The sequence below is a fragment of the Oncorhynchus nerka genome, linkage group LG4 (assembly GCF_034236695.1).
Source record: "Oncorhynchus nerka isolate Pitt River linkage group LG4, Oner_Uvic_2.0, whole genome shotgun sequence".
NCBI classification, from domain to species: Eukaryota; Metazoa; Chordata; class Actinopteri; order Salmoniformes; family Salmonidae; genus Oncorhynchus; species Oncorhynchus nerka.
In genome coordinates this window covers 46,448,179-46,592,357 of record NC_088399.1, presented here as the reverse complement: position 1 = coordinate 46,592,357, position 144,179 = coordinate 46,448,179, and the positions used below count along the sequence as shown (strand labels likewise).

Below are 144,179 nucleotides of genomic sequence, written 5' to 3'. Positions count from 1 at the left end.
GTCATAGAATCGCCCCTTTTTCCACAGAGTATAAAACCCACTTCCTACAAAATCTACATCAGTCAGAGAACAGTCAGAGAACGCCGGGATTGGAATGGCTACAAATCTATAGGCCTTGTAGACAATACAGATGTAGTTTTGGCTACAAGGATCGAAATGGTTAAACTGAGACTATCGATCACTACAGAATAAGAGCAAATGTTAGACATATAATTACTAGCAGTTAGAAATTACCTAAGTCTAGAATGAGAATACAGACAACTGCCGAAACATCTATTCTATGCGACAACCATGGGTACACTTGACGTATCCATTATGAACACAACCAGAGACTTTGTGATTGACTCTCCAGCAGACGGACCAGATTCCCACAGAGAAGACAACAATGACATATGGGCGTAAATATATACATTGCAATTATTCTCAAATGAGCGGCCGTTCATGTGCAAAGGATTAGCATTTCAATTATTATAATTATCCACTGTGTGTAGTGAATCCATTTTGTCTTTCCCGCTCTCTCTCAGTCCCCACCCCTTTCCTTTGTCTACCAAGCCGTCATATCAGCTTAGCCCACTAGGGACTTTTCTATCATCGTTAGTAACCAATATCTACTGTTTGTTTGTTATGCATTTCTGTGATTATTTAGTTAGTAAATAAATAATTAAGCCAATTTGTATATTGCTGATTCATTATGGAACCTAGGGTTTGTGCAGATATCCAAGGGTTTACGACATTCAGTAATGAGAACTGATGAGGTAATTGTAATTCATTAATAGAAGAATAATCGTGTTATGCTCTGTAAATCTCAACATTTTCCGTGGTGTCCCCGACTTCCCAGTTAACGTTTACATGATTAGTTTAAATCACATAATAATTAAACCTAGAGTACTGATTTGATATAAATAAGTCTTCACACTTAATGATAGTCCAGACACGACAGCGGCCAACTCTAGAAAGTCTTGGTGGTTCTAAACTTCTTCCATTTAACAATGATGGGGACCTTCAATGCTGCAGAAATGTTTTGGTGCCCTTCCCCAGATCTGTGCCTCGACACAATCCTGTCTCGGAGCTCTATGGACAATTCCTTCGATCTCATGGCTTGGATTTTTCTCTGACATGCACTGTCAACTGTTAGACCTTATATAGACAGGTGTGTGCCTTTCCAAGTAATGTCCAATCAATTGAATTTACCACAAGGGGACTCCAATCAAGCTGTAGAAACAAAGGAATGTCAAGAGTCCGACCGAGGGTGTTTCCCCTTCCCGGGCGGGTGGCGCTCGGCGGTCGTCGTCACCGGCCTATTAGCTGCCACTGATTGTTTTTCCTCCCCTCCTTGTATGTTTAGTGGTAGCACCTGTTCTTGTTTAATTAGTTTGTCTTTATTAGACAGCTGGCCCGCCTGGTTGTTGTGCGGGATTATTTTTCATTGTAAACTTTCGGCTCTGTTGTAAGAGGTACGTGCTTAGTTGTGATTTTCTCCATTGTACTTTTTCCCCTGTGTTTGGGAAACATTACTTTTGTGAGCACCCTGTGTTGCGTTGGTGCTAGTAAAGACGCACAGCATTGAACTCTGTCTCCTGCATTTGACTCCACACCCACGACACCCGGAGCATTACAGAATCCCGCACCTTTGATTTATGGAGTCAGCAGGAGCAGCAGCCAACCCTCTCCCATCGATGGAGGAACGGGTTCTCCACCACACCACCGTCCTCCATCGGATCGGATCCGCGATGGATCAAGTAATGGAGAGAATGGACAGATGGGAGAGGAGTGATCTCCTCTCTCCACCTTCGGCACCCACGGTTCCGGACTCCCCATCTCCCGACTCCAGCACCCTCCGTCTGACGCTACCGAGGGCTTATGATGGAGTGGCGGCGGGTTGCCAGGGGTTTCTGCTTCAGCTGGAGCTATACCTGGCCACCATCAGACCCACTCCCTCAGGAGCAGAGAGGGTGAGTGTCCTCATCTCCTGCCTCACGGGTCGTGCTCTGAGTGGGCGAACGCAGTCTGAATGGCCAGACTCAGTGCGGGAGCACTACACAGAGTTTTCCTGCCGCTTCCGTGCCGTGTTTGATCACCCTCTAGACGGCCGAGCGGTGGGAGAACGACTATTTCATCTCAGGCAGGAGAAGAGGAGCGCCCAAGATTACGCGCTGGAGTTCCGGACCTTGGCAGCTGGATCTGGGTGGAACGACAGGGCCCTTATGGACCACTACAGGTGTAGTCTCCGAGAGGACGTCCGCCGGGAGTTAGCGTGTCGGGACACCACTCTGTCACTGGATCAGCTGATCGACATGTCCATTCGACTGGATAATCTGCTGGCTGCCCGCGGGCGTTCAGAGAGGGTTCTGTGCGTTCCACCACCCAGCCCCTCCGCTCCCATTCCCATGGAGTTGGGAGGGGCTACGCCGAGGGGTACCGGAGGAGGTGGCCTTCCTGCACCAACTGTGGTCGGAGAGGGCACACGTCTGATCGGTGCTGGGGGTCCGTCTGGGAGTAGAGATGGCAGGCGGAACGCTTCTCGGTCACCCCAGGTGAGTCAGCATCAAACTCACCCAGAACCCCTTGTTGGCCATATGTTTGTCTTAATCTCTTTCCTTCATTTTTTTCCCTCTTCCCAGCATAGGGCGCTAGTCGATTCAGGCGCAGCTGGGAACTTTATGGATCGCGGACTCGCCCTTAAGTTAGGGTTCCGCTGGTGCCGATAGATTCTCCTTTCCCCGTGCACTCCCTAGATAGCCGGCCATTAGGTCAGGGATGGTCGGGAGACCACGGTCCCACTGGACATGGTGACGCAGGGGAATCATAGGGAGCGTATCAGTTTTTTTATTATTGATTCACCTGCGTTTCCAGTGGTACTGGGGACTCCCTGGCTGGCCCGGCACAATCCTAAAATTTCGTGGAGACAGGGGGTTCTCCAGGGGTGGTCAGAGGAGTGTTCTGGAAGGTGTTTGGGAATTTCCATCGGTGCCACGTCGGTGGAGAGTCCAGACCAGGGTTCCACGGTGTGCATTCCCCCCGAGTATGCCGATTTGGCAATCGCTTTCAGTAAAGTGAAAGCGACTAAATTACCACCTTATCGACCGGGAAGGGATTGTACGATAGATCTCCAGGTGGACGCTGCGCTTCCCAAGAGTCACGTGTACCCGTTGTCCCAGGAGGAGACGTTGGCAATGGAGACATATGTCACGGAATCGCTGGGACAGGGGTACATTCGGCCCTCCATTTCACCAGTCTCCTCGAGTTTCTTTTTTGTGAGGAAAAAGGAGGGAGGTTTGCGTCCGTGTATCGATTATAGAGGTCTAAACGCCATCACAGTGGGGTATAGTTACCCTCTACCTCTCATCGCTACGGCGGTGGAATCGTTCCACGGAGCGCAGTTCTTCACAAAACTGGATCTCAGGAGCGCGTATAGTCTGGTGCGTATTCGGAAGGGAGACGAGTGGAAAACCGCATTTAGTACTACATCCGGCCACTATGAGTACCTCGTCATGCCGTATGGGTTAAAGAATGCTCCAGCCGTTTTCCAATCCTTTGTAGACGAGATTCTCAGGGACCTGTGCGGGCAGGGAGTGGTTGTTTATATCGATGACATTCTGATCTACTCGGCCACTCACACCGCGCATGTGTCTCTGGTGCGCAAAGGTGCTTGGTAGACTGCTGGAGCATGACCTATACGTCAAGGCTGAGAAATGCGTGTTCTCTAAACGAGCCGTCTCTTTTTCTGGGATATCGCATTTCCACCTCGGGGTGGTGATGGAGGGTGACCGCATTAGGGCCGTGCGTAATTGGCCGACTCCAACCACGGTAAAGGAGGTGCAGCGGTTTTTGGGTTTTGCCAACTACTACCGGAGGTTTATCCGGGTTTTGGCCAGATAGCGGCTCCCATTACCTCACTGCTGAAGGGGGCCCGGTGCGGTTGCAGTGGTCAGCAGAGGCGGACAGAGCATTCAACAAGTTGAAGGCGCTGTTCACTGATGCGCCCGTGTTGGCGCATCCGGATCCCTCTCTAGCATTCATAGTGGAGGTGGAAGCGTCCGAGGCTGGGGTGGGTGCCGTTCTATCACAGCTCGGGTACGCCACCAAAACTCCGCCCCTGCGCTTTCTTCTCAAGGAAGCTCAGCCCAGCGGAGCGTAACTATGATGTGGGGACCGGGAGTTGCTAACGGTGGTTAGAGCTCTGAAGGTGTGGGAGACACTGGCTTGAGGGGGCTAAGCACCCTTTTCTCATCTGGACCGACCACCAGAATCTGGAGTATATTCGGGCAGCTAGGAGACTTAACCCACGTCAGGCAAGGTGGGCCATATTCTTCACCCGGTTCCGGTTTACTTTGTCTTATAGACCAGGCTCCCAGAACGTGAGGGCTGACGCACTGTCCCGCCTTTATGACACCGAGGATGGGTCCACCGAACCTACTCCCATCCTTCCCGCCTCAAAGCTGGTAGCCCCAGTGGTATGGGAGGTGGACTCGGACATCGAGCAGGCGTTACGGGCTGAACCCGCGCCTCCTCAGTGTCCAGCGGGGCGAAGGTACGTGCCGCTTGGTGTCCGGGACAAACTGATTCGGTGGGCTCACGTCCTACCCTCCTCGGGTCACCCTGAGGTGACGAGGACAGTGGGGAGCCTTCAGGGGAGGTATTGGTGGCCTACGTTGGTCAAGGACGTTAAGGGTTATGTCTCCTCTTGCTCAGTGTGCGCTCAGAGTAAGGCTCCTAGGCACCTTCCTAGAGGGAAGCTACAACCCCTCCCCGTTCCACAGCGGCCATGGTCACATCTGTCCATAGATTTCCTGACCGATCTCCCGCTGTCTCAGGGGAACACCGCGGTTCTAGTGATTGTGGATTGGTTTTCTAAGTCCTGCCGTCTCCTCCCGTTGCCCGGTATCCCTACAGCCCTGCAGACTGCGGAGGCATTATTTACCCATGTCTTTCGGCACTACGGGGTGCCGGAGGACATCGTTCTGATCGGGGCCCCCAATTCACGTCTCGGGTATGGAGAGCGTTCATGGAGCGCTTGGGGGTCTCGGTCAGCCTGACCTCCGGTTATCACCCGAGAGTAATGGGCAGGTGGAGAGAATGAACCAGGAGGTGGGTAGGTTTCTGCGGTCGTATTGCCAGGATCGGCCAGGGGAGTGGGCACGATACATTCCTTGGGCTGAAATGGCTCAGAACTCACTACGCCACTCCTCTACTAACGTGTCCCCTTTTCAGTGTGTGTTGGGGTACCAGCCGCTCCTGGCACCATGGCATCCGAGCCAGACCGAAGCTCCTGCGGTGGAGGAATGGGTACAGCGCTCCAAGGAGACCTGGAGGGCCGTCCAGGAATCTCTCCGACAAGCGAGTGGACGGCAGAAGAGGAGTGCTGACCGCCACCGCAGTGAGGCCCCGTGTTTGTACCGGGGGGACAGGGTCTGGCTCTCGACCCGAAACCTACCTCTCCGCTTGCCCTGCCGGAAGCTGGGTCCGCAGTGTGTAGGGCCCTTTAAAGTCCTGAGGAGAATAAACGAGGTGTGTTATCGATTACAACTCCTTCCTATTATCGTATTAACCCCTCGTTTCATGTGTCTCTCCTCAGGCCGGTGGTAGCTGGTCCCCTGCAGGACAGTGAGGTACCGGAGGTCCCTCCCCCCCTCTGGACATCGAGGGACCCCGGGCACACGATCCGGGCCATTCTGGACTCAAGACGCCGGGTGAGGGGCCTGCAGTACCTCGTGGACTGGGAGGGGTACGGTCCGGAGGAGAGGTGCTGGGTACCGGTGAGGGACATCTTGGACCCATCCATGTTGAGGGATTTCCATCGCTCCATCCGGATCGCCCTGCACCTCGTCCTCCGGGGCGACCTCGAGGCCCGGTGTCGGCGCGCTGCGGGAGCCGCGCGTCAGAGGGGGGTACTGTCACGAGTCCGACCGAGGGTGTTTCCCCTTCCCGGGCGGGTGGCGCTCGGCGGTTGTCGTCACCGGCCTATTAGCTGCCACTGATTGTTTTTCCTCCCCCTCCTTGTATGTTTAGTGGTAGCACCTGTTCTTGTTTAATTAGTTTGTCTTTATTAGACAGCTGGCCCGCCTGGTTGTTGTGCGGGATTATTTTTCATTGTAAACTTTCGGCTCTGTTGTAAGAGGTACGTGCTTAGTTGTGATTTTCTCCATTGTACTTTTTCCCCTGTGTTTGGGAAACATTACTTTTGTGAGCACCCTGTGTTGCGTTGGTGCTAGTAAAGACGCACAGCATTGAACTCTGTCTCCTGCATTTGACTCCACACCCACGACACCCGGAGCATTACAAGGATGATGAATGGAAACAGGATGCACCTGAACTCAATTTCAAGTCTCATAGCAAAGGGTCTGAATACTTGTGAAAATAAGAGATGTTTAAAAAATATATATATACATTTGTACACAAAAAAACTAAACCTGTTTTTGCTTTTCATTGTGGGGTAGTGTGTAGATTGAGTGAAAAAATATTTTATCAATTTTAGAATAAGCCTGTAACATAAAATGTGGAAAAGGGAAAGGGTCTGAATAATTTCTGAATGCACATGCAATTACAAAATGTCTTGTTCCAATTGTAACTAAGTTGTTCTGTAATTACACATTTGAGGTCTCCTGTGTAGCACCATGTTAACAATGCATCCTAATATGTAACCTTGTTACATGTAACTACATAAGTCTCTACTACCAAAATAAGCTAGGCTAGGACTCTGTCAGCTGTGGTAACAATGCACACCATATCATTAACTACAGCTTCAGTTATCTTATTTACATATTATTTGGCTTAAAGGATGTACTGAATTAAATGTAAGAGCAATGTATTTACAATGGATATACATGTAACTATAATGTATCTACCCAGGAGCAAGCAAATTAATGTAAAGTGAAACACAATGGTATAGCTTTTGTAAATACTATGTATTGTGGTTTATTTCCCATGCTTCAAAGGTGTAATGTAAGTGAAATGTTATTCAAAATAATATAATGTTAATATGCTCATGAGCAAGCAGCTTCAAATAAAGTGAAACACAGTAGGGTAAAACTTATTACATTTGGGAAAATACACTTCAATGTAGAAAAAAATGTTTTTACAGCAACTAAGTGTAATTACTGTACTTTCAAAGCAATTACATATTTCACAGGATCTCAAAATGTCCGTTATTACAATGTAATAAAAAGTATTGTAACTATAATGTGTTTCTACACAAGTAACTAAATGTAAAGTAAAACACATCATGAATGACTCATGTAGTTAGTTATATGTTACAACAGACACGCAATATAATAGTTCTAGTTGTGATCACTGGGAATCTCAAATCTAGGAAAAATGTTGTTACAGCACATTTGAAGTGTAATTACTATATACTTTCAATATTATTAAACATTTTGCAGGGTATATCAAAATGTGTTATTACAATGTCATTTTAAAGAAAAGTATTATAAATACAATGTTTCTACACAGGAACAAGCAACTTAATGTAATGTGAAACACATTTTATTTCCTCATGTAATTAATATGTAGTTATTATGTTACGTGTTTTTGATTGTAGTAGGCGAAGTTCGGTAATACACTTTGATTGTTGGTGCATAGCCTGTTGATCGGACAGTGATATGTTTGGAAGCAATGGAATCCATTGTCTCCTGTTTCATGTGATAAACATTTTTACATGGAGTGACCCAAAAAACACTGATAGCAACAAGGCCTGCTTATAACCCTGTCAAAAGAATGAAACATTAATTTGCTGTAGGATTGTAGTTCCAAAGACAATCTGAATTGATTGATTGATATAAATTCAAAGTTGAGATTGTTGTTTTTCGGCTAAAAAGAGCTTACAGGGGGTTGTGTGCATTTAAAGGGCCGGTATTAACCACTATTTAAATTACTCCCAGCTCCTTCTGGAAAGTGTTTGGCATTTGGTTTTCACAAATGCAACCACACTTGAAATTAGTGATGGTTGGGTATATATATATATATATATATATATATGTATTTTTTTTTATCACTAAATATTTGTAATTGAATGTCCTTTTTGAGGTACTGTGCAACAAACAATATTCTATTCACATTGAAAGAAAATGGAAAGGATTGGTTATAACACGGGATAGTTTATCACAGTAGGCTCTTTTTTGAAAGATGACATTGACCTTACTTACATGACAAACAATGTCTGTCTGATTTTACAGCTTGGAATGGTCTTGACAAAACATTTCCTCTAAGGGGTGCATGCTAAGAGTGAAAATATTACAGCTGATATACTTATCGGATGTCTTTGAAGAGTTGAGAGTTCTCCTTATTTTCTTTACCCAACCAGTACATCCACTCAAAATGGAGATGCTTCTTTAAACTTTTTGGGGTCAGATTGCCCCTTAGCCTCCAGACCTGCCCCTTTATTGTCCGCCACGCTCTTTCAATGTGTTGTGTGTGGAATCCTGTGTGAGGATCCACAAAGTTGTTTGTGTGGTTGGCTGTCTAGTGATTGTAACCCAGCCTATTCAGCGACCTGACATGTGCTCTCCAGCAGTCACTCAATGATGGAACCTCTTCAAGCATGTCGTCTGATTATAGGGATTAAGGTTACCTGTGAACGGTTTTCCACTGTTTTAAGAACTGGCCGCCATCTTTTGTGTTTGACCTCCATCATCCCAAACACCCAACCCTGTCTTCTCCACATTGACCCCATCCTTCCACGGTTGTACTGAAAGATAGGAACAAGTGCATAGTTATTTGTAACAGGAAGTTGGCCAGTGGTTAGTCACACCTTGAAATAGCGGGGATCAGTAATTCCATGGGAACTAGCATAATGTCACTTATGACATAAGCTAAGGTCTGATGAGTGAAGTTGTATAAGGTTGAAAGACCCAAAACATGATCCTAGGAAACATCACTGATGTGTCCAAGAGCACAGATATGTATTTATCAAATAATTCAGTATATGAAATGGGCAAAATCCATATCAGTATATCTACTGTGGAGTAATTTAACTAATAACAAATTACCATAAGTGAAATATATCAACCAATTCTCAGTTCCCAAGCCCAGAAAATGAATGTTACTACATCAAAATCTATCACCACCAATCTCCGTAGAGAACTTCACCCAATTTGGAAACCCTTCCTCATATTGAACCTCCCCAAGGCTTTGTTGCAGACCTTCAATAATGAGAGGTAAGACAAATGTTAGTGATATGAGAAGACTTCAGTGTCCCAGGGAAGCAGGACCCTCAACTTCTATAGGAGGGGCATCGAAGTCAAATCTCACTTAGGGTCCCAAATCGTCTTGAGCTAACACTGCTCCTGTCACATGTGGAAATACACTTAAATTCAAAATACATCTTCATAGGGATAATGTGGTTGTATTCTTACTGCTACTGAAAAAGTTCATTGATAATCATAGTAGAAGAGAATGTAATATAATTACTTACTTACTTTCCATTTCAATTATCACTTAGTGTAGGCCTTTGAAACACGCACCTGTATCTGAGTTAAATGTGCATATTTCCTTGCAGGATTTATCAAAACAAGAGGAGGCGTCATCAGACTCCCTCCTGCTCCATCCAGAAGGATTCCATGTTTAGCCATTCTCGGGTTCCACTTACGGATTGGGTAACATTTCATCAGTAGGTTCATGAATTTGACACAAAGTTTTGGATAATTACATTAAAAAAAAAAGTGATTCACAATCAGGGGCTACATTACCCAAAAAGGCTTACAAAAATGTTTTTACACTGGGATGGCATGCTTCATTGATGATTGTTGGGCTAGCGGTAGACTTGCCAAGGTCAGAAAATACATAATTTTGACCACTTTGTTAATAGCTGCCACCAACAGAAAGTCCATGCTCTTTCAGCCCCCAATAAAATGAAGCATAACAACCATACAAGGTACTGGTGAGTGTGGGCCTCTCTGCTAGGTAATTACATGTTAGTGTTCCGTGGCATAGATTAGTACAGAAGTGGAGCAAGGTATGGCAAGCAGGTCTCTCCAGGCTGAAGATAATGTGGTTTAAAAGTTGTGTTACCAAAAGCTGGGTCTCAATGGGTGGAGTCTGGGGCCATTTATGAAAAAAAGAGTTGGGTTTCTATTCTCATATACAATTGATCTGATTTGCTAATTTCTTTGTTGCGATATTGCAGATTTGCACCGGGGCTACACTTGAGGCAAGTTGATATGATAGTGGATGGCATTACATGGAGCTCAAGCACCCTAACAAGAAGGATGAAAATCCTAAGAAAGGTGAGAGGTACATTGTGATTGGTACAGTTGTCGATCAACACAGAATTATGAGCAATTTTGACTTAAAAAGCCACCAGCTTTGTTTACCAATATTTACTCTGAGGAAATGTTAGCTCACTTACAGTATGTAAAAGGTTGTTTGGGATATTTCATATGCATTATTTATTTAATTAATGGACAGCTTATAGGGGCTCTCCAAGATTTTCAACATTTAGCATGCTTTACCACCCATCCAGACCAATGTTTCCCACAGGTATTTAGGTTACTTGTCATGGTGTCAGGCCGGGAAGAGCAGCATGGCGTGACCGGAGAGGCTTGCACCACTGCTGCTGCTCTAATTTATTATTCTTGTGAACCTACACTATTCAGGCAAATAAAGTAAAAGCTGTTAAAAACCGTACTCAAAACACATTTGTAAGAGCTGCAACTAACAACTATTTTGATAATATGTCAATTATTACTTTGATTACTCAATGTGTTTAGAATTTTTAAAAGCCTGTTTTGCTGACTGAATATGAGTGTTTTATCAAATATTAAAATGTTTATAGTGCATTACAGTGTAAATAGCAACAACAGACAAACTCACACCCAGTTATTTTGTGACAACTGCCATTAAAGTGTATTTCCACATGAGACAGGAGCAGTGTTAGCTCAAGATGATTTGGGCCCTTCTTAGAAATAGGAGAACAAACGCTTTTCAGAAAGACAAGAAAAGACAGGCCAAAGGTAGACCAGAAGGGTGTGCGTCTCCAAAGCTCTTCAGTCGCTCTACACAGACTTGCAGCCCAGTGTACAGAGTTGGAATCCAACCTGGACACAGGAGCATGAGCCCTTGTTGAAAGACTAGAAATCACATTGTTCCAGCAGCACATACACAATTAGGAAGGACACTGTCAGGCTGTGGGTAACTGGTGCATGGAATCAGAGCAGAGATGAGTGTACAAGGTCATTTATTCCACGAACAGCACCAGTATAAAACAAATACTAAAAGCTGCGTGAAATACCAGTCATAATACGAACCCGGCAAACAAAGTAACGACCTGAACATTATATACAAACACGCACACAAACATGGGGGAAACAGAGGGTTAAATAATGAACATGTAATTGGGGAATAGAAACCAGGTGTGAAGAAAACAAAGACAAAACAAATGGAAAATAAAAAGTGGATCGGCGATGGCTAGAAAGCCGGTGACGTCGACCGCCGACCGAACAAGGAGAGGGACCGACTTTGGCGGAAGTCGTGACACACTAGCCACAGGAAAACTTGGATTATTCTCTTCAATTCATAGGCTGGTGAAATAATATATGTCAGCCTGGTTAGCTCAGCCCAGCAATGTACACGCCTAGAACCTATGAGACTAGCTAAGGCTACATACCAGCTCAAGATTGAAATTAGATTCACTCAACATTTACATATTCAAACGTTTGTTACAGCACTCTTCATTTCAAACTTTCCCAAAGTTCTCTAGGCCAATTGTAACATTAACTTAACCGAGATAGACAGATCCAGGTTGGATATTCGACGGATATTCGCCTAGTTTTCCTTATGTGACAAATCAAATAGTGACAAATCAAATCAAATTAGTCCTAAAACTTTCAAAACTGGTTCTAGTTAACCCGATGGCAGAGACACAAATTGCACACTTTTTTTGTCGATTTACATCTCGCACTATTTTTTATTATTATTTTGTTTTAATGTAATTCAATAGCACCTTGGTCATGTGACCCACACACCTCAAACAAGGTATCATAATGTACACTCAGTGGGCCTACACATTGCACACCCTTGTTTGTTTGTCCATTTGGGTCTCATGAGATTTTACAATCGTTTTTTTTGTTTCAATTTTCAATAGCTCCTTGGTCATGTGACCTACAACCCTCAAACTACTTTCAGAATATCCACTGAGTAGCCTTATATATTTGCACACCCTTCAGTTTGTCCATTCTCATCTCACATGGTATTTACATGAAAATAGACAAACAAAAGGGTGTGCTATATATATATATATATATATGAGTCAGTGGATATTCTGAAAGTAGTTTGAGGTTTGTAGGTCACATGACAAGGAATCTGTTGAAATTAAAAACGTTTAAAAATTCATGTAAAACCGTGTGAGATTCAAATGGACAAACTAAAGGCTCTGCAATATATAAGGGTAGTCAGTGGACATTCTGAACCTTGTTTGAGTCCAGTAGGTTACATGACCAATGAGCTATTGAAGTGTGTACGTTTGAAATTCACACGATTTTACATGAATCTTTCCAACTTTAGAATTCCAATAGCTCCTTGGTCATGTGACCTACTTGTCAGGACCCGGTTACGAACCCGGGTCTCCGGAGTGAGAAACAGTCACTTAACCAACTGAGCCACGAATAGTCTCTCCGGAGTGAGAAACAGTCACTTAACCAACTGAGCCACGAATAGTCGGCAGAACCCAGAAGATGAAGCAGACACAGCAGTACTTGAGACGGTGTATTTAATGTAGTAAAAAGTGAAGTCCTTCAGGAACACATGTAACTCCACAACCTCAAAAGGAATTCCACAAGAACAAAGGTAATCCTCCAAGACAAAAAAGGTAAATCCACAAGGTGGTAGGTATAGCACAAAAAGCCTCAAAAGATACTCAAAAATAAATAAACAAGAACAAAAAACAGAATTCCACAAGAGCGTCCACCGGGATCAACAAGAGTTAACAGAATACTAGGGCTGGGTGCTAACATACAAACACAGAGCAAAGGACTGAGGAAAACAAAGGGTTTAAATACAATCAGGGGAAACGAGGCACAGGTGCAAATAATAATGGGGATCAAGGGAAAACAAAAGGTCAAAAGGCACAATGGGGGCATCTAGTGACCAAAAACCGGAACAACCCTGGCCAAATCCTGACACTACTGACCTCAAACAAGGTTCAGAATGTACACTCAGTAGACACCCTTTAGTTCCTCAGTTTTCATCTCACACGAGTTTACACGGCCAGTAAGGTAGGCTGCAGTGGGTTTGCTGGGCAATACATATACTGAACATGTAACCACAATGGTGGCCAGATAATCAAATTACATTTGCCTTTTTTATTTTTCTAATATATTCGGGCTACATGCAACTTAATAGGTCATTGTCACACATTATATATATATGCCTTGTTAGGGAGATTAAGTATCATACATAAGGGGTTATGTAGTCAAGAAAATTACGCAATGACACATATTCACCATTTTTTATTTTTTATTTTTTTTTATTTCACCTTTATTTAACCAGGTAGGCTAGTTGAGAACAAGTTCTCATTTGCAACTGCGACCTGGCCAAGATAAAGCATAGCAGTGTGAACAGACAACACAGAGTTACACATGGAGTAAACAATTAACAAGTCAATAACACAAAAGGAAGAAAAAAAAGGGGAGTCTATATACATTGTGTGCAAAAGGCATGAGGTAGGCGAATAATTACAATTTTGCAGATTAACACTGGAGTGATAAATGATCAGATGGTCATGTACAGGTAGAGATATTGGTGTGCAAAAGAGCAGAAAAGTAAATGAATAAAAACAGTATGGGGATGAGGTAGGTAAAAATGGGTGGGCTATTTACCGATAGACTATGTACAGCTGCAGCGATCGGTTAGCTGCTCAGATAGCAGATGTTTGAAGTTGGTGAGGGAGATAAAAGTCTCCAACTTCAGCGATTTTTGCAATTCGTTCCAGTCACAGGCAGCAGAGAACTGGAACGAAAGGCGGCCAAATGAGGTGTTGGCTTTAGGGATGATCAGTGAGATACACCTGCTGGAGCGCGTGCTACGGATGGGTGTTGCCATCGTGACCAGTGAGCTGAGATAAGGCGGAGCTTTACCTAGCATGGACTTGTAGATGACCTGGAGCCAGTGGGTCTGGCGACGAATATGTAGCGAGGGCCAGCCGACTAGAGCATACAAGTCGCAGTGGTGGGTGGTATAAGGTGCTTTAGTGACAAAACGGATGGCACTGTGATAAACTGCATCCAGTTTGCTGAGTAGAGTGTTGGAAGCAATTTTGTAGATTACATCGCCGAAGTCGAGGATCGGTAGGATAGTCAGTTTTACTAGGGTAAGTTTGGCGGCGTGAGTGAAGGAGGCTTTGTTGCGGAATAGAAAGCCGACTCTTGATTTGATTTTCGATTGGAGATGTTTGATATGAGCCTGGAAGGAGAGTTTACAGTCTAGCCAGACACCTAGGTACTTATAGATGTCCACATATTCAAGGTCGGAACCATCCAGGGTGGTGATGCTGGTCAGGCGTGCGGGTGCAGGCAGCGAACGGTTGAAAAGCATGCATTTGGTTTTACTAGCGTTTAAGAGCAGTTGGAGGCCACGGAAGGAGTGTTGTATGGCATTGAAGCTCGTTTGGAGGTTAGATAGCACAGTGTCCAAGGACGGGTCGGAAGTATATAGAATGGTGTCGTCTGCGTAGAGGTGGATCAGGGAATCGCCCGCAGCAAGAGCAACATCATTGATATATACAGAGAAAAGAGTCGGCCCGAGAATTGAACCCTGTGGCACCCCCATAGAGACTGCCAGAGGACCGGACAGCATGCCCTCTGATTTGACACACTGAACTCTGTCTGCAAAGTAATTGGTGAACCAGGCAAGGCAGTCATCCGAAAAACCGAGGCTACTGAGTCTGCCGATAAGAATATGGTGATTGACAGTCGAAAGCCTTGGCAAGGTCGATGAAGACGGCTGCACAGTACTGTCTTTTATCGATGGCGGTTATGATATCGTTTAGTACCTTGAGCGTAGCTGAGGTGCACCCGTGACCGGCTCGGAAACCAGATTGCACAGCGGAGAAGGTACGGTGGGATTCGTACCTTCTACTATAAAGTGTCAGAATAAGGGCCATAAATATTAAAGTGTATGTCATCAGAAACATTCAACTCTAATTCCAGTTAACTACTTAATGATATTACATGTCCTTGGTTAGGTGCACATCTAATGTACTTCTATGTTCATCCTTCATACTGTTTGAAATGTATTTTTCTACGATATGTTTAGAATTGTGATTGAAAAAATGCTTGTCATGTTATGACTAGTATTTATTACCTCACCCACAAGCCATTTGTGGGGGTGCAGAGTTTAAAACTATTAATGATAGAGAAGGAACAAAAAACAATGTGTTGTTTCAACTTATTTCCAGTAACCTAGTTGAGTGGCCTTTTTCAAGCTCAACTTCACATTTCACGTTATCCAAGCTTTTATTAAATGTATTTTGACTAACAATAGATGGTTATTTTTTATGTTTGTTAATTGTTAATTTAATATTATTTGAATCAACTTAAACCTTTTTTTATTTTAACAATACATGTGGAGTTCTAATACCTAAAACTACATTGTTGTTGACAAATACAGTCAAGTCAACTGCTTAATTTCAGTGTAAGTTACTATTTTCATTTGAATCAACTTAAACATTTATTACGTCAACATTAAATGTTGAGTTATCATAGCTAAAGCAACATTTATGTTGACGAATAAAAAACATTGAAGTCCACATCATGTCAGTATGACCAACCATTTTTAGTTTAATTAATTTCACATTGTTACGTCAACTTTCAAATAAGTTATTGTAACTAGTAATACATTTATCATAAATACATTTAAAGTTTTCATAACAAAATGGTCTATGCAAGGATAACGTGACATGCCAAGTGCTCTGAGCTTGAAAAAGGTCGTGCAACTAGATGACTGGAAATAACAAGTTGAAACAAAGCTAGAGTAATCTGATCTAAAGCCACATTTAAAAGAGTTAACCATTTGTTATCCTTGTTCAATTAACATGCACTTAAGCCAAGCCTACTTCATATTGAGTTATTGTAGCAAAGAGTTCTCAATTTCTGGCTATGAGCAAGTCAAGCAGGCAACACAAATACACACAGTTGAAGTCAGAAGTTTACATACACCTTAGCCAAATACATTTAAACTCAGTTTTCCTGACATTTAATCCTAGTAAAAATTCTGTTCTGTATATCTAGACTTAGATTTAGCTTTCTCTGACTTAGTCGCCATACTGATTGATATATAAACAGCTGAAGATGCGCTTTACCAAAATAGTGCTGTGCGTAACATGCGTGGCTTGTTTACTACATGGGTTGGTCTTCCAACACATAACCATTACATATTGCAGTTTATCTCAGCTCATTGGCTATCGACCAAGCTAGATTTCAAGACGATCAGTGGTCATTGGGTTAAAATACAGTCAATCAACGAAACAGCGGTCATATCATTGGTGCACAATGATGTCATTACTTGTGGTCTTCAAATCGGTTTCTTTCAGTCAATACGTCCTGCGAAATGACCCATCAGTTTGTTTGTGTTACAAACAACCAGTTGATTGCAATGAAACCAAACATGACTGGATAAAGTCACGTTTAGTGTGTGTATTTACATCGAATGTGTCGTCGAAAATTGAATGAGACAGAATTCGCGACACAAGCGGTTCACAAAATGTTTTGTGTTAGGCTATAAAAATGAATTTGATCAAACAAAAGACCATTCATTGTGTAACAATGAGCATTGGGATTGCAAACAGAGGAAGATCGTCAAAGGTAAACTATTTATTTTATTGCAATTTGTGATTTTGTTACGCCTGTGCTGGTTGAAATAGTTGTTTTTTATGGGGCTCTATCCTCAGATAATCGCATCGTATTCTTTCGCAGTAAATCTTTTTTAAATCTGACAACACAGTTGGATTAGCAAGATTCTAGGCTTTCGAATCATGTGAGACACTTGTATTTTCATGAATGTTTAATATGACTATGTAGAAATCACCGTATGTTGTCAAATTTAATCCCGCTAACGGGTTCGGTGCGCAGAGAGGTTAACTTCCTGACTGATGTCTTGAGATGTTGCTTCAATATATCCACATCCTTTTCCTCCCTCATGATGCCATCTATTTTGTGAAGTGCACCAGTCCCTCAAAGCACCCCCACAACATGATGCTGCCACCCCTGTGCTTCACGGTTGGAATGGTGTTCTTCAGCTTGCAAGCATCCCCCTTTTTCCTCCAAACATAACGATGGTCATTATGGCCAAACAGTTCCATTTTTGTTTCATCAGACCAGAGGACATTTCTCCAAAGAGTACAATCTTTGCCCCCATGTGCAGTTGTAAACTGAGGTCTGGCTTTTTTAATGGCGGATTTGACTTCTTCCTTGCTGAGCAGCCTTTCAAGTTATGTCGATATAGGACTCGTTTTACTGTAAATATACATACTTTTGTACCTGTTTACTCCAGCAACTTCACAAGGTCCTATTGATTTGCACTTTTCATACCAAAGTACTGTACGTTCATCTCTAGGAGACAGAACGCGTCTCCTTCCTGAGCGGTATGACGGCTGCGTGGTCCCATGGTGTTTATACTTGCATACTATTGTTTGTACAGATGAACGTGTTACCTTCAGGCGTTTGGAAATTGCTCCCATGGATGAACCAGACTTGTGGCAGTCTACAATTTTTTTCTGAGGTCTTGGCTGATTTCTTTTGATTTCCCCATGATGTCAAGCAAAGAGGCACTGAGTTTGAAGGTAGGCCTTGAAATACATCCACAGGTACACCTCCAATTGACTCAAATGATGTCAATTCGCCTATCAGAAGCTTCTAAAGCCATGACATCATTTTCTGGAATTTTCCAAGCTGTTTAAAAGCACAGTCAACTTAGTGTATGTAAACTTCTGACCTACTGGAATTGTGATAGTGAATTTTAAGTGAAATAATCTGTCTGTAAACAATAGTTGGGAAAATGACTTATGTCAAAACTATAGTTTGTTAACAAGACATTTGTGGAGTGGTTGAAAAACGAGTTAATGACTCCAACCTAAGTGTATGTAAACTTCCGACTTCAACTGTAACTATACTATAGTATTCTAGTCTTTTCGTGTATTTCAGAACATTTATTACACTATGTATTAACAAACAAATAGATTTGCAACAATGTATTATTCCCTAGAATGCAAAAAATATTCTAACAATTTATATTATTAGATGCATGTTTTTGGGTATATTTCAACGGGCAGGCAAATTCTGCTGTCACTTATTGGTCTTTTAACCAATATCAGCTAAGTAAATTTTTTTCTAAAAATAAATGTTTTGTCAAACTTTTTTTTTATTCCACTGTCCAATAAACCCATGTACATTTGTAAATGGCACATTTGAAACATGACTTTATGGCAGGGTAAATAAAAATTCAAACACTGAGCAAAGACAACCTTCACAATGGTTTCTAAGACAAGGTGTTGAGTGTGATTTTTAAAATATTTTTTACATGTTGTAAACATTTTCAGAATGCACTGTAGAGATGATAGCAAATCAATGGTCTCTAACAAAAGACGGTTGTAGTTTGTAGACTGAAGGTCACACGTAAAAATAGAGTAACTTAAGTCTTCCCAAAACTGAGATTTGTAAGATTTAGGCAAATAACAGCATCGTCGGAGGAGGAATTAACTCAACTACCGCGAGTAAAACAAAAGCACACCAATTCGTTGTCTTAACGAAGAAGACGGTTCTTCAGTCCATGCACTTTTGCTGTACAGTTTTCTGCACCTGTCTTAAAAAATATTTTCTGAACTACCTCAAAAGTGTAACTCAAATGTTTTGGGTGTTCAGACATTAAAGAAGTCCAAACAAAGTGGCAAAGGCATTTGGGACATTGTGAAGCTCATGTATGATCACCTGCTCTTCTATCACAAGGGCAACGTTCACATTGTCAGCTGGCATTGGGTCATCTGCTGCAGCTCCATCCACAACGACACAGATTTTCACTCCGCGGGTGACTCTCTCAGAATCAGTCTTCTGAAAAACAGAACAAAAATATGCAAAGATTAGAGGCATTGCCCTACAAAACATCCTCCAATACAATTTTTATGTGAAACTGTCTACAAATGTACTGTTGCATATTGATGCAGGCAAGTGGGATGGCAGGTAGCCTAGTCGTCAAGAGCATGGCACCAGTAAACAAGCATGGCTCTTAAGCACGTCAGTCAGCCATGCTTCCTCCCAGGTCAAGATAGAATGTGTTCTTAGTTGAGGTAAAACATGTCTGTTATTTTCCTATTTGCAAAAAACTATTGATTGTCCTCTATAGCACCACAAAGGCCCATGGTCATCCAACACTGTATAAAGCCCTGCATTTGTGTGACCTATAAACAGTCAGTTATGATTGGCTAAGAGCACTACAGATAAAAGGAATACATTTTTGAAAAGCATATTACATTAATAACTTATGTAGTTCCTTGTGTCTCTAATCACCTTAATCTCAAAATGCTCAAAGGTCTGAAGGGAGACAAGCTCCTGAGGTATGAGAAATTGTGTATATTATTCATTTCAACAATCATAGAAAATCTTATTTGACCTTTTGCAGATTTTAAATAAGCACTTACTTGTCTGTTTGTGAACAGTGCTGGCCATCTAGATTTGATGTCAATCACAATCTTCCACAATCTCCTTTCTTCTTAATGAGAAAGTAGTCATCATTGCTGCATCAAATCGAATCAAATTTATTTATATAGCCCTTCGTACATCAGCTGATATCTCAAAGTGCTGTACAGAAACTCAGCCTAAAACCCCAAACAGCAAGCAATGCAGGTGTAGAAGCACGACAGTTACCCAGTCAGGAATTATTTTCTGAATCTCTTCTTGCATATAATACTTATTGTTGAAATGACTTCTCAAATGAGAAAAGTACTGCTTAACATTACAGGGTTCAGGTCACATTTTATACAAGCAGTAACTGTTTCATGAACATTTCTTCCATGTTGAGTCAAATGCTTCTTGAGTGCTATTTCTGTTTTAAAGGTGCACAGACATTCTTGATGGATACATGGTAATGGACAGGTTCTTGTATAATGTCCATTCTTGAATTTGTAATGTCCAATAAGGGTGCGTTGATTTGATGTGTCTAATCTGCAGTATTTACAGTTCCACTACATCCATTGAAGGAATAATGCTTTTGGATTTCCAAGAATCTAAAAAATAATGTTTACATAAACATTTTTTAGTCACTTTAGTCAACTTATTCGGGAATTTATCAAATATTCAAGATATAAGTGCTATCTAGGTAAACCTGTTTACTAACTACAAAATTTATTTTTAGAACATCGTTTGTTTAACATAACATTAAACTCAAACTAACAATTGTAAAGAAACACATATATACTAACATTACTACTTGCAAATTAGGCTAATTATATATTATTATAATATTATTAGGTTCTTAAATCATATATTTTGTAAAAAAATAAGGGTTTAAAACCCAATACTAATTAGAAGCATGGCTAGCAAACGTCTTTCTTTTGTACTATTATGCAGGTTTTCAAACTATTTCCAAGATAGCCAACACGCATCTTTTATCAGCACATGTGCAATTCCGACCACCTATCTGGCGCCATGCTAACTAAACACACTAACTAACCAGCACATGTGCAAATTCAGCCACATGTCCTAACGGTCCTAACTAACACTATGCTAGCGGACAACATGCTAGATAGTATGCTGTTAGCTAGCATCGCGCTATCAAAATGCCACAACATACCCTGGATAATTTACTTAGCTACACATGCCTGTATCTGATGTTTGGCTAGCAAGTCACTGAATACAACCACAATAGTAAAATAAACTGATAACAGCTCGTTACCACCCAATCTAATAGTAATTATAGTTACCACCCAATCTAATAGTAATTATAACTACAAGCGTAACTACAGTTAGCTTTTGTAGCTAGCTACTGTTATACAGGTTATCAAACAAATTACAAAATACAAGGAGCACAAATAGCATGTCTGCAAGTTGGCGCCATGTGTGCTGCTCGCTAGAGCGGTACTATTTAACAGCATGATAACAGCTGTTAGCTACAATTACAATACACGTAGCAGAATTGCACAAGAAATCCGATGTAAACGGATATAGTAAAATACTATTTGCCAAATGTATCCAAATCTGTTTTTTAAATTTAATTTAACCAAATTACCATTTTAAAATGGTGTGTGTGCGGTGCTGACCAGCTAGCTCGCATGTAACATAGTGGCTAATGTCCTTGCTATTCTTGTGCTGAAAAGTCATCAAGGGCACTTGTTAACTTACCCAGTAAATATGTATACCGTGTCGGTTACCAAGTAGGTAAATTACATGCTAGTGGTTGTATTGTTTTGTTTTAAAGTAGATACTCACCTTTTGCCAAGCTATTCAGCTTAGAAAGCTGAATGCAGTAGAGGAGTTGCCGAAGCATGGTCTTGATCAAGCCACTTCCTGAAATGTGCCACAGCCTATAAATTACCACAGAGTTCTAAAATAAATTATGCTAGTACGACAAGGCTTCAGTAAATAAAAAATGTTTGATTCTAAACATTATACACTTTTGTTTAAGAATTAAATGATTACTCGAATTACACGGAGTAAGTGCTAAATCAAATTAAGTTTGATCTATATCCCCTATCAATGCGCAAACAAGGAGCAAACTCTACACAAACATCACACATTGGGATAGGTGATCTGATGCATTCACATAGTTTGTTGTAGTTCATCTCTTTTATAACCAATTGTAACATTACACATATTACTTTCACTACATTGGCCTCACCAAACACCAACTGTTAGATGGCTAACCATAAAAGCTTACACCCAATATTAGGATCGCTAATACATGTACATGCATAGAGAAATAGTATATGTAAATCATTCTCCTACAGTTTAGTCAGTTACCAGATGCTCTTATCCAGAGCGACTTACAGTTAGTCTTTCAGGAATAAGCAATTTGCTTACTTGCTAAGCAAGCAGCTTGACCTTAGTTACACATGTGTAGACCTTCATACAGTAAAAACCTGTAACCCCCAGCTAACACAATATAAACCCATAGCCCACACAATTGACACAGCTCATGCTATGTGGCTCCATATTCTTTAAAATTTGCTGCATTGGTGTCAGAAATTAGAAAATTAGATATTGCACGAGTTTTTCCCACAGACAAAAGATGAATTTACTGGCTGCAAGGAATATGGGGGAAGTCGCTCGAGCAAAGTTGCACCAATCAAATTCAATTTAAAACAAACCATCAACAAAATTACAATGGTTGGCACCCCATAGGGATTCTTACTTGTGAAAAAAGGAGCCGTATTGTGGCCTTCTATGGCTCCCCTTAACTGGGATATACAAATAAGGCAATAGGCATGGAATATACATTTTTTCATCAAATCACAATGTGGAAAGGCAAAAACACTAAAATAAAAAAATGGTTTCCACTATTAAACAATAGGTACAGTATTAGGGCAATAATTAAGAAGTTCAGACTCAAACCCACACAACAGTACATGTGCACCGGAGGCAGTTGCACAGACCACTGATTTGACTTCTTGGTTCTGACTTGAAAGTTAAATTAACACACAGGTCTTAGCTGATTTAACTTTATTTTGTAAGTAAAGTTCATGTCAAGATTTGTAGTTATACTAACTTGACATTTAAAGTCAAAACTTGACATTTAAAGTCAAAACAACTGTTGTCTTTATTTTGTTAATTTGACTTATTGGATCTAATTTGAAAGTTGAGTGAACACGGTTTATTGCTGATTCAACTTGATTTTGTAAGTTAAGACAATGTATTGACTTGTACTTATTATAACTTGCCATTTTTCGTCAGCACAACTAGGATCTTTGTTTTAGTTTGACTTATTAGTCCTGATTTGAATGTTGACTGTGCAGATTGTTCTTTGCTAACTGAAGTAGATTTTTTATTTTCACAGCTTTTGTTGAGTTGAAGTCAACTTCACTTAACATGATTGTTAAATCAACACATTTTGCACATTTAGTTGGCTTCAATAGATGAAATGAGTTATTTTGACTTAATTGCAAAAGCCTTTTTTTTTTTTTTTACAGTGAAAGAGGACTTTGTTTTTTGACCTCACAACAGCAACCATCATCTCGCAAATTCTTTCTTCGCCACAATTCTTTCTTCACCACTCTTCTAAATGAAACACATTTAGAAGAGTTATTGTCCGCTCATTTCAACATAGATTTTTTTCAGTTTATCACAATCCTTTAATATTTGAAAAAAAAAACATACCTGGCCTGCAGCCTCGTTGTCTTGGCCTGGCCTGCAGCCTCGTTGAAGTAATGTTGCTTCATCCCTGCTTTCATATTTCTTCTTTGGCTCAGGTAATTGTCTGGGAGGCTGGAAATACTTTGACCTGGACTTGTCAATTGAGTCATTTCTTGTCCTCTTGGCCCAGTGCTCCACTTCCTGGTCCAACGACTTCTTGCGGTAGGGAGATTTTGTGAACTGTGATTCTGGCAGGCCATGTTTTATTATGTGAAGCATTTTCTAAATTAATTCAGCTGGACGGAGGAATTTCTTCTTTTGCAAAATGGAATGCTTCATGATCCAGAACCACTGTTCCACATAGCAGTTGGTGTTCCGTGATTTCACTGATTGCAATGTTGTGTTGGTCACATTACAATATCTTGTAAGGTCACCCAGCAATATCCCACTCCAAAGGGGGAAAATGGCCATGTAAGTGTCCATTAGAACATTGATTATCTCAGGGCAGAAAAACACATTTTCAGGCACTGTCTGTGTCTCCTCCAGAAGACTCTGCGAATGATTAACGACTGACAGGAATTCACTTGTGAAGGGAGATTGGCCACATGTTTTGTTTTTTGCGGACATTGCACTTTCTTCATAACTGTCCTCTCATCCTCCACTTTCACCTTCTCTGACTTCATAATACTCTCATCTAAATACTTTTGTGATTCATCCACAATATTACTTTTATGTTGTGATTTGAAAAGCACAGTGCCTCAAAGAGGTGCTGTTGAGCAACAAGGCACAGAAAAAAGTTGTATACTCTGAGCCCATTGTCATTTGTTTTCTTCCCGAATCCCTGGGCGACAGCCTTAAGGATGTGGGCAGAGCACAGATGGAGCATTGTGAAGTCTTTGCAATCCTCTTTTTCCTCCAAGGAAACTATGCTGTGGGCTCTGTTTAGATAAGTGATGCTCTCTTTGTTAAATGAGAGCAATATACTTCCAATCATCACCCAGCGGAAATCAGCCTCCATCTGTCTCACCTTGCAGCTTGTCATTTGTGAGACCTTGCATACTGTCTCCATTAACCAAAAGCTTATTGTTGGGATGGAGTGCTGGAACACTAATCATCTCGGATACGGGGATGGTGTAACGAGTGCACCGAGAGTCGGGAACAAGTACGAGGAGTGAGTGTTTTAATAAATAAACACGAAACACAAACAACACACTGACATGAAACAGAGTCAATAACACCTGAGGAAAGAACCAAGGGGAGTGACAGATATAGGGAAGATAATCAAGGAGGTGATGGAGTCCAGGTGAGTGTCATGAGGCGCGGGTGCGCTTGACGATGGTGACAGGTGTGCAGGATAATCAGCAGCCTGATGACCTAGAGGCCGGAGAGGGAGTATACGTGACATAGGGGTGGTTTAGCCTTGCCCATTCCGGGCAGAACCAGAGCAGAGTACAAATCTCTTTTACTTTGATTGCTAATCTTAGACACAACCTCACCAGTGGCGTCAAGATGAAGAGTCACTGGACTGCACTTTCTCAGATATACAACTAGGATCTTCAAACACTTTTCTGTGTACAAGTGAACGCCAAACAGCTCGACTTGGAGATGTAGTAGCTGAAGTTGTGGCACACTCCTTCAAAACCTTTAGTGTAAGCATGAGCTCTAGCATCATGCCATTGTGCAGCCTTGTGTGCTTTCTGATTTCAGCCCCAATCACTTTGAGAATATCTTTTGAAAGGCTTCTTTTAATGTTGCCTGCCAAAATCTCCTCTGTATGTATGTTTTTTAACTGTCTGTAGTGGTGGTTGCTAGCACCTTTTTGTACTGCACCTCTGCGATTATATCTTACAGGCCTACATTTTCTCTCACTTCATTGGGTGTGTCACCTCACTAAATCAGAATACCATGATATTGACATATTTACTATATTTGCTAGGCCTTTGTCGTCAAAACATGTATTTCGCTTTACATGACTGAAAGGTGCAGATGGCCGAGGCACAGGAGTACGGTGAGGCTTTTTTCCGGCTGTGACTAGCTTTGATATGCTGGTATTTGAATGCCAAGGTGCAGCATGGATTGACCTTATTAAATTCAGAATAAAGCACATCTGTCCATGGCTGTTTTTTAAATATATTTTTTTAAATATTTGAGGTACCTGGTAAGGGCTTTATTTTCATCTTTGAAAATAAAGGAGAGCCGCACACTCTAGGAGCTCAGATGCAAAAATGTAATATCCAACGTTTTGACAACCAAGCTGTCTTCATCAGGGTATAATCACAAACACTGCGGGATGACTCGTTTATATAGTGTCAAAAGACACACAGGTGTCTGTAATCATGGCCAAGAGTGTCCTAATATCATTGGTTAATTCTCACTAGCCACTTTAACTATGCCACTTTGTTTACATACTCATCTCATATGTATATACTGCACTCAATACCATCTACTGTATCTTGCCTATGCCGCTCTGTACCATCACTCATTCATATATCTTTATGTACATATTCTTTATCCCCTTACACTTGTGTCTATAAGGTAGTAGTTTTGGAATTGTTAGCTAGATTACTTGTTGGTTATTACTGCATTGTCGGAACTAGAAGCACAAGCATTTCGCAACACTCGCATTAACATCTGCTAACCATGTGTATGTGACAAATACAATTTGATTTGATTTGATTTGAGGTAGTTCATTAGGGTCGTTGCAGAAGAAAATGTTCCATAGCTTCAATACCGCCCTCATGTGGAATATTAGTGTATAACGACTCAACATCAAAAGTAAATACAAGGTATTCTCAGGGAGAAGATCAAGAGATTCAATGATAGAGATCATACTACATACCTTCGGTCTCAACGTAGCCTTTGATCTGAAGCCATTCTTGTGATTATTGTGACTTTGCCATTGTAATTGTTTGTAAGCTTGTGTAGTCTAAAATGAATTTATGATCGCATGCTATCCATTTGTTTTTTGTATGTTGTTCTTTGTATGCCATTTTAATATTTGAGAATTAACCAATGATATTAGGCCACTCTTGGCCATGATTACAGACACCTGTGTTACGGTTTTCTTCCGTCGAAGGAGAGTCGGACCAAAATGCAGCGTGGTTAGTTCGATACATCTTTAAGGAAGAAAAAAACACGAATAATACAAAAACAACAAACGGAAATGTGAAAACCTATACAGGCTATCTTTAAAAAAAATGTATTAAAAAATTATTTATTACCTTCAATACCATTCATTCTTTACAACTCATAATTTTCATACATACTCCAACAATGGTATTTTAATTTAACTAAACAAAACAAAAACCCCACACAAAACCTCAGGGGAGCATCTTCCCTCCCCGTCACCCTACAAACTACCTTTCCCTATCTCCCCGTCCTTAATCTATCCCCTTACAAATCTAAATGACACCCAGCCCTAAACCCCCCTTCCACCTCTCCCGAGCAGCATGCTGCCCCCACTTCCTCTCCTCCCTCTTCATCCTCCCCCTCAAATCTCCTTCCACCCTCCTCACTATCGCTTCCACCCCCCAATCTCTCCCTGTCTTCACCATGTTCTGCCTGGCTTCCCACAGCCCCCGTTTAAAGAGACTCATGAGAAGCCAGAGCAGAAACCTGTCCCTATCCGTCCCTCTCGCCAATACAAAATCCCCCCTTACCAAACCTAACAACACCCGTGCCCTAGCCCATACTACTCCGGCAAAGGCACAGTCCCAAAAGACATGGCGCACAGTCTCCTCCCTGCCACAAGAGGATCTTGGACAGGTGGGGGATTGCACCAAACTATACCGGTACATGATGGAACGTACCGGCAAGCACTTATGGAGGCTCAACCAATTCAGGTCCTTGAGCCTGTTGTCCAGACCCCGCGCCTGCACTCCCTCCCAGACCACTTCAGAGATGCCCACTACAGGCGCCGGACTCTCTGACTTTCTGACCTCCTCGTACAGGTGCCTGTGATCTAAACCTACTCGGGCAACTTCAACCTCAGGGTGTGCACGCAGCCACTTGGCCACATGACCAAAGTGCCACGGCAGCTGTTCCGCCCGAGGACCCGTGTTAGACCACACCGTTACGCTTCTCACCTGATACGAGAAGAACACCCGCAGGAGGTAGCAAGCTCCGTTAACAAGAAAGAAACAAAAATTGCGTCTCAAAATGGACCCCGAGAATCCTCAGGGCCCCCTCACAGAGAGATAACCTTCTACTGCGCCATCTTCCGAACAACTTGACGGAAGACTTTGCATGGTTCAGAACCGCTCCCGACGCTCGGGTGAAATCCCCAAAGATGGCAAGGGACCTTGTCAGGCACGAGTCCTTGCACAGCAGCAAGGAAGTGTCGTCGGCATACTGTGTCATCTTAACCCGCAGCCCACCACTTCCAGGGATCAACAAGCCTTCCACCCCTGTGTCTGCCCTAATGGCAGCCCCCAGAGGCTCCATGTACAGAACAAAAAGGAGAGCCGAGAGTGGGCACCCCTGCCTGACCCCAGACGAGAGGTCAAAAACACTAACTCGGAACCCCGCTCCGACATATAATGTACGAATCCATCCTATGAACTTCTCCCCAAATCCTAATCGACCTAACACTCTGAATAAAAAGGATCTATTCACACGATCAAAGGCTTTCGCCTGATCTAGTGCTGCTACCATTAAAGGCAGTCCTCTATCTTCAACCCTAGCGATGGAGTCCCTGATTAACTGTAGGTTCCATCTAATAGAGCGGCCCTCTACCCCGCACGTCTGATCCTCATGGACGACGTAGGGAAGGGCTATGCGCAACCAGTCTGCTAAAACCTTTGCAAGTAGCTTGTAATCTACACACAGCATGGTCAACGGCCGCCAGTTGCCAAGGTCTGTTACTTCCCCCTTCTTATATAAAAGTGACAGCACACCAACAGCCATTGATCCCCCCGGGACCCCCGTCTCAAGGATGGCCTTCAAGACTTCGAGGACCACTGGTCCAAGTATACCCCAAAACATGAGATAAAACTCAGCCGGCAGCCCATCCATCCCAGGCACCTTCCCTTTTCCCATCCTCCTAAGAGCGCTCTCAACCTCTTCTAGTGAAATCTGGGCCTCCATCACTTCTCTAATGTCCTCCGGCAACCGCCTGGACAAGTGTTCTAAAAACACATTTCCCTGCTCTACATCTATTTCCCTTTCCTTAAATAAACCTTGGAAATGATCAGTTGTCACCCTGACCATATCCTCTGGTTCTCTAACTATACTACCATTTTCTTCCCTAACGCCATGCATTACCTTCCTACTCTGTCTGGCCCTAACCGACTTAAAGAACATAGCAGAACAAGTCTCATTATGTTATAGAAAGCCACTATGCGCACGCTCCAGGAAAGCTCGAGCCTTCCGCTCCTGCAACTCCCTGAGCTGCACCTTTAGGGTTGCGGATCTCTCCCAGTCAAACGACCCGCTGAGGTTGCCTGCCTCGTACTCGAGTTCAATTAACCTTTGTATACGATCCACCTCCCTCCTCTCCTCCCTTTTTTTCATCTTGCAATACCCTATTATAAAAGCCCTAATCCTCACCTTAACTAATTCCCACCACTCTAACACCCCTTCGCACATGGACCGGAGGCCTTCAAGCCTCCAAAAGAAACCATAAAACCCGTCAACAAAAGCCTGCTCCTCCAGCACATCCCGATCTAACTTCCAGTACCCCCTACCAAAGAGGCAGTCTGGCGACCCCACCTGCAGGAGCACCCTGTCGTGATCCGAAAAGAAAACAGGCAACAGCCGTCCAGACAACTTACCCAAAGACCTGGGTACAAAAATATAGTCGAGCCTCCGCTCAACCCCCCTGGAGTTGCGCCATGTAGGACCGGCCATTTTCGGAGTAGTGTGCAGACCACCATCTACCAGACCATGGCAAGCCATTAGCCCGGCAATGGCGCCTGCACTGCTATCCCCCCCTCTTCCTAAATCTGTATTAAAATCCCCCCCTATCACTAATTTCCTATTTGTGACACACAGGGGCGTCAGACAGTCAACCATCTCCCTCCTGTCTGCCACCACCTGTGGCCCATACACCACCACTAATCTAAATTTACAATCCCTTATAGTGACATCCACCCCTATAACCCTCCCCTGCATTACCACAAAAGAATCCTTTGTGCTTGTATGTCATCTTTTCTGTCCTCTAGAGTCTCTGCCTCACCTTCTGTCCCTCTGTCTCTGGAGTACTCCTCATCACTTTGTGCTTGTATGTCATTTTTTCTGTCCTCTAGAGTCTCTGCCTCACCTTCTGTCCCTCTGTCTCTGGAGTAATCATCTAGTTGGTGTTGACTGAATTTCTGGCCAACGATATTTCCCTTTCCATTGTTTCCTTTATTAGTCAGTTTCATGCTCTGTTTCTAATGTGTTGTTAACTCCATCATTTTGTTGTCATTTTTATGTAATGACATTAAAAGTGAATCACTCTGTCGATACCTTTACGTCACTCAGAAATACAAAAAGCTTTCAATGTAAGTTGATCACTGCACAGGAAACAATCTGTATTATCAATGTGTAGTTGTGGTGTGAATGTTATACATTTTGGTGTTAGAAATAGTAGGCAATGCATCAAATAACTATTTTCATCAGAAAAAGTCATCTTCAAATGCACTGCTGCGTTTTGTATGTTGTCTGCAGGTGGCTTGTTGTGAATGCACTCAAATGTCAAGTCAATGAGGAAGCCCATTGTCATTAGCAGGTTATGTAAACTGCGTGCTAATACTCACAGAAGGATTTGTCTTAATGTATATGAAAGTGATGCTCTGAAAAACGATTATTTCACCTTGTCAAGCTCACTCTGAATGACAAATCACTGCCTATTGCTGTAATTAAAAAGAGCATATGAAAATTCTCCAAAACATAGAAGAGCTCCAGTGACGATGAGCATACAGAGAATTGTATGCTTGTTCAGGAAACCTTGTTTTTCATGAGGTCTACCTGTGCGTCTTCCTTTTAACACCTCTGTTCGAACACCTCTCCTGTCCTTGCTCCATACCACATACAGCCATTTGTGGATCTTTTCAGTGTTCATGTGAAAGATAGTTATTGCGAGGCTGGAACATTTGTTAACTTCCACTTCTTTTTTTTTTTTTAACACCCATGTGAAACGAAAGCCTGCAGAACTCCCTCTGCCTTTTTTACACAGATCTGATTCCGAGCTTGTGTGGACTTTTTCAAACCTAACTAAATGAGACATATTTTCTTCTGTATAAAGACATTTTCACATTTGGCAATGACGTTAAAATCACGTTAGTCTCACAGTCAAGCTGACAATAGTTTGGGATATATTCGCGAGTGGGCAAATTAACTGTGGCGCATGTCTATTGTCAAGCCTTATATACTATGGACTAACATAGCCAGTGAAAATACTTGAAAAAGCTTATTTGTCTATAGGTAGTGTTGATAATGGGACATGATAAAGGGTGAGTCGGTCAAGGATCGATGCAGACAAGGTGGTAGATTGTACGACAAGCGACAGGTTTATTTCAAAGTGGAGATATCTGGTACAGCGTATATACGGGCCCCTCTGTTAGCTCATCAGAGACTAGCAAAAAAGACACTAGCTAACAATGGGTACAAGCTTCATATACAGAACAGAAAGTAGGTTGATATCTAGGAGATCGGATCTTCGGATTGGATCAGGCTGGGGTGTAGTCATCCGGCATTGGCTTTGTTGTCTGTCCGTCATCGTAGAATCCTGCCATGCCTGTTCTTGGTCGTCACACCCTGTTCAGCTGAAAAGGAGATCTGGTGTGTGCGCTATCTTCAGTCACACAATGTTCGGCTGGGAGGGAGATTATGTGTGTGTGTTAGTTTGTCTCTAAGTCTAGGCTTTCTGCCAATCTGTGGGTGTCTTATCTGGGTGTCCTCGGCAGCTATGTGTGTACTGTATGTGCGTCGTCCCTGTCTTCTGGGGTCAGTGTGTAAGAGCGTATGCGTCCCTATCTTCAGGGGAGTTGTGGCCGAACTGCCGGCTAGCACCTGTGGCTAAGAGTATCCTGTTGTGACAGTGTTCTGGATGATTACAGTGAGTGTGTGTGTGTGAGAGATATCCTGTATGGGGCCCAACCTGTTTTACTATGTGTCTCAGCTATAGTAGTGTAATGTCACCTACATAGGAATTAGCAGTAATGTAATGTCACCTACATAGGAATTAGCAGTCCTCTACAGTAGGTAAAGGCGCAGAAGGGTTAAACCGTTGCCATGTTAGCACCCGCTATCAATTTCTAGTTGCTTATTACTGTCACGTTAGTCGTAACGAGGAGACCAAGGCGCAGCGTGATATGAATACATCTTCTTTTAATAAACGAAGATCACTTAACAAACTATACAAAACAACAAAATGAACGTGACGCTAATACGAGTGCTGACATGCAACTACACATAGACATAATAACCCACGAAATACCCAACAAATATGGCTACCTAAATATGGTCCCCAATCAGAGACGATAAACAACTGCCTCTGATTGAGAACCAATCTAGGCAACCATAGACATAAAAACACCTAGACTAGAGCAACCCCATAAACATACAAAAACCCTAGACAGATTAACACATATATCACCCTTGTCACACCCTGACCTAACCAAAATAATAAAGAAAACAAAGAATACTAAGGTCAGGGCTTGACAATTACAATATTTAAAAATATGAAAACAGATCATCACAATACGAAAAATCCACCCCGCACAAAACCACTTATTTGTAAGAAATTAAAATTCATTTTTAACATTTTTTTTACAGGACAGTAAATGACTTACAATGTCCTCTTTGCAATAAGGGCTGTGCAAGTCAAACTGGACTCTTGAGGCAAAGAGCTGGGTGACAAATTCAAATATTAAACAAACTTGTAAACGTATGCTTTAGACTAACAACAACCAGCTTAGTGACAACATGACAACTAATGTCACAGTACACAGTACACGTATTTCCAAACAAACGTGGACAAAAACATGACAATAACTATTACAAACAACAGCAAGTATTGCATGGAGTGCATAAGGATGACTAGTGTACAAGCAAACATAAGTTGCAATGATCTTGTGTTGATGGCAAAGTTGGCAGATATACAGAGCATCAAGGCCCTCAGGAGCACCCTTCCCTGCAGTTCTAGAAATTACATTGCCATAATCTAATATGAGAAGGATGGTTACATGGATCAGGGTTACTTGTTAGAGGGAGAAATGTAGGAACGTTTTATTTTGTTTGTCTGTATATAAGCAATGCACTGGGACCAATGTATTTTGCTCATTGATGTGACCCAACACGTTTGGCCCTGTGGGGGCAGCCCTTATCTGCCTCAAGTAGTTATGGCCCACAGTCATATATTAAACAGGAGATGGGCTGATGTCATAGGCCAGCTGTACAGTTTATTTACTCTTTAAGAGGCCACCCTCAGGTAAATGAGTCCGGGACATCTGGACCAGAACCAGGTTATTCTCCAGTGCTGTGAACCTCATCAGAAAACAAGTCCAGAAAATAGTGGTGACGCTACTGTCACTACAACAGCATCCCCCTCTACTGTCCATACCCCACAGCTGACTTAACATTTACCATTGCACTGAGCTGTAGTATTTGTTTATTAACATTCATACAGCTGTGAAACCTATTTATTTTACTTACTTGCTGTGCTGTTTCGCTGTTCATTTGTTCAGGATTTTATCATACATGTCAAGCAGTGAAATCTCAGCTCTGTCTGTCCGTGGCCTCTTCTGTCGTGGGTCCTCTTCCTCTGTGCGCACTGTCACTGTGTCCGTTTCCATCTTGTCCATCTGTGTCTGTAACATTTCACGTAAACCCTGTTTCTTGTCTGCGTCGAAGTAGCGGCCCTTGTAACTAGCATCGAGCATGGTGGCGACACAGTAAAGAGGCTCAGAGAGAATGCCACCGAATCGCTTGTTCACAGCCTCTAGTAGAGTACTTTTGCAAGTTTTAACCCCACGGTCTGTCAGCAATTTTGTTGAGCAGGCGTTTCAGTCCATGACAGAGGGTATCACGTCTGCTGCAGACAATAGTTGATGAGCTTATTTCTCGAGTCAGTCGTTCGAATGAAGCTAGGAGTGTGTTCATGTTTCAAACGTTCTCAAATGCCATTGAAATGGCAGCAGCGGTATGAGAACCAGCACATTCTTGAGCATGCAATATGGCTTTCCACAGTATGAAATCCTCGTCGACCCACTCTGCTGTCAGACTCAGCATGCACATGGAGCTGACATCGCTGGTCCAAATGTCAGTCGTGAAGCTAATAGCAGTGACGTCCATAGCAAGTAGCTCATGGATGTGCGTTCAACAATACCGTGTTACTCCGGTAGGGCAACATCTGAAAAATAGCGCCTACTTGGTAGTGTGTTCTGGGACTCGAGGTGCTCGACCAGTCGGCGAAAGCCAACATCACCCACGACAGAGAACGGTTGATTGTCAAGGGCAATGAATTCCATTATCTTGGCGTTAATGGATTTCACCCTTGGGTTGTCTGGCTGAAATATTCCTACTCATTCAAATGACTAATCGACTTGAACTTATTTAGTTGTTTGAAGTGTGCGCTTAGTTTTTTTCTGCTTTCGTTCTAAGTAGTCGCTGAATGTCTGGGGGTGATGCACTTTCAAATTGAGTGATTAGGTTTGTGGTACTGAAAGATTTCACTTTCTCCCCTCTTCTGGAAATAATAGCAGCACAAACATGGCATATGGCATTTTTGTTATCTTCCTTCAAAATATATCCACACTGCAGATATTGTGGGCTAGGTTACGAATGCTGTTGCACGTGTAGTGCTATTTTCCGTGGCATCATTAAGTCACCTACCTACGTTACATAGGCATGCACGTCAGCTTTGACATCGGTTTTGCACATCGGCGTTAAACTAGACAACGGGCCGATGCCGATGTCGGCATTGTTAGCTAATATCGTTCGATTCCAACATGCTTAACGATATGTCGTGCATCCCTAATATTTACAGATGGCATACAAGTTCCTTATTAAGGCACATGAAAGTTCACATTCCAGAAAGCATTTCTGCATCAAAAATATTTTGATTAAGTAGTAATGTGTGATATACGTCAATCTTCTTGAAACGGGTCACATAAAAGATACATATATTTAACCCCTTATTTGTGGCACTAAAAAAATCTCCATATACTGTATACTCCCATTGATTTTCCCCCACTTGTACCGGGGGACCTTCAGATGAGTCTTGTGTAGCCCAGCAGGACTATATTTAGTTCTCCAGACACATGGTATGTTTATAAAGACATTTCATAAAATAAAGATAGTGTCCACCAGGCTGGCCCAAGGATTAGTTTTCCAAATAAAAAGCCAAAAGCATGCTTAAATCATAGGCTACACTTCAGACTGTAGTGCTATTTGTATGTGACTTTTCCAATGCTCTGCTTGCACTCTATCCCCCATGATGCGATAATGTCACGATAAATCAAGATCTTAATCCAGTTTAGAAGCAATGCATTATGATCAACAGCTGAAAAAACCCACAATACAAATACATTTTCATGAATTAAATGAAATCATGGGCAACAAAGCAAAGTAACCATTGTTAGTTTACCAGTATTATTTATTACACTAGTGTTTTTCAAAATAAATATATAGTAGAATATTTTAAAGAAACAAATACAATCTTTAAAGCCAGTAATGAAAAATTCAATTGCGCCAACTTTTAGTAAACATAAGGTGGTACAGTATATACAAAACCACTACTCACATGTACAAAATGCAGCAAATAATATCAAGTATTGTCCAGTTTTCCTTGAATTGAATGAACTTGAGGCATAGTCAGTCATTGTAGAGCTGCTCTTAGTGCTCACAGACAGCAGGTTTAGGTCATGAATGGGGCCAGGACTTTTCCCCGACCATGTGACTCGGGAAAAATCCTGGCTCATGTTATAGGCTGCAAGTAGGGACAATAGTTGTTTTTGTTGTCCTGGCCAGATCACATTGCCAGAAAAAATCCTAAACCTAGTCAGTTACTTCAGATCAGGTTCCAGTGTGTTAGTGAAAAGGAGCAGAAGACCTTGGTGTATCTCTGCTGGTAAGAGTGAGCTGAGCATTCAGTGGATTTGGATCTTCATGTGTACCATTGATCGTGGGCCAGTATTCTGCTGTAACATACTGTAGATAGAGTGCAATAGACTGAAACCCAAAGCGTGCTCGTTTGGAACCGAGTAAATACTAATCACCACCTCAACACTAACAATAACACTGAGGAAATGATGAGCCTCCCTTCTCCTGGGACAAGAGCATTCATCTTTTAACTGAATTAAACAGTGGTGGAGCTTATTCCACTGCATGATAAAACCTTTGTTAAAGCATAATTTAACGAGTAAACACATTCAGAGAGACACACAGCCACGCATTTCCAACCCCCCTTTCCACAAACATCTGCAAAAACACACACAAAAACAAGAATTGACCATATCTTTCTCATAATTCTCAAAAATGTTAAGTAAATTTTATTCATGGTAAAATAACTTAAAAGCCCATACTAGTATTATTGAATAAATAGCCTTTTGAAGGAGATCAGAGGGGTCACAGCTGCAGGATTTTGCCCGACTAGAACAAACACTTTCAAACAATTTTGACAATGCCTGTGGTTTCTATTATTATACGTCTGTAGCGTCTGTACTTTCAGTGCTGCCTCTATTTGCACTTATTTCAGTAGTCTGTAGTTTCAGTATTACTTTGTTTTGTCTTTTTGATCCACTACATAAGGGTAAAGTACTGTATAGAAGAAGTGTGTTCAGTGCTAAACTATAGGCTATTCCTTAGTTAGCATAAAACCTAATACTTCAAACATAAAAAGTGCCACATGCAGAAAACTGCCTTGAGAAAAATCAAAAACATTCCTAATCTTTAAAAGACTCATTCGGTTAGTTGGAAGGTGTTCATTAAAATTCTCAGGTCCATCTCCACGGAGACCGCCATTTACACCAATCCGAAGGCTACACACACACAGCAATAGACCAATCCCCCGTCATCAACAGGCCAAACCCACAGAATGGTCATATCCGAGACTACTGGGTCCTGCCCAATCGTAGAATGAATGCCTATGGTGTGCCTTCTTGTCCTCCTCTTCTTCCCTTCCTCAATTCTTCCTAGAAGATCCACTGGGCCTCTTGATCTGCCACAGGTGGTTGTGTATGGTCAGGGCATCCACGCTGACTGACACGGTCTTGGCGGGGATGCAGTTGAACTGCTTGCGGTCGGAGCTGTACTTATAGAGCTTGTCGATCATCTTGCGGCTGATGCTGCGTGGCCCCATGCCGGTGAACTTGACAATCTCCTCTGTGTCGGGGGAGAAGGAGTAGATGGCTCGGAACTGGCAGCTACCGTCCCTGAACAGAATCATCAGGTGGTTGGCCTCACACCTCTCCAGCTCCTGGCATTGGAGAGACAGATGGAAGAAACAACCATTAGTAACCGTGGGAAGAAGAACATCAAACTCTACTATACAGTGGGAATCAGAGGGATATATAAAAAAACAGGATAACTGTATAAACACTGACAAAAAAACATTTAGGCCAAACATTCTGATGTTTTTATTGACTCAGACTGTTTTCTCTTTTACTGTATATACCGTAATTTCCGGACTATAAGCCGCTATTTTATTCCCACGCTTTGAACCTCGCGGTTTATACAATGACGCAGGCTAATTTATGGATTTTTCCCGCTTTCACAAGATTCATGCCGTCAAAAAACTGAGCACCGTCACATAATGTGACGTAAAATCGAGCGCGCTCAAACTTCCCATCATTCTGATTACGGTAGTAATTTTGTCACCCTCATCATGGCAAAGACACGGAGAAATGCATATGATGCAGCTTTCAAGTTGAAGGCGATCGATCTGGCTGTTGGAAAAGGAAAGAGAGCTGCTGCACGGGAGCTTGGCCTTAATGAGTCGATGATAAGACGTTGGAAACAGCAGCGTGAGGAACTGACTCAGTGCAAAAAGACAACAAAGGCTTTCAGAGGGAAGAAAAGCAGATGGCACAAAGTATTTGCAGCCACTCGACATCAGTGTAAATCGTGCATTTAAGGTGGCGCTCCTTGTTCAGTGGGAGTCTTGGATGACAAGTGGGGAGAAATCCTTCACTAAAACGGGCTGCATGCGAAGAGCAACTTATGGTCAAGTCTGCCAGTGGGTCCTGACAGCGTGGAGCATTGTCAAAAAATCCACTATCATCAACGGGTTTCGAAAGGCTGGACTGCTGCGTGTTGAAGGGGCAGCATGAGCTCAGCGGGGTATTTGCCTCCGGATGAAAGTGACGAGAGCGACAATGAAAACGATCCAACATCGGATGAAGCAATTTTGAGGCTATTCATCTCCGACACCGAAGGAGATGACTTCAGTGGTTTCAGTGCACAGGAGGAGGAAGATAGTGACCAAGTTAATTTGTTTCAATGTACCGGTAGGCACCTGCGGCTTAAAGACCTGTGCGGCGTATTTATGTACAAAATACATATTTTTTAATAATTCAGTGGGTGCGGTTTATATTCAGGTGCGCTTAATAATCCAGCAATTACGGTAACTTCTTGACACTAGTAATGAGGACAATTAATTGGCTATAGTAAAATCACAGACTCTTTCTAGAACTACAATTCTATTGACTCACCTCAAATAATTCTCACAGGTAATGAGGAAAATTAACTGTCTATACTGAAATTGCAGAGGCCTTCTGCACTGAACAAAATATAAAAGCAACTATTTTTTACTGAGTTACAGTTCATATACGGAAATCAGACAATTGAAATAAATTCCTTAGGCCCTAATCTATGGATTTCACATGACTGGGAATACAGATATGCATCTGTTGATCACAGATACCTTAAAAGAAATGGGCCTCACAATGGGCCTCTGGATCTCGTCACGATAAAATGCAATTGTGTTAGCTGTCCGTAGCTTATGCCTGCCCATATCATAACCCCAACGCCACCATAGGGGACTCTGTTCACAAAGCTGACATCAGCAAACCGCTCACCCACACGACGCCATCTGCCCAGTACAGTTGAAACAGGGATTCATCTGTGAAGAGCACACTTCTCCAGAGTGCCAGTGGCCATCGAAGGACAGCATTTTCCCACTGAAGTCGGTTATGATGCAGTCAGGTCAAGACCCTGAGAACGACGAGCACGCGCATGAGCTTCCCCGAGACGGTTTCTGACAGTTTGTGCAGAGTGACCAAAAGTATGTGGACACCTGCTCGTCAAACATCTCATTCCAAAATCATGGGCATTCATATGGAGTTGGTCCCCCCTTTGCTGCTATAACAGCCTCCACACTTCTGCGAAGGCTTTCCACTAGATGTTGGAACATTACTGTGGGGACTTGCTTCCACTCAGCCACAACAGTATTATTGAGGTCAGGCACTGATGTTGGGCGATTAGGCCTGGCTCGCAGTCGGCGTTTCAATTAATCCCAAAGGTGTTCGATGGGGTTGAGGTCAGGGCTGTGTGCAGGCCAGTCAAGTTCTTCCTCAAAGATCTCGAAAAAACATTTCGTACGGACCTCGCTTTGTGCACAAGGGCATTGTCATGCGGAAACAGGAAAGGGCCTTCCGCAAATTAGTCACAAAGTTGGAAGCACAGAATCGTCTAGAAAATCATTACATGCTGTAACGTTAAAATTAAGTGGCCTAGCCCGAACTATGAAAAAAACTAACTTTACAGTTGGCACTATGCATTCTGACAGTTTGTGCAGAAATTATTTGGTTGTGCAAACCCACAGTTTCATCAGCTGTCCGGGTGGGTGGTCCCAGATGATTCCTCAGGTGAAGAACCCGGATGTGGAAGTCCTGGGCTGGCGTGGTTACGCGTGGTCTGCAGTTGTGAGTTCGGTTGGACGTACTGCCAAATTCTCCAAAACAACGTTGGAGGCGGATTATGGTCGAGAAATTAACATTCAATTCTCTGGCAACAGCTCTGGTGGACATTCCTGCAGTCGCAAGCCAATTGCACATTCCCTCAAAACTTGAGACATCTGTGGCATTGTGTTGTGTGACAAAACTGCACAATTTAGAGTGGCTTTTTATTTTCCCCAGCACAAGGTGCACCTGTGTAATGATAATGCTGTTCAATCAGCTTCTTAATATGCCACACCTGTCAGGTGGATGGATTATCTGGGCAAAGGAGAAATGCACACTAACAGGGATGTAAACACATTTGTGCTTATAAAACATTTCTGGGGATATTTTATTTCAGCTAATTTTTTAAATTTATTTAACCTTTACTTAACTAGGCAATGCCAGCCTACCCCGGCCAAACCTGGACGACGCTGGGCCAATTGTGCACCGCCCTATGGGACTCCCAATCACGGCCAGTTGCGATACAGCCCGGGATCGAACCCGGGTCTGTCGTGACGCCTCTAGCACTGCGATACAGTGCCTTAGACCGCTGCGCCACTCGGTCCCCGAAACATGGGACCAACACTTTACATGTTGCATTGATATTTTTGGCTATAGTAAAATCATGGAGGCCTTCTAGTACTACCATACTATACTATGGATGGACTAACCTCTAGGATGGTGTTCTTCTGGGCTTCGTTGACCTTGCCAGCCAGGCAGCAGTGGGTGATGGCATTGTGGATTATCGGCTTGTTGGACTTGGAAACACACTCCTTAAACAGCTTGGGACCTGCAACGAGGACAGAAACCATAATGCTCACCATTGTACTCTGGTGTGTATGTAATACTCACCATTAGGGATGTGACAAATGAAACATTTTGATCAACGTTTAAAAAGCCATTTTCCGTTAAAGCGATAACAAAACAATCATTAAATTCCACGTCAATTTACAATTCAGAATAATGGTCCTATTACGTATGTATGACTGCTAGGGCTGGGCAATGAAGTTACATCTACTACAGTCATATACCCTTAAAAGAGCCTAGGCTACAGCATGTTTGTTTGTCTGTAACATGCTGACCAGACACCATCGGGCGCATGTTGATTTTTTCTACCCACACCAGACGTGATTAGGACACGCAGGTTGAAATATCAAAACAAACTCTGAACCAATTATATTATTGTGGGGACAAGTCGAAAAGCATTAAACATTTAGGGCAATTTAGCTAGCTTGCTGTTGCTAGTTCATTTGTCCTGGGATGTAAACATTGGGTTGTTATTTTACAATGCACACGGTCCTCTACGCTGACAATTAATCCACAGACAAAACAGTAAACTGAATTGGTTTCTAGTCATTTCTCCTCCTTTCTTCAGGCTTCTTCTTCGGACTTTATATGGCGGTTGGCAACCAACTTTAAGGTGTATTACCACAACTGAATGGATTCTGGACCTCAATTCTTCTTTCAATCACCCACGTGGGTATATGCTCCTAAAACCCAATGAGGAGATGGGAGAGGCAGGACTTGCAGCGTGTTGAGCGTCACAAATAGAACCAACTTCTGCAAACGCTCGCGAGAAGTGTGGGTGCAATGATTAAATAACATGTATGTGTACGTTTATTTTGAAACCCTCGCACACGTGACGCGTCCGGTCTAGTTAGCATGTAAGGGCACACTACGGCTTTTTAATAAATGTAGACACAAAACCTTCTCTGGAGATAGTTTCGAAGCGCCACTGAATGGTAATTTTACTTGTCTGTCAAGGAATGCTGCTTCTAAAGTAGGACTAATCACTAAGTGACCAGAACTGTCAGTCAAATAACATTGCTTGCCTACTGCGTGCAGACCACTCTTTCCTGAAAAAGTACTTTAAATGGATTGGGGACGTATTTGTGGAGGAATATAACCGTTTTTATGGGTGATTTGTGATGTTTTATTGGTGCTTACCATGACTGTGTATTTTTGTGTGTGTGTGTGCGCGTGTGCGTGCATGTACAGTTGAAGTCAGAAGTTTACATACACCTTAGCCAAATACATTAAACTCAGTTTTTCACAATTCCTAACATTTAATCCGTAAAAAATTCCCTGGTAGCATTGCCTTTAAATTGTTTAACTTGGGTCAAGTGTGTCGGGTAGCCTTCCACAAGCTTCCCACAATAAGTTGGGTGAATTTTGGCCCATTCCTCCTGACAGAACTGGTGTAACTGAGTCAGGTTTGTCAGCCTCCTTCCTCACACACACTTTTCAAAATTTACTCAACTTATTGTGGGAAGCTTGTGGAAGGCTCCCTGAAACTTTGACCCAAGTTAAACAATTTAAAGGGAGTGGGCTCACTCACAATTTTGCCTAACAACACAGCCATGAATAAAGAATAGTACCAACACATCCTCCGAGAGCAACTTCTCCCAACCATCCAGGAACAGTTTGGTGACGAACAATGCCTTTTCCAGAATGATGGAGCACCTTGCCATAAGGAAAAAGTGATAACTAAGTGGCTCGGGGAACAAAACAGCGATATTTTGGGCCCAGACCTTCGTTCCATTGAGAACTTTTGGTCAATCCTCAAGAGGCGGGTGGACAAACAAAAACCCACACATTCTGACAAACTCCAAGCATTGATTATGCAAGAATGGGCTGCCATCAGTCAGGATGTGGGCCAGAAGTTAATTGACAGCATGCCAGGGCGGATTGCAGAGGTCTTGAAAAAGAAGGGTCAACACTGCAAATATTGACTCTATGCATAAACTTAATGTAATTGTCAATAAAAGCCTTTGACACTTATGAAATGCTTGTAATTATACTTCAGTATTCCATAGTAACATCTGAAGACACTGAAGCAGCAAACTTTGTGGAAATTAATATTTGTGTCATTCTCAAAACATTTGGCCATGACTGTATGTATGTATGTATGTACGTATGTATGTGTATATGTGTACAGTATCATTCAAAAGTTTTGGGTCACTTAGAAATGTCCTTGTTTTTGAAAGAAAAGCAATTTTTTTTGTCCATTAAAATAACATCAAATTTATCAGAAATACAGTGCAGACATTAATGTTGTAAACGACTATTGCAGCTGGAAATGGAAGATTTCTAATGTAATATCTACATAGACGACTATCACTCCTGTGTTTCAATGGCACATTGTGTTAGTTAATCCAAGTTTATCATTTAAAAAGTCTAATTGATCATTAGAAAATCCTTTTGCAATTATGTTAGAACAGATAAACTTTTGTTCTGATTAAAGAAGCAATAAAACTGGCCTTTAAAGTACCTGCAAAACACCAGTTTCAACTTCAACAGTGAAGAGGCAACTCCGGGATGCTGGCCTTCTAGGCAGAGTTGCAAAGAAAAAGTTGTTCAGCTGTGCTAACAATTGCGAAAGGGTTTTCTAATGATCAATTAGCCTTTCAAAAATTATAAACTTGGATTAGCTCACACAACGTGTCTTTGGATCACAGGAGTGATGGTTGCTGATAAATGGGCTTCTGTAGATATTCCATTATTTCCAGCTACAATAGTCATTAATGTCATTTACAAAATGAACAATGTCTACACTGTATTTCTGATCAATTTGATGTTATTTTAATGCACAAAAAATGTGCTTTTCTTAAAAAAAAAAGGTCATTTCTAAGTGACCCCAAACTTTTGAACGGTTGTGTATATTTATATTGTAATATGCAGGGCGCATTTGGAAAAGAGTCCTATGTCTCAATAGGTCTCCCATGTTAAAATAAAAGATTCAGTATTTTGAACAGAGGAGACTGATTAGTTGCTGTACTTCCGAGAACAAACACTTGCATCTTTTATAGCGAGCTAGCGAGGGACGGAGAGAGTGGGGAGTGGCACAGTATGGGCATGTTGGTCACCAGGCAGAGACAGTCAGAACTTTGCACTAGGCCTATCTATCTGCAATCAAAAGTATGGGCATGTCGGTCACCAGGCAGAGACAGTCAGAACTTTGCACTAGGCCTATCTATCTGCAATCAAAAGTATGGGCATGTCGGTCACCAGGCAGAGACAGTCAGAACTTTGCACTAGGCCTATCTATCTGCAATCAAAAGTATGGGCATGTCGGTCACCAGGCAGAGACAGTCAGAACTTTGCACTAGGCCTATCTATCTGCAATCAAAAGTATGGGCATGTCGGTCACCAGGCAGAGACAGTCAGAACTTTGCACTAGGCCTATCTATCTGCAATCAAAAGCTGTATCTCGCAATGGAATGCTGTATTTCGCAATTTCTTGGCTTGCAATGTCTTGGAACTTTAGTATAGCAGGGCCTATCATCAATGAATAGGCTAGAATATTCCACACGCAACAGAGTGAAGACACACTCGCATCATTAGTGAAGAGTAATCGAGCCCAGCTACAATGTGATTAAAATGTTGTGATTATCTTTTATTTTTGTTAGGATCCCAATTTGGTTTACATTTAAAACATTCACACACCTACTCACCATTGTACTCAGGTGTGTGTGGGTGCATGTTTAATACTCACCATTGTACTCTACTGTAGATGTGATGGAGGAGGCTGTAGAGCCGTTCTCCCAGTCTCTCTCCATGTTCCTACTGGAGTTCATGCTTAGAAGAGGGAACGACTCCACCGACCCACGCCTGGAACACACACACACACACACACAGTTAACAGGGTGTCTGTCTGACACATACTCACACAAACAACCACACGCACCCAACCCTGCACATATGCGCGCACACACACCTCTGTGGTTTGGCTCCTCCAAAAGTGACACTCTCTGTCTCGGTGGCCAAGGAGAGAGTGGAGCCTGATTGGAAACAGTGGAGAATGTCCTCTGGAAGTCAACGAGACAAGAGTTAATCAATACCATAGAACAAGAAGCTTTGGATAAAAATGTCTGCTTCATGGCATATATTATTATTATTGTAAATACACTGTACGTCTGTGTACACCAAATAAAAACAGACACTGAACAGTCATTTCACTGATATTCATTAACCATCCACATACAAGCAGCATAGGAAGATAACCTTTATTAGGGATGGGCATTTGAAAGAATGTCTGCTCGAGTACGCAAACATGTTTTGGTACTGAAGTACTGGCATGTTCATGTAAAACAGGTCTAAAGACAAAATATTTGTCGTATGCTAGTCGTTCCAATTACTGTTTGTTCTGATACACAGCTGAAAACCAAACGGAACATATTTTCACTGCACTTGACATACTTCAAACAATCAAAATGTCTTCTGTAACTTGGTTAGTGGTTATAACGTAATCTGCTCAATAGATGCATTTGTAAATTTAGAGTACATGTATTTAATTATTAGCAAACGAATACAAACCTTTCCCAATTCTTGACCATCACTCACACCCAGGGTTGGGGTGTAACAGATGACATGTAATCCGTGACAAGGGATTTAAAAAAAACGGTAACTGTAATCTGTTACAAGCTAAAATATTGTAATCAGACTACAGATACTTTTGAAAAGCTAGATGATTACTTGTAGGATTACTTTTGAATTCAGAAAGGATATTGGCGCAAAAAAACTTTTTTGTCAATGACATTCAAATCAGCATTGAAAAAAGGCGCAAGTTTAAGTTTGTTCCACCTGAGCGAGTCTGACCAAAGTCAGAGACCACTATGATGACACACCAAATGTGTTTGATGGATCCTGGGAAAAGAGCAGGAATAGGCTTTTGTAGGCTACAGTCTAAGCTATGTCTTCCAAAGGGCGACTGCTGTCGGCATCCAAAGATTATCCAACTTGAATAAACGCTTGGAGGTAAGGATGACAGCAGTGGTGTAGTCTACAGCGATACGGATATCACTTATTATTTATATCTACATAGCGCATTGATGTCAATCATACCGCTGCTCTCTCATTTAGCTATTTGCGCCTTACGGATTGTGGTTGTTCTGTATGGCTGTTCACATATCTAAAAGTACATTTAAACCCACAAATGGTTGAATTCAAGAAGTTTAAGCTGCCTATCAATCATTGTTGTTGAAACCATTAGACAGCCATTGAAAAATGCGCTCTTGCAACAGCTGAATTGTGCGGATCCCAGCCTGTGGAACAAAAGTGGGGCTTTTATTGCTCAATCTAACTTAAAAAAGACCAAGATCCAAATAAAATTTTATTGGTCACATACACATGGTTAGAAGATGTTAATACGAGTGTAACGAAATGCTTGTGCTTCTAGTTCCGACCATGCAGTAATATCTAACAAGTAATCTAACAATTTCACAAAAACTACCGTATACACTGTCATGACGTTCCCCCCTTTTTTCCTCTCTCTACCCTACTGATGTTACATTTGCAAAACCCTTGGTTAACACAGAGATTCTGGGAACATCAGTAGGTGGGGGGAAATTAACTGTATTGTTATTGTGGTAAATCGAACAATTGAACATGGTGGTACTTAATGATTATGATGTCAGTTCGGTTGTCATCTGAGACATTCTCATCAATGATAAGATGACAAACTCTACAGTGGAAAGTCTACACATCAGAGTTATCGGATTCACATGGAATTGTTGTTAAATTTAAATGTTTGAATATTAAATGATTCGTGACGGGATGAAATGTGATTTTAGCTTCTAAAATGTGAGATGTGGGTTTTCATAAGATAGGGCTGCTCAATCAGTGGCCCCTGTGAAGGGACATGGGCTATAAAACTTTTCAAACACGCCCTCCTCTCCCTTCCTATATAAGCCCTTGACGACAATACAACTTCCTGTTCCGATGATGTGAGGACGACGGTCCAATGTCAGAATGGTTCAGATAATAACTACAGAACGAAGCCAACATCAGCGTGAGCTTGGTTGCGAATGGTATGAATTTTGAACTCTTATTCACTACAGAAGTGATACCTCCTAGCCGTTGAGTTAGCAACAGCAGATGCAACGAGGGTTAGGAAGGAACAGACAGAGTATCCCGTCTATCACGTTACTACAACGTATCCAATTGACAACCAGAGACATTCTTCAAAGGATTTGGTTTGGCAACACAGCCTTCCATCTACCACCAACCTACCGAAGCGCAGCTCAGAGTACATATTTATTGCATTTTTCTTTTCCAAATAATAACAAGTAATTTAGAATGCATCAGCTACTGTATTTACGATAGCAAAGCTTCTCCCTGTGTCCTTCAGTCTTCCCGCTCTTTCACTCAAACCCAGCCCTTTTCCTTTGTGTAACAAGCTGTCATATCTGTTCCGCCCGCTAGGGACGTTTTCCTTTATGACGTAATTTGTAATCAAGTTATGATTTAAGTATGTGTATGTGTAATTCTGTGTGATTAATTAGGTATTTAGTAAATAAATAATTAAACCCAATTTTGTACTGCTGATTCAAATTGTTAGCCAGGGTTCGTGCAGATAACCAAGAATTTACAACTTTCAGATGAGTCTGAATTAAGATGAGGATTGATATTGACTGCTATTGATGTAAAATATTACTAGGTATTTAAGAGTTTATTCGGAAGATAACAGCTCTATAAATATTCTTTAGTGGTGCCCGAATTTGTAAGTCGCTCTGGATAAGAGCGTCTGCTAAATGACTTAAATGTAAATGTAAATGTTAATTACATTTACATGATTAGCTCAATCAGGTGATATTAATTACGGATAAATTATTTTATAGAATAGCATGTCATATCACTTAATCCGGCATAGCCAAAGACACAACAGCACACACAAGTGTAAATGAATGAATAAGAATATGTACATATAAATATATGGGTGAGCGATGGCCGAACGGCATAGGCAAGATGCAGTAGATGGTATAGAGTACAGTTTATACATATGAGTAATGTAGGGTATGTAAACATTAAATAAGTGGCATTGTTTAAAGTGACTAGTGATACATTTATTACATTCAATTATTCATTGTTAAAAGTGTCTAGAGATTTGAGTCAGTATGTTGGCAGCAGCCACTCAATGTTAGTGGTGGCTGTTTAACAGTCTGATGGCCTTGAGATAGAAGCTGTTTTTCAGGCTCTCGGTCCCAGATTTGATGCACCTGTACTGACCTCGCCTTCTGGATGATAGCGGGGTGAACATGCAGTGGCTCGGGTTGTTGTTGTCCTTGATGATCTTTTTGGCCTTCCTGTGACATCGGGTGGTGTAGAGGTCCTGGAGGGCAGGTAGTTTGCCCCCGGTGATGCGTTGTGCAGACCTCGCTACCCTCTGGAGAGCCTTACGGTTGTGGGCTGAGCAGTTGCCGTACCAGGCGGTGAAACAGCCCGACAAGATGCTCTCGATTGTGCATCTGTAAAAGTTTGTTTTTGGTGACAAGTCAAATTTCTTCAGCCTGCTGAGGTTGAAGAGGCGCTGTTGTGGCTTCACCACACAGTCTGTGTGGGTGGACCATCTCAGTTTGTCCGTGATGTGAACACAGAGGAACTTAAAACTTTTCACCTTCTCCACTACTGTCCCGTCGATGTGGATAAATCCAGCTACAATAAATGCAGCCACAGGATATGTGGTTTCCAGTTTATATAGTGTCAAATAAAAAAAATTCAGGGCCATCGATGTGTCTGTTTGGTGGGGGGATATACACGGCTGTGATTATAATCGAAGAGAATTCTCTTGGTAGATAATGCGGTCGGCATTTGATTGTAAGGAATTCTAGGTCAGGTGAACAAAAGGACTTGAGTTCCTGTATGTTGTTATGATCACACCACGACTCGTTAATCATAAGGCATACACCCCCGCTTTTCTTCTTACCAGAGAGATGTTTGTTTCTGTCGGCGCGATGTGCGAAGAAACCAGGTGGCTGTACAGACTCTAACGTATCCCGAGTGAGCCATGTTTCGTGAAACAGAATGTTACAATCTCTGATGTCTCTCTGGAAGGAAACCCTTGCTCGGATTTCGTCTACCTTGTTGTCAAGAGACTGGACATTGGCGAGTATTATACTCGGGAGCGGTGGGCGATGAGCCCGTCTATGGAGCCTGACCAGAAGACTGCTCCGTCTGCGACGCCGTTGTTTTGGGTCGCCTGCTGGGGTCCGATTCATTGTCCTGGGTGGTGGACCAAACAGAGAATCCGCTTCGGGAAAGTCGTATTCCTGGTCGTATTGTTGGTAAGTTGACGTTGCTCTTATATCCAATAGTTCCTCCCGGCTGTATGTAATAACACTTAAGATTTCCTGGGGTAACAGTGTAAGAAATAATACATAAAAAAAAATCCATAGCCCTAATGGACACATGCTCAAACTCACACACTTTTGATAGACTTAAAAAAGGGGCAATCTGTAGTTGCCACAATCCATTTTTGGACTTAGAAATTATATATATTAATGTAATGATAAATATAATCGTGTTATTATATGTAGTAGAAAGAGATGGGTTAGAATAAGCCAACATAACCAACCCATACAGTACAATTAAACATCCATGTATGGCCAGCTATGTAAACTTTAACATTGATTTATCCTGCAATAGATGTTGTTCAATTGTTAACATACAATTACCAACATACATCCCTCTTAAGGGGAAAGTAATCTAAAAGTAACTGCATGTAATCAGTTAAGTTACTGAGTTTGGGTTACTGATTACAAGTTTGGACATGTAATTAGTAACGGATTACATTTAGAAAGTAAACTACCCAACCCTGCTCACACCCACACCCTCACCCCAAACGGTTAGGTGATGTCAACCTGTTCTCTTGTGATTATGTACACATAAAATATCATCGTATATGATGCTCTCGCCCCTATTGGCCACCCTTCCCCAAAAAACGACAGTTGGGCTATAATGCGGAATCGAACTCAAGTGGACAAATCATGACAAAATATCATGTTGTTGAGTACTTGGGCAGAGGCTAAGTGAAGGCAATGGCAAATATTTTCTAATATTCCTTTCTGGTAAAGAAGCATAACAGGAGGAGGAGGAGCGGGCTGCCTCTTAATAAGGTATAGGGGACAGCATTTTCACTTTTGGATAAATAGCGTGCACAATTTCAACTTCCTTCTACTCATGCCAGGAATATAAGATATGCATATTATTAGTAGATTTGGATAGAAAACACTGAAGTTTCTAAAACTGTTTGAATCATGTCTGTGAGTATAACAGAACTTATGTTCGCTGCTCTGGCCCCCCAATGGTGGAACAAACTCCCTCACGACGCCAGGACAGCGGAGTCAATCACCATCTTCCGGAGACACCTGAAACCCCACCTCTTTCAGGAATACCTAGGATAGGATAAAGTAATCCTTCTCACCCCCCCCCCTTAAAAGATTTAGATGCACTATTGTAAAGTGGCTGTTCCACTGGATGTCTTAAGGTGAACGCACCAATTTGTAAGTCGCTCTGGATAAGAGCGTCTGCTAAATGACTTAAATGTTAAATGTATGTAGCAGGCAAAACCCCGAGGACTAACTGTTCAGAATTTTGTTGTTGGCCTCTGTCTGTTCCACATATGTGATTTAATGAAAGTTTGATTTTATATAATTTTTAAAAAATATGCCGCACTGCATTTTCCCTGATTTTTTTGCCCAAGTGGGACACGACTGTCCCCTAGCCTCAAGAGGTTATAGGCCTACATCATGGGCTGGATGGAAGCAGTCTACAGTCTTCACGACTGGAAAATAATTGTTTATTTGCCTCATAAAAAATTGCCTATGCCTAGGCTATATACTTTCATTATTTTTATTCTTTAAAAGCTCGAATATTTGGGAAATACGCTACTGTTCATAACTTTAACTTGTCTTAAAGCTTTTATGATAGGCTTTGTAGGACAATTTGGCCATTTGCTTCTCAATCTCGCATTGAGGGATTTTCCTGACCCGCATAGATCATTTATTACTTAATAAACTTAAACTTGACTAAGCTTGTCGTTGGATTTTTCTGTAGGCTATTGATATTGCTTGTTCAATCATTATTAGTCCTCTGGCTACCTTACGTTTTTAGACTATTCAAATCACTTTTTGAGATGGAAAAATTGGTTTAGGCAGAGAGAGGATAAACAATATTTTCTGACTAGACATTTTGTGCTGCTTTGGTGGAATTCTCTGCTCCGTCTGGTCTACATTCCTCTCTTGGGTTCTGTAGGCTATAAATCACATTTATTGAAATAGGGTATAGCAAATAGCAATATGCAAATGACTCAGAATGTCCCTTGGGTCCCTGCTGAGCATTGTGATACTTTTTTGTACTGCGCAGTGCCAGTCAAGTTCCAATAGGCTAAACCATCATCTGTTATATATCGATGTTGTAACCATGGACAATGGCTGTCAATCATCGTTGATAGACGATGCTATTGTAATATCGCCCAACCCTAACCCATGCTTACACAAGCCAGGAAGGCACAACGCAGCAGGCACAGTGTGATGTCACATTAGCAGTGAACTGATATGCAAACCTTTTAAAATGTTTAATTGCAAACTCAGGCATTGCTCTCTGCTTGCTCAGCCAGGCACAATCAGGATCTTACCCTCATGGCATGCCACGAGAGAGAGAGTAAGAGAGATACCGAAAGAGAGAGATGGAGAGAAAATTCCCCCGATCCTATAAGTGGGCAAAGTAAGCCAATCACATTACACAAATCTATGCAATTCTCTCACATCTGCTTAGGGGGAAAGGGGCTAGTGGTCCACATGATCAGACTTTCTGAAGGGGTTGTGGGTTGGGCTTGGAACTTCTTTCCTGACATGACCTGACCAGGAAAAACCATCATACCATACCATATGAGGTATGGTATGATGTTATGAGGTCAGGGGGTCATGCAGATGAGGTTAGATGTTTCACCTCCTCTACTGCCTGCTGCTGATCCCTGGGCTCTCATCAACATGGATGCTCTCAGAGAATAACCTGGGTGACAAAAACACACACGCGAGGGCTAAACAGACAATACACACACAGGAAAGATAAACAAAGAATACAAACACACACACAACACATTGTGGTATTCATGGGATGCACCTACAGTACCAGTCAAATGTTTGGACACCTACTCATATGTAGAATAATAGTGAAGACATCAAAACTCTGAAACACATATGGAATAATGTAGTAACCAAAAAAAGTGTTAAAGGAAAATGGAAATATATCGTAACATACTTAAACACATTTTTTTTTGCACCCTTACGTAGACATAGCTCCACCCACATCCGTTCCATGCATCAAATGGGATTGGAGTTGAGGGAAAAAAGTGTCACCAATGTAATACCCTGGTTAAAACAAAGTATAGAGATGATTTGTTTTAATTCATTGGTATTAGATTTAAAAGGTGATCGAATTGCTCCTGAACTGTAATGTCGTTCATGCATATATTTTGCATAGCTTTCCAGTAATTTGGACATGGGTTGTGAAAAAACATTGGGGTTTATTATTTTCATTTATTTTGATGTGGTACATTGAAAATGTGATAATATCCATCTTGAACCTTATGTCTGTTGCATTGATGGAGTCATTTACTATTTCTGTTTCATTTTAATGCATGGGAAAGCATATCCTTATATAATAATAAGGATCTATAATCATTCTATCGGAAGTTAATACCCTAGTTGTCATCACCCTAGGGAGTTTACAATAGGGATTCTTATTGGAGATGTCCTTCTCACCTAATATCTCATGCTGTTGAGATACTCTAAGGTAATATCGTGAGAGTCAAATTCGAGCCGGGTGAGAGGGTTACACCGAATATAACAATGTGCATTTCATAAATATTCTAATAAAATGTGTACATGAAACGTATCAAACAAGTCACCAGCCCAAGCAAGTCTCCTCTTATTATTGGGGTCCTTTAGTAGTGGTTTCTTTGCAGCAATTCGACCATGAAGTCCTGATTCCCTCAGTCTCCTCTGAACAGTTGATGTTGAGATGTGTCTGTTACTTGAACTCTGTGAAGCATTTATTTGGGCTGCAATTTCTGAGGCTGGTAACCAATGAACTTATCCTCTGCAGCAGAGGTAACTCTGGGTCTTCCTTTCCTGTGGCGGTCCTCATGAGAGACAGGTAACTCTGGGTCTTCCTTTCCTGTGGCGGTCCTCATGAGAGACAGTTTCATCATAGCGCTGGATGTTTTTGTGACTGCACTTGAAGAAACATTCAAAGTTCTTGACATTTTCTGGATTGACTGACCTTCATGTCTTAAAGTAAGGATGAACAGTTTCTCTTTGCTTATTTGATGGGTTCTTGCCATAATATGGGCGTGGTCTTTTACCAAATAGGGCCATCTTCTGTATACCATCCCTACACAACTGATTGCTCAAACGCATTAAGAAGGGAAGAAATTACACAAATTAGCAAGGCACACCTGTTAATTGAAATGCATTACAGGTGACTACCTCCATGAAGCTGGTTGAGAGAATACCAAGAGCGTGCAAAGCTGTCATCATGGCAAAGTGGCTACTTTGAAGAAAGTCAAATTTGATTAACAAATTTGCTTACTACATGATTCCATGTGTTATTTCATAGTTTTGATGTCTTCACTATTCTACAATGATTTTATAGTAAAAATAAAGAAAAACCCTGGAATTTGTAGGCCAATGTTATGAACGTTCTCAAGACGTTCTCAGCAATAGTGACTCCTGAAAGTCAAGTGGTGCCCAATCATTCTCAACAGGGGATAATGATTGTTTAGTGTCTAAATTACAGTATAGTAGCTTGGAAATACGATGGCATTGCTAAAGTACGCAAATAATTAGTACGAAACAACTTTGTCATCATTATGATGTAGTCAAATTTACTTTAGACCGAGGCAATGTTGCCATTAGCTACAAAAGTTTGTCAAAAATACCTAGCAGTTAGCTAGCCAAAATCTGGTGCTCTCCCCGCAATGTTAGGTAGCATCTAAATTCAATCTGCCGACATCCCAATGACAAAGGCATTTCCTACTGGGCGATTCCACAACAGGCCATATTTTGGGCATCTCAGATAGTTCTGGCAATTTTCACTTAAAAACTTAATTGGGAGGAAGGACTTTTGACATGACCACACCAATAGCAGACTACTGTTAGAATCATACAGCTACAGTGCCTTCAGAAAGTTACAAAATGGAATTAAAATGGATTTGTCATTTTTTGTTGTCAACAATCTACACAAAATACTCTGTCAAGGTGAAATATTTTTATTAATGGAAAATAACATCTTGATTAAATAATTATTCAACCCCCTGAGACAATGCATGTTAGAATCACCGTTCGCAGCAATTACAGCTGTGAGTCTTTTCTATGTATGTCTCTAAGAGCTTTCACACCTAGATTGTAAAATATTTCTCATTATTCTTTAACATATTATTCAAGCTCTGTCAAGTTGGTTATTGACAAGCATTTTAAGTCTTGCCCTACATTTTCAAACTGATTTAAGTCAAAACTAACTAGGTCACTCCGGAACATTCAATGTTGTCTCGGTAAGCAACTGCAGTGTATATTTGGCCTTGTGTTTTAGGTAATTGTCATGCTGAAAGGTGAATTTGTCTCCCCAGTGTCTGATGGAAGCAGACTGAACCTAGTTTTCCTCTAGGATTTTGCCTGTGCTTAGCTCTATTTTGCTTATTTTTATCCTAAAAAATGAGTCCTTGCCGATGACAAGCATACCCATAACATGATGCAGCCACCAACATGCTGACAATATATAGAGTGGTATTCAGTAATGTGTTGTATTAGATTTGCCCCAAACATAACACTTTGTATTCAGGACAAAAAGTGAATGTCTTCGCCACATTTTTTTTGCAGTATTACTTGCAGTATTACTTCAAGTGCCAGGTACATGTTTTGGAATATTTTTTATTTTGTGCATGTTTTGGAATATTTTTTTCTGTACAGGCTTACTTGTTTTCATTCTGTAATTTATGTTCGTATTGTGGAGTAACTACAATGATCCATCCTCAATTATCTCCTATCACAGCCATTAAACTCTGGTGAAATCCCGTTCGGAAGGGCGCCTGTATCTTTGTAGAGTAATTAGTAACTGCACCATAATGATACTTGTTTTTTTTAACCTATCAGACATTATATCTACCAATAGTTGGTCTTCTTTGCAAACCATTGGAAAACCTCCCTGGTTTTTGTGCTTGAATCTGTGCTTGAAATTCACTGCTCGATTGAGGGAACTTACAGATAATTGTATGTATTGTATGGGGTACAGAGATGTGGTAATCATTTAAAAATCATGTTAAACACTATTACTGCATTATTATGTGAATGGGAAAGCACATCTTTACTCCTGAAAGTACAGTGCATACAGAAAGTATTCAGACCCCTTGACTTTGTCCACATTTTGTTACGTTACAGCCTTATTCTAAAATTGATTAAATTGTTTCCCCCCCTTAATCTACACACAATACCCCATAATGACAAGGGATTTTTTTTCTTTTTTCACATTTGTTAAAAATATCACATATACATAAGTATTCAGACCCTTTACTCAGTACTTTGTTGAAGCACCTTTGGCAGCGATTAAAGCCTTGATTGATAGGTATGTATTCGGGGAGATTCTCCCGTTCTTCTCTGCAGATCCTCTCAAGCGCTGTCAGGTTCGATGGGGAGTGTCGCTGCACAGCTATTTTCAGTTCTCTCCATTTCGCTTCATCTGCAATAACATCTGCAAAAAATGTGTATGTGACAAATAAAATTTGATTTGAGATGTTCGATCGGGTTCAAGTCTGGGCAACTCAAGGACATTCAAAGACTTGTCCCGAAGCCACTCCTACGTTGTCTTGGGTGTGTGCTTAGGGTCGCTGTCCTGTTGGAAGGTGAACCTTCGTCCCGGTCTGAGGTTTTCACCAAGGAACTCTCTGTACTTTAGGTGCCTTTTGGCAAACTTCAAGCGGGCTGTCATGTGCCTGTGACTGAGGAGTGGCTTCCGTCTGGCTACTCAACCATAAAGGCCTGATTGGTGGAGTGCTGCAGAGATGGTTGTCCTTCTGGAAGGTTCTCCCATCTCCACAGAATAACTCTGGAGCTCTGTCAGAGTGACCATCGGGTTCTTGGTCACCTCCCTGACCAAGGCACTTCTCCCCTGATTGCTCGGTTTGGCCAGGCGGCCAGCTCTAGGAAGAGTCTTGATGGTTCTAAACTTCTTCCATTTAAGAATGATTGAGGCCATTGTGTTCTTAGGGATCTTCAATGCTGCAGACATTTTTTGGTACCCTTCCCCAGATCTGTGCCTCGACACAATCCTGTCTCGGCGCTCTATGGACAATTCCTTCGACCTCATGGCTTGGATTTTGCTGTGACATGCATTGTCAACTGTGGGACCTTCTATAGACAGGTGTGTGCCTTTCCAAATCATGTCCAATCAATAGAATTTACCACAGGTGGACTCCAATCAAGTTGTAGAAACGTCTCAAGGATGATAAATGGAAACAGGATGCACCTGAGCTCAATTTCGAGTCTCATAGCAAAGGGTCTGAATTCTAATGTAAAATTATTTTTGCAAACATTTCTAAAAACCTGTTTTCGCTTTGCCATTATGGGGTGTTGTGTGTAGGTTGATTAGTATTTTTTAGAATAAGGTAACAAAATGTGGAAAAACTGAAGGGGTCTGAATACTTTCCAAATGCATTGCATTTAGGCTTGCCATAACAACAGGGTTGAACTTATTGACTGAAGACATTTTAGCTTTACATTTTTACTTAATTTGTAAACATTTCTAAAAACATAATTCCATTTTGACATTATGGGGTATTGTGTGTAGATCAGTGACAAAATCTCAATTTAATCCATTTTAAATTCGGCTGTAACATAACATTTGGAAAAAGTCAATGTGTGTAAATACTTCTGAAGGCACTGTATGTCAAGAGGACAGATCAATAACTGATTAATTAACATAGGCCTGCTAATCTTTAACAGTCTAACATAACTTTATGTGAAGGAAGGTATTAGCACAACAGATGTCTCTGCCATGTCCATTTCCATGCATGCAGTGAAGCGCACTGAACTACCGCAACACGTTGCCTTTTGCCCGTCAGTGCGCTCTCGCCTTTACCTGGCTACTCCTTGATCCGGCCAAACGCTACGCCACGCCCACGGATGTTAGTTCCTTGAAGTGAATGACAGAGCTGCGGAATAATTTAGTGTGAGTCGTCAGGGTACTCGCGCCTACTACTTCCGTTGCGGAGATCAAAGCATGTGTGGACAAGAAAGTGTTCTCACTTAGTTGACTAAACGCTGTACTAACTACCTTAGTCATAATGGCGCTTTAGCTAAGGAGCTAACTACGAAATAAAATTGGGGATGTGCATGACTAACACATACAATTTTGGAAAATATATTTGGCAAACAGTTCTCCATTTTTCCTACCTCTTGTTACTCACACGTCAGTGGTATCAGACAAAGTGCAAAGTGAAGAAATGTTTTGAGTCAATAAGTATTCAACCCCTTTGTTATGGCAAGCCTAAATAAGTATAATATTTGCATCTCTGTACCACACACATACAATTATTTTTAAGTTCCCTCAGTCTATTGGTCGATGGGTAAAACAAAAAGCAGACATTGAAAATCGCTTTGAGTATGGTGAAGTTACTAATTACACTTTGGATGGTGTATCAATACACCTAGTCACAACAAAAATACAGGTGTCCTTCCTAACTCCGTTGCCAGAAAGGAAGGATACTGCTCAGGGATTTCACCATGAGGCCAATGGTGACTTTAAAACATTTACAGAGTTTATTGGCTATGATAGGAGAAAACTGAGGATGGATCAACAACATTGCGGTTACTCCACAATATTAACCTAATTGACAGAGTGAAAAAAAGGAAGCCTGTACAGAATAGGGGGAAGACGTGCTGAGATGCTCCTAATATTTTTGAGCTGTCTTGGCGTGACATCGCCCTACTAATTATTTGTCAGCTTTTGTAATGGCATTGTGTTTCCAAGCCACTATAATGTGAAATCTTCATCAGCGCCAATTGAAAATGCATTGAGTAGAACAGGTAACAGTCCTCAAGAGAACGTCAATAACAATGGGGTGACACTACGTGCAACCCATGAATAGGGTGAGACAGGGTTAGAGACTAGAGGGAGGATGAGATTAGTTGGGAGGAGGTTCAAAACTGTAAAGGGGAGATAGGGTTGGTTTGGGTTATAGTGTAGGCCTACGTGTGGAGGATCCCTTGGAGAAGCCGGTGTCGGAGCAGGACTCTCCACGATGCAGGGACTTAGGCCGGGTCTTCCTGGCTTTACACCTGGGCTTAACCAAACCCTGCTCCTCTATCAGCTCCTGCTGCTTCCTCCTCAGGTACTCCTGCTTGATCAGCTCCCTCCGCACCTTCTCCTCCTCCTTCCTCACACGGTCCTCTTCTGCCTTACGCCTGGGGGGAAAGAGACACACACACCTTTTATGTTTGCCTTCACAAACAACACACACACACTTGCTTTATCCCTGCACACTGACACACCATACACACACGCCATGATGGAATATGTTCTGTATCAGGGCCTGAAACCATCTTTGGCCTACCAGCCACTGATGTGTTTGTATAATAGAGATACTAGAGTGCTCTTCTCAATGGCTGCTTCTGTGACAGCATGGGAAGCGCCATTGAGGCGTTCACCATTTTGTAGTAGTCAAGTGGGTATGACTTGCTATGGGTTAAGGAAGGATCACGTAATTCCATTCAGGTCAGCAGTAGGGGGCAGCCAATAATTATATTTCTAAGCAAACATTCCTTAATGGTAGGTGGCAGTAATTCACCAATCTTGGCTTTATACCTGTTCAGACCATACATACTCCATTACAGTAGGTGGTACTACACACTTTTTCAATTTATTTACTAAATATTTCGGAAATGGACTACTTGCTCTCCCCATGCTCTCAAAGAGGTGGCCATTGGGAACAGCTCACTAGTACATCTCTATGGTTTGTACCTGGCTTCGTCTCGTTTCTGTTCGCTCTCAGCCTCCGTCTGCAGTTTGCGGAGCCGTGCCTCCTCCATCTTCCGCTGCTGTTTGAGGAGAAAGTGAGCGCGACGCTTTGCCCTCTCATCCTCTGCCATCTTCTCATCGTCCTTTGGGAGGGGGTGGGGGGGCAAATTGATTTACTACTAGAACAACATCCATTTCATTGCTAAGGCACATGACAAAATCTGCACTGATCTGAAAACTCTGAATCGGTTAAAGCAATATGGTGGATGATGCCTCTTTGGGAATTTCAGTTCCCCTGTCCGGTGCTTTCATTAATCAAATTCAACACAAATTAGTCAGGTTAATTGCATGATTTTCAGTAATTAATTTAGATTAATTTCAATTTTGATATGGGTTAAAGGCCCAGTGCAGTGAACATGATAAGCCTGGTTTTATATACACAGTGTACAAGACATTAAGAACACCTTCCTAATTTATTGAGTTGGACCCAATGTTCCCTCTAATGTTTTTTCGGCACTGAGCAAATTTCAGGTCTGCTGAGGGCAAACTTGAACATTACGAAAATTCTGTGCAACTTCCGGCACGAGTTTACTGTGAACACTGAGGAGAAAATGCATCCCATAACATTTTAACATGGAAATAGCTGTCCTATCAGTCAGCCTGTGTGGTGTTCAATGTAAGCCTACATTCCATGAGACTTTTGAAAAAAACATGCAGGGCTTGACATTACCCTGCTTATCCAAATGTTGTATTGGCGACTTAGCTTATTCAAGACAGTCTCAAAAAACAACACTGCCCCTTTAAGCCATAAAAAAGCTCTTCACACGACTTGCTTTTCAAAGTTGTCTAGAAATGCAAAAATGTTTTTCTCTTGTAGGAAGCAACCACTCCCCCATTGTTGATTGGGCTAATAACTCACTAAATAGCAAAGAATATGAACACATGTGCAGTGGCGGCTACATGCAACTCTCGCTTCGATCTTAAAACAAGCGCATCTAGTCGAGACTGCTCATGCTGTCCAGTTCAAAGTGAATGGCACAGATCCATATATGGCAATTTGGCGCACCGGTCTGTGTAGAGTACGGGCTGAGTCATGCATGTCAATGAAATAGAATCCTACACCAATGAGAGCTGCCTATAAGAAAATATCTTGCACAGGTAGTTTTGCATACCAAGTCTTGCATTGTTCATTTTGTTTCGGTATGTTACATTGAAAGTGGCTAATATTGCGTTGATTCGAGCACTATTCAGACAGCACAGCGAAATGTTGATAATATTAACTAAAGGGGAAAACTAGAAAGTTCAGTGAAGTTCAATCTCGTGTTTCTCTGCCCAGATGCGCAGTCTGAGAGGAGCTGCCCACCTGCCCATGCGTGCAGCTTAAAACAGCCTCAAATCGTCAGGGCATGGACTCTACAAGGTGTCCAAGTGTTCCATAGGGATGCTGGCCCATGTTGACTCCAATGCTTCCACAGTTGTGTCAAGTTGGCAGGATGTCCTTTGAGTGGTGGACCATTCTTGATACACACAGGAAACTGTTGAGTGTGAAATACCCAGCAGCGATTTAACAAGTGCTCATAACTTTCACCTGGATTCACCTGGTCAGTCTGTCATGGAAAGAGCAGGTGTTCATAATGTTTGGTACAATCAGTGCATATTTATGAGGTTGGAATAATACTGTGAAATTGTGAAAATTATGATAATGCCCCTTTAGTGTAAGAGCTGTTTGAAAAGACCGCCTGGAATTTCTGCCTGTCTTGGCGGGACGGAGTTTTGAACTTCCATGGTGACATCACCATGTGGTAAATTAAACCACTCCCAGACAGTCCTAGCTAAATTCTTGCCTGAGAATTTTTATTTAATTTGGACCATTTTAATTGCAAACAATCACACTAAGGTACTTCATTGTTATCCAGAAAGTATTTGATATTGAGATAAAAAAAATGGCTGCATTGGACCTTTAAGGGTTTCTCACCAACCTTTTGGGTGAAAAAAATTCTTCAAATAAAATACAATTGTAAAAGCTAACTGTCATTAACACGTTAACTTTGACAGCCCTAATACAAAAGTATTGTCCCTCAAGGGGAAATTCATTACTTCAGACGAGGAGAGACTATTGAGATGCTGCCACTTTTAGTAAAATTCCTACCTTGAAGAAGAAACCCAGTCCTGACTTCTGTTCTCCGTCTGCCGAGGTGTCCCCTATATCGGAGTCTTTTCCCTCCGATGGTTCCTTCAGGTCAGACAGGTCTACCTCGATCAGCTGGCCTTTCCCTCGACCTCCCTCCTCGCCGGGCTCGATCTCCTTCCCTGAGCCGCTACGCTCCCGGCCCTCAGCCACGTCCACACAGTGGGGTGTGAGAGGGGTGCCATAGGGGGTTGAATCCTTAGGGGGGGTATGCTTAGGGTTAAGGGTGGGCCCGTCTCTGTGGCTGCGCTGGTTGGCCTCATCTCTGATCTTGAAGGTGGTGCTACGGAGCGTGCCTCTCTCCAAGGCCCTTGGGCTCTCTGTGAATATCACGCAGGTGGGGCTGCTGTTCTGACTCTGGTCCCTATCCTGCTCCCCACGGGAGGTGGTGTGCCACCCCGGGGAGCGCCTAGGGTCTGTGTTGGATGCAGGGGTGCCGGTCTTGGAAGCCGGCCTGCCATTCTCCTTGGTCGGTTTGAGTTCTGCGGGTTTGGTCCTGGGGCTGCATCCGGAGCTCAGTTTGGGAGGGCGGCGGGTGGGTGGAGCGGTGGTGATGGTCTCCATGAAACGCACGGCCGGGCGGAATTTGGAGTCGGTGGGGGTAGCGGTGGAGTCTGAGTGAGCGGTGGGGGTAACGGTGGAGTCTGAGGAAGGAATTGAAGAGGTGTCTTGGGTGGGTGTAGGGGCTGATGGCAGGGATAGAAGGGAGGCGGCATGCGGGACCCCTAGGGGTGACTGGACGCTCTGCTTTATCAGACGGTCCTGCTGTAGAGACAGCTGCATCATCTGTTGCTGAATGGCACCGATGGCTTCATTCAGCAACTCTATGGAGCGGCTACACTCGCTCAGGTCTGGCTCGACCCCCGCCTCGTCCGGCGGCCCTGCACCGCCATTGTTTGTTCTGTTGTCCCTGTCCCTCTGCTGCTGTCCCACCTTCCTCTGACCCTTCAGGACATCCAAACACGAGTCGTCCCTGCAAGCCTTGTCCTTGCCGGCCGTCTGATATTGGGTCTCCAGGTGTTTGAGGGGCTGGGGCAGCGTGTTGTTCTTGCCACCCCCCTTCTTGACAATGTTGAGGAAGGCAGCCTTGCCCAGCTTGAGTCGCTGGCACGCCGATATGGTCTCCATCTTCTTCTTTTGGTGCTCTATGGACCGCCGCTGCTCCTCCAGCTGCATGTGGAGCTGCACCAGCTCTGAGGCCAGGACGTTGGTGGTGCCAACCTCCTTTCTGACCCGCAAAGCGCCGTCTTTAGCCAGCCGACATGGGCTAGGAGCCTGCAGGCACCACAAGCCTCCTAGAGTGTAGGGGGCGCTCTCCGAGCCATCGGGTGTGGTCTTTTGGGAGCTGCTGTTATTGGAGCAGTCGTCGGGAAAGCTGTTGACCTTTCGGTGGAGCTTGCGCTCTGCAAAGCTGGTCATTCGCATGGTGCCGCTGTTGCACACACTGCTGGCCCAGGACGCCGTGCTAAGGCAAGGGCTGGACGGTCCGCTCCAGGCTTCCAGGCCTTCCTTGTCCTCGCGCTCGCACACCTTCATGTCCTCCCGGAGCTTGGCCGACTCGCCCTCGCCCCCCTCCGGTTCCCCTTTGCTCTCCCCTCCCTCTCCCAGGCACTTCCCCATGACCCTCCTCACCACTTCCTTGGCCAGCTCCATCTGATCCTCCTCCTCCTCCTCTTCCAGGTTTGCAATCTCAGAGTATGAGTCCCGGCCCACCCAAGCTGTAGTAATGGCGGTGGGGAAGGGGCTGTAGCTCGGTGCTAGCCCCAAGAAGGTCGTCGTCTGGTCCCCGGGCTCCGGTGACAGGTGGAGGAAGAAGCCACAAGACTGATCCTTGGTGATGGGCTCTGCTGCCCCCATCAGAGGGAGCTGAGAAGAACCCGTACCCCCCTTCGTGGGTGGTCTGAAGGGACCAAAGGTGGCCTCCACATTGGGGATGGGGGTGAACGTGCAATTAAGACCCTCAGTGGTTCTCTTAAGGACCCCTTTGCTTGTACTCTCCCCGCTTTCATCTTCCTTGTTCAGGCTGATGCTCTTCTCTTTGGCGGTCTTAAAAACGGCTGGCATCAGGGGCTCCAGGTAGAAACTCTCAGCCTGGGGGTCGGGGTGAGGGGCAGCGAGGCAGTAGGTGTGACGAGCACTGGACACTCTGGAGGTCACCTCACTCTGGACCTCCAGGTCGTCCTGCTCCATTTCGTCACTCTCGGGGGAGGCACGGGGGCCGTAGCACCTGGCCAGAGCCGCCGGGTGGATGATGGCCACCAGCTCTTCCTCCTCTATCTCCTTGAAGCGGATGTGGCCCATCATGTCCTGACCGTTGAGCCTGTGGGGGGGCAGTTGTACACCCATCCCCGGCCCACCAGGCATGTGTTTGGGTGTGATGCTGATGATGTTGGATCCCAGGCTGTCCTTGCTGATGGAGTGGGCCAGGCTCAGGCCATCGCACTCTCTCTCCAGGGGGAAGTGGAGGGCGTAGGGCACCGGCTGGGAAAGGGGTCTGGGTGGGTAGGGGAGCGAGTGGGAGAGTAGAACGGGGTGAGATGAAAAGAGGGGAGGAAAGAGGAGAAAGATCAAAGCAAGACCATGATACTGCCATAACAATATCTTTCAACATCACTATCTAACGAAGCCAGAGGTGAACTTGAACATGCAGGTGGAAAGGGTTCTGAGAAGTATGAAAGGACACTGTTGTAGTTCACCTTCCCTAGCTGCACATACATGAAATCTCGCTTTTCTTTTATCTTGTTTCAGCATACATTACTGAAATGTTAAATGAACCACTCACCTCTGTCTCCTCTCTGGCCAGGCCAGGCTTGACTCCAGAACTTGACTGTCCACACGTGACAGAGAGTTGGACCTGTTTCTCTGCCCTAAACACAGACACAAAATATTAAACAATAGCCTTATATATGCATCAGCCTTTGTGACATTATGGGATTGAGATAAAAAAATCAAAAATTGTGATGAGCATTACTCATTTGTGAAAATTAACATCACTAATTTACAGTACGACTATAAGTCTGATATTGTGCTTCTCATGTTGGTTAACTCAAGGATCCTCGGGTCTCCACCGAACTAGGTAAATCTGCTTTTATTTTTAAAAAGCAACTCATTGCTGAAACCAAATACAAAATAAATTACAATTGGATGTTCTGGTGCTTGCGGACCTTCTTATTGAGGAATGTCATTGGTTTTCTTAAATATTTGTGTTGTGCTGTATTTGAGGGGCATGCAGGGCTCCCTTGTGAAAGAGACCCTAGTCTTAATGGTGGCTCCCTGCTTAAACAAAAGGTCAAATAAATGCCCGATTCACACTATAGGAGCAAGCCAAGCCGTGCTGGGCTGGCCTAATTACACATAAAGGACAATGTGAAAAGAAAATATACAATTTAGCATAGTACAGTTCAAGTCAATCTTACCTGAGGCGTCATTCTTCTGTATGGACTTCTGTTGCCTCTGTCTCAGGGGGAGTAATACGTGTGAGGGGCTAGACGCAGGACTGACTTTGGTACTGCAAAAGAAAGAAATCGGGCATTAGTTTCCCAAACACGCACACACCAGGGTTTGCGTCAGGAGAATTTGGTGCTGGACAATTGACAGTGAAGATTTGAATTTATCGGACATTTGAGAAATGTACCGGTCATCCATATGCATCGGGTATGTAACCCATTAGGCCACACGAGAAGCTTAGGCCTAGTCCCAGAGAGAAAGAGAGAGAGATCGAGATATGCCGGTGGCATTCTACGACACCAACATGAATTTCTTTATACTTGTCAACTACTGCGTCTGCTATACAGATATAGGTGTACAGAAGCAGGCTAATTTGCCCCAGCCCCTAATTTTCTGTAAAGATAATATAATGCTTAACTCTGGTAAGCGTAAAACAGTGGTTTCCTAACTTTTAGAGCGCAAGTCTCGTACCCCTTCAAACATTCAACTTCCAGCTGCGTACCCCCTCTAGCAGCAGGGTCAGCGCATTCTCAAATGTTGTTTTTTTGCCATCATTGTAAGCCCGCAAAGGCAAACACATAATACAATACATTTATTATACTTCGTGGGAAGTGACAAAGAGCTCTTATAGGACCAGGGCACAAATAATAATAATCAACCATTTTGCTCTTTATTTAGCCATCTTACATATTATACCTTATTTGTTAATCAAAAACGTGAATAATTCAGCACAGGTTAATGAGAAGGGTGTGCTTGAAAGGATGCACATAACTCTGCAATGTTGGAGAGAGTCTGAGTCTTAAATCATTTTCCACACAGTCTGTGCCTGAATTTAGTTTTCATGCTAGTGAGGGCCGAGAATCCACTCTCACATTGGTACGTGGTTGCAAAGGGCATCAGTGTCTTAACATTGCGATTTGCCAAGGCAGGATATTCTGAGCGCAGCCCTATCCAGAATTTGAGGCTCTCTTGTTCAGATATCGGTAAGTGGACTGGAGGCAGGCCATGAAAGGAATAACTAATCCAGTTGTTTGTGTCATCCGTTTCGGGAGAGTACCTGTATAATGAGTGCGCTGAGAGTCCGGAAGCAAGTACAGGGAGTAAGTGTTTTAATAAATAAACAAAACAATGAACACAAACAACGCACCGACATGAAACAGAGTCAATAACACCTGCGGATCGAACCAAAGGGTTGTGACAGATATAGGGAAGATAATCAAGGAGGTGATGGAGTCCAGGTGAGTGTCATGAGGCGCTGGTGCGCTTGATGATGGTGACAGGTATGTGGGATAATCAGCAGCCTGATGACCTAGAGGCCGGAGAGGGAGTATACGTGACAGCACCCCCTCCCCGACACGCAGCTCCAGCCGCAGGACGCCGACAAAGGGGATGAACCCGGGGATCAAAAGCGGACCAGTCACCCCTGCTGAAGCGCGGGAACATGTCATGCCGGCTGAGGCGCGGGTACCTGTCGAGCTGGCTGGGGCGCGGGAACATGACAGACCGGCTGAGGCAGGGGCGCCTGGCGATCTGGCGGAGGCATGAAAGCCCGACGAGCCGGGTGAGGCAGGGGAGCTTGACGAGCCGGGTGAGGCAGGGGAGCTTGACGAGCCGGCTGAGGCAGGGGAGCCTGGCAATCTGGCTGGGGCATGAAAGCCTGACGAGCCGGCTGAGGCAGGGGAGCCTGGCAATCTGGCGGAGGCATGAAAGCCAGACGAGCTGGCTGAGGCAGGGTATCCTGGCGATCTGGCGGAGGCATGAGAGCCTGTATCAGCTCCCGGACCCGACGTCATTAACACTGACAAAAAAACAAAAAAAACACTTCCTGATGCTTCCCTTAGGTGAGGTGTTATTCTGCAACAAGTGCGCTGAGAGTCCGGAAGACAGCACAGGGAGTGAGTGTTTTAATAAATAAACTATGCGCAAAAGTGAAGGTTTCATCGAGCTGTGAGATAGTACTTCTGCACATTTAACCTCTCTGCACACAGAACCCGTTAGCGGGATGAAATTCGACAACATACGGTGATCGCTACATAAATAGTCATATTAAACATTCATGAAAATACAAGTGTCTCACTTATCGAAAGCCTAGAATCTTGCTAATCCAACTGCGTTGTCAGATTTAAAAAAGGATTTACTGCGAAAGAATACGATGCGATTATCTGAGGATAGAGCCCCATAAAAAACAACTATTTCAACCAGCACAGGCGTAACAAAATCACAAACTGCAATAAAATAAATCGTTTACCTTTGACGATCTTCCTCTGTTTGCAATCCCAATGCTCATTGTTACACAATGAATGGTCTTTTGTTTGATAAAATCCATTTTTATAACCTAACACGAAACATTTTGTGAAATACACACACGAAACGTGACTTTTCCAGTCAATGTTTGGTTTCATTGCAATCAACTGGTTTGTTTGTAACACAACCAAACCCAATGGGTCATTTCGCGGGACGTATTGACTGAAAGAAACCGATTTGAAGGCAACAAGTAATGACATCATTGTGCACCAATGATTTTGACCGCTGTTTAGTTGATTGACTGTATTTTAACCCAATGGCCACTGATCGTCTTGAAATCTAGCTGGGTAGATAGCCAATGAGCTGAGGTAAATGGCAATATGTAATGTTTATGTGTTGGAAAACCAACCCATGTAGTAAACTCCGGCGTAAAGAGGGTCATTCGCCATTGAAGTTTCATACCGGAAGGAGCAACGCATGTTACGCACAGCGTTGTTTTGGTAAAGCACGTCTTCAGCTGTTTATATATCAATCAGTATGGCGACTAAGTCAGGGAAAGATAAATCTAACTCTAGATATACAGATGTACACACAATTTTAGAAGAAGTTGATCGGGAAAATGAGACAGAGATTGTTGGAGGATGATTCATTTAGCGATTCCCAAATGGAGGAATTTTTTTTGAACGGAGAGGACATAGTTTTGGACTGGTAAGTTTTTCTCATGCCAATGCCTTTGTTTGAAATTAATGATATAAAATATTATTTGTGAAATGAAATAGCCTATTTGAGGCTGTTGAGGGGAGGGCAGGCCCACAACAATGGCCAAAGTGAAATGGAGACAGTAGATACAGCTGGCCTGTTGTAATATAATAAAGACAGTAGATCTAGCAGGTCTGTCATAATATAATAGACAGTAGCTCTAGCTGAAATGTCATACTATAAATGAGACAGTAGATCTAGCAGGTCTATAATAATATATTCAACCTTATGTTCCCTGTACTCTATATACATCTGTTTATTATACCTGTTGATACTGGGCTCATATGTGAAACTATTCTAACTGAACATTTTCTTTCACAGTGACACTGACTCCGAATGGGAGCCCCCAGTGCCAAGGTGTCCATCCCCCACTGAAGCTGGTTCATCCAGCTCCTGCCACAAGTGGTGTTCATCTGCCCAAATCTATTTCTGCAGGCATGGATGTGCCTCAGGGCCAAAAGGGCACAGCATGGAGGCGTCGCTGTGTTCTTTGCAAAATGAAGTCCCCCATCACCTGCACCACATGCTTGGTGACCCTCTGCTTTACTGCAGAAAGAGACTGCTATGGCACCTGGCATCAGCAGCACAATATTGTGTATTGGACTGAGGGTCTTCCAAATATTGAAAGTGTTATTTTGTGAATGTATATATTTTTTTCTCCATTTTTTTTCTCCATTTTTTGGGGGTATGTGTGAGAATACAATTTTGGTATTTTGTATATAGTTATTCCATTCAAAATGTATAACTTCACCAATTTGGCCACTTGGGTACATTTGGGCTACTTGTGTGGGACACCTGGGTGACTTCATGTTAAATGTCATGTAAGCACACTCATTTTGGAAGTTATCATTCTGAAACTGGTTTGAAGAAATCAACTGTGGGAGCAATTATTAGGAAATGGAAGACATACAAGACCACGGATAATCTCCCTCGATCTGGATTTTTTTTCTTCTCATTTCGTCTGTCATAGTTGAAGTGTACCTATGATGAAAATTACAGGCCTCTCTCATCTTTTTAAGTGGGAGAACTTGCACAATTGGTGGCTGACTAAATACTTTTTTGCCCCAATGTATTCCATTAAAAATCTGCCGTTACCAGCTACAATAGTCATTTACAACATTAGTAAGCTCTACACTGTATTTCTGATCAATTTGATGTTATTTTAAATGGACAAAAAATTGCTTTTCTTTCAAAAAGAAGGACATTTCTAAGTGATTCCAAACTAGTGTACATATTTCTTTATGTAACCTTTATTTAACTAGGCAAGTCAGTTAAGAACAAATTGTTATTTATAATGATGGCCTACTCTGGCCTATGGGACTCCCAATCACAGCCGGATGTGATACTGCCTGGATTCGAACCAGGTACCATATTGAAGCCTCTTGCACGGAGAGGCTGCGCTACTCAGGAGCCCAAAAAGGAGAGAGTGCAGCAGCATGCTCCCGCGAAACAGGTACTTTGGCATGTAGACACTTTCATTACAGAAATCATGAGGATATAGTACTTTACTGTTTGACCAAATCATGGTTTTAGCCTCCTAAAAAATAGGAAGTTTTTAGTGAGGTGAATGAATCTGAATCTGCAGCCCGCACCGATGCAACCAATAAATGTTTGAACTCGCACAGCCAAGTCAAAGGGTCGCAGTCTAAAGCCCTGCCTTTTCACTATATTTTACTTCAATGAAAAAGGCCTCCAACTTCGCCATCAACAGCAGCCTAGGCCGAGGCTCCTCTCTTGTTTTCTCTCTCTCCTCAGTAGCATGTCAGCTCTGGACAATTTGGCCGGTTACAATTTTATTTATCAACTTTTCATTTATTTTAAAATCGGCCAAAAGCCAGCAATTACCGGCTAACAGAAACCCTGACACACACAAGCACGCCCGCACACACACAGGTACGCGCACACACACACACACACACACACACACACACACACACACACACACACACACACACACACACACACACACACACACACACACACACACACACACACACGTGAGCAAAAGCTCATTCCAATCCTAGCAGAAAACTAAGATAACACACAGACAGAAACAGACTGACAGAAAAGTGAGTTTCAAGTAGTACCTGTTATAGATATCTGGGCTTTGGGACGTTGTTATGATGTCAGGAGAGCCAGGTGTGGCCAGGAAGCTGCGTTTGGTAGCATTGGAGATGGAGACATGGGGACGGGAATCCTTGGGCTGCAGCAGTGACCTCACTATGAGATTGATGGCAAAGAGTGTCAACCAAAACACTGAGGAACCTTATAGATTAGTGTTCTTATGAGTAGCTCAAAGACAAATTCAAAAAACCTGATGAAAACATTGGCTCTGGATGAATGAAAGGCAGTAGCACATATTATACAACAGTGTAAAATAATATTTTATAAGAAGAAGAATACAACGTCTGTACCGTCTTTGACTTCTTGCACGTCCCGGGGCTGGACAAAGTCGGGCTTGAGGATCTCAAACCACCAGAATAGCTCTGCGATGAACACCATGACATTGTGCTTTGGAAAGATGTCAGAAACAACAGAGTCAACACCACAACATTGGAGAGTGTTTAAATTACTGGTAACTGCCAAAATAATGGAAACACTTAAGCAAATGAGGGATACATAGTGTATTGAGACAGCGTTTTCCACGACCAAAAACACAAAATTGTGGAAGAACGGAACTCTATTGGAGGGATGCGACACCAAACAATTATAGAATCTATGTCAATGTGCATTTAAGCTGTTCTGGCTTGTTGTAGCCCAAATCCCTATTAAGACCCTTTATGTTGGTGTTTCCTTTATTCTGGCATTTACCTGTATGTCTGCTAGTAGTGAGTGCATTGAGGTCCTGTTTAAATGCTTTCAAGATGCATCCTACTTCCCTCTTTATAGAACTGGCCAATGTTCTGATAGGATTGGATAGGTTAAAGCCATGTAATGGAACCCCTTATTTAGTTTGAATCACAGAAGGGAGGGAGCAGAGATATACATTAAAAGTATTCAGACAGGGTCTCTTTGTATTTCCTCAATTCCTCCTGAAACACAATGGAAGAGGTCTGACCTCCTACAATGCGCTATGAGAAGCAATGAGTGAGGCTAATCAAGAAAGAATGATAGCCTCTGTTTCTCCACTGAGGTAAAGTAGTAGAATGGGGGCTCACCTTCAGCACTGGGGGAGCATACAGCACATCTTCTGGACGCAGGTGGAAGCTTCGGTTCAGGTACTCATTACAAAACTCCCTCAAGAGCTGGATGTTGTACAGGCTGTCTGCTATGGAGGACACCACTTTCAGGCAAATATCTGGAAAACACATAGAAAGGGCTTTAAAAAATAAATGTGATTGATTTTTACTTCACTGTTAGAATGAGGCTATATTAGCTAACCTTGTCATACATATTGTAATCTCTCGAGGACAGACACACAACATAACTAGTACAGAAACACGGCCAGTGTTGGGGGGTGACTTTAAAGTACTCAATACTTTGTGGTAACTAATAACCTAATGCGTTAGTTTTTATGTAATCCGTTACCTAGTTACTTTTACAACATTATTGACCTTTTCATTGTTGGCAAAATAAAACTTCTTCCCCTTAGGATATGTTCGTCGCGATATTTCTATTCCAGCACAAAAGTTGTGGCGGGTAGCTGGGCAGGGTAACTTGTAGCTAGCGAGATGGCAGAGACAATAGCCTTAATCATGGACGTACTCGCATTATTTTGAATTGGTAGAAGAAAAGGACAGATCTTGACGCTACTTACACGCGCACACACAGGATCATCGGGTTCAGGAGTGCTCCATTTACTGTCTGGTAATAAAGCAGACAACATAGCTAGGTGATCAATTTAGGCTGATAAGAACTTAAATCTAAAGCTCCGTAGTCGCCATAAACATAAAGGAAAGGGCACTACAGAATCTGTCTGCCCAGATGGAGGACAGCTTCTTCAACAGAATAACTTAGTCGACAGTACACTATGGAGGACAGCTTCTTCAACAGAATAACATGGTCTACAGTACCATATGGATGACAGCTTCTTCAATATAATAACATGGTCTACAGTACACTATGGAGGACAGCTTCTTCAACAGAATAACTTAGTCGACAGTACACTATGGAGGACAGCTTCTTCAACAGAATAACTTAGTCGACAGTACACTATGGAGGACAGCTTCTTCAACAGAATAACATGGTCTACAGTACCATATGGAGGACAGCTTCTTCAACAGAATAACATGGTCTACAGTACCATATGGATGACAGCTTCTTCAATATAATAACATGGTCTACAGTACCCTATGGAGGACAGCTTCTTCAACAGAATAACTTAGTCGACAGTACACTATGGAGGACAGCTTCTTCAACAGAATAACATGGTCTACAGTACCATATGGATGACAGCTTCTTCAATATAATAACATGGTCTACAGTACCCTATGGAGGACAGCTTCTTCAATAGAATAACATGGTCTACAGTACTCTATGGAGGACAGCTTCTTCAATATAATAACATGGTCTACAGTACACTATGGAGGACAGCTTCTTCAATATAATAACATGGTCTACAGTACACTATGGAGGAAAGCTTCTTCAATATAATAACATGGTATACAGTACCCTATGGAGGACAGCAATTCCAGATACAATAGTTATTTACAACGTTAACAATGTCTACACTGTATTTTTTATCAATTTGATGTTATTTTATGGTCAAAAATGTGCTTTTCTTTGAAAAACAAGGACATTTCTAAGTGACCCCAAACTTTTGAACGGTAGTGTATATATTTCTGAAACGTTCTTATACAATATCTGCTAGATACAGGACAAACACTTCAAAACCTTGTTTCTTATGATTTATTTTTTGACTGTCTTTTTTGCCATTTAATTAACGCGTTTCTCTGGGCTATAGTAGTGTAGTCCAAATCCATATTTAAATTTTTTTTTTTTTTTTTACCCAAAGGAACATACATTTCATAATCAAATAGCTAAATGATCCATAGTATGACCATCTTAAAACAATTCCATATGTCAGCTTCAAAACTTTTGTGACGATTTAAACCAAGTGTTTTTATTATTTTTTTCCCGGCCAAATTAAGTTCCAACGGTAATGTTGTTTGCCGCAGTATAATATCTTGCAGATATAATAGTCATTTACAACGTTAACAATGTCTACACTGTATTTTTTTAAATCAATTTGATGTTATTTTAAGTGGACAAAAAATTTGCTTTTCTTTCAAAAACAAGGACATTTCTAAGTGACCTCAAACTTTTGAACGGTAGTGTACGTATGTCCACATTACCAGTCAAACATAATCAAAACCTATTTGTTTCACTTACTTGCTGTGCTTTTCATTGTTCATTTGTTCAGTCATTTCATTCTCAACCAAGATTTATATGGAACGCCATTTGGGTCAAATAAGCTTGCTGAATAATCAGGACCTGAATATGACTGCACGTCACATAATAATTGAACGTGTTCCTAATTTTTTTACGTAGTTATTACACATTGATTACACTATCGCTCGTATTACTTCCGGCGCCGACAGAGATGGCCGTCTCGTTTTGCGTTCCTAGGAAACTATGCAGTTGTTTTTTTTTTTTTACGTGTTATTTCTTACATTGGTACCCCAGGTCATCTTAGGTTTCATTACATACAGTCGAGAAGAACTACTGAATATAAGAGCAGCGTCAACTCACCATCAGTACGACCAAGAATATGACTTTCGCGAAGCGGATCCTGTGTTCTGCCTTTCACCCAGGACAACAGAATGGATCCCAGCCGGCGACCCAAAAAACGACTTCGTAAAAGAGGGAAACGAAGCGGTCTTCTGGTCAGGCTCCGGAGACGGGCACATCGTGCACCACTCCCTAGCATACTTCTCGCCAATGTCCAGTCTCTTGACAACAAGGTTGATGAAATCCGAGCAAGGGTAGCATTCCAGAGGGACATCAGAGACTGTAACGTTCTTTGCTTCACGGAAACATGGCTCACTGGAGAGACGCTATCGGAGTCGGTGCAACCAGCTGGTTTCTCCACGCATCGTGCCGACAGAAACAAACATCTTTCTGGTAAGAAGAGGGACGGGGGCGTATGCTTCATGGTTAACGAGAAGTGGTGTGGTCACAACAACATACAGGAACTCAAGTCCTTCTGTTCACCTGATTTAGAATTCCAATCAAATGTCGACCGCATTATCTACCAAGGGAATTCTCTTCGATTATAATCACAGGCGTGTATATTCCCCCCCAAGCAGACACATCGATGGCTCTGAACTAACTTTATTTGACTCTTTGCAAACTGGAATCCATATATCCTGAGGCTGCATTCATTGTAGCTGGGGATTTTAACAAGGCCAATCTGAAAACAAGACTCCCTAAATTGTATCAGCATATCGATTGCGCAATCACGGCTGGCAAAACCTTGGATCATTGCTATTCTAACTTCCGCGACGCATATAAGGCCCTCCCCCGTATCTCCACCCCGCTGATCCTCAACACTGGGGCCCCACAAGGGTGCGTTCTCAGCCCTCTCCTGTACTCCCTGTTCACCCACGACTGCGTGGCCACGCACGCCTCCAACTCAATCATCAAGTTTGCGGACGACACAACAGTGGTAGGCTTGATTACCAACAACGACGAGACGGCCTACAGGGAGGAGGTGAGGGCCCTCGGAGTGTGGTGTCAGGAAAATAACCTCACACTCAACGTCAACAAAACTAAGGAGATGATTGTGGACTTCAGGAATCATCAGAGGGAACACCCCCCTATCCACATTGATGGAACAGTAGTGGAGAGGGTAGTAAGTTTTAAGTTCCTCGGCGTACACATCACAGACAAACTGAATTGGTCCACCCACACAGACAGCATCGTGAAGAAGGCGCAGCAGTGCCTCTTCAACCTCAGGAGGCTGAAGAAATTTGGCTTGTCACCAAAAGCACTCACAAACTTCTACAGATGCACAATCGAGAGCATCCTGGCGGGCTGTATCACCGCCTGGTACGGCAACTGCTCCGCCCACAACCGTAAGGCTCTCCAGAGGGTAGTGAGGTCTGCAGAACGCATCACCGGGAGCAAACTACCTGCCCTTCAGGACACCTACACCACCCGATGTCACAGGAAGGCCATAAAGATCATCAAGGACAACAACCACCCGAGCCACTGCCTGTTCACTCTGCTATCATCCAGAAGGCGAGGTCAGTACAGGTGCATTAAAGCTGGGACCGAGAGACTGAAAAACAGCTTCTATCTCAAGGCCATCAGACTGTTAAACAGCCACCACTAACATTGAGTGGCTGCTGCCAACACACAGACTCAACTCCAGCCACTTTAATAATGGGAATTGATGGGAAATGATGTAAAATATATCACTAGCCACTTTAAACAATGCTACCTAATATAATGTTTTCATACCCTACATTATTCATCTCATATGTATACGTATATACTGTACTCTATATCATCTACTGCATCTTTATGTAATACATGTATCACTAGCCACTTTAAACTATACCACTTTGTTTACATACTCTTCTCATATGTATATACTGTACTCGACACCATCTACTGTATCTTTCCTATGCCGCTCTGTACCATCACTCATTCAGATATCTTATCTTTATGTACATATTCTTTATCCCCTTACACTTGTGTGTATAAGGTAGTAGTTTTGGAATTGTTAGTTAGATTACTTGTTGGTTATTACGGCATTGTCGGAACTAGAAGCACAAGCATTTCGCTACACTCGCATTAACATCTGCTAACCATGTGTATGTGACAAATAAAATTTGATTTGATTTGACAACGATTCATCAATACATATTCTATGATGCTGGTAAAGTTGTCTCGCGCACCTACAGTGCTGGTCATAAAAAAACGCTAGCTAGCTCAAGGATGCAAACAATGTTCTTCCCCAAAAACATAGCAAAATGACATAATCTGTTTCAGTAGTAGCTAGCTGGGCGTCTGGATTGATAAAGGTCTAACATTAAAAACAAAATTGTGATGTGATTCCTAAGATTTAAAACAGGCTTATTTTTTAGGAATAGATCTTGCCTCTCCATGAACAAAAGGAAGCAGATTGTGCAGTCAACTTGACAGTTCTTGACTCTGGTGACATCATTTACCAGAATTCAGCAGCCACTACTCTTAAAACTTTGGATGCCGTGTCATCATTTAAAATAACTCTAATTTATAAGACCGTTCTTATTTGATTAATGGTGGTCGGACTCATCCATGTGAAGCTAGCCAAAATAAGAATTAGTCACAATAGTGGACTTTGCGATTAACTTTCAAAATAAAAGTATGGCATAACTCTATCTCTATTCATTTGCATCACTGTCAATGACATACTTTTATTTTGAAGGCAAACCACAAATTCCACTATTGTGCCTAATCCTTATTGTGGCCAGCTTCACAACACATAACCCAGTCTGGTCGAGCCTCACTAGCCATATGAAGCTAGCTGGCTGCTTATAACATTAGCTTTGGGCAACAGGGTTAAGCAGCTGGCTAGCTATTTATTTTCATGAACTGAAGTTCAATTTCAATAGGCGAACAACAAGTGGCAAACTAGCTAATAAGTACTCACAAGGATTCCTAAATCCTTGCTAAGAATAATGAAAATGACTGCAGTTTCTACTGGTCATTGTTTTCAGGCTGGTTGTATTGGTGCTAGCTAGGTACCAAGCTAAAGCTAGCTACCCCAGAAGTTGCTTTATTACCATTGCGGTATTGTAAACACATCGTTCTTGGCCAGTGTTTGCAGATGTTTTTTGAACCGGTTTGACAGTGCTACAGTATATTTTTTGACATGCAAAGACCCAAATGGCATTCCATAGTATGTATGTCATGAAGCTAATAGCAGTGACGCTATTACTGTGCAACTCGTGTAGGGCAACATCTGAAAAATAGCTCACTTGGTAGTGTGTACCAGTGCTCGACCAGTCCCACGACAGAGAACGCTTGATTGTCAAGGGCAGTGAATTCCATTATCTTGGCTTTAATGGATTTCGCTTTTGAGTTGTCTCGCTGAAATTTTCTTACCCTTTCAAATGACTGCTCGATCCACACAGCAGACATTGTGTGGACTAGGTTAGGAATGCTGTGTTAATTTTTACGTGGCTTCATTACGTCATGTCAATCTGCTTCCTTCCTTCCTAAGTTATATCGGTATCCACGGTAGCTTTGACATCGGTTTTTAACATCGGCGTTAAACTAGACATCGGGCCGATACCGATGTTGGCATTTGTAGCTAATATCGTCCGATTCCAATATGTTCACTGATATATAGCGCATCCCTAATAATTACATTACATCAGGTTATTACAACAACTTATAATAATCAATTGAAACAATTGCACATGTAAGTAAACTCATTTAATAAGAGCGTTTTAAACTACCCTATCAGCACCCGGGAATTCACGTGCAATTTGTTTTGTAAGGTATTCCATAACTGCAGTGCGTTAAATCTAAAGGTGAATTTACCAAACTTTGTGGAGACAAGCGGAACCTCAAGAGTTCACCAACCCTGTGAATGTGTTTGGTATCTCATATTTATTTTTGTAAATAGGGAAGTGAAGTATGTTGGAAGCTTGTGGAGCAGAGCTTTGTAAACAAGAAGAAAGTAATGAAGTGATCTACGGAACTTTAGTGAGGTCCAGGCGACCTTCTGATACAGGATGCAGTGGTGAGTATTAAACCTGTCACCTGTGATAAAACGAAGGGCGCTACGGTAGACAGCATACAAAGGTTTAACAGTAGTGGCTGCTGAATTCTGGTAAATGATGTCACCAGAGTCAAGAACTGTCAGGAAGGTTGACTGCACAATCTGCTTCCTTCTGTTCATGGAGAGGCAAGATCTATTACAAAAAAATAAGCACATTTTAAATTAGCTTTTTAACTATCACATCACAATTTGTTTGTTTTTTAAACGTTAGACCTTTATCAATTCAGACGCCCAGATATTTATAGGCGGGAACCAGCTCAATGAGAGAGCCATTCGATTATTTAATATGTAGCCCATCTGAGAGATTTGTCTGTGAATTAGAGAACATATATTTTGTTTTTCCCGCATTAAGTACAAGTTTTAAATCAACAAGGGCTTTCTGTAATGCAACAAAATCCGATTGCAGCTCTAACATAGCTTGGTCAACAGTCGGTGCGATGGCTTACATAATATTCATCTGTACGCAGATGATACGGTTATGTCAAATGCATTGGAAAGGTCTATAAATAGGGCAGCACAAAGTTTTTTATGATCTAGGCAATTTACCAAATCACATTAAACAAGCATAGTGGCTGAAACAGTGCTATGTCCAGATCTAAAACCAGAATGGTGCATATTTAGAATAGAGTGAGAAGTTTAAAAAGTTCATCGCTGAGACACTGTTTTGCAATGAAGGTCTACAGTAGCCTCAACAGTACTCTTTGAGGTAGCACCATGGTGTAGCCGGAGGACACCCATTTTCTGTCCTCCTTTGGGTGCCCTCTAGCCCAGGGGCGTGTAACTAATTTTTCCTCGTGGGACGCATTCGGTCTTCACCGAGGTCCAGAGGGCCGCACTGAAAATAGGCAATACTTCCTTGCTGTCAAAATTTGAACAAAATTGTCCTCTAACCATCCTTTTTTAAATGTTCAATGCTTGGTGCTTTGATGATTCAAGTGAAGAGCCTTTATACAGGTCTATTATCATCTCTACACAGTTTCTATTCGGTTGTAGTAATTTAAATGTAGATTGAGTTATAATTTTTTTACTCAAACCACCAGCATTGAATCGGCTCGCAGGCCGGATCCGGTATGCTTGACACCTCTGAACTCATGAGTTCAAGGCAGTTAGAAGACAACCTACCCTCTAGCCTCATACATTCGGGGCAGTAGAAGTGCACCACTGACAGCAGAGCGGCACCATCACACATGTCCTTCATGAGGTCATCCAGCATGGGGAAGTGCTGGAGCTGCCGGCCAGAGAGGTTGTCTCTACGGTATCGCACCTACACACACAGAAATGGGTCAGAGGTCAGACAGGGGCAAGGACTGGGTCAGCCTGTTTGGGATGAACAGTCCTTCTCACACACACACAGCCTGTGTGGGATGAACAGTCCTTCTCTCACACACACACACACACACACACACACACACACACACAATCCACTGTAGTGGGTGTCTTCTTGGCAGCCTGCTCCTGCCAGTGACACAGCAGATTTAAATAGCTCTGTTTAGCTCTGAGTTTATCCTGGGTTAGGGGTTAGGGTTAGAGACAGTTGAGATCACGATCCTCCTCTCTGCACGGACTTAGAAGGTCATTTGAGGAGCTCTGCTTTGTTTGTTTGTTAAGTCATCAGCAGAAGTTGCATGCCAAGAAGAGCACAGCAAGAACAACAAAACTACCACCACACCAACAGCCAGGAATTAGTGACAGAGTAAGTAGCTATCGCATTCATTATGTAAGCTACACAGATAACACCGACCCTTACAATAAGCTCTTCTACAAGAGTAGAGATATGCGACCAGTATGGCCTAAAAAGATTTCTAGATTTTTTTCCACATTTATGGTCCAATCACAATATACAGTTGAAGTAGGAAGTTCACAAACACTTAGATTGGAGTCATTAAAACTCGTTGTTCCTCCACTCCACAAATTTCTTGTTAACAAACTATAGTTTTGGCAAGTCGGTTAGGACATCTACTGTGTGCTTGACACAAGTCATTTTTCCCAAAATTCAGAAGTTCACATACACGAAGTTGACTGTGCCTTTAACAGCTTGGAAAATTCCAGAATATGATGTCATTGGCTTTAGAAGCTTCTGATAGGCTAATTGATATCATTTGAGTCAATTGAATGTTTGAAGGCCTCCCTTCAAACTCAGTGCCTCTTTGCTTGCCATCATGGGAAAATCAAAATAAATCAGCCAAGACCTCAGAAAAAAACATTGTAGACCTCCACAAGTCTTGTTCATCCTTGGGAGCAATTTCCAAATGCCTGAAGGTACCACGTTCATCTGTACAAAAAATAGTATGCAAGTATAAACACCATGGGACCACGCAGTTGTCATACCGCTCAGGAAGGAGACGCATTCTGTCTCCTATAGATGAACGTACTTTGGTGTGAAAAGTGCAAATCAATTCCAGAACAACAGCAATGGACCTTGTGAAGATTCTGGAGGAAACTGGTACAAAAGTATCTATATCCACAGTAAAAAGAGTTCTATATCGACATAACATGAAAGACCGCTCAGCAAGGAAGAAGCCACTGCTCCAAAACCACCATAAAAAAGCCAGACTACGTTTTGCAACTGCACATGGGGACAAAGATCATACTTTTTGGAAAAATGTACTATGTTCAGATGAAACAAAAATAGAACTGTTTGGCCATAATGCCCATCGTTAAGTTTGGAGGAAAAATGGGGAGGCCTGCAAGCCGAAGAACATCATCCCAACCATGAACCACGGGGGTGGCAGCATCATGTTGTGGGGGTGCTTTGCTGCAGGAGGGCCTGGTGCACTTCAGAAAGTAGATAGTATCATGAGGCAAGAAAATTATGTGGATATATTGAAGCAACATCTCGAGACATCAGTCGGGAAGTTAAAACTTGGTCGCAAATGGAAGCATACTTCCAAAGTTGTGTCAAAATGGCTTAAGGACAACAAAGTCAAGGTATTGGAGTGGCCATCACAAAGCCCTGACCTTAATCCCATAGAAAATTTGTGGGCAGAACTGAAAAAGTGTGTGCGAGCAAGGAGGCCTACAAACCTGACTCAGTTACACCAGCTCTGTCAGGAGGATTGGGCCAACATTCACCCAACTTATTGTGGGAAGCTTGTGGAAGGCTACCTGAAATGTTTGACCCAAGTTAAACAATTTAAAGGCATTGTTACCAAACACTAATTGAGTTTATGTATACTTCTGACCCACTGGTAATGTGATGAAAGAAATAAAATAATAATTCTCTCTACTATTCTGACATTTCACATTCTTAAAATAAAGTGGTGATCCTAACTGACCTAAAACAGGGAATTTTTACTCAGATTAAATGTCAGGAACTGTGAAAAAATGAGTTTAAATGTATTTGGTTAAGGTGTATGTAAACTTCCGACTTCAACTGTATATCTCAATTATTTTGTTTTGTTTTCTCTACATGAGCTTTGTTGCTAAATTAAAAGGTCAATACACTGCATTTCAAACAGTCAGGAATAATCTAATAAATTCAGGGCTTGTAAAATGACTCCTAAACTAAAAAAGTTGAAAAAACTGAAAAGCTTTTAGGTGTAGCGCTTGCCACCCTCTCGGCTTTCCATCGGCCTGTACTGGAAACTACATCCGCTCCAAGGTGCTTCTCTCCTGGCTATCATACTGGTAACACGGCCTCCATTGCGTTGCTGTTTTGATCGGCCTCAGCATTTAATCGCACTGAGTAAGTCACCACTCTCTCTTTGCTGTTATGTTGGCCAGTTTGGCGCATTGGTTGTGTTTATTGTGGGTCCTAGTGTTAGGTTCTGAACAAACAGAGTAAAAACTAGAAAAAGCTCAAACCAAGTTCATTCACCCACTGGGTGCAAAGACAAAGAGATGTTTACACAAGCACATATATTTATACCCTCCTACTAGGCGGAGTCAACTCTTTGCACATCTCGACCGCCAATACCTCTGTTGCTAGTCATGAACTTAATTGGTTCCTCTCACTGGTGCAGTCATGGCCCTGCCTCATGCTAGAACCTTCATGGGCATGGAAGTATATGTGTGTGGGATAGGACTGTTCCTTCTCACTTCATCTGACCTGACCTCGGGCCGAATTTCTCACTCTTCCCTTATCCACGATTGTCCTACCTTATCAGTGACTGAAACCAGACTGTAGACCTTTGCCTGCCTCTTTAGGAGCCACGAGATTTAACAATACCATGTTTTGATCAAATATAAACTTTCTGCACTCCCCCTTCCTCACTCAGTATCTTTCCATACACCTAGTTCTTATCCACTTTCCATTGACCCCAACATAGACATTCATTAGATATGTAAAGTAATCAATAATTTCTAGTACAGTAACATGAATAAGTATATTTCAAGCTAGAACCAAACACTAGTTTGTGATTGGGTTTTGGCTTGCTGCCTATAACAGTGGTGATCCTACAAACTGTGTGATTCAATCTAACTATCTCTATGTGTGGATTGATTGACTTTTAGCTGATTCCTCAACAACCTATTTTATTTGCATGGATTTTAACAGAATTGTTCCAAAATGAGTCTACCACTTTCTGCCACATGGGGAAACTGACTTTTTACAGATTGGCAGCAACCACGTTCAGAGACTATGGTGAATGCTCCATCCCATGTAGGAGCCCATTTCGCACAGTTCTCTGGATAATATTGGCCAGCCAAATTACCAATGTGGAAACTGTCAGCTTATTGAGGAATATATGTCTGAGCTGGACGTCCAGAAGCAAATTAAGACATTGCAGAGTATCCTGGATAGGTCCCCCTCTAAGACCTTTTCCTTTTCTACTCCTCAGCCTGGTCGTTGTGCCACTGCCTCACCACAATATTGCCACTCTCTGACTGGCCAAGGGCTGATCTCCCTAGTGAAGTCACCTCTCCCCTCACACCTGCCCTTCCCATCCTACCCCGACCTCCCATCCCAGGAGCCTGGACCCTCTCTTCATATTTCAAGACTGCATTAAGACATTGACTCGGAGACAGACCAAGCCCCGCTCAGATAGAAAGGATGGGAGGTAGTAAGCATTATCATCGTACTGTTGTCTATACTACTAGGGGTGTTGTCAGTTGTAATCTTTAACCCATTCATATGAACTCCACTCTTAGATCTGTTATTGTTAGCGCAAAAGATGAGTTCACTGTGGTCTGGTCACCCAGTGCTTTAAGTTCAAATGTGAATTCCATAAACTTGAACACCCCCTTGGTTTTCAAATCACGTAGAGTGCTTGGGCTGTTGCATGATAGCAATCAAAGCTCATGTATGTCCGTTTCTAACATTCCATCATTGGTTACTCAGAGTTCCTCGTATTGACATTGGCTGCAGCCTCAGGCCCTATGGTGTTAACCTTGGAAAAGCAATTCCAATATTTTTCCTTCCTCTATTACTATTAGGGATAGACCAAATGGTGCAGTTCTATGCAATCTTATAGTCATTACAACTATATCAATATCAACCATCAGACGCCCTGCAACCGCCTATTGAACCTAGCTTGTTTGAGTTGGATTTTAAAATTGTGACATTAAAATTTGTAAAGGACTTGGGTTGATGCATCTGAACATTAGGTGCTTACTTCCTAAACTGGATTACATCAAAGATCTGGGTTATGCAGACAAATCCGGATATTCTGGTATTGACTGAATTTTGGATCTCTCGGGACATTCTGGGCTCTGATATTAATATTGAGGTTTATCATCTGTTCAGACCTGATAAGACAGAGGTGGTGGAGTGGCCATTCCAAATAATAATAACTAATAATAACTATTGATATCCATTTCCCTTTACTAAAATCCGAAGTTATTATACTGGGTGACAATCTAAAAAAACATGTGTAATGATCTAAACCTAACCCAGCAGGTGACTAAGCCTACATGGCCCAACCCTAGAGATCCTTCAAAATCAACTCTGAGCAATCGGGGGAGAAGGACCCTGGTCAGGGAGGTGACCAATAACCTGATGGTCACTCTGACAGACATCCAGAGTTCCTCTGTGGAGATAGGAGGACCTTCCAGAAAAACAACCAACTGTGCAGCACTTCACCCATCTGGCCTTTATGGTAGAATGGCCAGACGGAAGCCACTCCTCAGTAGAAGGCACGACAGTCCACTTGAAGTTTGCTAAAAGGCAACTAAAGGACTCTCAGACTATGAGAAACAAGATTCTCTGGTCTGATGAAACCAAGATTGAACACTTTGGCCTAAATGCCAAGTGTCATGTCTGGAGGAAACTAGGCACCACTCATCACCTGGCCAATACCATCCCTACAGAGCCAATACCATCCCTACACAACATGTTGTGGGGATGTTTTTCAGCGGCAGGGACTGGGAGACTAGTCAGGATTGAGGGAAATATTAACAATACAAAGTACAGAGAGATCCAGACAACTCAGGACTTCAGACTGGGGTTAAAGTTCACCTTCCAAAAAGACAACGACCCTAAGCACACAGCTAAGACAATGCAGGAGTGGCTTCAGAACAAATCCCTGAATGTCCTTGAGTGGCCCAGCCAGAGCCCGTACTTGAACCCGATCGAACATCTCTGGAGAGACCTGAAAAAAGCTGTGCAGTGACGCTCCCCATCCAACCTGAGAGCTTAAGAGGATCTGCAGCAGTGTATGGGATAAACTCCCCATGTACAGTAGTGCCAAGCTTGTAGCTTGATACCCAAGAGGACTCGAGGCTGTAATCGTTGCCAAAGGTGCTTCAACAAAGTACTGCGTTTCTCCCATAATACTTTTTTCCATACATTTGCAAAATTGTCTAAAAACCTGTTTTTGGCTTGTCATTATGGGGTATTGTGTTTAGATTGATGAGGGGAAAAAATGTATTTAATGCATTTTAGAATAATATGTAACAACACTATTTTGAAAAAGTGAAGGGTCTGATATATAGACCGTATCTATTGTGTTTAATGTGTATGTTATATTGTATTATACAGGGCACATTTGGAAAAGTGAAGGGTCTGATATATAAACAGTATCTATTGTGTTTAATGTGTATGTTATATTGTATTATACAGGGCACATTTGGAAAAGTGAAGGGTCTGATATATAAACAGTATCTATTGTGTTTAATGCGTATGTTATATTGTATTATACAGGGCATATTTGGAAAAGTGAAGGGTCTGATATATAGACAGTATCTATTGTGTTTAATGCGTATGTTATATTGTATTATACAGGGCACATTTGGAAAAGTGAAGGGTCTGATATATAAACAGTATATATTGTGTATGTTATTTTGTATTATACAGGGCACATTTGGAAAAGTGAAGGGTCTGATATATAAACAGTATCTATTGTGTTTAATGTGTATGTTATATTATACATATCATCTTTGTAGTTGTAAGTGGTAGGGGCTTGGTGCCTGTGTGCGAGTGGAAGGTGCACACAGAACAGAAGGAGCGAATGAGACGAGTCCATAAAGACAAACGCTCATATAAATGACAAAATATAAAAACATTGATACTTGCATTAACAGCATTTGGAACATCGCACTGAAACATACTATTAAATTCATTTGATATATTGCCCAGCCCGAGAGTCAAGAGACAGTGGTGAATTTTTTTTTTAACCTTTATTTAACTAGGCAAGTCAGTTAAGAACAAATGCTTATTTTCAACGACGGCCTAGGAACAGTGGGTTAACTGCCTGTTCAGGGGCAGAACGACAGATTTGTACCTTGTCAGCTCGGGGGTTTGAACTTGCAACCTTCCGGTTACTAATCCAACGCTCTAACCACTAGGCTACCCTGCCGAATGGAGGTTGTATACAGGGGATAGCAGTGTAGCAGGTTAGAGGCGGTGAAAGGGCCGGGTTAATGGGGTGTACGTTACCACGCGAGACAACGCCACTAGATCCAATAAGCCAGTGCATGCATGAGATCAGGCTGGACAGAGACACAGAGAGATGATTATGGACTCATGCGATCCCCAGTCGCACACAAGTACGTATTAAATACACACATTTAACCCCTTATTTTTATCACAAATATTCTCCATTTAAGTGATAACGCCAGAGAAGCCGGTGTTTGGAAGATATATTGGCACGGGTGTTGTTAGGCCCGAGATGAAGTCAAGTTGGCAAAAGGTAGTATTTTTAGGACTGGCTCTTTCACCAAAGGCTATAGCCTACATGGCACATACATTATATTTACAAAAGTGTGTACACCCCTTTCAGTGAAGGGAAATATTAATGCTACAGCATACAATGACATTCTAGACGATTCTGTGCTTCCAACTTTGTGGCAAAACTTTGGGGAAGGCCCTTTCCTGTTTCAGCATGACAATGCCCCCGTGCACAAAGCGAATTCAATACCGAAATGGTTTGTTGAGATTGGTGTGGAAGAACTTGACTGCACAGAGCCCTGACCTCATCCCTATCTAACACATTTGGGATGAATTGGAACACCGACTACGAGACAGGCCTAATTTCCCGACATCAGTGCCCGACCTCACTAATGATCTTGCTGCCGAACGGAAGGAAGTCCCCGCCACAATGTTCCAAAATCTGGTGGAAAGCCTGCCCAGAAGGGTAGAGGCTGTTATAGCAGCAAAGGGGGGACCAACTCCATATTAATGCCTCCAATTTTGGAATTAGATGATCGATGAGCAGGTGGACATATACAGTGGGGATAACAAGTATTTGATACACTGCCGATTTTGCAGGTTTTCCTACTTACAAAGCATGTAGAGGTCTGTAATTTTTATCATAGGTACACTTATACTGTGAGAGACAGAATCTAAAACAAAAATCCAGAAATGTTGCATTTTATTGCATGACATAAGCATTTGATCACCTACCAACCAGTAAGAATTCCGGCTCTCATAGACATGTTAGTTTTTCTTTAAGAAGCCCTCCTGTTCTCCACTCATTACCTGTATTAACTGCACCTGTTTGAACTCGTTACCTGTATAAAAGACACCTGTCCACACACTCAATCAAACAGACTCCAACCTCTCCACAATGGCCAAGACCAGGGAGCTGTGTAAGGACATCAGAAATAAAATTGTAGACCTGCACAAGGCTGGGATGGGCTACAGGACAATAGGCAAGCAGCTTGGTGAGAAGGCAACAACTGTTGGCGCAACTATTCAAAAATGGAAGAAGTTCAAGATGACAGTCAATCACCCTAGGTCTGGGGCTCCATGCAAGATCTCACCTCGTGGGGCATCAATGATCATGAGGAAGGTGAGGGATCAGCCCAGAACTACACGGCAGGACCTGGTCAATGACCTGAAGAGAGCTGGGACCACAGTCTCAAAGAAAACTATTAGTAACACACTACGCCGTCATGGATTAAAATCCTGCAGCGCACGCAAGGTCCCCCTGCTCAAGCCAGCGCATGTCCAGGCCCGTCTGAAGTTTGCCAATGACCACCTGGATGATCCAGAGGAGGAATGGGAGAAGGTCATGTGGTCTGATAAGACAAAAATAGAGCTTTTTGGTCTAAACTCCACTCGCCGTGTTTGGAGGAAGAAGAAGGATGAGTACAACCCCAAGATCACCATCCCAACCGTGAAGCATGGAGGTGGAAACATCATTCTTTGGGGATGCTTTTCTGCAAAGGGCACAGGACGACTGTACCGTATTGAGGGGAGGATGGATGGGGCCATGTATCGCGAGATCTTGGCCAACAACCTCCTTCCCTCAGTAAGAGCATTGAAGATGGGTCGTGGCTGGGTCTTCCAGCATGACAACGACCCGAAACACACAGCCAGGGCAACTAAGGAGTGGCTCCGTAAGAAGCATCTCAAGGTCCTGGAGTGGCCTAGCCAGTCTCCAGACCTGAACCCAATAGCAAATCTTTGGATGGAGCTGAAAGTCCGTATTGCCCAACGACAGCCCCGAAACCTGAAGGATCTGGAGAAGGTCTGTATGGAGGAGTGGGCCAAAATCCCTGCTGCAGTGTGTGCAAACCTGGTCAAGAACTACAGGAAACGTATGATCTCTGTATCAAATATTAAGTTCTGCTTTTCTGATGTATCAAATACTTATGTCATGCAATAAAATGCAAATTATTAATTACTTAAAAATCATACAATGTGATTTTCTGGATTTTTGTTTTAGATTCCGTCTCTCACAGTTGAAGTGTACCTATGAAAAAAAATTACAGACCTCTACATGCTTTGCAAGTAGGAAAACCTGCAAAATCAGCAGTGTATCAAATACTTGATCTCCCCACTGTACATTCGGTCATGTAGTGTATTATAAGACAGGTGTGCCATTTTAGCAATGAGCAGGCTCCTGTAGCTTAACGGAAGTAAGTAGCATTGTGGCAAAGTTAAAGATGGCTGAAGGATGGGGTTGCCTTTCTGCATTTGTTTGGGCTACCCCAATGGGTTAATCATTAGCTAGTATAATGAAACTCAATACCATAACAATACCACTGGGAAAAAACACCTTAAAGTCAAATATACAGCACGGTTACTGTATAAAACATGTGGTCAACTCTCCATGCAGGGAGCTAGGCCACTGGCTGTGCAGGCTTTTGATCCAGCCCTGCTCAAACACACCTGAGTCAGCTTAACAATGTCCTGTTGAGCAGTTGATTTGTATAATCTGGTGTGTTAGAGTAGGGCTGGAACAAAAGCCTCCACACCCAGTAGCTCACCTGGTGGTACTATGCTATAACATTAGAACATTATTAGACAAAAAGTCTAATAAAATCAGGTATCAAATGGCAAAGCTTTGAAGCAAGATAGCTAAGAAAAAGGGCTCTAGACTGACTTTTTCCAGTGCCAGGTAAGACATGTTTGAAGTTAGGTATTTCATCTAATACCTTCATTTTTAATTAACCTTTATTTAACTAGGCAGGCAAGTCAGTTAAGAACAAATTCTTATTTACAATGACGGCCTTCTCCAGCCAAACCCAGACGGGCCAATTGTGCACCGCCCTATGGGACTCACTGCCGGATGTGATACAGCCTGGATTCGAACCAGGTACTATAGTGATGCCTCTTGCACTGAGATGCAGTGTCTTAGACCGCTGCACCACTCGGGATCACTTTGATGCATAACATGTCAAAATAGGATCCAGAAAAATCGGATATATTTTTGGCTGTATCGAAATGAATTTGCCTGCTTGTTTTTTGTGCATATTGGCCTAGGCTATACTTATATGCTACATAATTTGCCAACTGAGGAAGTGGAAGTCAAACACATTAACTAGATAGCTAACTCTAAATAAGACATTGTTGCTAGATAGCCATGCAATTGATCCAACAGTAAATGTAATATCCTACAAAAACGTTCCATTTGTAGGCCATATTTAGGCCACTGTGTATTTACCGCAAATGGGGAGCTCCGCTTCATTCCGCTGGCATAGTGGGCAGCCGCTAGTGGGCGCTATGGATCATCTGTGCTTGATGTGTACAGCCAGTAATACACTTGTGCATAAAACATTCTCCATTCAGGCTGTAAAGGCTTTCCTCATCAACCAGATTGAATGGCTAGAAGGTAGAGAAAACAGGGAAAATAGGCATACAGAAGTGTATAACAGATTGTGCACATCAAGCCCATACGATAGTGGAGATTCATAGCGCCCACTAGCGACTGCCCAGGCTACCGCTGGGGCATCGTCTCAATTACAGTTGAAGACGGAAGTTCACATACACCTTAGCCAAATACATTTAAACTCAGTTTTTCACAATTCCTGACATTTAATCTAAGTAAAAAGTCCCTGTTTTCGATCAGTTTGTATCACCACTTTATTTTAAGAATGTGAAATGTCAGAATAATAGTAGAGAGAATGATTTCTAACAGCTTTTATTTCTTTCATCACATTCCCAGGGGGTCAGAAGTTTACATACACTCACTTACTATTTGGTAGCATTGCCTTTAAATTGTTTAACTTGGGTCAAACATTTCGGGTAGAATCCTCAAGCTTCCCACAATAAGTTGGATGAATTTTGTCAGAGCTGATGTAACTGAGTCAGGTTTGTAGGCCTCCTTGCTCGCACACGCCTTTTCAGTTCTGCCCACACATTTTCTATAGGATTGAGGTCAGGGCTTTGTGATGGCCACTCCAATACCTTGACTTTGTTGTCCTTAAGCCATTTTCCACAACTTTGGAAGTATGCTTGGGGTCATTGTCCATTTGGAAGACCCATTTGTCACCAAGCTTTAACTTCCTGACTGATGTCTTGAGATGTTGCTTCAATATATCCACATAGTTTTCCTCCCTCATGAAGCCATCTATTTTGGGAAGTGCACCAGTCCCTCCTGCAGCAAAGCACCCCCACAACATGATGCTGCCACCCCCGTGCTTCACCGTTGGGATGGTGTTCTTCGGCTTGCAAGCCTCCCCCTTTTCCCTCCAAACATAAGGATGGTCATTATGTTAAAACAGTTCTATTTTTGTTTCATCAGACCAGAGGACATTTCTCCAAAAAGTACAAAGTTTGTCCCCATGTGCAGTTGCAAACAGTGGTCTGGCTTTTTTATGGCGATTTTGGAGCACTAGCTTCTTCCTTGCTGAGCGGCCTTTCAGGTTCTGTTGATATATGACTCATTTTACTGTGGATATAGATACTTTTGTACCTGTTTCCTCCAGCATCTTCACAAGGTCCATTGCTGTTGTTCTGGGATTGATTTGCACTTTTCGCACCAAAGTACGTTCATCTCTAGGAGACAGAACGGGTCTCCTTCCTGAGCGGTATGACGGCTGTGTGGTCCCATGGTGTTTATACTTGTGTACTATTGTTTGTACAGATGAACGTGGTGGTACCTTCAGGCGTTTGTATAGCTCCCAAGGATGAACCAGACACTGAGTTGGAAGGTAGGCCTTGAAATACATCCACAGGTACACCTCCAATTGACTCAAATGATGTCAACTAGCCTATCAGAAGCTTCTAAAGCCCAGACAACAAATAATGGTTTAAAGCAGGAACGTTGTGTAGCCTAACTGCCAACATTACCAACGTAAGCAAAATTGCTTCGGTAAGAGGGCAATGTAGGTTTTGGTAATTTTTGGTTTATTGTTCCACCTCTAGTTAGTGTTGTCTATCAAATTTTATACAACTGGTGGGTCTAATCCTGAATGATGATTGGCTAAAAGCACATTCCAGACGGTGTCTATTCCACAAGTTACCACCAGCTAAATCTATGATGTTAAAATGCCTATTTACTCTGTTCTATCTGACTGCGCAATACACTGTCTCATCAGCCCAGGCAGGGAATGTATAAACTTGATATCCACTATAAAAAGCATCTCGACATCTCACATTTCTTTGAGACTAATATTTAGTTTTCAACAGCGATTTGTATAAACCTTGATTATTGAGTTTCAGCTGTCAGAGAAAAGCATCTAAAACAAAAATATGAACACAAAATGTCAAATGTTTGGACCCATATTTCATGAGCTGAAATAAAAGATCACAGAAATGTTCCTTATGCACAAAAAGCTTATTTATTTACAATTTTGTGCACAAATGCGTTTACATCCCTGTGAGTGAGCATTTCTCCTTTGCCAAGATAATCCATCCACCTGACAGGTGTGGCATATCAAGAAGTTTATTAAACAGCACGATCATTACATACATTACACATTACCTTGTGTTGGGGACAATAAAAGGCCACTCTAAAATGTGCAGTTTTGTCACACAACACAATGCCACAGATGTCTCAATTATTGATGGAGCGTGCAAATTGGCATCCTGTTTGCAGGAATGTCCACCACAGCTGTTGCCAGAGAATTTAATGTTAATTTCTCTACCATAATCCTCCAATGTCGTTTTAGAGAATTTGCTAGTACATCCTACTACACAATTGCAGATCTCGTGTAATTCCGCCAGCCCAGGACCTCCACATCTGGCTTCCTCACCTGCGGGATCGTCTAAGACCAGCCACCCAGACAGCTGATGAAACTGTGGGTTTGCACAAGCAAAGGATTTCTGCACAAACTGTGTCAGGGAAGCTCATCTGCGTGCTCTTCGTCCTTACCAGGGTCTCAACCTGACTGTAGTTCGACGTTGTAACCGACTACAGTGTGCAAATGATCACCTTCGATGGCCACTGGCATGCTGGAGAAGTGTGCTCTTCACGGATGAATCCCAGTTTCAACTGAACTGGGCAGATGTGGATGAACGGTTTGCTGATGTCAACGTTGTGAACAGCGTGCCCCCCATTGTGGGAGTGGGGTTATGGTATGGGCAGGCATATGATACGGACAATGAACACAATTGCATTTTATCGATGGCAATTTCAATGCACAGAGATATCATGATGAGATCCTGAAGCCCGTTGTGGTGCCATTCATCCGCCACCATCACCTCATGTTTCAGTATGAAACCCATGTCGCAAGGATCTGTACACAATTCCTGGAAGCTGAAAATGTCCCAGTTATTCCATAGCCTGCATACTCACCAGACATGTCACCTATTGAACATGTTTGGGAATGTTCTGGATCGACGTGTACGACTGCATCGATCCATTGATTTCCTTATATGAACTGTAACTCTGGAGATGTTGCGTTTATATTTGTGTTCAGTGTAAGTGTGAAGATAATGTGTCTTGAGTATAATTTCAAATGTTGAGACAAGAAGAAGGGGAGGGCTGCATGGCAAAGATATAGGCAAGTCCCTCTCCAGAATGGCTCAGCTGTCTCCTGCCAATTCTTGCACATTCATTGTTTCATTATGTGAATTGTTCGCGTTCGATAAAACTGTTTAATCAATTCTCAATTACATAGGTCACCAGTAGTATATGTACCGTTAATCCATGTTACTTGGTTACATTTATTTCTGTTAATGCATGTATTAGTCATTTACCATTCTCAATGGAAACACTGTTTACAGAGTTCACAACCTGCTACACTAGTGAGAAATAACCATAATGTACATGTCCATTTGTTAATAATTTACAAACATCCATGTGAGCAATGGGCATGTGTCTGGCTTCTCTGTCCTGATAATGTTAACGGAGCGCGCGTGCCTGAGCATGCATAGAAGTACCTGGCCTGCTGCACGGAAATGTAGGAAAGTGTTTTTTTAACATCCATTGGGAATGATTTATTAAAACTATAGTTCCTCACAGTAAGCCCCCCAAAGCCAATTCCTCCTTCGGCCGCCTTTCCTTCCAGTTCTCTGCTGCCAATGACTGGAACAAACTGCAAAAATCCCTGAAGCTGGAGACTCATATCTCCCTTACTAGCTTTAACTACCAGCTGTCAGAGCAGCTCACAGATCACTGCACCTGTACATAGCCCACTTTTAAATAGCCCATCCAACTACCTCATCACCATATTGTTATTCATTTTATTTATTTTTCTCCTTTGCACCCCAGTACCACTATTTGCACACTCATCTTCTGCACATCTATCATCCCAGTGTTTAATTTGCCCTACTGTAATAATTTCGCCACTATGGCCTATTTATTGCCTCACCCCCCTTATCCTACCTCATTTGCACACACTGTATATAGACTTTCTCTATTGTATTATTGACTGTATGTTTGTTTATTCCATGTGTAACTCTGTTGTTGTTTGTGTCACACTGCTTTGCTTTATCTTGGCCACGTCGCAGTTATAAATGAGAACTTGTTCTAGCCTACCTGGTTAAATAAAGGTGAAATAAAATGTAAAAAAATAAAAACCTATTTTAAAAATCTTTCCAACAATCTCCCTTCAATAATCACCAATCTTGAAAGAGCAACTATAGGCCTACTGCTGCATTGGCCTATAGGCTATGAGTTCCAATGCACTCATTTCTTTAGCCGGCAATTGATCACGGTGTATCAATGTGTCCATATAGCTGATGCTGGTGCTCTCACATTAGTTTAATTTTAACTTTTAGATTTGTATCATTTTATTCCCATTTTTATGATTAACCATGTGACAATGATTTTGAGAAATGAAAACGTTATGATTTAAATGAAACTGTTCCACGAAAATGCGCATTTGAAAATCATAACTGAGGGTGAGTGAAAATGAAAGAAATCGTGAGAAAAAAATGAAAGAAATGCAGATAGTGCCAAAATAGCCCTTTAAATTGAATTGAAAGAACGCGAGAGATGGCTCGCGAGAGACAGCGAAAGACAGTGAGAGTGAAAAAGACAGCGAGAGTGAGCATGCGAGACAGCGAGGGGAAAACGCAAGAATACCTTTTGGTGGCTGGGGGACTCTAGCAGATGCTGCTTGATTTTGGTCTCTTTCTCTGTGATCTCCTTCATCTTCATATTCACCTGGGGGACAGACAAGGGTCAGTACACTACGCACATAGTCCCACTTTCTCACACTCACACAATAGCAGGCTTTTGTCCGATAAAATAATAGAAAACCTGAAAAATAAAATTGCCAACAGTCTGGGAGAAGAAATTCCTGTTGCATAATAATTATTTTTAGCCTATTCATTTTTGGAAATGTAAATACATTTGACTGGTCATGCTTAGTGGTTAATTTTCTTAATTTAGTGGAATTAAATTGGCGCGTGTACAGTATATTCGTCATGCTCTTATTTATCACACGCGTACAGCATACAGATACAGAGCCTTTGAGTGGAAAATCTGTCAAGACAGCACAATATTGTGGTGCTTTCAAGACAACTGGGAACTGAAAAATATGAGGTCAAATCATGACATCAGTAATCTTCAGGTCGGAGCTCTAGAAAGAGTTAGAATTCCGAGTTGGATGACCAGTTGACTTGAACGCACTGAAATCAGAGATTTGCGAGTTCCCAGTTGTTTTGAAAGTGGCATCAAACGGCAACAGAAGGCAGGCTTCATTAGCGCGTCATCAGCGCGTCACATACCACTGCAGTCGTTCTGCCCCTGAGCAAGGCAGTTAACCCACTGTGCACCGAAGACGTGGATGTCGATTATGGCAGCGCCCCGCACCTCTCTGATTCAGAAGGGTTGGGTTAAATGCATTCAGTTGTACAATTGACTAGGTATCCCCCTTTCTCTTTTCCAATGAGCTGGAGGCAGTATGCATTTAGAAAACATATACTTAATTGTTTGAAAGCTTTAACGTTGAACGTTTTAATACACAAGACATGTCTTACCATGCTTCAAAGTAGCCCATTAGATCTCCTCTCTTTCTAAATTTCTAACAGATATTTTCATCTCGGTCACATGAAACAGTTCTCATGTGCAGTGTCCTTTTGACAAGTGTTTTCCTGCTAATTGCACTTTGGAACAAACATTTGCACGCAGCCTACTGCCTTTAGCATATTAATGCGCTTACAATGTGAAGAAATAAGTTTATAAATATTTTAAGTTAAACATTCTGATCTTTTGCATCACTCATTGTTTTTCAAAGTAAAAAAAAAGAAAAAAGAACATGTACACTATTGTAGGCCTACTGGTTATATGAATTTGGGATCTATCGTCCCACAACTGTCCCCGAGTCTGTTTGGAATAGGCTATTTATTTCTCAACAAACTGTTCTACTATAGGCTAGTGATTTTGCCGTTCGTTACTTGTCGTGTTGGCTGAGGAAAAGTAAAAAAGTAGTTGTCAGAATTCAGTAAGAAGGGCCGCACATCGTTGCATCCTCGACTTGCATGTTCAGTTAATATGAATGACCATATTCTAAATGTCATTTCTGTCATTCTGAGCACCGTGGGTGGACGCCGTGATGAGGTTACGCACCCAATGCATATGGATCCGGTACATCTTAAATGTCCGATAAATTAAAATGTTGCCGGTCAAATGTCCGGTGACACATTTTCCTAACGGAAACCCTGACGCACGCACGGCTCACCTTGTTGATCCAGAAGACCATGGCGTCCTCCAGGTCAAAGGGCAGCTCCTTGGAGGCGCTGAAGGTGGAGAAGCGTTTGACGCAGCCTACCACCTGCTCTATGCTGATCATCTCCACTGTGTAGGCCATCATCAGGGAATCAATTAATGGTATGTGGGAACTCTGTACACACAGGGGAGAAACAATATATGTTTAGCATGTTTGCTCCTACCCTACTCGATTGATCGTTTTAAGGCAGTGGTTCCCAAGCTTTTTGTAGTCCCGTACCCTTCAAACATTCAACCTCCAGCTGCGTACCCCCTCTAGAAACAGGGTCAGCAAATGTTGTTTTTTGCCATCATTGTAAGTCTGCCACATACATTTATTAAACACAATAATTCGTTTTTGTCACACCCCGGCTCGTGGGAAGTGACAAAGAGCTCTTACAGGACAAGGGCACAAATAATAATAATGAATAATTTAGCTCTTTATTTAACTATCTTGCATATAAAACCTTATTTGTTCATTGAAAATTGTACTGTAATTTTATATATAATATACAAAAGTACTGTACCAGTCGAAAGTTTGGACACACCTACTCCTTCCAGGGTTTATTTTTATTTTTACTATTTTCTACATTGTAGAATAATAGTGAAGACATCAAAACTATGACATTTTTATTTTATTTCACCTTTATTTAACCAGGTAGGCAAGTTGAGAGCAAGTTCTCATTTACAATTGCGACCTGGCCAAGATAAAGCAAAGCAGTTCGACACATACAGCGACACAGAGTTACACATGGAGTAAAACAAACATACAGTCAATAATACAGTATAAACAAGTCTATATACGATGTGAGCAAATGAGGTGAGATAAGGGAGGTAAAGGCAAAAAAAGGCCATGGTGGCAAAGTAAATACAATATAGCAAGTAAAACACTGGAATGGTAGATTTGCATTGGAGAATGTGCAAAGTAGAAATAAAAAAGTGAAAAGAGCAAAATAAATAAATAAAAAATAATGGGGTGAAAAGGTGCAGCAAAATAAAATAAATAAATTAAATACAGTAGAACTGGAAAGAGGGAGTTGTTTGTGACTAAATTATAGGTGGGCTATGTACAGGTGCAGTAATCTGTGAGCTGCTCTGACAGTTGGTGCTGCCTCACACAGGAAAAGCTAGTGAGGGAGATAAGTGTTTCCAGTTTCAGAGATTTTTGTTGCGTTCCAGTCATTGGCAGCAGAGAACTGGAAGGAGAGGCGGCCAAAGAAAGAATTGGTTTTGGGGGTGACTAGAGAGATATACCTGCTGGAGCGTGTGCTATAGGTGGGAGATGCTATGGTGACCAGCGAGCTGAGATAATCTCCCGTCTGATTACTGCAACTGCTGTTGGCTGGGCTCCCTGCCTGTGGGGGGACTTTACCTAGCAGGGTCTTGTAGATGACATGGAGCCAGTGGGTTTGGCCTCCCTACCACTGAGGAAGTACAGTTCCTGCGCAGCCCAGTATGAATGGTGGAACAAACTCCCTCACGAGGGCCAGTCAATCAACGGAGACAGCGAATACCAGGTGCACTATTGTAAAGTGGCTGTTCCATGGTGGGTAGTCGCTCTATGGGACTTTGTAATGTAAATGAGACAAAACGGATTGCACTGTGATGGAGCCAGACTGCATCCAATTTGTTGAGTAGCACTGGTATTGGAGGCTATTTTGTAAATGACATCGCCAAAGTCGAGGATTGGTAGGATGGTCAGTTTTACAAGAGTATGTTTGGCAGCATGAGTGAAGGATGCTTTGTTGTGAAATAGGAAGCCAATTCTAGATTTTAACTTTGGATTGGAGATGTTTGATATGGGTCTGGAAGGAGAGTTTACAGTCTAACCAGACACCTAAGTATTTGTAGTTGTCCACGTATTCTAAGTCAGAGCCGTCCAGAGTAGTGATGTTGGACAGGCGGGCAGGTGCAGGTAGCGATCGGTTGAAGAGCATGCATTTAGTTTTACTTGTATTTAAGAGCAATTGGAGGCCACGGAAGGAGAGTTGTATGGCATTGAAGCTTGCCTGGAGGGTTGTTAACACAGTGTCCAAAGAAGGGCCAGAAGTATACAGAATGGTGTCGTCTGCGTAGAGGTGGATCAGAGACCAGCAGCAAGAGCGACCTCATTGATGTATACAGAGAAGAGAGTCGGTCCAAGAATTGAACCCTGTGGCACCCCCATAGAGACTGCCAGAGGTCCGGACAGCAGACCCTCCAATTTGACACACTGAACTCTATCAGAGAAGTAGTTGGTGAACCAGGCGAGGCAATCATTTGAGAAACCAAGGCTGTCGAGTCTGCCGATGAGGATGTGGTGATTGACAGAGTCGAAAGCCTTGGCCAGATCAATGAATACGGCTGCACAGTAATGTTTCTTATCGATGGTGGTTAAGATATCGTTTAGGACCTTGAGCGTGGCTGAGGTGCACCCATGACCAGCTCTGAAACCATATTGCATAGCAGAGAAGGTATGGTGAGATTCGAAATGGTCGGTAATCTGTTTGTTGACTTGGCTTTCGAAGACCTTAGAAAGGCATGGTAGGATAGATATAGGTCTGTAGCAGTTTGGGTCAAGAGTGTCCCCACCCTTTGAAGAGGGGGATGACCGCAGCTGCTTTCCAATCTTTGGGAATCTCAGACGACACGAAAGAGAGGTTGAACAGGCTAGTAATAGGGGTGGCAACAATTTCAGCAGATAATTTTAGAAAGAAAGGTCCAGATTGTCTAGCCCGGCTGATTTGTAGGGGTCCAGATTTTGCAGCTCTTTCAGAACATCAGCTGAACGGATTTGGGAGAAGGAGAAATGGGGAAGGCTTGGGCGAGTTGCTGTGGGGTGTGCAGTGCTGTTGACCGGGGTAGGAGTAGCCAGATGGAAAGCATGGCCAGCCGTAGAAAAATGCTTATTGAAATTCTCAATTATGGTGGATTTATCAGTGGTGACAGTGTTTCCTATCTTCAGTGCAGTGGGCAGCTGGGAGGAGGTGTTCTTATTCTCCATGGACTTTACAGTGTCCCAGAACTTTTTTGAGTTAGTGTTGCAGGAAGCACATTTCTGCTTGAAAAAGCTAGCCTTGGCTTTTCTAACTGCCTGTGTATAATGGTTTCTAGCTTCCCTGAACAGCTGCATATCACGGGGGCTGTTCGATGCTAATGCAGAACGCCATAGGATGTTTTTGTGTTGGTTAAGGGCAGTCAGGTCTGGGGAGAACCAAGGGCTATATCTGTTCCTGGTTCTAAATTTCTTGAATGGGGCATGTTTATTTAAGATGGTTAGGAAGGCATTAAAAAAAAATATCCAGGCATCCTCTACTGACGGGATGAGATCAATAACCTTCCAGGATACACCGGCCAGGTCGATTAGAAAGGCCTGTTCGCTGAAGTGTTTCAGGGAGCGTTTGACAGTGATGAGTGGAGGTCGTTTGACCGCTGACCCATTACGGATGCAGGCAATGAGACAGTGATCGCTGAGATCTTTGGTTGAAGACAGCAGAGGTGTATTTAGAGGGCAAGTTGGTTAGGATGATATCTATTGGGAGGTACCTGGTAGGTTCATTGATAATTTGTGTGAGATTGAGGGCATCAAGCTTAGATTGTAGGATGGCTGGGGTGTTAAGCATGTTCCAGTTTAGGTCGCCTAGCAGCACGAGCTCTGAAGATAGATGGGGGACAATCAGTTCACATATGGTGTCCAGAGCACAGCTGGGGGCAGAGGGTGGTCTATAGCAGGCGGCAACGGTGAGAGACTTGTTTTTAGAGAGGTAGATTTTTAAAAGTAGAAGTTCAAATTGTTTGGGTACAGACCTGGATAGTAGGACAGAACTCTGCAGGCTATCTTTGCAGTAGATTGCAACACCGCCCCCTTTGGCAGTTCTATCTTGTCTGAAAATGTTGTAGTTTGGGATTAAAATTTCAGAATTTTTGGTGGTCTTCCTAAACCAGGATTCAGACACAGCTAGAACATCTGGGTTATTCGACTGTCCCCATAGGAGAAACCTTTTTGGTCCCTTTTTGAACCAACCTACCTGGAACTAAAAATGGTTCTTTAAAGGGTTCTTCTAAGAGGACAGTCAAATAACCCTTTCAAGTTCTAGACAGCACCATTTTTTAAAAGAGTTTACCAAAACTATTGCTGATGGTGAACCTGAACAATCTGAATAAAATCTATTGTAAACTCCGTTAAGCAGGTAGCCGGAGTTGCGTCTCCGGTAACTTACTTTTATTCTGATAAAACAGCATTTTCAACAGTGCATATATAACAATTACCTAGCAAATGACATAGCTTGTCACTTAACTAATAACGCCTAATCTAATGCTAAACGTGTTATGGGTGCCACACAGATGTGCAAGACAGGCCGCCTAACTTGCGTTGGTCATCGTGCGAAACTGGGCACAGTGCACAGTTTGACGAGGCTACTGATATAGCCGGCATGCACTATGACTTGTAGATCAATGACTGTCAACACAGTTAACGTTACATGCTTAGTTCGACACCGAAGGAGGACGCATTGGGTGTAAAAAAAGAAAAAGAGCAAAACATTTTTGTGACTCCGCGATGCGTAACGTTTTAATCGATTTTCTGACTGCATGCTACATTTGGTTCGGTTTGGGGTCCGTGTACAGATGCAGTCAGTCGAATCTTAAACATTTGAATCGGGACCGATTCATATGTGAATTGTTACATACCTAATAGACATGGTTTTAAAAAGGTGGTGGTAATATTTACCTTACAGAAAACCGGTTTCTGGCAAACATTTGGACAATTTGCAACTTGTGAACTTCTGGCAAACAACTCTGGGAAACTCAGTACGAATATTGAAATTATATCAGGGTTTTGGTTACTGTGTGTTAAACATTGAAAAGTATATACATAAACCAAGTCACAACTATAAATGAACTTACTTCACAGAGAGAAAAACGAAACATACTAAATGTAGTAAATATACTAAACAACATGTATTCAATGTCTTAACAGATAAAATAAATCCAATACAACTTGAAATCATCAGCATGGTAATGAAGAAAATAGCAAAGACAGGACATTTCCCAAATAAAATGTTTAATCTTTTTATGCAGCTACAACATTTACATGAGAGAAATGTGAAGTGAACACTATGGGGACATTGACCTTAGGATGTTTAAAGGGATAACAAAATAATGATTTACATGAGCCAAGTGATAACTGAGCAATAAATTAACCAATGGAAGTTTAAAAGATAATTAGCTATTTAAAAAAATAATTAAAACAACAAAAACTAAATCAAACCCAGTTTGGAACTATTGCCTTTTTGAGTGAACTTTGGAGATTGTGACCCTGTGAAAGTCCTTCCTCCAAAGCTTGTTGAATGCATGCACTAAAACAAATCAGAAAACAAAACAAAATGATGATACTGAAAACAATGCATATTTTGGCATCTTAAAAGGTAGAAAGTTAGTTATGCCTAATATGGCAATATTATTTCCCCAAAATGAACTATTGTTACTATAAAAAATGCTGGGTTAAAAATAACCTAATTTGGGTAATTTTGACAACCCAAAAAATAACCCAATTTGGGCAGCTGGGTCATTTTTTTTCTCTCAATCTAATCCTAATTTCAATTTAGCCTTCTCTATCATCCCACCACCTGTTTCTTACACACACCTAATCAAGATACAATGTTGAATTTCAAACAATTAATTTCAAACAATTAATTTCTATTGCCTGCATTTTAAAACATACATCACATCACGTCAGAGAATATACAAGAATATATATATTTTTTATATTTTTTTTTATATATTTTTTTTTCTATTGTCTAAATATGTTTACCCGTGCCAGATCGAATGGACATTCACATTAACTGACACACATCAGCTAGCTTAGGCTATTTTAGGTGACAGTACACACCATGCTGTTGTTTTGCCATACATAAGTCTTCATTTGGGTCGAGTTAAAACATTGTTACACAGATCAAGTGTAAAATATTACATTTGAAGTTCACTCGGAATGGCCGATTAATTAGGGCCGATTTCAAATGTTCATAACAATCGGTAATCTGCATTTTTGGACGCCGTTCATGGCCGATTACATTGCACTCCACGATGAGACTACATGGCAGGCTGACCACCTGTTACACAAGTACAGCAAGGAGCCAATGTAAATTGCTAGCTAGCATTAAACTTGTCTTGTAAAAAAACAATCAATCTTAACATAATTACATGGTTGACGATATTACTAGTTTATCTAGCGTGTCCTGCTTTGCATACAATCAATGCGGTGCCTGTTCATTTATCATCGAATAACAGCCTACTTCGCCAAAAGGGTGATGATTTAACAACCGCATTCGCGAAAAAAGCACTGACGTTGCACCAATGTGTACATAACCATCAATGCCTTTCTTAAAATCAATACAAAAGTATATTTTTAAACCTGCATATTTAGTTAATATTGCCTGCTAACATGAATTTCTTTTAGCTAGGGAAATTGTGTCACTTCTCTTGCGTTCTGTGCAAGCAGAGTCAGGGTATATGCAGCAGTTTGGGCTGCCTGGCTCGTTGCAAACTGTGTGAAGACCATTTCTTCCTAACAAAGACCGTAATTAATTTGACATAATTTTGACATAACATTGAAGGATGTGCAATGTAACAGCAATATTTATACTTAGGGATACCACCCGTTTGATAAAATACGGAACGGTTCCGTATTTCACTGAAAGAATAAACGTTTTGTTTTCAAAATGATAGTTTCCGGTTTTTACCATATTAATGACCTAAGGCTCGTATTTCTGTGTGTTTATTATATCCTAATTAAGTCTATGATTTAATAGAGCAGTCTGACTGAGCGGTGGCTCTTAAGCATTCATTCAAACAGCACTTTTGTGCGTTTGCCAGCAGCTCATCGATGTGCTTCAAGCATTGCGATGTTTATGACTTCAAGCCTATCAACCCCCGAGATTAGGCTGGCAATACTAAAGTGCATATAAGAACATCCAATAGTCAAAGGTATATGAAATACAAATGGTATAGAGAGAAATAGTCCTATAATTCCTTTAACTACAACCTAAAACTTCTTAACTGGGAATATTGAAGACTCATGTTAAAAGGAACCACCAGCTTTCATATGTTCTCATGTTCTGAGCAAGAAACTTAAACGTTATCTTTTTTACATGGCACATATTGCACATTTACTTTCTTCTCTAACACTGTGTTTTTACATTATTTAAACCAAATTGAACATGTTTCATTATTTATTTGAGACTAAAATGCATTTATTGATGTATTATACTACATTTTAAAAAAGTGTTAATTCAATATTGTTGTAATTGTCTTAAATATATATATATATATATTTTTAAATCGGCCAATTAATCGGTATCAGCTTTTTTTGGTCCTCCAATAATCTGTATCGGCGTTGAAAAATCATAATCGGCCGACCTCTACACTATACTAAGGACATGGACTAATGACTCATTACCTAATGTTCATTCATAAAGCACTTCACAGTCCCCAAAATGTAACATTTGTATTTAAAATAAATTGTTGTGATAGAATGAAAGTGTACCAGAAGGCACCAGTAGTTGAATTAAAGGCAAACAAGCAACACACACATTACTGTAGGCAAAAAATAGGCACAGATGCATTTAAAAACAAACTAAATGTCAATTTAACAGAACAATAAATAGTTCCTTAAAGAGCTCCCCCTCTATACTGCCCCTGTTGGAGAAAGTGCGTGCCCATAGTAAACTGAAAATATTTTTCCCCAAAATTGCTAATATATGCATATAAAAAATATTATCGAATAGAAAACACTCTAAAGCTTCTAAAACCGTTTAAATTTTGTCTCTATGTAAAGCAGAACTCTCAGGGCATGCATTCTCCCAAATGCTATCTTGTCATGGAGAAAGTTGGCCCAACTTTGACGTCATCTCACACGCACTTCCCAAACAGCTACCGCCCTGGGAACAGTCTGTACGTGTTCAGCGCGAAGCCTGCTTTCAATGGGGCGTGTCATTGTGAGAATCGCGCGCTCACGGGAGTTTGAGCGAGCTGAAACCTCTCGGCCACGCGAAAAATAAGGTGACAGGTGACTGTTACGCGCGCTCTGGCCGGGTGAAGTCCTTTCTTCAGGATCGATTAAACGACGTGTGTGTTTCTGTTCGCCCTCACGATTTCTGTGCACCTTTATAAAATGTTAAAGCTTAATTATGAACATAGTTTGACAAGTTTACTCGACATATAATATGTACTTTCGACGTTTTGGTGCGCATCCACTTGAAATTTGCCTACATTTCGACCGAAATGTGCCGTTTTTGAGAACCGAAAGACACAGACTTGAAAACTGAACGCTGATTTGGTAAGTATAATCCCTTCCAGGTCTTCTGATGGAAGAACAGCAAAGGTAAGGGAATATTTATGTGTTAATTTTGGGTTTCTGTCGACTCCAAGATAGAGGAGGGATACTGCTAATGTTGGAGCGCCGACTCCCTAGTATAGCCTAGTGAACGCAACCTGTAACGTTAAAAATAAATGTAACACAGCGATTGCATTTAGAAGAAGTGTATCTTGCTATACATATGTAAAACATGCATATTTAGTCAAAGTTTATGATGTGTATTCCTTGTTAGCTGACGTTATCTGCCGGAGCTATTTCATTTCTCCTGACATTGTAGTAGCATTTTTTGAACGATGCGTCATTGTAAACAGAGATTTATGGATATATATTGCAGATTATTGAAAAAAAATGAATGTACTGTGTAACATGTTATATTACTGTCATCTGATGAAGATTTCAAAAGGTTAGTGAAATGATTTTTCTTTTAATCCTGCGTTTGTTGATTGCATATTTTTTCCTACTTGGCTATGCTAATGAGGTATGTCTGCGGTGGTGGTTGGACATAAATATGTGCTATGTTTTCGCCGTAAAACATTTTATAAATCTGACTTGCTGGGTAGATAAACAACTTGTTTATCTTTCATTTGAGCTATTTTACTTGTTAATGTGTGGAGGTTAAATATTTTTAGGAATATTTTTTCGCATTGTGCGTTATGCTAATGAGCTTGAGCCCTAGTCACAAACCCGCGTCCGGTATTGGTGGACTATGAGGTTAAGAGCATATTATGCATTGGAATGAGATACTCATGGCTCATTGATCTATTAATTCACAGGAACACATCAGCTGGAGGGATGTGCTTCCTCCTGTCACTTCTCACACTACATACAAGAGTGGGCACTTATACACTACTGTTCAGTGGAAAAAAGACATGCTCGCAACACTCTTACTGTGGGGAATTCTGTTCCTGGCAGCTGATACACTATAGGAATTTCCATGCTGGGGAACAGTGGGAAAGTTAATGTCAAACACATAATAGGACTTGAAGCACACATCCAGTGCCGTAAGCATTGTACCTTGCTCCAATGCCAGTCCATTAATGGCTGTAAACACCTGTGTGCAGTCCCCAGAATGGGGTCTGGTCCAGGGGCCTAGCCAGAATTTTTTGGTGGGGGGGTATAGGCCTAGAAAAATTTCAATAGGCATGTTTTATACTCATTAATTAAAAAATAAATTGCGACGTGCACCGTATATTATTTCGTAATAGAATAGTTTTATACTTGTGCATAGTACTTGGAAGAACCTCGTTACATATACAAATAATTAAATATCCCAGCATATTAAAATTAGACAGTAACTTTATACCAGTTGCCAACAACATAAAACTCATCTTCAGATGCACTTTACTCTCGATGGGCAAACAAGCCTATATTTGATGTTACAATTTATACCACGGCGGGTAATAGTACTACAAAATGGGACCTTACCTTTAGTAGACATATCATAAGGTGTGACCTACATCACAAGGCGCAGACGGCTAGTCTGAGTTGAATATGGTGCTGATTTCATCATAATCCAATGTATGTCAGTTCACGCTCAAAAGACAGCAAACTGAAGTGGTTCAGCCGGGCGATTGTCATTGCCGGGCGCTTGTCATCATACTTTGAGATTATTAAATAAATTATGAACTTCACTGAATGGTGAATGTGTAAAGTGATGAGGTTGATAAATACTCCAGAATAAGACCCTCAATATTTATTGGTGACATGATGATCGATGCTTGGCTGCCGTTTGACAAATACAGTTGAAGTCGGAAGTTTACATACACCTTAGCCAAATACATTTAAACTCAGTTTTTCACAATTCCTAACATTTAATCCTAGTAAAAAGTATGTTTTAGGTCAGTAAGGATCACCACTTTATTTTAAGAATGTGAAATGTCAGAATAATAGTAGAGAATGATTTATTTCAGCTTTTATTTCTTTCATCACATTCCCAGTGGGTCAGAAGTTTACATTCACTCAATTAGGATTTGGTAGCATTGCCTTTAAATTGTTTAACTTAGGTCAAATGTTTTGGGTAGCCTTCCACAAGCTTCCCACAATAAGTTGGGTGAATTGTGGCCCATTCCTCCTGACAGAGCTGGTGTAACTGAGTCAGGTTTGTAGGCCTCCTTGCTCGCACACGCTTTTTTTTTTACACTTCCGGCGCCGACAGAGATGGCCGCCTCGCTTCGCGTTCCTAGGAAACTATGCAGTTTTTTGTTTTTTTACGTGTTATTTTATCAGCATATCGATTGCGCAACCAGGGGTGGAAAAACCTTGGATCATTGTTACTCTAACTTCCGTGACGCATATAAGGCCCTGCCCCGCCCCCCTTTCGGAAAAGCTGACCACGCCTCCATTTTGTTGATCCCTGCCTACAGACAGAAACTAAAACAAGAGGCTCCCACGCTGAGGTCTGTCCAACGCTGGTCCGACCAAGCTGACTCCACACTCCAAGACTGCTTCCATCACGTGGACTGGGATAAGTTTCGTATTGCGTCAGATAACAATATTGACGAATACGCTGATTCGGTGTGCGAGTTCATTAGAACATGCGTTGAAGATGTCGTTCCCATAGCAACGATTAAAACATTCCCTAACCAGAAACCGTGGATTGATGGCAGCATTCGCGTGAAACTGAAAGCTCGAACCACTGCTTTTAATCAGGGCAAGGTGTCTGGTAACATTACTGAATTCAAACAGTGCAGCTATTCCCTCCGCAAGGCGATCAAACAAGCTAAGCGTCAGTACAGAGACAAAGTAGAATCTCAATTCAACGGCTCAGACACAAGAGGCATGTGGCAGGGTCTACAGTCAATCACGGACTACAAGAAGAAATCCAGCCCAGTCACGGACCAGGATGTCGTGCTCCCAGGCAGACTAAATAACTTTTTTGCCCGCTTTGAGGACAATACAGTGCCACCGACACGGCCTGCAACGAAAACATGCGGTCTCTCCTTCATTGCAGCCGAGGTGAGTAAGACATTTAAACGTGTAAACCCTCGCAAGGCTGCAGGCCCAGACGGCATCCCCAGCCGCGCCCTCAGAGCATGCGCAGACCAGCTGGCTGGTGTGTTTACGGACATATTCAATCAATCCCTATACCAGTCTGCTGTTCCCACATGCTTCAAGAGGGCCACCATTGTTCCTGTTCCCAAGAAAGCTAAGGTAACTGAGCTAAACGACTACCGCCCCGTAGCACTCACTTCCATCATCATGAAGTGCTTTGAGAGACTAGTCAAGGACCATATCACCTCCACCCTACCTGACACCCTAGACCCACTCCAATTTGCTTACCGCCCAAATAGGTCCACAGACGATGCAATCTCAACCACACTGCACACTGCCCTAACCCATCTGGACAAGAGGAATACCTATGTGAGCATGCTGTTCATCGACTACAGCTTGGCATTCAACACCATAGTACCCTCCAAGCTCGTCATCAAGCTCGAGACCGTGGGTATCGACCCCACCCTGTGCAACTGGGTACTGGACTTCCTGACGGGCCACCCCCAGGTGGTGAGGGTAGGCAACAACATCTCCTCCCAGCTGATCCTCAACACTGGGGCCCCACAAGGGTGCGTTCTGAGCCCTCTCCTGTACTCCCTGTTCACCCACGACTGCGTGGCCACGCACGCCTCCAACTCAATCATCAAGTTTGCGGACGACACAACAGTGGTAGGCTTGATTACCAACAACGACGAGACGGCCTACAGGGAGGAGGTGAGGGCCCTCGGAGTGTGGTGTCAGGAAAATAACCTCACACTCAACGTCAACAAAACTAAGGAGATGATTGTGGACTTCAGGAAACAGCAGAGGGAACACCCCCCTATCCACATCGATGGAACAGTAGTGGAGAGGGTAGCAAGTTTTAAGTTCCTCGGCATACACATCACAGACAAACTGAATTGGTCCACTCACACAGACAGCATCGTGAAGAAGGCGCAGCAGCGCCTCTTCAACCTCAGGAGGCTGAAGAAATTCGGATCGTCACCAAAAGCACTCACAAACTTCTACAGATGCACAATCGAGAGCATCCTGGCTGGCTTTATCACCGCCTGGTACGGCAACTGCTCCGCCCTCAACCGTAAGGCTCTCCAGAGGGTAGTGAGGTCTGCACAACGCATCACCGGGTGCAAACTACCTGCCCTCCAGGACACCTAAACCACCCGATGTTACAGGAAGGCCATAAAGATCATCAAGGACATCAACCACCCGAGCCACTGCCTGTTCACCTCGCTATCATCCAGAAGGCGAGGTCAGTACAGGTGCATCAAAGCTGGGACCGAGAGACTGAAAAACAGCTTCTATCTCAAGGCCATCAGACTGTTAAACAGCCACCACTAACATTGAGTGGCTGCTGCCAACACACTGACACTGACTCAACTCCAGCCACTTTAATAATGGGAATTGATGGGAAATGATGTAAATATATCACTAGCCACTTTAAACAATGCTACCTTATATAATGTTACTTACCCTACAAGTCGCTCTGGATAAGAGCGTCTGCTAAATGACTTAAATGTAAATTATTCATCTCATATGCATACGTATATAGTGTACTCTATATCATCGACTGCATCCTTATGTAATACATGTATCACTAGCCACTAACTATGCCACTTTGTTTACATACTCATCTCATATGTATATACTGTATCTTGCCTATGCTGCTCTGTACCATCACTCATTCATATATCCTTATGTACATATTCTTTATCCCCTTACACTGTGTATAAGACAGTAGTTTTGGAATTGTTAGTTAGATTACTTGTTGGTTATTACTGCATTGTCGGAAATAGAAGCACAAGCATTTCGCTACACTCGCATTAACATCTGCTAACCATGTGTATGTGACAAATAAAATTTGATTCGATTTTTCAGTTCTGCCCACAAATTTTCTATAGGATTGAGGTCAGGACTTTGTGATGGCCACTCCATTACCTTTACTTTGTTGTCCTTAAGCCATTTTTCCACAACTTTGGAAGTATGCTTGGGGTCATTGTCCATTTGGAAGACCCACTTGCGACAAAGCAGTTCTATATTTGTTTCATCAGACCAGAGGACATTTCTCCAAAAAGTACGATCTTTGTCCCCATATGCAGTTGTAAACAGTAGTCTGGCTATTTTTTATACTTGTGTAATACTGTTTGTATAAATGAACGTGGTACCGTCAGGCGTTTGGAAATTGCTCCTGTAACCGATGTGAAATGGCTAGCTAGTTAGCGGGGTGCGCGCTAATAGCGTTTCAATCGGTGACGTCATTCGTTCTGAGACCTTGAAGTAGTTGTTCCCCTTGCTCTGCAAGGGCCGCGGCTTTTGTGGAGCGAAGGGTAAGGATGCTTCGAGGGTGGCTGTAATCTATGTGTGCAGAGGATCCCTGGTTCAAGCCCAGGTAGGGGCGAGGAAAGGGACGGAAGCTATACTGTTACACTCCCAAGGATGAACCAGACTTGTGGAGGTCTACAATTTTTTTTCTGAAGTCTTGGCTGATTTCTTTTGATTTTCCCATGTCAAGCAAAGAGGCACAGAGTTTGAAGGTAGGCCTTGGAATACATCCACAGGTACACCTCCAATTGACTCGAATTATATCAATTAGCCTATCTGAAGCTTCTAGAGCCATGACATCATTTTCTGGAATTTTCCAAGCTGTTTGAAGGCACAGTCAACTTCGTGTATGTAAACTTCTAGCCCACTGGAATTGTGATACAGTGAATTATAAGTGAAATAATCTGTTTGTAAACCATTTTTGGGAAAACGACTTGTGTCATGCTCAAAGTAGATGTCCTAACTGACTTGCCAAAACTATAGTTTGTTATCAAGTAATTTGTGGAGTGGTTGAAAAACGAGTTTTAATAACTCCAACCTAAGTGTATGTAAACTTCCAAATTCAACTGTAATATCGCTCTTATCCATAATAGTGCCATAATAGTCTCATCATCTAGCTGTTGGCTAGAGCTCATGTGCCAAGACCAGAGTTGGAACATTTGCTATATAACGCAACAGATTCTGACAAAACCAGTAGAGTTGAAAATGCGATGGAAACCCATTAAACTTGTTAATTGTGTGGCAAAAGTTATTTTTATGTACACATGTCATCACGCACAGCCTTTTATCCACAAAAAGTCTGTTCACTGGAAATATTTATGGTGGGAAAATGCACATATTGTTTTATGCTGATTTTTAAATATTTGCATGGAAATCTGTCGCAATTTGAATGGAAATCTACCCAATGTCTTGTAATGTGCAGTTATGCATAACAACTTACAGACTGGTCTCACTGAAGCTGGATCGGAAATGTCTTCCTGCCTACCTTGTAGACTGTTGGGAGGACCACTGGCAGAAGTCATAAAGTGATGTCACCTTGTGTATCTGGAGAGAAGAATGTTTAGTGAATAACTTCTTAGTTTCAGGCAACAAAAAAATGAGTGTAAAACAAAAAAAAATTGCTATAGACAAAGTCAGACATATGTATTTTTCATGCATTGGATGTGTCTCAATCCACCACATCTGACAATTTTGCACTTCCACATCTGTGGTGAAAGGTGAGAGAGCTAGGGCGGTGTTTGTCAGACCATGAGACATCCCAAAAATCAGTCTTCTCTCAAAATCTTCTGTAGCATCCGAATCGTTTGGCCTACAAACTATTATGGAAATATTGGACTCACGAACACGATGGTGATCTCCGTTTTGCTCTACGACTCCCAAAAGCATCTTGGAAGTCGGTACAGCCGATCTGCCAACTTCGTCCGAACAGTCTGGGCTACACACTAATATGACCCCTCTGTGTAAAGGTGAGACTCTCACGAACGCGTACATGTCGGTGTGAGTGGAAGTATATATGGAGACTGTTTAGTGCCAAAAATAAGGGGTTCAATGTAAAAAAAAAATAATGTTTCTCTCTCTCAGACATAGGTCAGAAACTTCTGAACAAACTTCCTTCAGATTATATTGTGGGGACTGTTGTTCCATGTAGTTTATTTGTTATTCAATGCGTTTGTATTGGATAATAACAGTAACAGACTGTAATGGGTTAAAAAACAAGAAAAAAGCGGCAATAGTACTGCTTGTCAATTTTGAGACGCAGTAGCCAGTATACACTTCCTCAAAGTAGTCTGAATTGATCTAAGATAAAGATTTATTGAGTTAACTAATTTTTATGTTTTTGCTGAAAAGATCTTAGTTGCGCAATTTTACATATAACTAAGATATTTTTCTAAATGAGAAAATGTGTATGAAAACAAGTCGTCTCTCGTTGAATGACATGACTTTACTGAAGAATGTTTACTGTTGACCAATCACCGACGAAAGGGCGTAGACTTCAGCTATCGACTTCGGCTTGCCTCCCCCCAAAATGTGGTGTGCCCGAAAACCCGTAACGAAGTCCAAAACGAACAAAAATGTCACAAATTGTCATCATAATATATGCACAAACTCTTCCTTACTGTTTCGTCAGGGAAGCATGCGGACACCAGCAGGGTCATTTCACACTATACCTACACTTCCAAGACAATATCTTGGGCCTGGTTCTCTCTAGGCTGGTGAAACAAAGACCCCTAGCTGGATTTAAAATCCTGAGCAATGTGTAGTAAAAAAACAATTACTTTTTTTGTGATATTTTATTCTACTTTGTTTTGTTGACAAACAAAAACATACATTGACAAAAGCAAGACAACTTAACATTTACATACATATCCACAAACATGAATGACATCACACTTGCTCAGATCCACATGTTGTCACTGTATCCACACCCAATGCTGTTTCTAAGACTTCAAATTGTGTTGTGTAGCCAGACAAACAATTACTTTTCCATTGCAATTAATCACTAGCCTGCCTAACACCTAACTCTTGAAGTCCTCCTGACTTCAGAGTCTTGAATTGATTTTATTTTACCTTTACCTTTTCTAGGCAAGTCAGTTAAGAACAAATTCTTATTTTCAATGACGGCCTAGGAAAAGTGGGTTAACTGCCTGTTCAGGGGCAGAATGACAGATTTGTACCTTGTCAGCTCGGGGGTTTGAACTTGCAACCTTCCGGTTTCTAGTCCACTAGGCTACCCTGCCGCCCAAGTGGGAATGACTGATGTTGTCGGCACAATGTGTCTTAAATAAAGGGGACTGTGCTTTTACTGGTTGGCTCTGTGTCTTTCTCATTTAAACACCCACAGCCACAGAGCGCCGCCCATTTCTATTACAATAATTGGATTTTCAAATTCAAACAATGAGAGGTCTCAACCCCAGAAGGGAAAAAAATATTTGAGAGAACCAATCAAACCCTGTCGCACAATTTATTTGCCAATATTGCATTAACAAACAGCCTCCTTTATAGACGTTTGTTGTCACAGCTCTCCCTGTGAGTCAAGTGGGTCTCATCAGAATCAAATTCAAGTCTAATGTTTTAGTAAAACATGCAACCCACCATGCCTGGAGTATTCAGCAGACACAGATACTCTCAGACTGTCTTGGCCCCATTCTGTCTGGTTCACTGAGCCTTCTGGATCGCGGTCTCCTTCATGTACTCCGCAACCTGGTTTGCCGGCCAGATGTTGTTAAGCCACTTGTATGGAGGTACATTTGTGTATTTTTTTTTTCTCTTTTCAATATATATTTTTTCTGAAAGCGAAAACGAGGCTTTAAAATAAAATTAGCAATCAAATATTTTGTAGTAGAGCACAAAACTTGATGCATTTTATTCCCCATTGATTACAGCATTACCCCAAAAATGGAGAAGGCAGGTGGCAGTGGGAGGAGGTAGGGAACTGGTCTGTCTGCCCAATATAAAAGATCAAAACTGGTGGAGGAATAAAAATAGCATAAATAGGAAAGTATACCAGTTTCATTTGAAGATCAGGATGTTGACAGCTGTGCCATACAGATTGCAAAATAGTTGGGAAGAGATTTTTTATGTACCGGTTCCATGGTACAGGGTGTATGAGTTGATATAAATGCAGCAAAAAAATAAACGTCTTCTCACTGTCAATTGCGTTTATTTTCAGCAAACTTTTAACACGTGTAAATATTTGTATGAACATAACAAGATTCAACAACCGAGACATAAACTGAACAAGTTCTACTGACATGTGACTAACAGAAATAGAATGTGTCCTTGAACAAAGGGGAGGTCAAAATCAAAAGTATGGCCACCAGCTGCATTAAGTACTGCAGTGCATCTCCTCCTCATGGACTGCACCAGATTTGCCAGTTCTTGCTGTGAGATGTTACCCCACTCTTCCACCAAGGCACATGCAAGTTCCCGGACATTTCTGGGGGGAATGGCCCTAGCCCTTACACTCCAATCCAACAGGTCCCAGACGTGCTCAATGGGATTGAGATCCGGGCTCTTCGCTGGCCATGACAGCTGACCGCTGGCTACGTCCCTTCCGTCTTCAAGAGAGCGAGAGTTGCACCCCTTCTGAAAAAACCTACACTCGATCCCTCCGATGTCAACAACTACAGACCAGTATCCCTTCTTTCTTTTCTCTCCAAAACTCTTGAACGTGCCGTCCTTGGCCAGCTCTCCCGCTATCTCTCTCAGAATGACCTTCTTGATCCAAATCAGTCAGGTTTCAAGACTAGTCATTCAACTGAGACTGCTCTTCTCTGTATCACGGAGGCGCTCCGCACTGCTAAAGCTAACTCTCTCTCCTCTGCTCTCATCCTTCTAGACCTATCGGCTGCCTTCGATACTGTGAACCATCAGATCCTCCTCTCCACCCTCTCCGAGTTGGGCATCTCCCGGCGCGGCCCACGCTTGATTGCGTCCTACCTGACAGGTCGCTCCTACCAGGTGGCGTGGCGAGAATCCGTCTCCACACCACGTGCTCTCACCACTGGTGTCCCCCAGGGCTCTGTTCTAGGCCCTCTCCTATTCTCGCTATACACCAAGTCACTTGGCTCTGTCATAACCTCACATGGTCTCTCCTATCATTGCTATGCAGACGACACACAATTAATCTTCTCCTTTCCCCCTTCTGATGACCAGGTGGCGAATCGCATCTCTGCATGTCTGGCAGACATATCCGTGTGGATGACGGATCACCACCTCAAGCTGAACCTCGGCAAGACGGAGCTGCTCTTCCTCCCGGGAAGGACTGCCCGTTCCATGATCTCGCCATCACGGTTGACAACTCCATTGTGTCCTCCTCCCAGAGCGCTAAGAACCTTGGCGTGATCCTGGACAACACCCTGTCGTTCTCAACTAACATCAAGGCGGTGGCCCGTTCCTGTAGGTTCATGCTCTACAACATCCGCAGAGTACGACCCTGCCTCACACAGGAAGCGGCGCAGGTCCTAATCCAGGCACTTGTCATCTCCCGTCTGGATTACTGCAACTCGCTGTTGGCTGGGCTCCCTGCCTGTGCCATTAAACCCCTACAACTCATCCAGAACGCCGCAGCCCGTCTGGTGTTCAACCTTCCCAAGTTCTCTCACGTCACCCCGCTCCTCCGCTCCCTCCAGTTGAAGCTCGCATCCGCTACAAGACCATGGTGCTTGCCTACGGAGCTGTGAGGGGAACGGCACCTCAGTACCTCCAGGCTCTGATCAGGCCCTACACCCAAACAAGGGCACTGCGTTCATCCACCTCTGGCCTGCTCGCCTCCCTACCACTGAGGAAGTACAGTTCCCGCTCAGCCCAGTCAAAACTGTTCGCTGCTCTGGCCCCCCAATGGTGGAACAAACTCCCTCACGACGCCAGGACAGCGGAGTCAATCACCACCTTCCGGAGACACCTGAAACCCCACCTCTTTAAGGAATACCTAGGATAGGATAAAGTAATCCCTCTCACCCCCCCTCCCCCTGAAAAGATTTAGATGCACTACTGTTCCACTGGAGGTCATAAGGTGAATGCACCAATTTGTAAGTCGCTCTGGATAAGAGCGTCTGCTAAATGACTTAAATGTAAATGTAAATGACAGAACACTGACATTCCTGTCTTGCAGGAAATCACGCACAGAACGAGCCTGCAGGAATGGTACCACAAGAGGGATATCTTCCCTGTTTCACACAGCGTCGAGACTGCCTGCAATGACAACAAGCTCAGTCCGATGATACTGTGACACACCGCCCCAGTCCTCCACCTCCAAATCGCTCCCGCTCCAGAGTACAGGCCTCAGTGTAACGCTCATTCCTTCAACAATAAACGCAAATCCGACCACAAAACCGCGACTTGTCAGTGAAGAGCACTTTTTGTCAGTCCTGTCTGGTCCAGCGACGGTGGCTTTGTGCCCATTGGCAACGTTGTTGCCAGTGATGTCTGGTGAGGACCTGCCTTACAACAGGCCTACAAGCCCTCAGTCCAGCCTCTCTCAGTCTATTGCAGAGTCTGAGTACTGATGGAGGGATTGTGCGTTCCTGGTGTACTCGGGCAGTTGTTGTTGCCATCCTGTACCTGTCCCGCAGGTGTGATGTTCGGATGTACCGATCCTGTGCAGGTGTTATCACACTTGATCTGCCTCTGCGAGGACGATCAGCTGTCCGTCCTGTCTCCCTGTAGCACTGTGTTAGGCGTCTCACAGTATGGACATGGCAATTTATTGCCCTGGCCACATCTGCGGTCCTCATGCCTCCTTGCAGCATGCCTACGGCACGTTCACACAGATGAGCAGGGACCTCGGGCATCTTTCTTTTGGTGTTTTCAGAGTCAGTAGAAACGCCTCTTTATAGTGTCCCAGGTTTTCATAACTGTGACCTTAATTGCCTACTATCTGTAAGCTGTTAGTGTCTTAACGACCGTTATACATGTGCATGTTCATTAATTGTTTATGGTTCATTGAACAAGCACGGGAAATTATTTGAATTTTTATGAATCATCTTTGAAAGACGGGGTCCTGAAAAAGGGAAGTTTCTTTTTTTGTTTATTTTGTGAACAAAAAATGTATTTGAAAACAAAACTCCAATTTAATTTCCCTAACAACAACCCTGTTTTGGCTAGACTGCCCCCTTTGCTTTCAGTGCTTCTTTTTTTTTTTTATATATATTTTTTTTAACACTAGTTCTTCGTTTGCATTTTTGACCCCACAGCTGTGAGCGGGCTTTAGTGGGAGGTGTGGATGATGCTTCTCCATTTGTCAGCCATTATTTGAGTGTCAGTTTGGTTACACAAATTCTTATTTACAATGACGGCCTATCGGTGAACAGTGGGTTAACTGCCTTGTTAATTGCCTTGTTCAGGGGCAGAACGAGAGATGTTTACCTTGTCAGCTCGGGGATTTGACACACTCTAGGGGTGAGTGAGGCACACACTCTAACCACTAGGCTACCTGTAGCCCCAGTTTAAAGCAATAAAAGATCCAATTGTAACAAAGAATGAATGTATGGGCTACATTTATGAGAATTAATACATGCATTTACTTACCTTATCAATCTTGAAAACGATACTAATTTATCACTCAAAAACAGTTGTGAGTGCACCACAAACATATTTCCAGGGTGTTGATGCATCCTCCTCCCAATACAGCCTCTCCCAACACCACGGGTAGGTCAAGGATATCAATCTTCAAAAGTTACGTTTTGCTTTGATGTCAAATCAACTCATATTGTTGCTAGCTAGCTGCCTTAGCTATTGTGCTATTGATATGCATAATTGTACCAAAAGACAGCAACATGTTCACCAAAAAATGTGTTTAGGCAAATCATCAGTGAGCTAGCTAAAGGTAGTTACTGTTGCGGAGTCTAGTTGATAGGTATTCGACTAGCCGGACTGTTCCCCGGACTCCATGTGTAGGGATTTGTACAATGCACAAACAAGGCTATTGAACCTGACATTGGTGTCGGTCTTTATTCCTTTATCCAACATATCATACTGAAACATGGTATCAGAAGTGGCTCGGAAAACACACGTTTGTTATTTTTGTAGCCAAGTACAGTATAGGCACAGTTACGTTCCATATGCGAACACACGCCGTTTCCTACTCACAAAACTGATCACCTCGTTGTTAGCTGGCTAGCTAGCATCACTACCTACTTCGATGACTGAAGGCAAAGAAATCTCATATTCCATTGCTATGGCAGCGAACATTCCGCCACCAAATCCCATGTTTCTCACAGGAGACTGGAAAACTAATTGGGACAACTTCAGGGATGAATTCGAGGACTATGTGCTGGCGACCGGTCTACATGAGAAACCCAACGAGGTACGAGCTGCAACTCTGAGAAGTTTAATGGGCAGCGAATGCAGGCATATCTACCGGCACAATCTCACCCTCACAGCACGACAACAGTGTGATGCAAAGGCTATATTGGATGCATTGGAGAATTACTTCAAACCCGCCAGAAACGTCATTTACAAGCGATTTGTTTTCAGAAGCTGCAAACAGGAAGAGGGTGAGTCAGTGCACAACTTTGTAACCCGTCTGAGAGAGAAATCCGCCACTTGTGAATACGGGGGATTGAAAGATGAATTGATTTGTGACAAAATAGTACTGGGAATTGCAAATGAGGATACACGCCGGCGTCTACTGAGAGAGAGAGGCTTAATATTAGTAACTGCCATCGAAATGTGCCGCACTGCTGAAGTCACTGACATGAGAATGAGAGCAATGGAAATCAACACCACACGCTCCGACGTTGATACTGTTTACGCTGTTGCTAGGCAGACATTCAGACTATACCAATCGAGGCAGAGCAATTCACCACGAACGGTGAACACAGAGAGCCCCGTAGCATGTAAATACTGTGAGAATACACACACACGTGGCAAAGAGCACTGCCCTGCCTACGGAAAACCATGCAGAGCTTGTGGAACTAATAATCATTTTGCAAAAGTGTGTCTCAAAAGCAAAAGAAGGGTGAGTGAGGGCAAGATTCACTGTGTTGATGATATCACTCAATGTTCAGAGCTGAACAGTGAAAGTGACATTTACATGCATGAATCCATTGGGGCTGTACACTCAAGAGGGAAGAAATGGTTTGTGACACTATGATTACACAACAAGCAACAACGTCAACTGGATTCCGTTGCTACATGCAACGTAATGAGCTACAAAGACAAAATCAACCTGGCACCTGACACACATCTATTGCCCAGCGATACTAGATTAAAGCTGTACTCAGGAGAGCTAATGAGCTCTATGGGCACCTTTGAGACCGAATGTGTTATTCGGGGACGCAAACACAAGCTGGAGTTTGAGATTGTAAAAACCAGTCAACATCCTCTCCTCTCAGGCTCTACATGCGAACGCCTGGGACTGATGCAGTTCACTGTACCAAATGACCTGCACATTGTGGATCATGTCCAGCATGGACACCTGTCCAAAGAACAACTACTCAGCAGATATGACGATGTATTCAACATGCCCGTTGAATCTGTGCCTGGGGAGGTACACTTTGAAGTGGATGAGAGCATCACTCCAGTCCAGTGTGCTCCTCGCAATGTGCCCATTGCAATGAAAGTGGCTGTGAAGGCCCAGCTGGACAAGTATGAGGCCGATGGCCACATGACATCTGTGACTGAACCAACTGACTGGATCAGCAATATGGTCATAGTGAAAAAACCAGAGAAGCTGAGGGTCTGCATCGACCCAAAGCATCTAAACCAAGCACTGAAACGATCCCACTACATCATGCCGACACTAGAGGATGTCCTCTATAAGCTTCCCAAGGCCAGGACTTTCACCTTGGTGGATGCCCGAGATGCATTCCTTCAATGCAAGCTGGACGAAGAAAGCAGCTTCATGACTACCTTCTGGAACCCCTGGGGTCGGAAACGCTGGCTCAAGCTCCCGTTTGGTGTCTCAGTGGCGCCTGAGATATACCAATGCAAGCAGCACGAGTTACTGGCTGGGCTCAAGGGCATTGAACCCATCGCCGATGATGTTCTGATCGTAGGCTGTGGTGACACAGACGAAGAAGCAGAATGCGACCACGATGTGAAGCTCCTGGCACTGATGGAGCGCTGGCGATCAGTTAAGCTTCACCTTGGCCTGAAGAAGCTGCAGTTCAAGGTGAAAGACGTCCACTTCCATGGCCACATTCTCTCGGCAAAAGGCCTGAAGCCGGACCCAGACAAGCTCAGAGCGATCCTCGACATGCCAAACCCTTCTGATGCAAAAGGAGTACAGCGTATCATCGGCTTTGCAAACTATCTTGCAAAGTTCATGCCACACCCTATCAGCAGTCTGTGAGCCTCTGCGCCGGTTGCTGGACAAAGACACACCATGGCACTGGCTACCCAAGCACGAGGCCGCAGTGCAGGAGATGAAATCTCTGGCTTCATCCTTGCCAGTGTTGCGCTACTACGTTATGAAGCTAAGGCTGGATGCTGCCTTATGCAGGAAGGCCAGCCCGTTGCGTTTGCCTCGAGAGCGCTCACCCCCACAGAACAAAACTATGCACAAATTGAGAAAGAGTGCCTCAGCATCGTCTTCTCCTGCCAGCGATTCCATCACTACTTATATGGGCGAGAGCTAGTCACCGCTGAAACTGACCACAAACCACTCATTGCCATATTCAGTAAACCTCTCCTCAACGCGCCCAAGAGGCTTCAAAGCATGATCCTGACTCTGCAAAACTACAGCCTGAAGGTCATTTACAAGCCAGGACCAGAGATGTACATCAGCGACACACTGAGCAGGGCAACAACACAATGTACAGGCAGAGGCACTGTCTATCAGAGGCAGGCCATCTGTTCGCTACAGCAGGAACAACAAGATGTTCAACAGATCAATCAGGCAGACAACTTAAACGTAACAGATCACCGCCTAGCCCAGATAAGGCAACACACTGACAAGGACGAACACCTACAGTCACTGAAGTCCATGGCTCTCGCAGGTTGGCCATACCTGAAAGAGGAGACACCTTTCACAGTGAGATAATGCTGGACCTTTCGAGATGAGATCAGCGTGCAAAATGGTGTCTTGTTCAGAGGTCAGAAGGTCATTATTCCCAAATCACTACGTCCAGAGATGCTTACCCGCATACACTCCAGTCACGTTGGAGGTGACGCATGCTACCGCCAGGCTCGTGAAACATTATACTGGCCAAACATGCAAGCAGAAATTAAAGACTTTGCCAGCAACTGTACGCACATGCAACCATTACGCTCATGAACAGCAAAAGGAAACCATGATGTCACACAAACTGCCCACAAGGGCCTGGCAAATCGTCAGCATGGACTTATTCAGCCACAGACAAAAGGACTATCTTCTCATCGTTGATCACTACTCTGACTTTTGGGAAATTGAACTGCTCCCTGATTTGTCTGCAGAGACGGTCATAAAGCGCTGCAAGGCGCAGTTTGCAAGGCAAGGTCAGCCTGACAAGGTAATCACGAACAATGGCCCACAATTCACTGCACAGTTCAAGCGTTTCGCCTCAGAATGGGAGTTTGACCACGTGACCTCCTCTCCAAGACACCCGAAAGCAAATGGCAAGGCAGAATCAGCTGTCAAGATTGCAAAAAAAAAACCTGTTAAGCAGGGCCTTGCGCGACAGCAACGACCCATGGAAAGCGATCTTACAGTGGAGGAACACACCCACCGAAAACATGGACAGCAGCCCAGCACAACGCCTTCTGTCCAGACGTCTGAAGACTACCATCCCCTCAAGCTACTTGAGCCCTGCGTCATGGTTAGCGTCATGGACAAACTGCGTCACAGAAAGCAGCTCGCTAAGTGCTTCTACGACCGGACTGCTCGAGACCTACCAGAGTTGGAGGTGGGTGAAACGATAAGGATGAAACCACTGCCGGGAGACCACACAGGACTTTGGAGGCTGGGCACATGCCTGCAGAGAGTTGCACCACGTTCTTACCTGGTGGATGTTGGTGGCTCCCTCTATCGTCGCAATCGGGTGGATTTGCGCGTAGCAGAGCAGACAAACCAGAACACGCCATACACTCACCTAGATGAGCTGGATCACAGTCCAGGCCTAAGGGTAAGGGGCGCAGAATTGAGACATGGGCCAACTGAAGGTGAGGCTTCTACCCCACCAAGCTCTCCAGCTCGTGCCCCTAATCCTACCCGTCAGAGCCAATACTTACTCATGGGTGAGTCGGCTGTGCAAGCCACCGGACAGGCTTACTCTGTAAGCAAGGGACTGTTAACTTGCCCTCGGTTAATTAAAACAAATATTTTTTAAAGAAAAAATAATAATAATAGTAAAAATTAAAAAGGAAGATGACAACTGAAGTAAAAAGAAAATGTCATGCTTTTTCTATTGTTATGACCTGACTGTTAAGAACTTAATGTTATGCCTTTATGTTTGCACTTTCTATTGTAAAGGATGATGTTACGGAGTCTAGTTGATAGGTATTCGACTAGCCGGACTGTTCCCCGGACTCCATGTGTAGTGATTTGTACAATGCACAAACAAGGCTATTGAACCTGACATTGGTGTCTGTCTTTATTCCTTTATCCAACATATCATACTGAAACAGTTACCTATCACATGAAATGTGCAAAAATATAATAGCTAAGCGTTAGCCAGTCAATCAGTGGCGCTGACAGATTTAAACTGGTATCAACAAAATGTGTTTCACTCTATTCCATAAAACATGACATTGCTAGACATCATTTAGCTAATAAAATGTTCAAGTTGAATAACTTAGACACTCACCAGACAACTTTGGTAGATACTGTAGCTAGCTAGATAGCTTGCTTTCCATTTTCCAACATCATCAACGGTTACTGGTCTTGGAACTCATGTGCTCACCAGAAACTAGGGATGCACGATATATCGGTGAACATATCGGAATGTCTAGTTTAACACCGATGTCAAAGCTACCGTGCATACCTATATAATCAGGTACATGACGTAATGACGCCACGTAAAATGTTGCGCTACACGATGCAACACAGCATTCATAACCTATCCCACACAATGTCTGTTGTGTGGATCGAGAAGTCAACAAGTCGAACAGTCATTTGAAAGAGTAAGAAAATATCAGCGAGACAACTCAAAGGCGAAATCCATTAAAGCCAAGATAATGGAATGCATTGCCCCTGACAATCAACCTTTCTCTGTCGTGGGTGATGTTGACTTTCGCCGACTGATCGAGCACAGGTACCACACTACCAAGTGCGCTATTTTTCAGATGTTGCCCTATCGGAGTTACAAAGTAATAGCGTCTCTGCTATTAGCTTCACGGCATACATATCATGGAATGCCGTTTGAGTCTTTGCGAGTCAAAAAAGATACAGTAGCACTGTCAAAGCTGTACAAAACTGTCTGCAAACAAGCAAACCCCGGACACAAATGATGTGTTTACAATACCGCGTTGGTAATAAAGCATAACGTTATAAGCAGCTGGCTAGTGAGGCTCGACCAGACCGGGTTATGTGTTGTGAAGCTGGCCACAATAAGGATTCGGCACAATAGTGGAATTTGCAGTTTGCCTTCAAAATAAAAGTATTTAATTGACAGTGATGTAAATGAATACAAATAGTATAATTATGCCTTTTATTTTGAAGGCTAACCACAAAGTCCACTATTGTGGCTAATTTCACATAGATGGGTCCAACCACCATTAATCAAATAAGAACTGTCCGTCCTTATAAATTAGGGTTATTTTAGATGACACCTAGCTATATAGTTAGTTAGCTAGCTATAGCTACTGAAACAGATTGTCGTTTTGCTATGTTTTTGGGGAAAAACATTGTTTGCATCTATGAGCTAGCTAGCTTTGTTTTATGACCAGCACTGTAGGTGCGCGAGACAACTTTACCAGCAACATAGAATACGTAGCCATAAATCGTTGTGACATATGAAATACGAGTGATTGTAATCGATGTGTAATAACTAGGTAAACAATTAATGAACGTGAATGTGTTAAATTATTATGTGACGTGCAGTCATATTCAGGTCCTGATTGGTCAACAAGCTTATTTGACATGCAAAGACCCAAATGGCGTTCCATAGAAATCCTGGTTGAGAATGAAACGACTGAACAGATGAACAACGAAACAGCACAGCAAGTAAGTGAAAGAAATAGGTTTTGATTATGTTTTATTGGTAAGGGGAACATACATAAATGCCAACAAAATACCTTTTTGGTTAGTGTGTGTGTGTGTAACATTTATTTAACTAGGCAAGTCAGTTAAGAACAAATTCTTATTTACAATGATGGCCCGGACGACGCTGGGCCAATTGTGCGCTGCCCTATGGGACTCCCAAACACAGCCGGATGTGATACAGCCTAGATTCGAACCAGGGACTGTTGTTATGCCTCTTGCACTGAGATGCAGTGCCTTAGACTGCTGCGTCCATGTGTGTTACCTATCTAACTGCACTAGAATGCTTAAAAAGCCACTAAAATTTCTGTTGTATTTTTTTGGCAAAGAAAATATAGGATATCGGTATCGGCCAAAAATGTCATATCGGTGCATCACTACCAGAAACGGCTCCTGGTAAACTGTTTGCCACGAGTGGCAATAAATGTTGCGGTCACAGGTTTGCCAAAGATCAAATAGAATCTTGAGAGAATTGTCTGGCAGAAAAAAACGTACTAAAAAAGATACCTCCTCCCTCTATGTCAACCAAACGAAGGAGCTGATCGTGGACTTCAGGAGACAACAGAGAGAGCACCCCCCAATCCGTAGTGGAGAGGGTGGTGAAAATGTATGAACTTACGTATTTATTCAGTGTTGCCCAATTGAGACCAAGGTCTCATTCCAAATGGTACCTTGAGTACAAAAATTCTCACAACAGGAAGAACAATTTCCATTACAATTAAAACAAGAATACAAATAACCACAAGACAAGCTCAACATCACAATTTCAACAAATAAAACAATATCATCAATCGAAACAACTGTAATTCATTCATTCAACGCCAGAGTCCTAAACTGCCCTAGCGGCACCAGGGAATCAAGACGCAAAGAATTTTGTAGGTTTTTCCAACAATGCCGGGCATTAAAATTAAAGGAGGATTCACTAGAGGACCTCAAGAGTTAACCAATCCTGTGAACGGGTTTGGTAGTGCATTATTTTATACATTAGCAATTAAATTAGGCAATTAGAGTTTTTAAACCTGCATTTAGTCTTACCTGCATTTAGTACAATTTTTAAAACAACCAGGGCTTTCTGTAAGTTAACAATGTCAGATTGCAGCTCTAACATATCCTGGTCAACCGTTGGGGCATCGGCATACACAAGTCTCATCTGCATACAGATGAATATTACAAGTTTTATTATTATTTATATAAATATTAAAGAGAACTGGTCTCAGTACCGACCCCTGCGGTACACCTTTTGTAATATCCAGGAAACACCAGAGATCACACATTGATTTCTGTCTGACAATGGTCAAACTACTTGCAAGAAGCCTGATCCAGGCCTATTTCAGTTAACCGTTGAATAAGAATGTGATGATACAGTAAATGGTATTAAAGGCCTTGGAAAGGTCTATAAATAAGGCAGCACAATTATTTTTAGGATCCAAGCAATTTAACACACCTAAAATAAGCGTAGCAGCTGAAGCTGTGCTATGTCCAGGTCTAAAACTGGATTGGTGCATATTAAAAATAGAGTGAGAAGTTAAAGTATTTAGCTGAAAGTTGGTAATGGATTCTAAAACTTTGGAAAGGCAAGATCATTTGGAAATTGGACTGTAGTTATCTAAATCATAAAGATCTCCTTACATTGGCTGCTTGCCAGATCATAGGGATAACACCAGAAACAATTGGTTCTGCAATAAGTGGGGCAGAGCTGCAGTAAGAAGAGATCAACTGAATCAGTCCCTATGCTGTTGTTTTTTAACATCAATCCTTAGCAAAGTACTTAGTACATCATAGACATCAAAGGGTTGAAATGAAAATAAAGTATGTCAGTCTGTTAATGCATCATTCTCTACAATCTGTTCTGATGTGACTAAAGGATGTTTCAATTTTCAGAGATGATCCTTCTAAACAGGTGGCCAGATGAAGCAAAATGGTTATTAAAAGCATCTCAAATCTCCATTTAGTCTAAAATGGGACCAGAGGCTGTCAAAACCTGCCGGGGCAACAAGGGGGTGGTTTAGTTTGAAAGATTTGACCACATTTCAGAAATAGTCTGGATTACAACAACTCTGATACACAATTCAAGAAATATGTTGATATAACTTTTTTAACCAGGGATAGGCATCTATTTCCCAAATGTCTGAAGGACTGCCAATCAGACGTAGAATCAGTCTGTCTGGCCTTAGCCCAAGCTACATTTATTTCCTGTAATTTCTCAGACAATTCATGCGTACACCAAAGATTACATCAGCCCTTAGTTTAACAGGAAGATAAAACAAAAATAAGCTTCAATTTCCTCAGCGTGCACATCACAGACAACCTGAAATGGTCCATCCTCACAGATGTGATGAAGACGGCGCAACATCAGGAGGCTGAAGAAATTCGCACAAAAATGCACAATTGAGAGCATCCGGTCGGGCTGTATCACCGCCTGGCAAGGGCAATTGCACCGTGCACAACCGCAGGGCTCTCCAGAGGGTGGTGCAGTCAGCCCAACACATCACCGGGGCAGGGTTTCCGTTAGCTGTTAATAGCCGGCTTTTGGCTTGATTTTTCTTTATAGAAAAGCCGATAAAAATGTCAGGGAGTAAGTAAAAAAATCCCATTGTCAAATAATGCTTTTTTTTTTGCCTATTCATTGATAGAAATACCAGTTGATGTAAATACATTAGACTGGTCATGCATATCAGACTATGGTTTAATTTGCATAATTTGGTGTACTTAAATTGACTCGCCTGTGTGTATATTCATTATGCATCTTATTAATCACACAATCAAATGTTGTTGGTCACAGATGGTATTGCGGGTGTAGCGAAATGCTTGTGTTACTACTGCACTGTTGGAGCTAGGATCTAAAAATTCACAACAATAAACACAAATCGAAAGTAAAAGAATGGAATTAAGAAATATATAAAAATTAGGACGAGCAATGTCGAAGTGGCATTGACTAAAATGCAGTATATTACAGTACCTGCCAAATCTGGACACATTACTCATTCAAGGGTTTTTCTTTATTTTTACTATTTTCTACATTGTAGGATAATAGTGAAGACATCAGAACAATGAAATAATACATATGGTTTCATGTAGTAAACCAAAAAGTGTTAAACAAATCAAAATACATTTTAGATTCTTAAAAGTAGCCACCCTTTGCCTTGCTGACAGCTTGGTACACTCTTGGCATTCTCTCAACCAGTTTCATAGGGTGGTCACCTTGTCAAGACTTCCACCAAACGTGCTCCTCTCCCTGTTCGAGCGGTGCTTGGCGGTCGCCGTCACCGGTCTACTAGCTGCCACCGATCCATTTTTCCTTTGTTTGTTTTGTTTTCACCTTTTGCTAATTTTGGTTCATTATGTGGTCTATTTAAACTTCTAGTGCCCGCTTGCTGTTGTGCGGGCTTATCCTTACTGTCAGTGGTGCTGTTGTTTTTTTTCGCCTGTGTATTATGTTCTTTCCCTGTTTTGGAGACATACGTGTTCTATGGGCATTGCCTTTTTGTTTGGCTAGACTATGCGCAATAAACACATTTCTTTGGAAGTTTGCTCTCTGCGCCTGATTCTACACCCACCACTCCTAGAAATACATGACACACCTGAAATGCACTTCAATTAACAGGTGTGCCTTGTTAAAAGTTAATTTGTGGAATTTCTTTCCTTCTTAATGCGTTAGAACCAATCAGTTGTGTTGTGACAAGGTAGGGGTGGTATATAGAAGATAGCCCTATTTGGTAAAAGACCAAGTCCATATTATGGCAAAAACAGCTCAAATAAGCAAAGGGAAATGACAGTCCATCATTACCTTAAAACATGAAGGTCAGTCAATCCGGGAAATTTCAAGAACTTTGAAAGTTTCTTCAAGTGCAGTCGCAAAAACCATCAAGCACTATGATGAAACTGGCTCTCATGAGGACCGCCACAGGAAAGGAAGACCCAGAGTTACCTCTGCTGCAGAGGATAAGTTCATTAGAGTTACCAACCGCCCAAATAAATGCTTCACAGAGTTCAAGTAACAGACACATCTCAACATCAACTGTTCAGAGGAGACTGTGTAAATTAGGCTTTCATGGTCGAATTGTAGCAAAGACACCACTACTGAAGGACACCAATAATAAGAAGAGACTTGCTTGGGCCAAGAAACACGAGCAATGAACATTAAACCGGTGGAAATATGTCCTTTGAGATTTCGGGTTCCAACCGCCAAGCATGTGCGGTTCCCACTGCGATGCATTGAGGAGATGGTGTGATGGTGTGGGATGCTTTGCTGGTGACACTGTCTGTGATTTATTTAGAATTCAAGGCACACTTAACCAGCATGGCTACCACAGCATTCTGCAGTGATACACCATCCCCCCTGGTTTGCAAATATTGGGACTATCATTTGTTTTTCAACAGGACAATGACCCAACACACCTCCGGGCTATTTGACCAAGAAGGAGAGTGATGGAGTGCTGATCAGATGACCTGGCCTCCACAATCCCCTGACCTCAACCCAATTGAGATGGTTTGGAATGAGTTGGACCGCAGATCGAAGGAAAAGCAGCCAACAAGTGCTCAGCATATGTGGGAACTCCTTCAAGACGGTTGGAAAAGCATTCCAGGTGAAGCTGGTTGAGAGAATACCAAGAGTGTGCAAAGCTGTCATCAAGGCAAAGGGTGGCTACGTTGAAGAATCTCAAACATAAAATATATGTTTTATTTGTTTAACACTTTCTTTTGTTATTACATGATACCACATGTGTTATTTCATTTTTTGATGTATTCACTATTCTTATACACACACACACACACACGACAAGAAGTATGTGGACACCATCTCGTCGAACATCTCATTACAAAATCATGGACATTAATATGGAGTTGGTCCCCCCTTTGCTGCTATAACAGCCGCAGTCGGTGTTCCAATTCATCCCAAAGGTGTTCAATGGGGTTGAGGTCAGGGCTCTGTGCAGGCCAGTCAAGTTCTTCCACACCAATGTGTTGGTATTGCTGATTGTGCTCTCATCAGGCATTATATGACTCATGATCATACATGGAATCAGGAATACCAACACTTTGGATTTTCTTAAATAAACTCAAATTAATTATGGATCTCTACAGATCGGTGTCCCACCCACGGGACGGTTGAGCTAATGTGCTCTAATGTGATTAGCATGGGGTTTAAAGTAACAAGAACATTTCCCAGGACATAGACATATCTGACATTGGCAGAAAGCTTAAATTCATGTTAATCTAACTGCACTGTCCAATTTACAATAGCTAGTACAATGAAAGAATAGAGTGGACAGTTATGAACTTAAAAAGTTATTAAAAAACCAATTAGGCACATTTGGGCAGTCTTGATACAACATTTTGAACATAAATGCAATGCAATGGTTCATTGGATCAGTCAAAAACAATTGCACATACACTGCTGCCATCTAGTGTCCATATCTAAATTACGCCTGGGCTGGAATAATACATTATGGCCTCTCTCTTGCATTTCAAAGATGGTACCAAAAAAAAAATCCTTAAAAGAGGTAATTTTGGGCAATTAATTTTCCCGAAACATGACTCAAAAAACGCAATACGTACCAAACCCGGGTTACACCCCTAAAGTATAGTAAAACAAAAACACATGTACACGATGTGTTACAATTCTTACTAACACACACAGTGCTGGTGACTGTGCTGCTAATTTGGCCAGAAGCAGGGTCAAGGCAGATAGATGGCCTTCCTTTCCCAATCGTTCCCCTACTGCTGACAGGATTTACAATACTGTCACTGTAGCACCACATTTACTGTTGTAAACACCACCATGCATTGCTGCTGCACTAAAAGAGTGCAGAACAAAACAGAGTGCTTGATATTTCCTATCTCCTATCTGGTATACAAACATTTTATTAGGGTTACTTCATTTGTATCAATAAAACTGTGGGGGAGATAAATGAAACAACTTCAAAAGCCAGACCCAAATATGGATGCAGACATACCCTCCCACACCAAGCTTTCCCAGTCCTAAACCTCAAACCCATAATCCCCAACTACGACTCTCTATCCAGCCCAGTACGTTCTACTCACCATCTTGATGGGGCTACAGTCCAGGTCACCGTCAGAGACTGGGTTGTTGTCGCTCTCCAGGACGTAGATGCCTTTCCGGGAGAGGGCCTGGATGACGGACAGGTGGGACTGGAGCGCTGAGGCCTGCTCGCCCTTCAGGATGAGGCCGCAGACACGGCAGTACAGCTCCCCGGACAGCAGCAGTCTGATGACGGGCGGCTTGATGTGCTCCTGCTCATACTGGTCCGTGTAGAAGGGGTCACATAGATCTTCTGGGATGTGGTCTGGAGGAGGGGAAGATGAAGAGAGAGATGCAGAGAGGGAGGTGGAGAGAGAGAAAAAAGAGATAGTCAACTTAAATTAAAATAGTTGTTAGATACAGTTGGAAGGTTACATACACCTTAGCCAAATATATTTAAACTCAGTTTTTCACAACTCCTGACATTGAATTATATTACAAATTCCCTGTCATATGTCAGTTAGGATCACCACTTTATGTTAAAGAATGTGAAATGTCAGAAAAATAGGAGAGAATTATTTATAACAGCTTTTATTTCTTTCATCACATTCCCAGTGGGTCAGAAGTTTATACACTCAATTAGTATTTTTTAGCATTGCCTTTAACATTGTTTAACTTGGGTCAAACGTTTAAGGTAGCCTTCCACAAGCTTACCGCAATAAATTGGGTGAATTTTGGACCATTCCTCCTGACAGAGCTGGTGTAACTGAGTCAGGTTTGTAGGTCTCCTTGCTCGCACACGCTTTTTCAGTTCTGCCCACACATTTTCTATAGGATTGAGGTCAGGGCTTTGTGATGGCCACTCCAATACCTTGACTTAGTTGTCCTAAAGCCATTTTGCCACAACTTTGGAAGTATGCTTGTGGTCATTGTCCATTTGGAAGACCCATCTGTGACCAAGCTTTAACTTCCTGACTGCTGTCTTGAGATGTTGCTTCAATATATGCACATCATTTTCCTCCCTCATGTTGCCATCTATTTTGTGACGGGCACTAGTCCCTCCTGCAGCAAAGCACCCCCACAACATGGTGCTGCCACCCACGTGCTTCACGGTTGGGATGGTGTTCTTCGGCTTGCAAGCATCCCTCTTTTTCCTCCAAACATAACGATGGTCATTATAGCCAAACAGTTCAAAAAAAAATTCATCAGGCCAGAGGACATCTTTGTCGATCTTTGCCTTCATGTGCATTTGCAAACCGTAGTCTGGCTATTTTATGGCGGTTTTGGAGCAGTGGCTTCTTCCTTGCTGAACGGCCTTTCAGTTTATGTCGATATAGGACTCGTTTTACTGTGGATATTGATACTTTTGTACCTGTTTCCTCCAGCATCTTCACAAGGTACATTGCTGTTGTTCTGGGATTGACTTGCACTTTTCGCACCAAAGTACATTCATCTCTAGGAGACAGAACGCGTCTCCTTCCTGAGCGGGATGACGGCTGTGTGGTCCCATGGTGTTTATACTTGTGTACTACTGTTTGTACAGATGAACGTGATACCTTCAGGCGTTTGGAAATTGCTCCCAAGGATGAACTAGACTTGTGGAGGTCTACAATGTTTTTTCTGAGGTCTTGGCTGATTTCATTTGATTTTCCCATGATGTCAAGCAAAGAGGCACCGAGTTTGAAGGTAGGCCTTGAAATACATCCACAGGTACACCTCCAAATGACTAAAATGTTGTCAATTAGCTTATCAGAAGCTAGCGTCCCACCTTGACAACATCCGGTGAAATTGCAGAGCTCCAAATTCAAATTAAATTACTAAAAATATTTAACTTTCATAAAATCACAAGTGCAATACATCAAAATAAAGCAACAAGTCGGTTGTTGTAAATCCAGCCGCCGTGTAAGATTTCAAAAAGGATTTGCGGCGAAAGCAAACCATGCGATTATCTGAGGACAGCGCCCCGCATACCAACATATGAATAACATATTTCAACCAGGCAGGTGCGACACAAAAGTCAGAAATAAAGATATAATTAATTCCTTACCTTTGAAGATCTTCTTCTGTTGGCACTCCAAAATGTCCCAAAAACATCACAAATGGTCCTTTTGTTCGATAAATCCCTTCTTTATATCCCCAAAATGTCCATTTATTTGGCGCGTTTGATTCAGAAATACACCGGTTCCAACTCGCCCAACATGACTACGAAGTATCTAATAAGTTACCTGTAAACGTGGTCCAAATTTCAAACAACTTTCCTAATCCAACGTTAGATACCCTAAAACGTAAATAATCGATAAAATTTAAGACGGAATAATGACTCCAACCTAAGTGTATGTAAACTTCCAACTTCAACTGTAGGTACTTGCCCTCTTGCTCAGTTGTGCACCGGGGCCTCCCATTCCTCTTTCTATTCTGGTAAGAGCCAGTTTACTGTTCTGTTGTACGAGATCTTCAGTTTCTTGGCAATTTCTTGCATGGAATAGCCTTCATTTCTCAGAACAAGAATAGACTGACAGGTCTCAGAAGAAAGTACTTTGTTTCCGGCTATTTTGAGCCTGTAATCGAACCCACAAATACTGATGCTCCAGATACTCAACTACTCTAAAGAAGGCCAGATTTATTGCTTCTTTAATCAGGACAACAGTTTTCAGCTGTGCTAACATAATTGCAAAGGTTTTTCTAATGATCAATTAGCCTTTTAAAATGATAAACTTGGATTAGCTAACACAATGTGCCATTGGAACAGAGGAGTGATGGTTGCTGATAAATGTAGATATTCCATAAAAAATCTGCCATTTCCAGCTACAATAGTCATTTACAACATTAATGTCTACATTGTATTTCTGATCAATTTGATATTATTTTAAATGGACAAAAAAAATCATTTTCTTTCAAAAACGAGGACATTTCTAAGTGACAAACATTTGAACGGTAATGTATATCTATATACATACACACACACACACATATATTCATATATATATATATAAATATATAAACATTCATACATATACACATATATATAAGTACATACATACATTTTCTTTTCACAAGAACTGTTCATCGGGAGCTTCATCAAATGGGTTTTCATGGCCGAGCAGCCGCACTCAAGGCTCAGATCTCCATGCGCAATGCCAAGCGTTGGCTGGAGTGGTGTAAAGCTTGCCGCTATTGGAGTCTGGAGCAGTGGAAATGCATTCACTTGAGTGATGAATCAAGCTTCCCCATCTGGCAGTCCGATGGATGAATCTGGGTTTGGCGGATGCCAGGAGAACGCTACCAGCCCCAATGCATAGTGCCCACTGTAAAGTTTGGTGGAGGAATAATGGTCTGGGGCTGTTTTTCATGGTTGACATTCTAGACAATACTGTGCTTCCAACTTTGTGGATGGCAATGTCCCAGCGTACAAAGCGAGCAGGTGTCCACATACTTTGTCATATTGTTTCCATACTATGAGGTTGGAATATCATCAAGTCAAATTAATTCATAAAGCCTTTTTCACAAATCACATTCACCTCAGCAGATGTCACAAAGTGCTTATACAGAACCCAGCGTAAAATTCCAAAAGAGCAAGCAATGCAGATGTAGTGACAAGGTGGCTGGCAAAACTCCCTAGAAAAGGCAAGAACCTAGGAAGAAACCTAGAGAGAAACCAGGCGCTGAGGGGCGGCCAGTCCTCTTCTGGCTGTGCCGGAGGTAGATTATGATAGTACCTGGCCATTCAGGCCAGATCGTTCTTCAAGATGTTCAAATGTTCATAGACGACCAGCATGCTCAAATAATAATCACAGTAGTTGTAGAAGGGAAAACAGGTTAGCACCTCAGGAGTAAATGTCAGTTGGCTTTTCATAGCCGAGCATTCAGAGGTTGAGACAGCAGCTGCGGTAGAGAGCAAGCGAGAGAGACACAGTAGGAAAGGGGTATACCTAGTCAGTTGTACAACAATGCATTCAACCGAAATGTGTCTTCCGCATTTAACCCAAACCCTCTGAATCAGAGCGGTGCGGGGGTCTGCCATAATCGACATCCAAGTCTTCGGTGCCTGGGGAACAGTGGGTTAACTGCCTTGCTCAGGGGCAGAACAACATATTTTTACCTTGTCAGCTCAGGGATTCGATCCAGCAACCTTTCGGGTTACTGGCCCAATGCTCTAACCACTAGGCTACCTCCCGCCCCAACACTGTGGAATTCGTGAAAAGTATGCTAATGCCCTTTAAGCATAAGAGCCGTTTGATAAGACCACCTGAAATTTCAGCCTGTTTTGGTGGGATGGAGTTTTGGCTTGCCTGGCGACTTTTATTTTACCTTTAATACAGCAGGGAGTCCCATTGAGACTACAGGTGTGTTCGTAAATTTAATCTGGAGTGCCAGAGTGTGCTCTGGGCTTTCCTAAACTCGTTGTCAGATTGTCCGTTTGCTCCCTGAGCTTTTAGAGCGCACACTGGGCGCTCTGGATGAAACGTAGGGTGGATCCGAGCGTTCTGATCCAACAACAGAAGTCAAGCACCCAAACTAACTGGCTTTTCATCCAGAGCGCCCAGTGTGTGCTCTAAAAGCTCAGGGAGCAAACGGACAATCTGACAACGAGTTTAGGAAAGCCCAGAGCACACTCTGGCACTCCAGATTAAATTTACGGCTAGCTACTGCCAGACACAAACGAGAGAACAGCTCACTCTGACCATTTTACTCGCCGTAGCAGAGCTGGTTAGGCTGTTTTCATGTTATCCAGAGTGTTGGAAACTGCAACTGTGCTGCTGGCAACAATTTAATTACGTTCTTTTGGCCAGTGTTTTTTGCTGACACCGGCAATATTCAACGGGTGTTGAGCATTTGTAAATTCGTCAGTTATTCTGCGCTCTGGCAAACAGAAGAGAGTGCACTGAAATCAGAGTAGGCAGCCAAAGCGAATTTACAAGCTACGTCTATCGACAATTGTCGCAGTGACGTCATAAACATTCTACTGAAATAGTTACTTGCAATAGTTACTTGCAGTCTTTTGTTTAGACATTTAGCTACCTAGTTAAACAATGAACCATAATCCCAACTCATAACGTTACTACCCTGCATGAATCTGCAGGTAGCTAACCAACCAGGTTCATTGTTAGCTAGCTAACATTAGGCTCTGACTAGCAATGCAAATGGCTCTGATAAAAATAATATTACTACACAGCTAAAGTTAGCTGGCTAGTTAACAGTACACTAACTTGAAATGAAAACCACTGACAAAATCAGCAACGTGTAATATCTGAACATGTAGCTAGGTAGACTCTTACCCGTATACATGGATGGACGCTTCTCCGTCTCTGTCACAGATGCCGTGGTTGCCCTTATTTTGAAGATGTAATCCGCTGACATGTGTTTTATACAACAGCCTTTCAAATCAGTCTGCATATGTGCAAACAAATGCCAGAATTTTCTCCATCTCCTTAGCTATCATACACTAATTCCAAAACTTGGTCCTCCAGAAAGTGGTAAGCAACACTTACGCAATTCTACTACATGATATCTTTCAAAAAAGACACGTTAGAAAGGATTACCTACACATACTGACTAGCTCATATTATATAGACAGATGCGGGCTACATGGCAGACCAATCCAAACTCATCTCTCGGCATGTCCAGCCCACTCATTATCTCAGCCAATCATGGCCAGCAGGAAGGTTGCTGACTTTTTCTGTGGCTAAACCAACTAGGCTTGTAATTTAAATATTTTATTCGTATTTACAGACAGCATAAACGTTTGTTATTAAGGCACGTGACAATTCACATGTTCAAAAAGGCATTTATCCAACAACAACAAAAACGCATTTTGATGAAAAAAAAACATGTTAAATTCAAATGGCGCTCCTGTGAAGTAGTAATGAGCGACATATAACTAATTTCCTGAAACTAGTCACATTTTGTCTCGGAAACAGGAGTGGAGAAATATGATGTATTTCTTTGTTCTTCAGAAAATGCAAATAAGTGCTCAGGGACCGTGTTGTGTTGTCTAAATACTCCATTTTCTTCAGCGGCATTAAAGCTGACAGTATTTCACTTTCTGGCACGTAAAACATGTATCCAAAATAAAATGTACTATCAGAAACATGTTGGATCGTTTTCACAGCTTTTCATTATGTAATTGAATTGGAAAAACATTTAATCTTTGGAATTTAATTGGAATTGTATTTTTCCCAGTTAATGAAACTAATGCAATTAGTATCAAACATTTACTGCAGGATGTCTTCAAAAATCATTTCAACTTGTATTTCTAAATTTCCAGTATACCTAGGCTGTCAGAACAGTAACATGATCGACCTGAAATCCTGAAGGAAATTAATTTGAATGTGTGTAATATTTGGGAATAATATTAATTTAAATTATTTCAATTTAACTTTGGAATTGAGAGGAATTTAATTATTATAGGTGAATACAACTATTTAAAAACAGAAGAAAAAAAGCTTTTAGTTAAAAATATTCAGGACTAACTAACTTACTCTTTGACACCCATTCTGAAACTAACTGCAGCTCTTTGTTAGGTCTTGCTGTCAATTCAGTCGCTGTGGTAGCTGATGTGTATAGTGTTGAGTCATCCGCATACATAGACACACTGGTTTACTCAAAGCCTGCGGCATGTCGTTAGTAAAGATTGAAAAAACTAAGGGGAATAGAAGGCTGCCCTGGGGAATTCCTGATTCTACCTGGATTATGTTGGTGTGGCTGTACAGTAATATGTACAGTAAGAATGTACATATTTTCTCATTAATAAAACGAAATCTTAACATCCAATATATTTCAATTTTTTTTAAACACATCAAGACTCCAAACCAAGTAAAAAAAGAAAACATTTTTCAAACAACACCCTCTGTGTGGAGTTGTGCGTCGTTCTGGTGCTTGGCGACGGAAAATCATCATACCACAAAAACATTTCCTGTAAGCAAAAGCATATCTATAATCTCTAGAAACTCTTACTTATCAGACAAAGTGAAATGTGTCCCTCGCCATTAAATAAAAATCAATCCAACTTTTGTCCAAACCGAATCATATTTCTGCCACGTTAGACAGCAGGCTGCCATTAGACCACACACTTTACGTGAGACTTCCTACCACGAAATCTACAACAACAAAAAAGTAGGGATGTAGATCAGAAAACCAGTGATGTGACCACCATTTGCCTCATGCAGCGCGACATGATTGTGTCCTGTTGAATGTTGTCCCACTCCTCTTCAATGGCTGTTTTGCAGTTGCTGGATGTGGTCGAGAACTGGAACACGCCGTTGTACACCTCGATCCAGAGTAGGGATGCACGATACATCAGTGAATTTATCGGAATCGGACAATATTAGCTAAAAATGCTAACATCGGCCCGATGTCTAGTTTAACGCCAATGTGCAAAACCGATGTCAAAGCTGAAGTGCATAAGTGCATAAGGTACATGACGTAATGACGCCACGTAAAATGTTGCGCTACACGTGCAACACAGAATTCCTAACCTAGCCCTCAATGTCTGCTGTGTGGATCGAGCAGTCATTTGAGAGTAAGAACATCTCAGCGAGACAACTCAAAGGCTAAATCCAAGATAAAGGAATTCATTGCCCTTGACAATCAACCGTTCTCTGTCGAGGGTGATGTTGGCTTTCGCCAACTGGTCAAGCACCGGTACGTACTACCAAATGCGCTATTTTTCAGATGTTGCCCTACAGGAGTTACACAGTAATAGCAGCACTGCTAAAAAATATGGTGTAACTGCTATTAGCTTCACGAATGACATTTGGACCAGCGATATATCAGCCCCATGAGCATGATGAGTCTGACAGCACAGTGGGTCGTCGAGGATTCCGTACTGAAGAAAGTCGTATTGCATGCTCATGAACGTGCTGGTTGTCATACCGATAATGCTGCTGCCATTTCAATAGCATTTGAGAAAATGTTTGAAACTTAGAAACATGAACACACTCCTAGCTCCATTCGAACAACTGACTTGAGAAATAAGCTCTTCAACTGCGTCTGCAGCAGACCCGCGTCTGCAGTGATACCCTCTGTCATGGCATTGAAATGCCTGCTCAACAAAACTGCCACAGGCTGTGAACAAGCGATTCGGTGGCACTCTCTCTTTACTATGTCGCCACCATGTTCGATGTTAGGTACAAGGACCGCTACTTCGATGCAAACAAGAAACAAGGTTGACGTGAAATGTTACACACACTGATGGACAAGATGGAAACGGACACAGTGACAGTGCGCACAGAGGAAGAGAAGCCACGGGCAGACAGAGCTGAAACTTCACTGCTTGACATGTATGATGAAATCCTGGTAGAGAATGAAATGACTGAACAAATTAACAACGAAACAACACAGCAAGTAAGTGAAAGAAATAGGTTTTGATTATGTTTTACAGGTAATGGGGACATACTCTAAATCCAAGATGGCGTAGCAGTCAGGCGTCTTTTGTCTTCGACTTGTCATGTACCGTGTATACTTCCGGCGCCGACAGAGATGGCCGCCTCGCTTCGCGTTCCTAAGAAACTATGCAGTTTTTTTGTTGTTTTTTTACGTGTTATTTCTTACATTGGTACCCCAGGTCATCTTAGGTTTCATTACATACAGTCGAGAAGAAATACTGAATATAAGAGCAGCGTCAACTCACCATTGGGGCGGCAGGGTAGCCTAGTGGTTAGAGCGTTGGACTAGTAACCGGAAGGTTGCAAGTTCAAACCCCCGAGCTGACAAGGTACAAATCTGTCGTTCTGCCCCTGAACAGGCAGTTAACCTACTGTTCCCAGGCCGTCATTGAAAATAAGAATTTGTTCTTAACTGACTTGCCAGGTAAAATTTAAAAAGGTAAAGGTAAAAAATTAAAAAATCAGTACGACCAAGAATATGACTTTCGCATAGCGGATCCTGTGTTCTGCCTTACACCCAGGACAACGGAATGGATCCCAGCCGGCGACCCAAAAAAACGACTTTGTGAAAGGGGGAAACGAAGCGGTCTTCTGGTAAGACTCCGGAGACGGGCATATCGTGCACCACTCCCTAGCATTATTCTCGCCAATGTCCAGTCTCTTGACAACAAGGTTGATGAAATCCGAGCAAGGGTAGCATTCCAGAGGGACATCAGAGACTGTAACGTTCCTTGCTTCACGGAAACATGGCTCACTGGAGAGACGCTATCGGAGTCGGTGCAGCCAGCTGGTTTCTCCACGCATCGCGCCGACAGAAACAAACATCTTTCTGGTAAGAAGAGGGGTGGGGGGGCGTATGCTTTATGGTTAACGAGACGTGGTGTGGCCACAACAACATACAGGAACTCAAGTCCTTCTGTTCACCTGATTTAGAATTCCTCACAATAAATGTTGACCGCATTATCTACCAAGGGAATTTTCTTCGATTATAATCACAGCCGTATATATTCCCCCCCAAGCAGACACATCGATGGCTCTGAACAAACTTTATTTGACTCTTTGAAAACTGGAAGTTGTTCTAATGGAGCTAGGAGTGTGTTCATGTTTCTAAGTTTCAAACATTGTAGCTGGGAATTTTAACAAGGCTAATCTGAAAACAAGACTCCCTAAATTGTATCAGCATATCGATTGCGCAACCAGGGCAGGAAAAACCTTGAATCATTGCTACTCTAACTTCCGCGACGCATATAAGGCCCTGCCCCGCTCTCCTTTCAGAAAAGCTGACCATGTGGACTGGGATATGTTTCGTATGCGTCAGACAACAACATTGACGAATACGCTGATTCGGTGAGCGAGTTCATTAGAACGTGCGTTGAAGATGTCGTTCCCATAGCAACGATTAAAACATTCCCAAACCAGAAACCATGGATTGATAGCAGCATTCGCGTGAAACTGAAAGCGCGAACCACTGCTTTTAATCAGGGCAAGGTAACCGGAAACATGACCGAATACAAACAGTGTAACTATTCCCTCCGCAAGGAGGAAAACATTCATTACCTTTCACCATCTTCTTTGTTGGCACTCCTAGATGTCCCATAAACACTATTTGGGTCTTTATTTCGATTAAATCGGTCCATATAAAGCCTAGATATCGTTATATGTAGACTGTGTGATAAACGAAAAAAACATAGTTTCAAAACGTAACGTCATTTTTTAAATTCAAAAAGTCGACGATAAACTTTCACAAAACACTTCGAAATACGTTTGTAATGCAACTTTAGGTATTAGTAAACGTTAATAAGCGATAAAATTCATCAGGAGGCGATGTAAAGATCATTAGCTGTCCGTCTGGAAAAATGTCCGGCTAGAAACTCAACGAAAATATCCGGTCCTAGACCGGATTAGATACGGTGTCCTGTATGTGTTTGACCAAGAAAAAACTCGAAGGGAAATGACAAGACTCTAGACACCCTGTGGAAGCTGTAGGTACTGCAACCTCAGTCAATTAATTGTGGTTCACGTTTATCAATGGGTTCAAGTAGCGCATGGATATATTTTCCCCATTTTCAGTGATCAGTTTTTCCTGTGCTTTTCGATGTAAATGCCGTTCTGGTAAAGCCACAGCAGTGATTTAACCAGTTTTTTAAACGTCTGAGTGTTTTCTATCCACACAGACTAAGCAAATGCATATACTATATTCCTGGCATGAGTAGCAGGGCGCTGAAATGTTGCGCGATTTTTAACAGAATGTTCAAAAAAGTAGAGGGTCGACTGAAGAGGTTAACTTCTTTGGGGAAGGGGGCAGTATTTTCACGTCCGGATGAAAAGCGTGCCCATAGTAAACTGCCTGCTACTCTGGCCCAGAGGCTAGGATATGCATATTATTAGTAGATTTGGATAGAACACTCTGAAGTTTCGAAAAATGTTTGAATGATGTCTGAGTATAACAGAACTCATATGGCAGGCGAAAACCTGAGAAAAACCCAACCAGGAAGTGGGAAATATGAGGTTTGTAGTTTTTCAAGTGATTGCCTATCCAATATACAATGTAAATGGGGTCAGATTGCACTTCTTACGGCTTCCACTAGATGTCAACAGTCTTTAGAATGTTGTTTCAGGCTTCTACTGTGAAAGGGGAGTGAATAAGAGCGGTTTGAACCAGTGGACTGGAAGAAAGCCTTTAGTTTAGTCACGCACGAGCTCTGTTCCCTTTCATTTCTAAAGACAAAGGAATTGTCCGGTTGGAATATTATTGAACATTTATGATAAAAACATCCTAAAGATTGATTCTATACATCGTTTGACATGTTTCTACAAACAGTAATGGAACTTTTGACTTTTTGTCTGGACTTAGTGCCCGCACCTCCTGCATTTGGATTATTGGACTAAAAGTGCGAACAAAAAGGAGGTATTTGGACATAAAGATGAACTTTATCGAACAAAACACACATTTATTGTCTAACATGGAGTCCTGGGAGTGCCATCCGGTGAAGATCATCAAAGATTAGTGATTCATTTTAACGCTATTTCTGTCTTTTGTGACATCTCTCCTTCTTTGGAAAATGGCTGTATGGTTTTCTGTGGCTAGGCGCTGACCTAACATAATCGCATGGTGTGCTTTTGCCGTAAAACCTTTTTGAAATCAGACACTGTGGCTGGATTAACAAGACGTTTATGTTGAAAATCGTGTTTAATACTTGTATGTTTGAGGAATTTTAATTATGACATTTATGTTGTTTGAATTTGGAGCCCTGCACTTTCACTGGATGTTGGTCAGGTGGGATGCTACCATCCCACTGGTGCCAGACAGGTTAACTAACCTCCAGACGAGCTTCAACGCCATTCAACTCTCCTTCCGTGGCCTCCAACTGCTCTCAAATGCAAGTAAAATTAAATGCATGCTCTTCAACCGATCGCTACAAGCACCTGCCCACCCGTCCAGCATCACTACTTTGGACGGTTCTGACTTAGAATATGTGGACAACTACAAATACCTAGGTGTCTGGTTAGACTGTAAACTCTCCTTCCAGACTCACATTAAGCATCTCCAATCCAAAATTAAATCTAGAATCGGCTTCCTATTTCGCAACAAAGCATCCTTCACTCATGCTGCCAAACATACCCTTGTAAAACTGACTATCCTACCGATCCTTGACTTCGGCGATGTCATTTACAAAATAGCCTCCAATACCCTACTCAACAAATTGGATGCAGTCTATCACAGTGCCATTCGTTTTGTCACCATAGCCCCATACACTACCCACCACTGCGACCTGTATGCTCTCGTTGGCTGGCCCTCGCTTCATATTCGTCGCCAAACCCACTGGCTCCAGGTCATCTATAAGTATTTTCTAGGTAAAGCCCCGCCTTATCTCAGCTCACTGGTCACCATAGCAGCATCCACCCGTAGCACGCACTCCAGCAGGTATATTTCACTGGTCACCCCAAAAGCAAATTCCTCCTTTGGCTGCCAATGACTGGAACGAATTGCAAAAATCACTGAAGCTGGAAACACTTATCTCCCTCACTAGCTTTAAGCACCAACTGTCAGAGCAGCTCACAGATCACTGCACCTGTACATAGCCCATCTGTAAATAGACAATCAAACTACCTCATCCCCTACTGTTATTCATTTATTTTGCTCCTTTGCACCCCAGTAACTCTACTTGCACATTCATCTTCTGCACATCTATCACTCCAGTGTTTAATTGCTAAATTGTAATTATTTTGCCACTATGACCTATTTTTGCCTTACCTCCCTTATCTTACCTCATTTGCACACACTGTATATAGACTTTTTTCTATTGTGTTATTGACTGTATGTTTGTTTATTCCATGTGTAAGTCTGTTGTTTGTGTTGCACTGCTTTGCTTTATCTTGGCCAGGTCGCAGTTGTAAATGAGCACTTCTTCTCAACTAGCCTACCTGGTTAAATAAAGTTTAAATAAATAAAAATCATCAAATCAAATCAAATTTTATTTGTCACATACACATGGTTAGCAGATGTTAATGCGAGTGTAGCGAAATGCTTGTGCTTCTAGTTCCGACAATGCAGTGATAACCAATACGTAAATGCCAACAAAATAACTTTTTGTTCAGTTTGGTGTGTAACCTTAATTTAATTAGCCAAGTCAGTTAAGAATAAATTCTTATTTACAATGACGGCCTACCCCGGACGATACTGGGCCCTATGGACCTCCCAATCACGGCCGGATGTGACACAGCCTGGATTCGAACGAGGGACTGTAGTGACGCCTCTTGCACTGAGTTGCAGTGCCTTAGACCGCTGCGCCCATGTGTGTGTGTGGTACCTATTTAACTGTACTAATCAAATGTATTTATATAGCCCTTCGTACATCAGCTGATATCTCAAAGTGCTGTACAGAAACCCAGACTAAAACCCCAAACAGCAAGCAATGCAGGTGTAGAAGCAAGGTGGCTAGGAAAAACTCCCTAGAAAGGCCAAAACCTAGGAAGAAACCTAGAGAGGAACCAGGCTATGAGGGGTGGCCAGTCCTCTTCTGGCTGAGCCGGGTGGAGATTATAACAGAACATGGCCAAGATGTTCAAATGTTCATAAATGACCAGCATGGTCAAATAATAATAATCACAGTAGTTGTCGAGGGTGCAGCAAGTCAGCACCTCAGGAGTAAATGTCAGTTGGCTTTTCATAGCCAATCATTAAGAGTATCTCTACCACTGCTGCTGTCTCTAGAAAGTTGAAAACAGCAGGTCTGGGACAGGTAGCACGTCCGGTGAACAGATCAGAATTCCATAGCCGCAGGCAGAACAGTTGAAACTGGAGCAGCAGCACAGCCAGGTGGACTGGGGGCAGCAAGGAGTCATCATGCCAGGTAGTCCTGGGGCATGGTCCTAGGGCTCAGGTCCTCCTACTAGAATGCTTAAAAGGCATTCTAAAATTTTAAATATCAGTTATTGGTATCGTTTTTTCTGGCAAGGAAAATATCAGATATCGGCCAAAAATGTCATATCGGTGCATCACTAATCCAGAGCATCCAAAACATGCTCAATGGGTGAGTATGCAGGCCATGTAAGAACTGGGACATTTTCAGCATCCAGGTATTATGTACAGATCCTTGCGACATTGGCCGTGCATTGTCATGCTGAAACATGAGATGAATGGCACGACAATGGTCCTCAGGATCTCGTCACGGTATCTCTGTGCATTCAAATCGCCATCAATAAAATGCAATTGTGTTTGTTGTCCGTAGCTTATGCCTGCCCATACCAAAACCCCACCATGGGGTACTCTGTTCACAACGCCATACATGCTATCTTCCCAGTACAGTTGAAACTGGGATTCATCCTAGAAGAGCACACTTCTCCAGCGTGCTCACTTAAGCCGGTTACGACACCAAACTGCAGTCAGGTCAAGACGACGAACACGCAGATGAGCTTCCTTGAGATGGTTTGACAGTTTGTGCAGAAATTATTCGCTTTTGCAAACCCTGTTTCATTAGCTGCCCGGGTGGCTGGTCTCAGATGACCCCGTAGATGAAGTGTTTACACCTGGTCTGCAGTTGTGATGTAGGTTGGACGTACTGGCAAATTTTCAAAAACAATATTGGAGGCAGCTTATCGTAGAGAATTTAACATAAAATAATCTGGCAAGAGCTCTGTTGGACATTCCTGCAGTCAGCATGCCAATTGCACACTCCCCCATAACTTGAGACATCTGTGGCATTGTGTTGTGTGACAAAACTGCACATTTTAGAGTGGCCTTTTACTTCCCCCATTACAAAGTGCACCTGTGTAATGATCATGCTGTTTAACCAGCTTATTGATATGGCACACCTGTCAGGTGGTTGGATTATCTTGGCAAAGGAGAAATGCACACTAACAAGGATGTCAACAAATTTGTATACAAAATTAGAGTGAAATAAGCTTTTTGTGCATATGGAACATTTCTGGGATCTTTTATTTCAGCTCATGAAACATCAGACCAACACTTTACATGTTGCGTTCATATTTTTGTTCAGTGTACAAATCTACCACTGTTTACACCACAGGAATATGGTGCTGTTTGGACAAAAGTTGGATTCAAATATTTATTTGACAGAGAGGGAGACATTTCACTTTGTCTGGTAAATTGGACTGCCTAGAGTTTATATATATGATTTTATTGACAAGAAGTCGGCTATACCGTGGCATGGTTATTTTCCCGTCGCCATCTACCAAAACGAAGTACAAGTCAGGGAGTCCAAGCAATAGACAGATTCCCGATGTGTCCCAAAGCTAACAGTAGCGTTTCAATATTCAAAACACAAAAGATTGCGAGCACTCGCCCAAGAGAAAACACATTACCTATACCGTAAGCTTTGGCTAACAGCCAGCGGAGATTTGCATCTATTTTCGCTCTAGCGGAGTCATAGAGCTCCAGAGGCACGGTCGCCATAGCGCCTCCTTCACCAGCATGAGCCGAATCAGCTTTTCCCTTGGTACTGTTCCCGCCTGCACACACGTCTAAATCCATCCTGCACCAGACAAACCACAGACTAGTTAGAAAGAGCAATGGCATTTACCAATGTCAACTGTATGCACTAGCTAATTTACTAGCAAAGGAACTGCATTCTAATGTACTATATAAATACAATCACAGACAGTAACGCTAGATGACTAGTTAGTTCATGTGCTAGTATAACAAAATAAATGCATCGTGGCGCATGAATGACACGCCCACCTCTGGAAAAACAAGATTATAGAGGATGGTCAACCACCAAACGTAACTAACCATAGTCTCGATTCATAATTATTGTAAAATAAGACGATACACAAATAGCACGTGAATTTATTAAATTCCCTTATCAGAGTTAGTTGGTTAGCCAGCTAGATGTAGCTTCGTTAGTTTTCTAGTCTAGCAGCAACGCTAATCCGATTTGAGAGATGACACGGCTAACCTTAGCCAAATTAGTTAGCTATGCTAACTGGCTAGTTATCAAATACAGTCATTGTACAGTTGATTAATTTTAAAGCAATAAAATATTACTTTTAAATGAGCAAGAGATCCACAATCCAGCTTTGACGAATAGTGACGTATCCCAAAAAAAAGCATCGCTTTCACCACAGCTAAAGTTACAGTTTGGTCCTCCCCACCAACTGACCAGCAAGACAATATGATGTGCAGTTCTTCTTAGATGAGGTTTAACGGCGGTTGGCATCCAATAAATGTTGCATTACCGCCACCTACTTCCCTGGAGTATAACTCGCTTATACATTGCACTTTTTTTTACATTCAAAGGAAATAAATCAACAAATACCCTACCATCTAACTCTAAACTTGTAAAAAAATATATATTAAAAAACACACCCTGTCACCACAACCTTTCTGCGACTTCCCTGTACTTCTTACTGAAGCATATATCGCTTGTTGGCCTACCTCTCTGTTCACACCACCCCTCCCATGATCCCTTCACCTTGACCCATCTTCCTCTACTTTCTTCACTGCCTCAACATCTGACAACTTCTACACTACTCTAACCCTGGAAAACTCAACCTGTCTCTTTCGCACCAGATATGTCAGATCCCCAGCTCCATGGGCACCCCAACAATTGACACATACCTTTTCTTTCCCCAATGCTACACATTACTTTGTCATTTGCCCTTCTGCACACTTCTCACATCTCCCTCCTACACTCTGCTGCCACATGCCCATAAGCTTGACACCTGTAACAACGTAATTTATTAGGCATCTTGTACAGGTTAACTTATATTTGTAATAATGACAATTGCAGCAATACTGAATGAACACTTATTTTAACTTAATATAACACATCAATAAAAATACATTTAGCCTCAAATAAATAATGAAACATCTTCAATTTGGTTTAAATAATGCAAAAACAAAGTGTTGGAGAAGTAAATGTGCAATATGTGCCATGTACAAAAGCTAACATTTGAGTTCCTTGCTCAGAACATGAGAATATATGAAAGTTGGTGGTTCCTTTTAACATGAGACTTCAATATTCCAAGGTAAGAGGTTTTAGGTTGTAGTTAATATAGAATTATAGGACTATTTCTCTCTATACCATTTGTATTT

General features: G+C 42.4%; 1 protein-coding gene across 3 annotated transcripts; it reads right to left on the bottom strand.

Moving 5' to 3' along the window:
- Window positions 1-34,815: 34,815 nt before the first annotated feature.
- On the bottom strand, window positions 34,816-143,260 carry LOC115128098 (calmodulin-regulated spectrin-associated protein 1-B-like). 3 transcript variants are annotated; one of them, XM_029657706.2, is made up of 19 exons: window positions 143,130-143,260; window positions 142,448-142,617; window positions 127,301-127,563; window positions 93,946-94,107; window positions 92,346-92,426; window positions 77,392-77,533; window positions 69,710-69,849; window positions 68,966-69,062; window positions 68,639-68,771; window positions 63,518-63,609; window positions 62,884-62,968; window positions 60,063-62,595; window positions 57,917-58,056; window positions 57,149-57,360; window positions 50,852-50,914; window positions 43,842-43,932; window positions 43,620-43,735; window positions 39,796-39,914; window positions 34,816-36,663 (listed from the first exon to the last, which is right to left on the bottom strand). In XM_029657706.2, the coding sequence occupies exons 2-19, from the start codon at window positions 142,614-142,616 to the stop codon at window positions 36,370-36,372; spliced, it is 4,932 nt and encodes a 1,643-aa protein (XP_029513566.2). In that variant the 5' UTR covers window position 142,617; window positions 143,130-143,260; the 3' UTR covers window positions 34,816-36,369. The 3 variants fall into 3 exon arrangements, with proteins under 3 accessions (XP_029513566.2, XP_029513572.2, XP_029513580.2); XM_029657712.2 differs by having other exon boundaries at window positions 142,454-142,617; XM_029657720.2 differs by lacking the exon at window positions 50,852-50,914.
- Window positions 143,261-144,179: the final 919 nt, after the last annotated feature.

Coding starts and splice junctions, on each gene's coding strand:
- LOC115128098 (XM_029657706.2), bottom strand. CDS start 142,616: ATGGATTTAGACGTGTGTGCAGGCGGGAACAGTACCAAGGGAAAAGCT. Junction 63,610..68,638: donor AGCCCAGATATCTATAACAG/GTACTACTTGAA, acceptor TTTCTTTTGCAG/TACCAAAGTCAGTCCTGCGT. Junction 43,933..50,851: donor AGCAGCAGGCAGTAGAGGAG/GTGAAACATCTA, acceptor GTTGACTTCCAG/AGGACATTCTCCACTGTTTC.